The sequence below is a fragment of the Leopardus geoffroyi genome, chromosome D1 (assembly GCF_018350155.1).
Source record: "Leopardus geoffroyi isolate Oge1 chromosome D1, O.geoffroyi_Oge1_pat1.0, whole genome shotgun sequence".
Classification (NCBI taxonomy): Eukaryota; Metazoa; Chordata; class Mammalia; order Carnivora; family Felidae; genus Leopardus; species Leopardus geoffroyi.
Window position 1 is genome coordinate 8,413,272 of NC_059329.1, and position 123,583 is coordinate 8,536,854.

A 123,583-nucleotide genomic window follows, 5' to 3' on the forward strand; every position below is an offset into this window, starting at 1 on the left:
CTCTCTTACAAATTAATATAATTAAAAATTAAAAACAAAAATCAGCTAAAGGGAGCTAGATCCTAGGTGTGTTTCAGTCTGCTTCTTGAAAGAAATTTGGTACAACAGAGGGAAAAAAAAAGGAGAGAAAAAAAAGATAAGAACAAACTTAAAAATGAAAAGAAATTTATAGAATAAGATGAAATAAACAAATTTTTAAGAAAAATAAAGTAAAAAAATAAAAATAAATTTTTCTCTTTCTGGTGAGTTTTGTGGCTCCAGTTATGCAGATTGTTGCATTGATCCTCAGGTCAGTTTCCTAGGTTTTCAAAATGGTTTGGTGCTGATCCATCGGCATTTCAGGGACAAGGTCAGGGTCTCCGTGCAGCTCTGCCATCTCAACTCCTCAGAAACAGTGGCTTTGAATGAAACTCTGGACCAGATGGGCTTAGCAGATATATTCAGGATAGTCCATCCTAAACCAGTAGAATGTGCATTCTCTGCAACATTCCCAGAAAAAACCACGTATTAGGCCACAAAACAAGCCTGAATAAATTCGAGAAGATCAAAGTCATACCCCCGCATCTTTTCTTACCACAAGGCTATGAAACTAGAAGGCAACCACCAGAACTCTGGAAAGACCACAGATATATGGAGGTTAAATGACATGCTACTAAGCAATGAATGGGTCAACCAAGAAATCAAAGAAGAAATTAAAAAGTACGTGGAAACAAAAATGAAAACCACAATGGTCTATAAGCTTCCAGATGCAGCCAAAGTGTTTCTAAGAGGGAAGCAAATAGTTAATATAAGCCTAACACAAGAAGCAAGAAATTTTTTTAAAAACCTAACCTTACACTGAAAAGGAACTGGGGGGGGGGGGGGGGGTGGGCGGGGACAACAAACAAAACCCAAAAGCAGGAGGAGGAGGAAATAATAAAGACTGGAGCAAAAATAAATAACATAGAAACTTAAATAGCAATAGAATAGATCCGTGAAATCAGGAGCTGGTTAAGAAAAAAAAGAAAGAAATCAATAAAACTGGGGCACCTGGATGGCTCAGGTGGCTCAGCCCTGAATCAGGGAAAAAAAGAAAATTTGAACAGGTTTATTACAAGCCAGGAGAATTAATCAGGAATCAAAAACTCCCAACAAGCAGTCCAGGACCAGACAGCTTCACAGGCTGATTCTACCAAACATTCAAAGAAGTCTTAACACCCGTTCTTCTCAAACAATTTTTAAAAATACAAGGAAATTGGAGCACCTGGGTGGCTCAGTTGGTTAGGCGTCCAACTTGAGCTCAGGTCATGATCTCACAGTCTGAGTTCAAGCCCCGTGTTGGGCTCTGTGCTGACAGCTCAGAGCCTGAAGCCTGCTTCGGATTCTGTGTCTCCCTCTCTCTCTGCCCCTCCCCTGCTCATGCGGTCTCTCTCTGTCTCAAAAATAAATAAAAACATTTAAAAAATTTTTTTTGAATACAAGGAAAAATTCTAAACTCATTCTATGAGGCCAGTATCACCCTGATACCAAAACCAGATAAAGACACCACAAAAAAAGAGAACTATAGGCCAAGATCTCTGATGAACATGGATGCAAAACTCCTCAAAAAAAAATACTAGAAAACTGAATCCAACAATGCATTTAAAAAAATCATTCACTAAGATTAATTGGGATTTATTTCTGGGATCCAAGAATGGTTCAATATTTGCAAGGCAATCAATGTGATACATCACATCAATCAGAAAATGGATAAAAAAACATATGATCATTTCAATAGATGAAGAAAAAGCATTTGGCCAAGTACAACATCCATTCCTGATAAAAACCCTCAACAAAGTAGGTTTAGAGGAAATATACCTCAAGATAATCAAGTCCATGTAGGAAAAACCCACAGCGAACACTCTATTCAATGGGAGAGAAATAGAGTTCTCCCCCAAGGTCAGGAAGAAGACAAGCATGTCTCCTCTCACCAATTTTATTCAACCTAGTACCGGAAGTCCTGGCCATGGCAGTCAGACAACAAAGGGCATCCACGCTGGTAAGGAAAAAGTAAAACTTCCACTTTTTGCGGACGACATGATACTCAATAGAGAAAACCCACAAGACTCCACCGAAGAACTACTTGAACTGACAAATGCATTTAGGAAGCTCCAAAGATATAAAAGCAAATGTGCAGAAATCTGTTGCATTTCTATACAGTAATAATGAAACAACAAAAAGAGGAATTAAGAGACAAACCCATTTGCAATTCCACCGGAAGTAATAACATACTTAGGAATAAACTTAACCCAAGAGGTGAAAGACTAGCACTCTGCAAACTATAAAACATTGATGAAAGAAAGTGAAGGAAACACACAGAAAAAAGAGCAAGATATTCCATGCTCATGGATTATAAGAACAAATTTTGTTAATCTGTCTGTATTACCCAAAGCAATCTACACATTTCATGCAATCCCTATCAAAATACCAACAGCATTTTTCACAGAGCTAGAACAAACAATCCTGAAACGTATATGGAACCACAAAAGACCCTGAATAATCAAAGCACTTTTGAAAAAGAAGAGCGAAGCTGGAGGCATCACAGTTCCAGACTTCAAGTTGTATTACAAAGCTTTAGTAATTTAAACAGTATGGTACTGGCACAAAAATAGACACATAGATCAATAGAATGGAATAGAAAACCCAGAAATAAACCCACAACTATCTGCTCAATTTACCTTTGACAAAGCTGGAAAGTATATCCAATGGGAAAAAGACAGTCTTTTCAATAAATGGTGCTGGGGAAAACCTGGACAACTACATGCCAAAGAAGTAAACTGGACCACTTTCTTACACCACACACAAAAAATAAACTCAAAATACAGACCTAAATGTGAGGCCTGAAACAATAAAAATCTTCGAAGAGAGCACAAGCGGTCAACTCTGACATCAGCCATAGCAATCGTTCTCTAGGTATTTCTCCTGAGGCAAGAGAAATAAAAGCAAAAATAAACTCTTTTAACTATATCAAAATAAAAAGCTTCTGCACTGCAAAGGAAACAATCAACAAAATTAAAAGGCAACCTACGAAACAGCAGAAGATATGTGTAAATGACTTACCTAATGAAGGGCTAATATCCAAAATATATAAAGAACTTATACAAATCAACACCAAAAAAAAAAAAAAAAACCCCAAATAATCCGATTTTAAAATGGGCAGAAGGGGTGCGTGGGTGGCTCGGTCAGTTAATCGTCCAACTTCAGCTCAGGTCATGATCTCACTGTTCCTGAGTTCAAGCCCAGCATTGGGCTCTGTGCTGACAGCTTGGAGCCTGGAGCCTGCTTCCAAATATCCTCCCTCTCTCTCTGCCTCTTCCTCACTCATGCTCTGTCTCTCTCTCTCCCTCAAAATAAATAAACAAACACTGGAAAAAAAATTTTAATGGGCAGAAGACATGAACAAATATTTCTCCAAAGAATACATCCAGGTGGCCAAAAGACACATGAAAAGATGTTCAACGTCACTCATCCTCAGAGAAATGCAAATCAAAACCACAATGAGGCATCACCTTACACCAGAAGAACAACTAAAATCAAAATCACAAGAAACAAGTGTTGGCAGGATGTGGGGGAAAAGGAACCCTCTTGTGCTGTTGGCGGGAACGTAAACTGATACAGCAATTTTGGAAAACAGTATGGAGTTTCCTCAAAAAGTTAGGGAGTGCCTGGGTGGCTCAAGTGGTTAAGCATCTGACTCTTGATTTCAGCTCAGATCATGATCTCATGGTTGGTGAGACTGAGCCCTGCATTGGGCTCCATGATGACAGTGTGGAGCCTCCTTGAGATTCTCTCTCCCCCCCTCTCTCTGCCCCTCCCCTGCTCACACACTCTTTCTCTCTCAAAATAAATAAACTTAAAAAATAATTTAAAGGGGCGCCTGGGTGGCTCAGTCAGTTGAGCGTCTGACTTCGACTCAGGTCATGACCTTGCAGTTCGTGAGTTCTAGCGCCACTTCGGGCTCTGTGCTGACAGCTCAGAGCCTGGAGCTTGCTTCAGATGCTGTGTCTCCCTCTCTCTCTGCCCCTTTCCTGCTCATGCTCTGTCTCTGTCTCTCAAAAAGGAATAAACGTTAAAAAAATGTTTTTAATAAATATAAAATACTTTAAGAAACAGAACTACCTTATGATTCAGTAATCACACTACTGGGTATTTACCCAAAAAATACAAAAACACTAATTCAAAGGGACACATGCACCCCTATGTTTATGCATCTCTATATTTATTGCAGCATTATTTACAATAGCCAAATTATGGAAGCAGCCCAAGTGTCCACTGATAGACAAATGGATAAGGAAGATGTGTGTGTGTATGTGTGTGTGTGTGTATATAAAGGGCACACATACACACACAATGAAATATTATTCAGCCATAATAAAGAATGAAATCTTGGATGGAGCCAGGGAGCATAATGCTAAGCAAAATTAGAGAATAAATACCATGTGATTTCAGTCATATGGTGGAAATTAAAAAGCAAAATGAATGAGCAAAGGTGAAAAAAAACAGAAAGACAAACCAAGAAACAGGCTCTTACCTACAGAGAATAGACTGTTACCAGACGAAGGGGAGTTGGGCAAATAGGTGATGGGGATTAAAGAGTGCACCTGTCTGATGAGCCCTGGGTGATGTATGGAAGTGTTCAATCACTATATTGTACACCTGCAACCAATAAAACACTGTTGACTACACTGGAATCTTTTTAAAACACTAAAAATTCAAGGTTTACATATATGATACTCAATTTCAATCTGGACTGAGCAGTATCACAATGGTGTTTAAAGGTACACGTGACCACATTGCCCGTGTCTCTAAAAGTTAACTCTCAAGAGGAAAGATACTATGGTTTGTGAGTTTCCTTTAACTTTGCTTTTTCATATTAACCTTTCCTAGGACGTTTGATAATTAGAAGTAATTTGTTTTAAAATTTGGTGCCTAACATCATTGTTGTAATTCGTTCTCAACTTATGTTTTGAATTTCATTACTGAAATATGTAAATGGTGTCCTATAGCTTCACGACAGAACTTGTAATGAGATATTCTGGATGATTCCACTAGATGAAACCAGAGATAGAAAATAAAAAATAAAGTGAATTTGAGACATTGGCACAGGGCATATTTGGATAGATATAATTAATCTTCTCTAATAAAGTTTTCTGGTTGCAGAAATTAAAATGTCCACCAGTAGTGCAAGAATTATCACTACCCGACCTCAGGAGATACTATATAAATCTACAGTATCACGAGTGTGGTACTTTTGACAGGGTCCACAGATAGGTTAATGGAATAGGGTTTGAAAGTTCAGAAATAGACTCAAATAGAACGTGGGAAATATTTTTAATTGATACATTTGTCTTGATTATACAATGAAATAATATTTGGGCCACTGAATTAAATAAAATATTAAAATTTTAAGAAGAAAACAGTAGGGGCATCTGACTGCGACTCAGGTCATGATCTCCCCATTCATGGGTTCGAGCCCCACACGGGCTCTGTGCTGACAGCTCAGAGTCTGGATCCTGCTTCAGATTCTGTGTCCTAGCTCTCTGCCCGTCCCCGCTCATGCTCTGTCTGCCTGTGTCTAAATGAACAAACGTGAAAGAAAGAAAGAAAGAAAGAAAGAAAGAAAGAAAGAAAGAAAGAAAGAAAGAAAGAAAGAAAGAAAGAGAAAAAGAGAAAAGAAAGAGAGAAAAGAAAGAGAAAAGAAAGAGAAAAGAAAGAGAGAAAAGAAAGAAAGAAAAGAAAAGAAAGAAAGAAAAGAAAGAAAGAAAAGAAAGAGAGAAAAGAAAAAGAGAAAAGAAAGAAAAGGAAGAAAGAAAAGAAAGAAAAAACAAACAAGGGGTGTCTGGGTGGTTCAATTGGTTAAATGTCTGACTTTGGCTCAGGTCATGATCTCATGGTTTGTTAGTTCGAGCCCTTGGTCAGGCTCTGTGCTAACAGTTCACAGCCTAGAGCCTGCTTGGGATTCTGTGTCTCCCCCTTTCTGCCCCTCCCCTGCTTGCACTCTGCCTCTCTCTCTCTCTCTCTCTCTCTTTCTCTCTCTCTCAGAAGTGAATAAACATTTAAATTTTTTTTGAAAAAGAAAACAGGATCTTTGAATGATCCATTAGATAAGATGGAATTAACCATGAAAACACAACAGAATACACATTGTTTTCAAGTATACATGGAACATTCTCCAATACAGGTCACATGTGAGATCATAAAGCAAGTCTCAATAAATGTAACAAGACAGAGATCATAGCATGCATCTTTTCAAACCAAGTATGAAAGCTAGTAATCAGTTACAAGGAAAAAAATAAAAACCATCATGGGCAAATGACAACCTAGTCAACAACCCATAGGACAATGATAAATTCATCAAGAAATCAAAAAATACATGAAAACAAATGAAAATGAAAACACAATGACCCAAAATTTTGCAGTCACACCAAAAGCAGTTCTAAGAGGGAAATTAAAGTAATACAAGTAGACATCAAGAACAAAAAAAAAAAAAATCACAAAATTGTTTTTAGTATTACAACTAAATGAATTAGAAAAAAGAAAGAAATCCCATTAGTAGAAAAACTAACAAACCTCAGAGTTGAAATAAATGAAGGAAGAGACTGAGAAAAAAAAAATCAATAAAACCAAAGCTGATTATTTGAAAAGGTAAATAAATCGATAAACCTAAAGCCAGACTCATGGAAAAAAAAAATCAATAAAATCAAATAAAATAGCAAAAGTAATACCTGACACCACAGAAACCATTAGAAGAAACTAAAAAAAAAAAAGAAAAAAAAAGTATGCTAAAATATTCAGTAACAAAAAGCAAACAAATTACAAAGATAAAATCTTCAAAAAAATTAAAAATGGGGGCACTGGGGTATCTCAGTTGGATAAGCATCCAACTCTTAACTTTGGCTCAGGTCATGATGTCACAGTTTGCGAGTTCAAGCCCCACATCGGGCTCCGCGCTGACAGCTCAGAGCCTGCTTAGGATTCTCTCTCTCCTTCTCTCTCTGCTCCTCCCCTACTCACTTGCTCTCTTTCTCTCAAAAAAAAAAAAAAAAAAAAGGAAAATGTGAATAGAAAAATAATGAAATTGAGTAGGTAACGAAAGACCTCAACAAATAAAAGCCCAAGACAAATGGATTAAAAAGCGATTGCAAGGAGAGATTCAAGAAGCATTATTTTCTATTATCAAGCTATTCCCAAAATTAGGGGGGGAAAAGATTCCAAACACATTCTTAAAAAAAAATCACCTGGAGACCAACACCAAAGACATTTACAATGAAAGAAACTATAGGCAAATAAGCCAGATAAACATATGCAAAAACCTCCACAAAATAGCAGCGAACTATGTTCGGAAACATATTAAAGTTATCATTCAAGACAAACAACTTGAATTTACTCTGAGAAACACAAGGGTGATATTAAAAACTAAACAATATACCACATTAACAAAATGAAGGATAAAAATCAGGTGAATGTCTCAATAGATGCAAAAAACCAACGGTAACGCTCATGTAAGCTGATCGTGAAAACTCTCCAAAAAGTGGGTTTTGAGCAAACATACCTCAGCGTCATAAAATGAACATGTGATAAACACACAGCTGACATCATACTCGAGGGTGAAAACCAGAGAACAAGAAGGCAATCTTTGCTTTCACCACTTTGACCCGGGGTGTATTCCAAGTCCCAGCCACAGCAGTCCCGCGAGGAGAAGAAAGGAGAGGCATCCAAATTGTGGACGAGGAAGCAAAACCACCACTGTTTGCGGACGACATGATACTCTGCCTAGAAAACCCTGAGGACTCCTCCGAAAGGACCATTAGAAGATGTGCATTCAAGAACGTGGCAGGATGCAAAACTCACAGACAGAAATCTCTTGCGTTTCTATACACTAATCACCAAGTGACAGACACATGAAACAATTTCATGTCCACTGCAACCAAGAGAACAAAATACCTAGGCATCACCTCAGCCGAGACGGTCCAAGACCTACACTCCACAATCTAGGAAACACAGATGAAGGACACTGACGATGACACAAACGCAAAGATATTCCATGCTTACGGAACGGAAGAATATCGTTCCAAGATCCCTCCTACCAAAAGCAACCTACAGATCCAAGCCATCCCTATCAAAACACCAGTAATATTTGTTACAGAACAAGTGATCCTAAAATGCCGGTGGAACCACAAGAGACCCCAGAGAGCCAATGCAACCTTGAGAGAGAAGAACAAAGCTAGAGATGTCACAGTCCCAGATTTCAAGGTTTGCTGCAAAGCTACAGTAATCAAAACAGGATGTGACTGGGACAAAAAGGGACGCGTACATCAAGGGAACAGAAACCAGAGCCCCAAAATAAACCCACGCTCAGGGTCAATTACCCTATGATAAAGGGGGGCAAGAACATACAATGGGGAAAGAGGCTCTTCAATAAATGGTGCTGGGAAAACTGGACAGTTATGTGCAAAGAAAGGAAATGGGACTGCTCTTTCACATTATGCACAGAAATAAGCCTACTATGGATCGAAGACCTAAATGTCGGACCTGAAACCCTAACACTCCTAGGAGAAAACACAGGCAGTGATCTCTTGGACGCTGGCCCAGCAACATTTTCCTAGACATATCGCCTCAGGCAAAATAAAAATAAACACTGAAGCAAAAGTAACTAATTGGGACTACACCAAGATAGAAAGCTTTTGCACAGTGAAGGAAGTCACCAATCAAATGAAAAGGCATCCTACTGAATGGGAGAAGTTTGCCGAGGACACATCCCATGAGGACCTAATATCCAAAATTTCTCTCAAGGACTAATACCAACCAATGAATAAACGTCTGATGGAAAATCGGGCAGATGGCCTGAGCGCACAGTTTTCCAAAGAAGACTCATGAAAAGATGCTCGACATCACTCATTCGCAGGGAAATGCAATAGAAAAGTACAAGGTGTCAGAATGGCTAGTGTCCACAGTGGAAGAATTAACGACTGTTGGCACAGAACCACAGTGCCCTGGGGGTGGGAACACCAACTGGTGGAGTCACCAGGGAAAATAGCATGGAGATTCCTCAAAAAATTAAACACTGAAATCCTACATCATGCAGTAACTTTACTAACGTGTATTTACCAAACATAACAAAAATACGAATTAAAAATTATATACGTATCATTCTATGTTTACTGTATCATTATTTACATTTGCCAGTTAGGGAAGCAGTCTGTGACCACTGATAAATAGTTAAGAAGCAGTGATAGATGGATCATGGAATATTACTCAGCCATGAAGAAGGTTATGTTCTTGCCTTTTCCCACAACGTACACGGACCTAGAGGGTATTAGGCTAAGTGAAATTGGTCACCCAGAAATAGACAAATGCCAGAAGAGGACAGGTATGTGTGGAACCTAAACAACAAAACAAACCAACGCAAATCGACTTCTCAACACAGAAAACAAACCATAGTTGCTAGGCCAGGGGTGTTACCATGGGATTAACCAAATAGGTGAGGGGGATGAAGAGGTTCATACCTTCGGTTGTAAAAGTAAGGGCGATGCAAACACCCTAGGGAACATCTTCGGCACATTGTAACATTTCATACTGACAGATGGTAACTACCCCGGCATCATGTCTAGGACTGTGGAGTCACTGCATTGCACCCCAGAAGCACGTACAACACGGGAGGTGAGCTCCACTTCGGTAATAAGTGTCCCAGCAATTGCGTTGCCATTAGGCCCCGGGCGCCCCGATTCTCCACAGCAATTATCACCGTCTGACTTAACATGTGCCTTGTTTATTGCCCGTCTCCCTGTCCTGGAATAGGGACTCCGCGGAGGCAGAGGCTTCATCTCTTTGATGCTCAGTGGATACATGACGAACCAACAAGTCCTTCTGTAGCCACATTCCAGGCGTCACCTTAAAACGTGTCTAGAAGTGGCCGAGGTCCCGGCTACACACACCTGCACACACTGGGGGGCTGGGTCCTAACTCTCCTCGAAGGCCACGCGCTCCTGGAGCCCCACCACCTCATCCTCGGGGGACAAGACGCGCACGGCCCAGAGGGGACTGGGCCAAAGAGCCTCAGGCCTTGGCTAGGATGCGGCCCTCGTGTTCTGATGTACGAGTGAGGAGGTGTCCCCAGAGATGACAACAGGCACGGTCAGGATCCCGACGGGGCAGGGAAAGGCAGACGTCCCGGGCCGGGTGACCACACACTCAGGTGGCGCTCAGCAGGGCACCGGGATGGTCGTCAGCTTTGCCGTCCACAGCAGCCGCGGCCTAGCGATAGAGGCGGCTCTTGCTCCCGGAGATTTTTAGTCACCTCGGGCTCAGCACACACCCTAGAGTCAGCTCTTAACATGTGGGTCCAAGCGCTCCGTCTTAGCGCGGCCCCTGCACTCTCGGCCCCTCCTAGAAATTTCCGTCCGGGGAGGTTAACCAAGTTGCCCCAAGCCACCCAGCGCAAAGCGATCGAGTCGGCCCTCGCGCGGACCTCGTTTCAGGCCCCAGAGGCCCAGCCTGCCGCGAGGCCAGGGGCGAGGAAGGGCTCACAGCCGCTGAGGTTGGCGGCCCCTCCTTCGGTCTCGCCACCGCCCCGGAACGAACGGCACCGCAGAAGCACGCGAGGCGCGGGGGGCCGGCGCGCGCGTGGGCGGGCGAGGAGCTGCCGGGGGTAAGAACCCCGAGAACCCCACTCCCCCGCGGCTGCCGGGGCGCCGGCGCTCGCCGCTCAGGCCCCCCTCCTTCCTGGCCGCCGCCCCCACGGCCTGCCCTCTCCTGCAGGTCGCCGGGCCCCCTCGAGGGCCAGGGCTCAGGCTGCAGGCCGGCTGCGGCCACAGTGCTCGGTGCCGTCTCCCCACACAGACGCGGCGTGGGGGGGAGTGGCGCAACCCCTACGCACGAGGGGCGCCGTGGGCAGTGGGGTTCCCAGTCCCGCCACCACGGACACGGCGGGGGGGGGGGGGGGGCGGGACGCCCGGTGCCCCGCGCCCTGCAGGATGCTTGCTGGCATCTGGTTCCTGCCCACGAGACACCAGTGCCCGACAGACCCCAGGTCCTAAGACTGGAAGATGTGCCCCCACCATGTCAAAGTCCCTGGGGCGGCAGCGGCGGGGGGTCAAAACCCCCCTGGTGGAGAAGCAGAGCTGTACCGAATATAAACGCTGGAGGAGAAGGCCGAGGAAAGGGAGCACGGGAGCGCCCCAGGGCACAGGGGGACACAGTCTGGTCCTGAGAATGAGGCGTGCCTGGGCCCCTGGGTGGCTCAGTGAATGAAGCCCGTGACTGCGGCTCAGGTCACGATCTCACGGTTCGTGGGTTGGAGCCCCGCATCGGGCTCCGTGCTGACAGCTCGGAGCCTGGAGCCCGCTTTTGGTTCTGTGTCCCCCTCTGTCTCTGCCCCTCCCCCGCTCGCTCAATTTGTGTCTCTGAAAAATGAACAAACATGAAAGCAAGAGAAGAAAAGTCACTAGTTCTGTGACTTCAGTGAGACAGGACAAGATGTCATTCCTGGTCCCCAAGGTGGTGCAAAGCCCGTGCTGGCTTTTCCAGTCTCTGTCCCCCTGAGGAACCACACGTTCTGTGTGGCACAGGGACAGCAGGTCCCCCCCGGAACTGTGAGGAACAGAACAGCCCAAACGCACGCAGAGCAAGGGGTGCGCCCCTGAGGTGTGGTCGGGGTCCATGCGAGGGCCTCGCCGCTCTGACTCACAGAAATGGGCAGAAGGGAGAAGGGAAAACCCTTCTGACGAGGTGGGGTGGGGGGCCTGAAGGAAGGAGGGAAGTCTGGCTGCTGGCAGCCGACCAGGAGCCTGGCTGTGCTGGAAGGGCCGCACTGTGTGGGCGAGCAGGCACCCGCAGGGCACAGAGGGAGGCCAGCCGCCCCGCAAGGCAACGGGACAGGCTGGGGGAAAGCGATTTTTCAGAATCCTCCCCCGTGAGGACTGGGGGCAGCACTCACCTGCAGGAGGGTCTAGGAGCTGAGAAAGAGCGGGAGACCGTGGGGGACACGCGTTCTGCTTCTGGGCTGGCGTTCCTTCCCCTGGTGGGTCCTGTCCACGAACACGCCAGTGCTGGTACGTCGTGTCTGGCCGCGGGGTGTTCTGAAACCAGCCCCCGCCTCGCCCAGGAGCCCAGTCCCCCGTCCGTGTGCGCAGGTGCCCTAACGAGGTTGCATCAAGGGCAGCCAAGCACGCAGGTGTCTCCGATTCTGTTTCGGACCTGGCGTTTTGGGGCCGGTTTGTGGCCGGCATTGATCCGACTCGTGTTCCGCGTGGAACAGAAGTGAGTCTAATTCGTAAGGGTCTGTCGCTCCCCAAGGCCGCGGCTCCAGGAGGCGGTGGATGTCTGCAGCTGCTCACCCGGACCAGAGAAGCTTCGCTGGCCTCGGCCTAGCCGAGGACGCGCCGCTGACTCAGCCGGCCTGGCGAACGTGAACATGCAGTTGGGGAGAATGTGGGGGCCAGTCAACGGGTCTCCTTCTCCCCGCGTCCGGAGACACGGTCCCCAGCCCAGCAGCCACGGGCAGCCTCAGCTGGGAATTTTCTAGAGACACAAACGCTCCAGCCGCACGCCTCGCCCTGAATCACAAACCCTGGGAGCGGAGCCGAGTGGGTGTTTTAACAAACCCTCCAGGTGACTCCAATGGCTGTTCAGGTGACAACGCGCACGTGTGGGGGCCCACCTGCCTCTAGCGGGAGGAGGAGCGGGCCGCACCCGGTGCCTCCAGCAGACAGCCAGGTCCCCACGGGCCGTCCCCACGGGCCAAGGCGAGGCGAGCCCTGGGCACCGCCTCCTCTGCACACTCACCAGCCCGGCAACCGCTCCCACCTGCTCAGAAAGGGGGCCGGTGGGGCAGGGGCGGGAGTGTGGTGCGGAAGAGCGTCTGGTGGAAGCTGGAGGAGGGAGGCGCCCCCACCCGTGTGTTCCTTCACCCGTGCTGCTATGGGTGATTAGTGACCGGAAGTGACCAGCTTTTTCCCTTTTGAAATTTTTTGTTTGTTTGTTTTTTACTGTTTATTTTCGAGAGAGACAGAGACAGACAGTGCAAGCAGGGGAGGGGCAGAGAGAGACAGAGATCCGAAGCAGGCTCCAGGCTGTCAGCACAGAGCCCAATGCGGGGCTCGAACCCACAGACTAGGAACCCGAGATCATGACCTGAGCTGAAGACAGACGCTTAACCCACTGAGCCACCCCGCTCCCCAGCTTTTCTCTCTTTTGGTTGCTACGCCCCTGTCGGTTTTGCCTGATGGGGACTAAAGTCGCTTTCCAAGGTCAAGGGGAGCACTTCTGGTGGGGTGGCTTCTTGGTCTGAGGCTTCAGCTTCTCACTCGTCTGTCCCAATTCAGGGTCAGTTTAGCCTTTCTGTCCTCTGCAAAAGACAGCTCGAGGGGCGCCTGGGTGGCTCAGTCGGTTAAGCGGCCAACTTCGGCTCAGGTCATGATCTCTCGGTCCGTGAGTTCGAGTCCCGTGTTGGGCTTTGTGCTGACAGCTCAGAGCCTGGAGCCTGTTTCAGATTCTGTGTCTCCCTCTCTCTGACCCTCCCCCGTTCATGCTCTGTCTCTCCCTGTCTCAAAAATAAATAAAACGTTAAAAAAAATTAAAAAAAAAAAAAAGCTCGAGAAGGGACCCAGCCGATGGCACGTGGAAAGTGAGAGCTGAGTCCCTCTTTCCTCCCCATTGGAGAGCGGTGCTTTGACTTGCCGTTGCCTTAATGCAGTTGTCCCTCTCTGGATGTAAGCCACCTTCCTAACTCTCTCCTGCCTCTCCGTTGCCCATTTTTGCCCTCTCGTGACCTTTCGTGGCTGCGCTGAAGGTTGGCTACTCCCTTCCCTTGGCCAGAGGAGGAGAGACTCAAAGAACAGAAAGGATCCCGGAAATCATTCAGTCCCAACACCTCATCTCCCAGCAGGCCCATCAGAGGCACAGAGCGGAGGAGAAACATCCAGGCCCTGACTCCCAGTCGGAGGCAGAGACGGACCGGTGCCCAGGTTTAAGACCACAGGTGAAGACCACTTCTCCATCCTCCACAGCTCCATAAACAAGCTTACGCGGCCGTGTCTATAATTGGGCTTATCTGTTATGACACCGTCGCCAGAAGCAAATGATAATTTGTCACCTATCTTTTTAGATAACGTCCCCCCATATCACCAGCCATGGCTAGACCGTGGGTGGAAAATGTCTGTGTGGGACTACCGCGGGGAGTTTGAGGTGAAGGTTGCCGGAAGGTGAATTCACAGACCCGGCACCTTCCTGGTTATGAATCGGTGGCTCGAAGGGCTCGACCACGTGATTTCCTCGGGCCCTCCAGGCTACGCTGCTCTAATACGTAAAAAGCAGTCTTGAGGGGCGCCTGGGTGGCTCCGTCGGTTGAGTGACCGACCCTGGATTTCGGCTCAGGTCATGATCTCACGGTGGGTGAGTTGGAGCCCTACACGGAGCTCTGTGCTGACAGCATGGAGCCTGCTTGGGATTCTCTCTCCCTCCCTCTGTCTCTGCCCCTGCCCCGCTCGCTTGCACTCTCTTTCTCTCCGTCTCAGAAGAAACACACACTTTTTACGGAGCCGTCTTTCAAACGCTGGCATGGGACACCCGACTTCCCGATCTACCACATCCCGGGGGAGGAAAACTTGTGCGCCAACTTCCCCTTCCAATCGAGGAGGAGCCTGAGAGACAGCAACCTGATGAGAAACCACAACAAAGTATGTGATTCTCTCTTCAGTTGCAAAAATGCCTGATAACCAAAAGTTTCAAGCGAATTATGAGACCAGTTTGGGAACAAATCCTCCTTGGCATGAGACCGACGGCATGATCCCCGCCAAGTCGAAAGGTTATTTGCTTAGGGGTCTGTCCCCGTTAGGAGGACATTTGCTTAAACGGCTCGACTCCTTACCCTTGAAGAACATCGGGGACAGGTGGAAAATTCAGCATCATGTTGGCGTATTTTGCCTTTTTTTTTTTTTTTTTTTTTCTGGAAATCTTTAAGAGGTAACTCTGTGCCTGCGGGTGCCCGCCGGGTGATTGTAACACATTTCGTTCTTGGAGGACTTCAGAGCCACTGTTAAAATGGCTCAGAAGGCACACTGTCACCCAATCCTCTGAGCTTCAGCCCTGGGACATTTGAGCCACCCCAGAGTGTCAGACATAGTGCCCCTTGTGCGTCACATCCCAGCTCTGCCCCCACACTCCTCAGGCTTCTTTCGCCCAACACTGGCCAACTCCACACTGACACTCTGTGAAATCACGGAGGACAAGGACGGGGCAGGCGGGTCGTGCCGGTCAGCAGGGCAATTCCTTGAGAACATGCTATTTATACACTGCCTACCGCGAGGGTGCAGAATCAGGCGCCCCAGGCTGATGTTAGACTATGTTTATTGCTACATTTATATACAATTATACAAACAGCCCAGACAGGAGAGGGAATGTAGCGTCGATTTCTCCAGACTCCACAGATGTGCACAAGTAAACGGAGCGGTATGCCACGACGTTTGCTCTCAGTTCGAAGCCAAAAATAAGTCACATACGTTTTGTGAAAAAGTGGAAAATTCTAGGAAATGCTCTCCATATATCCCTCCTTACAAGCTAGACATGCAGAAAAAAAAAAAAAAAAAGTGGGTTCTCAGAAGCCGATGCCTTCAGGCATCTCTTGAGGGGGCGGTGCCTTGAAGACAGGACAAGGCGGATGCTTGGGGCCACGGGGCGCAATGCACAAATTCCCAAGTCCCGGCCCAGCTTCCTAAGGTCTGTCCCTAGGAAAGGCAACCAGGAGAGGTTTGGAGAGAGACAGGACCGCGAGCGAGGGAAAACCAACAGTCAACTGAGCCGTGAAGAGAACCACCGGCGAAAGAGCCCTTGGTGGGGGGAATTCTTGTCCATCCGGTTCCAGCTGAGGCTCAGGGTTCGGGGGGGACAGACACATTCAGAACATCAGGCACGGCTTGGTATGTCCTCATCGTACAGCTCGCCGTGTGTCAGATGCCAGGGACCTGCACGAAGACAGGGAGGGAACAGGCAAGTCAGGGGAGAAAGGACTGGGCTACACCTACACATTGGCATCACAGAGCTGGTGAGGCCTCGGACCTGGACCTCCTCCCACATTTCGTAGGGGACACTTAGCCACGGTGGAGTGTGCTGCTGAATTATGGTGGGGGGGGGGGGCGCTCCTGAAGCCGTGCGGTGAATACAGGCTGTTCTGGGACGACCAGAAGACAGGTGGCTCCGGCCACAGCCCCGCTACTATTCCCATCTCAGAGGTAATCTAACGGAGCGGATCTCGCCACGTTCAGACCCAGAACTGTGAGGGGCGGGTCTGAGACCGTTCGTGTCACAGGTACGAACACCTTCGTGACGTGAATCACGAGGGAGCAAGATGAGTAGGCTGGGGGTGGGGTGGGGGGGCCAGGTGTGCCCAAGGGGTGAGCTCACATTCCCTACACCAGCTCTGCCTTCCACACCTCAGGCCACCTCCCCCTCGAGGCTCCGGCATGAGGGTCTTCAGATCGGGCCTCACCCGGCCTCCCAGGCCACAGTCAACCTAGCCCCTCAGACAAAGGACAAGGCCTGGAGGATGAGAGCAAGAAGTCTGGGAGTCTGGACACCCCAGACCGCCAGAGGCTTTGGGGAGCGATGGGCAATTTGGCCCCCTGGCACCTGTGTCCATGGGGCCTCTGTCCCTGAAGAAACCAGCCAGTTCTCACTTGTCTGTGACTGTATGTGAACCTCTGATTCCTCCTCCCCGTAACGCCATGGGCTGGCCACAACAAAGACCGCGCGAGATTTCTGCTGGGACGCCCTAAGGACAGCAGCAGAAGGAGAAGACCACTCGCGAGTCCCTATCCCTTCTCCTGGGGTCCACGACATCAGCCACAGAGGCCCCGGCACTTTTCCAAGGCCGCCAACTCTGTGACATTTCAAGCTGAAGGATGTGGCGATTGCCAACTCCTTTGATCCTTTAATAAATTCATCTCGGGATAATTCAGAACTCTGTCATTTGATCTTGACTTTCCCGGTGAGTCATGCAGAAACCTTCTCTTCCTGCTTCTGATGACAAGAGCACACAGTTAAACTCGCCCAAAGGATTTGCTCAAAAAAAGCAAAAACGTTAACGGATGACAACCGGTGAGGGGACAGTCGCAAATCATCAGGTACATCTTAACTTGGGGGGCTTTTGCCCATCGGCAAACAGGATGGAAAGACTTACGTAAGTCCCGGCATTGGAAGCAACGGTTTAAAGAGGAGTAGCCAGGAAGAGAACTGTCTGTGGCTTTCGCTAGGATATAAGAGCGAAGTTGGGATTTTAGCTCAAATCCCAGGAATCAGGAATAGGACTAACTGGGACTCTATGAATTTACAAGCACCTACGCCACTTTCAAAACAATGATGCATGTGCCACAAGCCTTTCAAGTGGACATTGAAACACTGGAAACATTTGGGTGATGTCACAGAACGTCTGAGATTTTTGGATGACCTTAAACTCATTTTGAAGCAACCCAAAATCCTAGGCCAAGGAAGCACATCATTTCTAAAAATTCTGGACCTGGGTCGAACTTATATGACCATTTTTTAAATCTCGTTTAAAAAAAAATCTAGGGGCGCCTGGGTGGCTCCGTCGGTTGAGTGTCCGACTTCGGCCCAGGTCATGATCTCACGGTTTGTGAGTTCGAGCCCCGTGTCGGGCTCTGTGCTGACAGCTCGGAGCCTGGAGCCTGCTTCGGATTCTGTGTCTCCCTCTCTCTCTGCTCCTCCCCTGCTCGTGCTCTGTCTCTCTCACTCTCAAAAATAAATAAATATTAAAAAAAAATTAAGAAAAAAAAAAAGAAATGGGAAGGGTCTTAACAGTCTCCGCCAAAGAAATTAAAGAATTTTAAAACAACCTGTTTCAAGGTAACCGTGTTGGTCAAGGACTTTTAAATGTTTCCAAATTGAGATCATTGCAAAACACGAACCTGGCTGATGAACCGATTCTGGATCTCTTCTATTCATTATATATGGACAGCCCTTCATTTTTCAGTATTTCTGAATTCCCAACAGCACACGGCATCATCTGCGTGAGCTTGTGCTGCAATACTCACTCCACATCACAAAAGAGAACAGTCTAAAGCAGCCTGTCCCATCAGCGCACATAGATTACGGACAAAGTCTCATCTTATCCAACGTCAAAACTGTTAAATTGGAGGAAGATGTGCTTCACTGGCAAAGAGCCCAAGAGATGCAAACAAGGGAGAAAGAACCTTCAGGGCGTGGAACTAGATGCTGTAACGGTAGGGGTTTCTCCAGGTGACCTCCTTTGGGGATTCACTCCACTAGATTAATGGTTCCAGGCTGTAGGTGAACAGATTTGGGTCTTATGGGGTCCAGGCAAGGGGCGGGCATGGCAGGTGTCATGGAAAGGTGGGCTGGCCCTGGCCATGGCCGCCATTTGTACTTACCTAGCGAGGGAGGGAGCCTTCTTCCTGTTACATCTGCTTTATACTGCTTTGACAAGAACGCATCTGGAACAGTGCATACAGTTTGGGTCCCCACCTTTCAAAAGAGACATGAGGGGTTAGGAAGCACTTAGCAAAAGAACCCAGAAGGAAGTCAAATAGTACAGAATGACAAAAGCACCCTTGTCACCCCGCATTGGGCAGGGCCTCCTGGGCAACCAAAGTGCCAAAACAATCTTCTTCCTAATTTTTAACTTTTTTTTTTTTTCCAATCCAGTCTTGAATCTCCACTGTTACAATGTGGAAATAAGAATCAGGTGACATCTCCCTTTCAAATGGATGCTAGAATTCTAATGGTTGTAGCAACTCCACACAAATAAACCGGTTTCACGAGAATAATGGATCCCAAAGTGTTAAAATAACACTGATCAGATTTTATATTTGATTTGAGGTTCTCTAGTGATTAATCTAGGCACTATTAAAATGTCCTTTGGCCACGAAGCAGACTCACAGACCTCCTTTGAAATCAACATGTCTTTGAAGAAGCAAATTCTCAACAGACTGTGCCTGCCTGCCAGAAAACCGGGGTGGATTAAGACAAACAAGAAATAAAAACCTCTTCTGTGTCCGTGTTGGCACTGCAGAGGTTAAAGAGATAGATTCCAGCCCTACTTTCTCTGGTCTGTCTCCTGCAGCTGACTCACCTTCCATTCTCAGGGATAGCCCTTAGAGACACCAAAAATGAAGTCGCAGTAAATTCTACAGAGAAATCACGAAACCAGCCACGCTTATCCACGCCCGAGTTCTCGGACTGGGGAGAACACTGCTCACAGTATGTTCTATGCTGTGGTTCAAGCAGGTAGAAGTGTAGTTACTGGCAATCTCTATCTTATACATCAGTTATGTACCGGAAGGGCATCTGTGGTGAGCTCTTTCCCATGGACAGCACGATATCAGTGGTAGTTGTTTCCAGGCAGTTTAAGCCACAATGAAAAACTGAGGCTTTGTAGTCAAATACAGTAGAAATACCTTATTTGTCAAAGCTAGTAATAAAGGAACACAGAAACCATGAAACTTATTAAAAGTCTTAACATTTTTCTGTAATACTTGAGCTTGATGTTAAACTGGGCAGGATTAATTAGGTGATTAAGGAGTACCTGAAACCTGAGAACATTTCAAAGGGAACTTGAAGTGTTTTCAAGGACTCTGAAGGTTAGCAGGGCTGGTACTTGATTGTCTCAGATTTCATTAAAAGATACGTCCCGTATTTTTTTCCCTTAGTTCCCAGCACTACTTTAACCATGGTTAACCACAACTGAGGTAGATTTATACTCATAAAAGAACGAAAGGAGAGACTGGAAGGAAGGAAAAGAAGAAAACGAAGGAAAAAAAGAATGATTTGCATGAGTATATTGAGGAAATTTGGAAGTGAAAGAATGACATGGGAGTAAATGGGATAAATGTAAGGTACAAGGAAGAAACAGAACTAGATTAAATGACAGGTGTCAGTGATAACAGAAGAAACCACCCATATATTTCGCTAAAAAGTAACAAAAGCGAGGCACCTGGGTGGCTCAGTCGGTTAAGCATCTGACTCCAGGTCAGGTCATGATCTGCTGGTTTGTTAGTGTGAGCCCCGCGTGGGGCTCTGTGCTGACAGCTCAGAGCCTGGAGCCTGCTTCGGATTCTGCGTCTTCCTCTCTCCCTGCCCCTCCCCCGCTCATAAGCTCGCTCTCTCTCGCGCTCTCTCGCTCTCTCTCTCTCTCTCTCTCTCTCTCTCTCAAGAATAAACATTTAAAGAATTGCTTTAATAAAATTAAAAAATTAAAAGAGAGATCAAGTCAGAAATTTCTAAATTTGCCACCAGGTGGCGCCATGAGATTAAAATAACTTGGTTGAACACCCAACCCTTGAAGCGGGTGGGTCTACTATAGAGGAGCAGGTATCCACAGTACAGGGAGTTCAGGATTTGTGGAGCGCCAAGTCATGGGTTAGGACATAGATCAGATCAAGTTACCTCAGGACAGCAAACTTGGTTTTACAGTAGAAAATCTACCTAATTCAGTATGTTAAAAAAAAAAAAAAAAAAGTACATGAACGTATTATCGCCATATACATTTGCATTTGATAAATTCTAAGCCTTATCTTTATTAAAAAAGAAAATCTAGCAAAATAGACGTATGTATATAAAAGGAAGTTTCATTAACTCAATAAAGGGCATGAACCAAAACCTAGGGCCAACACGTAGTGGCAAATGTTAGAGCTGTTGGAAGCATTCCTCTTAAATCAGAAATTCCAGTGATGTCCAACATGGTACTGAAATTTTCAGTTAAGTCAACACAGTAACGTAAGAAAAGTAAATGTTATACAGATTGAGAAGACAGATTGAGAACTGCCCTTATTTGCAGGTGACTATGCAGAAAGCCTAAAAGATTTCACAGATTATTAGAAACAACAAGAATAAGCAAGGTCCCTGCACATAGGGTCAGCAAACAAAAATCAATTTCATTTCTATATACCAGCCACAAAGAGTTTTAAAATGTAACTTTTAGAAGTTAGTGAAAATTAAGTTGCTAAGTAATAAATCCAGCAAAAGATACACAGGACCTTAAAGGAAAAATTTAAATTTTGGTGGAAGGCATTAAGGATGATACCAATAAATGGAGAAACATATTCATGACTAGGGATGCTTAATATTGTACAGATGTAATTTCTTCCCAAATTAATCTAATTAATTATTATTAATACATTTCCAAACAAACGCTTTTATCCTTATTTATTTACTTATTTAAGAGAGAGACAAAGTGCAAGCAGAGGAGAAGGCAGATGGCGGGACAGAGAGAGAATCTTAAGCAGGCTTCGCGCTGACCATGGATCGATCCCATGACCCTGGGATCATGACCTGAGCGGAAATCAAGAGTCAGATGCTCAACAGACTGAGCCCCTGCCCCTCCCATACAATTTAAATGAAATTTCTTAATTTTTCTAATGTTTATGTTATTTGAGAGAGAGAGAAATAATGTGAGATGGGGAGGGGCAGAGAGAGAGGGAGACACAGAATCAGAAGCAGGCTCCAGGCTCTGAGCTGACAGCACAGAGCCCAATGCAGGGCTTGAACTCATGAACTGTGAGATCATGACATGAGCCAAAGTCGGACGCTTAACAACGGAGCCACCTAGATGCCCCCAATTTAAATGAATTCTAATATTTATGTAGTAGAAAGGATATCTGGCTGGCTCGGTTGAATATGTGACTCTTGATCTCAGGGTCCTCAGTTCAAGCTCATGTTGGGGGTAGAGATTACTTAAAAAATAATAATAATAAAATGTATGTAGAATTTATGTAAAATTTATGTAAAATTATGTAGAAAAGGCCAAAAAAAAAAAACCCAAAAAACAAAGGGCCAAACCTATTCAGGAGTTTATTATTAAAGCAAGGTGGAGAAAAAAGAAAGAAAGCTCCATCAGAAATTAAGACTCATTATAAAACTAAGACTATGATTAAAACAGAATGCTATTGACACAGGGATAGACAGACTGACCAATGGAAGAGAACAGAGACTGTACAGGTGAATCCTTAATATAGGTAAGAAGTGGCAATGCCTCAATGGGAGAGGGATGGAGTATTAACATACCGGTCATCCGGATAGAAAAAAAAAATGGATCCATACTTCATCCCATACCCAAAGTTACTTCTAGCTGGATTAAAGACTCAAGTGTAAAAATAACCAAATGCTTAGAAGAAAATTTAAAAATTCAAAACTTTTAGAGAAGATATAGGGGAATACCTTCATGACCTCAAGGAAAAGAAGAATTTCTTAAACAAGATGCGTGCACAAAAATTGCCACAGATCACAAGGAGGAAGATTTATAAATTAAGCTACAATAAAATTTAAATTCGTATCCATCAAAAACTCATAAAAATGTGAAAAGATGAGGTAAAATTTGGAAGGAGATAACTGTAAAACAGTTAAGTATCAAAAGATTAAGGGCCAAAATACAAAGAAATTCTGTGAAGCAATTACATCAAGATAAAGAAGCTAATAGAAAACAAGCAAAAAAAAAAATTCACTTCAAGGAAGGGCTGGAGCCCGCTTCCGATTCCGTGTGTGTGTGTGCGTGTGTGTGTGTGTGTGTGTGTGTGTGTGTGTGTGTGTGTCTGCCCCTCCCCCGCTTGTACTGTCTCTCAAAAATAAATAAAACATTAAAAAATTTTTAAAAAAGATTCTCAATTATATTAGTAATCAAGAACATGCAAATTAAAAACACAGTAAGATACCTATCAAACAGGCAGAAGTTTAAAAATTCTGGTAATATCACATGTGGTAAAGATGTGAATGTATCTTTACTTTGAAAAGTAATTTAATGGCTACATAAACTGAATAATTGCCTCCCAACTAGGTCTCCGCCACCAAGATACTACTGCTTACATTCACTAGAGACATGTCCAACAAGATCTATGGCTATGTTGTCTGTAAAATAAAAAATATTAGAAGACAAATGTCCACCATCAGGGGAATGGATAAATGGTAGAGTATTGAAGTGAATGTACTCACAGCAGCAAGAATGAATGAACCACTACTCTATTAGTCAAAATGTGTGTGTGTGTGTGTGTGTGTGTGTGTGTGTGTTAAAACTATCTAAAGTTCATATGCATGCAACGCTAGACATCATATAAACTAGGTATCATATTGCTTGTGGACACAAACACAGTAAAACCCACAGGGAAGTATGATGTAATAGGGGAAGGCCTCGGAATGTCAAAGTTACCGTCGATGTACTATTTTTTAAACTAATACATGCGTATCTATTTTATATATATATACACACACACACACACACAGATCCTTTAACAACACAGGTTTGAACCCAAGCGCATAAATCCACTTACATGTGGATTTTTGTGAACGTATTCACAGTACAGTACTATGAATGTATTTCTCTTGCTTATGGTTTTCTTAACAGTTTCTTCTCTCTGGCTAATTTTATTGTAAGAACACAGTAGGTATACATATAAGACACAAAATATGTGCTAATCAACTGTTTATGTTATTGGTAAGGCTTCCACTTAACAGTAGGCTATGAGTAGTTAAGTTTGGGGGAGTCAGAAGTTACATGCAGATTTTTGAGCAGGTGGCTGGCATCCCAGGCCCTCATGTTGTATAAGGGTCAAGTGTATAATAATACATAACATGTTTTAGTAATAATTTAATGATATAGACAACAAGAATGTATACATTCCTTTTTATTTCCCCTAGGCACATTTCTTTCCCTAACACTGTTGTAAAACATTCTCTAGTTGTTATGTGTTTAAAACCATCAGAAATTAATGGAGGAAACATACTACAACAGAGAGAAAAGCTATAGATTTTGGTTCCAGTTATCTTTGGTCTTTGAACCATTAGAATTTGGAAGGTCTCAAAGAAAGCATCTAGGGAGAAAAGTCAATAGTTACTCTGAGGACAGTGAAGAGAAGCATTCACATTATTGCCATGGTGACAGACACTCTCACCGAAAAGTCAGGGCTTCTCACGAGGGCTGTCCGAACAGTTCAGCCTCCTCTGTTAAGAAGGCAAGTTCATGGAACCTGTATATACTCATTGAATCAACAACCTGGGGAGGAGGCCCTGTAATCTGCATTTAAAACAAACTCTCCAGGTGATTCTGATGCTAGTTTGAGAACCACTGTTCAAAGTGCTTCCCGTGTATAGAACAAAACAATACCTTTCATTTCAGCAAAATGAGACCCCTCCATGATCAAAAAAAATTCTAGACAGTCAGGAAAACCACACCACTGGCCTGCGGGAGAACATGCATGTTTTTCCAGCCCTTTAATTCAGGGGTCAGCAAACCATGGCTCATGGACCAAATCCAAACTCAGCTCCCCACCTGTTTTTGTAGAGGCCATGATTTAACGTAAATTTTTTTCAAGAAGAATATTTCATAATATAAAAAAAATTAAATGAAATTCAGATTACAGGGTCCATACATAAAGTTTTACTGGAAGGCATCCTTGCTCATTCATTTATACACACCTATAGCTCCTTTTGTGCTACGATAGCAGAATTGTGTAGTTGTGATAGACATTATCTGGCCTACAAAGGCAAAAATATTTAATATGTGGACCTGGACAGAGAATTTTCCACTTCTGCTTTTGTCCAATGATTAGAATCTACCAACATAAAAGCAAACTATAGGCAATCATAGTGATAGCTTTTAAAAATGCAATTTTCAGGGTGCCTGGGTGGCTCAGTTAGTTAAGCATCTGACTCTTGGTATCACTTCGGGTCATGATGCGGTTGGTGAGTTCAAGCCCCACATCAGGCTCTGCGCTAACAGCCTGCTTGGAATTCTCTCTCCCTCTCTCTGCCCCTACCCTACTCATGCTCTCTCTCCCTCTCTCTCTCAAAATGAATAAATTGAAAAAAAAATTTAATACAATTTTCATTTTAATACTGCAGGCAAAAAATCTAATAGCTTTAAGAATCATAAGGAAAGTTAAATCAGATCCATTTTTAGCTACAAAGTATATCAAATAACCCACATAGAGCATCTGGAAAATGTTACTAATTATGCTCCTTTCTCTCTTCAAATATTCTAATAAGTGACAAAGAAGTGACTGATGAATTTTAATGAAACACTCTATCACACTGAGTTCTGAAAACTAATTTAGCAACCTCCTCCTCCAGACACTGACTCAGGTGGTTAACCTCAATGTAAGCCCGTCTTGAATGCTACGCAGACTTCCTTCCTCAGGCCTCACCCTGTGGTGGCCTTCCTCTCTTCTCGGGTCTGCAGCTCTCCAGGCAAGAGCCTTCTTCCCTCTGATGTCCAAGCTCTTGAGTTGTCTTCCAGACTGAGTTTACCTCCTTTCACCAAAGACCTGCTCGCAGAGTTCCTGAAATATTTTATTCAACGTCTACTGCATGGCTGAGAAAGCCTATTTCTATCCATATTCATTTTCACTTCTTGAATTCATTTTCCTCTGGGTGTCTGAGATCCCTCGAGCATAAACCCTCCCTTTGATTTCTAAGGCTTTGACACTCAATAAAAGGAAAAGGTTGCTTGCTCACCCCCACAAAAGTAAATCATGTATTTCAACTTTAAGTGATATTCACCTAATTTTGAAAAAGAAGCACTAAGCTCTCGGCAGTCTGGTGGAACCAGCCTGTGCAAAACAGGTGAACAAAGAAGTCTGGTCTTCAATTTTGTGGGGTCTGATCCTCAGGTTACTGTTATTCCATATTCACCTTAATATGGAAAGCATTCTGGGGTGCCTGTCGGTGAAGCGTCCGACTTCGGCTCAGGTCATGATCTCATGGTTTGTGAGTTCAAGCCCTGAGTCGGGCTCTGTGCTGACAGCTCAGAGCCTGCAGCCTGCTTCAGATTCTGTGTCTCCCTCTGTCTCTGCCCTCCCCATGCTCATGTTCTGTCTCTCTCAAAAACAAATAAACATTAAACATTTTTTTTAATATAGAGAGCATTCTTCTTTGGCCTTTAAATTAGTGGATACATTCACTTTGAGTGAGGCAAGACAGGAAAATCCGCCAAAGGGCACTGTCCTATAAACTTATCTCGGTTGGAAAAGTAGTTAGTGTTTTGTAGTAAAAAGGATCTGGGTGGGCTTCCAATTCAAAGAAAACCAAACCCAGATGCAAACTATGCCACCCCTGTGCCTTGGGGTAGGTTACTCAACTGTAAAATGGAATAAGGCACCTACCTTCAGGGACACCTGTGGCATTTAGGACATCCTTGTGTGGATGAGGAAAAGTACCCTCTCCTCCAGGCGGATGCCGCCCTGTGTGGCCCCAGGGGCGTGTGCTTGTTGAGTTGTGTTCACCCTGAATTTACACTTCTGTCCCCACGCTTCTGGCTCTGGACTTTGGTGAGCTCCTTGTGATCTGGCTCCTTCCCACCTTCATCTCACACCTCTGTCCTCTGGGGTCCCTCAGCTCTGGAGATGTATGGCCCTCCTTTCTGTTTCTTGAACAAATTAAGCCCTTTCTTGCCTCCTAATTTTGCATATGCTGTTCCCTCTACCTGGAACGCTTTCAAGAGAAGTCTGTAAATCGGTGCCCAGCAGGCCACTCTGGACAAGCAGATAACGTCGTTGGGTTTACAAAGCATTTCCTAAAATGTGTGAAATAGCTGGCATGTAGACTTTAGGAGCTTTTCACATAAACTTGACATTTCAACTGAAGCGTCTCAAGCATTACTCTTTGAATGTCCTTTTTAAAAAAGCTGTTTTCTGGCTTTTCTTGGAAAGCCAGAAGGTACAGGAACAGAGGGCCTGTTGCATCTGAAAAGCTGCTACGCTCATCAGAGCACAAGACTCCTGTTTATGCACAGCCGCCTTGGGGCCAGGGCACTCGGGGGTCCCTCTGGCACTTGCATTCACATCCAGATTTAAATAAGAAAGAGGGGGAACCAGGCTTCTCTTGTTTCAGGAGGCAACTTACGTGCCACCTTGTACGGAGACTTTCTGACCTTCCAAGCCCCCATTACCACCCCCATATTTTCCCCAACTCAGTCCTGTGTTCCTTTCATCACATTAAGTTGATACAAATGTGCTGCTGTTATAGGTCAAAGATGCTTGGATAACGGCAATTTCACATAATTTAATTGAATGCAATTCACAACCTTGCAATTGCTCTGTGCTTCACGTCCTTCTGTAGAAAATAACACCATTGGGGTAAGGACCTAGTCTTATTATATCCTCAGTGACAACTATGTACACAGTACCTGGTGGGTACTAGGTACTAAAATATTTGGATGAATAAAGAAAATGCAACAACTCCTCCCAACGGAAGTTCCTTAGCAGCTCCGGCACACACACAAGATCCGTTTTCACCCATCCTGAGGTCTCCAGAGTCAGCCCCAGTTGGAAGTAGGCTTTCCTAATCTACTCAGCAACAGAGCTGGCTTTAGTCCCAGACTTCCGCCTCTGCCCACCCCGCCAGTGCCCCCAGTTCCAGCGTTAGAAATTACTCCGAAGCTGTGATTTTTCCTAGAACCCCTGTACAAACAGCACGAGACCACTGCTGGAGGTCCACCGAGGCGTTGCCTCAGCCTTACGAGGAAGCGGAGGAAGCCGGGGGGCGGTGGGGGTGGGGGGAGGATGACACTTGTCCCTGAGCTAAGTGCTGACAATCACAATGACCTCTGTGTGCCTGGAGGTGCCAGCAAGAGGCTGGCCGCTCCCCGGACCCTGGTATGTGTCCTTGTCTCATAGTCATGCCATCCCTTAACTCTTCTGTTTCCTTCTCTAGACTATGAGTTTTTAAAAATTATCTGTGAACCCTCAAGATCTAACTGCAAGTGCTGAACAGATGTTTAAGAGCGAATGAAATTATTCCAGTAGCTTCGGTCATTCAGGTGCCACACTGGGTGTCCCTGGAGGGTCAACATGGACACAGATGCTCATTGGCTGGCTCTCATCTCATGGGCTCGGGAAGGGGTGCGGGGGGGCTAGGGTGCACACCAGCGTCTGCCTCAGACACCTGCACTTGACACAGGACACGGCGGGGGAGAGGAAAATGCTCTGTTTTCTGTTTTTGGCTGTCATACCTGTTGTATGCACAGGTTTGTGGGAATACTTTCCAGACGACACTGTACAGTTAAGTGGGGACAAAAAACTATTCTAATTCCACAGAAACGGCTCTTTTCAATTAGTTGCTTGTGGCCGGAACCAGTGTGCGCTTTAAGTGCTGTGACAGGCCACCACGCTGGTGGTCACTCACGCTGCCCAAACCCCTGAAATCCCCGCCCTGTGGTGTACGTGCAGCCCTCTCTCCAGGTTGCAGCTGACATCCTGTCTCTTCTGCTCTGGCAGCACCTGGGCTGCAGGACCCTCACCAAGGTCCTCGACCAAACCCAGTGTCTCTCCCTACCCTTTCCCCTTGGGAGGTATCTTCTGACATCCCGTCGGCATTCCAGACCTAAATTGTCCAAAATGACACGTCACAGTCACAGACGCAACTATTCCCCTCACGATTTTCTACTGTTTCACGACACCAACTTCTGAATCTCACACTTCATGCATTTAAGATATAAACTGGCAATCCCACCACAGCCGGGCCTTCTGAGCCTCCCTGTGTTGGTCTATGTGGTCCCTTCTATCCAGACAGTCTTCCTACCTCTGTCCCCCCTGAGAATAACTCATTCTTGGGACGCCAGGGTGGCTCAGTTGGTTGAGCATCTGACTCTTGATTTCAGCTCAGGTCACGATCTCATGGTTCGTGAGTTCAAGCCCACGTCAGGCTCTGTGCTGACAGCATGGAGCCTACTTGGGATTCTCCTTCTCTCTCCCCACCCTCCGCCCTGCGCTGCATGCATGCAGGCACACTCCTCTCTCTCTTTCAAAATAAATACATAAACTTAAAACTTTTAACTTTTAAACTTGAAAAAAAAAAAGAATAAAAAAAAAAAAACCAAGTCTTAAAGATTGGCTGAGGGGTGGTCTCCCTCCGGAAGCCTTCCCCAGGACCCTCCGGCAAGATGAGGAGCCTTCGTGCTGACCTCCCAGACGCCATCCGTCCGATTCGCTTAACAGACAACACGAGCCCACCAGGTGCCAATCACCACTCCAGGCACTGAGCACATGGCCTTGCCCAAAGCTCCTGCCTTCATGGAGCTTATGCTGCAGCGGAAGACAGACGGCCCCTGACTTACAACTTCACAAGGACGTGAGGGTGATACACACTCAGTAGAAACCACACTTGGAAATTTGTACTTCGCGGGCTAGCACCACGCGGTACGACCCTCTCTGGTGAAGCCGGGCGGCGGCAGAGTGCCCGGTCAGCCACGTGACCCCGAGGGTCAACACCTATAGGCGGACAACCGTTCTGTACCCACGCGACCACTGCTTTTACCCTCGGCGCCGTATTCAGTCAACAACTGAGAAAGTCCACTCTGAATTACAAAATAGGCTCTGTGTTAGTGCTGCCCTACCGTAGGCTAAGGTCTATGGGCACACCGTCTAAGGTCAGCTAGGCGAGGCTGGGAGGTCAGGTGTATTCCAGTTGGGATATTTTCACCTTCTAACAGGTTTATCGGATGCAACCCCATCATAGGTCGAGGAAGAGCTGCATTCAAAGAAACTACAGATGTTAGATGGCAAGTGCTTAGAGGAAGATGGTGGAAAGAAATGGGTAGGGAATACTGGGGAAGTCCCACTTAAAGTGGTAGATGGAAGGCCACACTGAGGGGACATTTAAGCAAAACCCTGGAGGTGGCTAGGAAGTAAATTATAAAAATATCTGGGGAAAAGGCGTATCTGGGCACTGGCTAGTTTAGAGAAGGAGAGGGAAGCCAGCTGACTTCGATTCAGTGAGAGAAGAGGAAATTAGTGGATGAGGTCCAAGAACAAGTGACCAGAGCTTGGGTTCCAGATGCCACTGAGGTTACAGCTTTTACCCTGAGATGGAAAGCCTTGAGGATTTTGAGAAGTGAGAGGATCCGACTTACCTTTTTAAGACCTCTGTCTTAACAGACTGTAGAATAGCAAGAGAGGAATCAAGAAACCCCACTAGAAAGCTCTAGCAATAATCCAGGCAAACCCGGTGTGTGGAAGTGGGGGGCAGCTGTGGAGGAGGCACAAAGGGGTCATGTTCTGGGCATATTGTGTATTTTGAATATTGGGCCAACAACTCTGTGGTTGGGTTGGATGTGGGCATGAGCCAACAAGGAGTGATACGTGGTCGAGGTTTGGCCCCGACTCACTGAAAGAATGGGCTCACTCTTCATTAAGAGGAGGACCCAGGCAGGGGCGAGTACGGGGTCCAGGGGGACCCTGAGTCTGGCGTGACATAGGGAGTTTGGCATGTTCATTAGGTATCAAAGTGGAAACACCAGGTAGATGGTTGGATACACGCATCCAAAGTTCAGAAGAGGTTCTGTCTGAAGACTTAAGTTTTCAGCATACTGATGGTATTTAAGGCAGGAACAGTGGATGGAGTCCTTATGAGATCCAGGTGTACCCAGGGAAGGGCTGGGCCTGGGGACACCCCAACACTGGGAGGCTGAGAAGGGGTTATCCATCAGGCATAAGCACACATCAATTATTGATTTTGTCTACTGGCAGTGAACAGTAACTATCTCTTACTTAGGACAGACCACGTTTCTTTTTATCTCCGCATACTGAGCACAAGGCCCGAGCAATACTTTCTAAGAGAATCACAAGTACACTCCTTAAAGGGCAAACTGAAGCATTAAAAACAGAATTCAAAGCACATGGGTATAAATACTAATATCCCCAATACTGACAGATGAACAAAAATATGATGAAATAGAGAACTTACCATTTATTAACATCTTTAATATGCCAGGGAATAAGCCAAATATTCCCTGTGTATTATAATCGATGCCCACAAGACTGGAGAGTGTTCCTCCCATGTAACAGACAAGAAAACTTAGGCTCCAAATGGGTGAGTGGTGTCCCGGGGCCACGAAGTTAGTATGTGGCTGGGCCATTCAAACCAGATGCAGGCCTCCCCTAAGCCCTACAGCTGCCTGCTCATACCTCTTTGCATCTTTCCTAAACACTCTTAAGAGGGCCAGTCACACGGGCTATGGAGCTAATGTGCTTCAAACAGGCAAAACCCGGATCTAAGCATCTTCCATAAAAAGGAAAACATCTGCTGAAGAAGCCAAAAAATGTGGGAAAGGGTCCGTGTGCCCCAAGACCAAGAGGAACAGGGGGCTACAGGGTCATCGGACTACTGACAGTCTCTGAGAACACCTAGGACTCCACACAATTGGATGGCAGGGCCAGGACTCCACGACACGGGCAGCATACAGAGCAATGGAAACTGGTGACCACTGTAGACCTCTGAGCCTTTCTGAGAAATCAGCCTAGAATTTAGTGTGAATCTAGGGAAAAGGGGGAGAGAGGGAGACCACAAACCACTACGATCAATGTTTCTTCTCTCTGATTAACATGAAACAGCATTAACCCTTTTGAAACACATTTAGGCTCTGTACCTGCCCTCCCCCACAATTATTTGTGGCCCAAGAAAATCATTTCAGAACTAGGTCAAATTTAGAGGCATAAGCGCAGTATGTGATCTAAAGAGAAAGCTGTGAAGTCAAAGGACATTTTAACTTCAGAAAGATCACATTAGTAGCACTGAAATAAGGAAAGACTACACTTACGTTGTAGCTTCAAAGATGTTATGTTCGAAAAACACTAAGTTGATCTACCCCCTTAAAATTAAAAACAAAAACAAAAACAAAAACCCTTGCAGAATCAAATTTCTTCGTAATATTTTTGCTATTTTTGTGGGGTGATGTGGTAAATAAAGCACTTATTATTAAGTGTTTCACAATGACCTGAGCTTGTCATTTCCTGTTTTTAATTTTTTTTTTTTTTTATTGTGTAGAGAGAGCATGAGCAGGGGAGAGGGGAGAAGGGAGAGAGAATCTTAAGCAGGCTGCATGCTCAGCACGGAGCCTGACGTGGGGCTCGACCTACAACCCTGGGATCATAACCTAAAAGCTGAAACCCAGAGTTGGGCACTCAACCAACTGTTGCGGTTTTAACACAAAGCGGCAAACGAAAATTTGAACCACTGAAGAAACGGTGGCAACCGAAAGAAATTAAGAACCAAAAGACTACCAACGTACATTTAGGAAACCCCACCCTACTGACTCTTTTATAGGAACATTTTCTGATTACAGAATTTGAAGAAGTCAGATAAGTTTTAATGACTGACAGATCTTTGTCACTTGGGCCCTCAAAAGTGACATTATCACTACATCACCTTTTAAGTAAACTTGATATGCAGAAATCCAACTGATGGAGACGTGTCTGTTTTTCTATTAAAGGTGCTTCCATAAGCATATGTTACTATTTAAATTTGTTAAATGTAAAAAACACAACATTTAAGTAAAAAATTTCCTGTATTTTTGGGATACCTAAAATATAAAAAAAAATCATATGTAAACTTACCTCATCCCCTAGACTGTAACACAATTTCTTAGGAAAAAACAAGCAAGGTGGCACCTGGGGGGCTCAGTCAGCCGAGCATCCAACTTCGGCTCAGGTCATGACCTCCCGGTCTGTGAACTCGAGCCCTGCATCAGGCTGTTTGCTGTCAGCGCAAAGCCCGCTTCGGATCCTCTCTGTCCCACTCTCTCTCTGTCCCTCCCCCGCTTGTTTGGTCTCTCTCTCTCTCAAAAAGAAAAAAAGAAGCCTCTTGTGGTTTCCCTCTCCTCTTAAGAAAAAAAAAAACAAACACACACAAGCAGTGTTTCTACAAGACTATGGCGTATTGTTTGTAACAGCAAAGGATTGGTAAAGACATAAAAATTCATCAGAAGTTAAGGAACATCCATAAATTAAATGCAATGGTATTTTTGTACTGCTGTGTGAGGATTTCCAAAATACAACGTTCAGTGCAAGAAATGCAAAACCATGTGTACGGACAAGAGAAAGCCCATAATATACATACACATGTGGGTACGTGCACAGGTGGTCTCCAGCAGGAGGCACAGGTGCACAGCCACCTCTGGGGGTAGGTGGAAGACCAGAGGACAGGGAAAGAAGGCTTGTATTTTTTAGTATTATTCTATTGTATCTATTGACTTTTGTTTCATGTTTCATGTACCACTTATCTTTTAGAATTTTGATGATTTAACGGAGTTATTTTTTTTAATGAGGCTTTAGCCACAGAGTAGCCAAGTAGAGCCTACAAGTACTTTCAGAATTTCCCAACTTCAGCACATCATCTGATACTATTTGAAGCCAAAGAAAAGCACACTTTTCCTAAAAAAAATTTGCAATTTCATACCTAGTTTTCTAGATTTTTAAAAAAAATTTTCTGGGGCACCTGGGTGAGTCAATCAGTTAAGTGTCTGACTCTTGATATCAGCTTAAGTCATGATCTCGTGATTCTTGAGTTTGAGCCCCGTGTCGGGCTCTGCGCTGACAGTGTAGAGCCTACTTGGGATTCTCTCTCTCCCCTCTCTCTGCCCTTCCCTAACTCTCTCTGTCAAAAATAAATAAACTTAAAAAAATACATAAATAAAAATAAATAAAAACAATTTTCTTTAAGCATAGATGAAAAGTTATTTTTTAATTACAAAGGAGGAAATTTGGCAATAACTTGATCATTTTAATGCTTAAAAAGGAATCTCCAAAGAAAAATAACCAAAAAATCCTTAACCCGTTTTCTGATGCTTTGCTATGACACAAGCTATTACCATATAAACTCAAAAAAAAAAAAAAAACAAACAAAAAAAAACCCCACAATTAATCAGTGTTTCACAAGGAAATGCTACCTGTAATGCTTGAGGTAATATATCTCCTAAAATTTACTTAAGCTAAAAAAAAACTTTTTGTACTAAACAATGCTAAGCTTCATGACAGGGATGTCCACTCTCACCACTGTTATTCAACATAGTACTGGGAGTCCTAGCCTCAGCAATCAGACAACACAAAGAAATAAAAGGCATCCAAATCAGCAAGGACATAGTCAAACTTTCACTCTGCGCAGATGACACGATACTCTATATCGAAAACCCGGGGCGCCTGGGTGGCGCAGTCGGTTAAGCGTCCGACTTCAGCCAGGTCACGATCTCGCGGTCCGGGAGTTCGAGCCCCGCGTCGGGCTCTGGGCTGATGGCTCAGAGCCTGGAGCCTGTTTCCGATTCTGTGTCTCCCTCTCTCTCTGCCCCTCCCCCGTTCATGCTCTGTCTCTCTCTGTCCCAAAAATAAATAAACGTTGAAAAAAAAAAAAATTTAAAAAAAAAAAAAAAAAAAAAAGAAAACCCAAAAGATTCCACCAACAAACTGCTAGAACGGATTGATGAATTCAGCAAAGTCACAGGATATGAAATCAATGCACAGAAATTGGTTGCATTTCTCCACACCAATAAAGAAGCAGCAGAAAGGGAAATCAAGGAATCTATCCCATTTATAATTGCACCAAAAACCATAAAATACCTAGGAATAAACCCAACCGAAGGGGTGAAACACCTATACACTGAAAACTATGGAAAGCTTATGAAAGAAATTGAAGACACACACAAAAAAGGGAATAATATTCCATGCTAATGGATTAAAAGAATATTGTTAAAATGTTGATATTACCCAAAACAACCTACATATTCTGTGCAATACTTACCAAAATAACACCAGCATTCTTCACAGAGCTAGAATAAACAATCCTAAAATTTGTATGGAACGAGAAAAGACCCTGAATAGCCACAGCAATCTTGAAAAAGAAAACCAAAGCAGGAGGCAGGACAATCCCAGACTTCAAGCTGTATTACAAAGCTGTAATCATCAAGACAGTATGCTACTGGCACAAGAACACTCAGATCAATGGAACAGAATAGAGAACCCACAAATGGACCCGCACACGTATGACCAACTAATCTTTGACAAAGCAGGAAGGAATATTCAATGGAATAAAGACAGTCTCTTCAGCAAGTGGGAAAACTGAACAGCGACATGCAGAAGAATGAACCTGGACCACTTTCTTACACCATACACAAAAATAAACTCAAAGTGGATAAAAGACTTACACATCAGACAGGAAGCCATGAAAATCCTAGAGGAGAAAGCAGGCAAAAACCTCTTTGACCTTGGCCACAGCAACTTCTTACTCAACACATCTCCAGAGGCAAGGGAAACAAAAGCAAAAATGAACTACTGGGACCTCACCAAGATAAAAAGCTTCTTCATGGTGAAGGAAACAATCAGCAAAACTAAAAGGCAACTGATGGAATGGGAGAAGATATTTGCAAATGACATATGAGATAAAGGGCTAGTAGCACAAATCTATAAAGAACTTATCAAACTCCACACCCAAAAAACAAATGAAGAAATGGGCAAAAGACAAAAATAGACACTTTTCAAAAGAAGACATCCAGATGGTAACAGACACATGAAAAAATGCTCCACATCACTCATCATCAGGGAAATACAAATCGAAATCACAATGAGATACCACCTCACACCTGTCAGTATGGCTAACATCAACAACTCAGGCAACAACAGATGTTGGCGAGGATGCAGAGAAAGAGGAACACTTTTGTACTGCTGGTGGGAATGCAAACTGGTGCAGCTACTGTGGAAATCAGCATGGAGGTTCCTCAAAAAAATAGAACTACCCTACCATCCAGCAATTGCATTAGTACCTAATTTATTCAAAGGATACAGGAGTGCTCTTTCCAAGGGGCACATGCACCCCCATGTTTATAGCAGCACTACTGACAGTAGCCAAAGTATCGAAAGAGCCCAAATGTATTGACTGATGAATGAAGATGTGTGTGTGTGTGTGTGTATGTGTACACACACACACACACACACACACACACACACACACACACACACACAATGGAGTATTACTCAGCTATCAAAAAGAATGAAATCTTGTCATTTGCAACTTTGTAAACGGAATGAGAGTGTATTATCCTAAGCGAAATTAGACAAATATCATATGGCTTCACTCATATGTGGAATTTAAGATACAAAACAGATGAACAGAAGGGAAAGGAAGCAAAAATAATATAAAAACAGGCAGGGGACAAAACATAAGATATACACACACACACACACACACATACAGATATGACACTTTTCAAAAGTGTGTATCACTTTTGTGTAGGCGTTGTGGGTGGAGGGATGGGCTAAATTGGCAAGGGGCACTGAGGGGGACACTTGTTGGGATGAGCACTGGGTGTTACATGTAGGGGATGAATCACTGGATTCGACTCCTGAAATCATTGCACTACTATATGCTTACTCGGATATAAATTTAAAAAAAAATTCTATACCAATTTTTTTTTTTTGCTTTAGGCTTTAATTGAATTCCTCACCATAAATCTTTTCCGAGTGCTTTATTACTAGAATATTGTCCAACATATTCCTTGCTGTGTTTACTATAGTTTGAAAATTTCCTACTTTGATTATACTGTATATTTATTTTAATTGGAGTGATCTTAAATATTGTGTATGATGGGGCGCCTGGGGGGCTCAGTCGGTTAAGCATCTGACTTCAGCTCAGGTCATGATCTCACGGCTCATAAGTTCAAGCCCCGCATCAGGCTTTGTGCTGACAGCTCAGAGCCTGGAGCCTGCTTCGAATTCTGTGTCTCTGTCTCTGTCTCTGTCCCTTCCCTTCTCATGCTCTCTCAGAAATAAACATTAAAAAAAAATTTTTTTTTAAATATTGTGTATGATGGGCTTTGATCATACCACTATAAATTTATTTCACTCCTATCCTTTAGAGATACTTCTGATCTCTGCTTATTTAAGCTTTCATTTATATACCTATCTTTTATTCTCATTTACTCTTGATGACATTTGTGATTCAGATTTGAGGGTTGTTTTTTTGTTTTTTTTTTTCATATAAGCCAAAACACTTCTGCTAAATGGCTGAAAAAGACCAAATCACCTCACTGTACTCTCCTAGTCGCCATAAAGCTCAAGTATTTCTTCACTACATGAGCAAATATTTTTTCATATAAACAGCAGAGTTAAGAATGAGTGATTTTACTTAACGTTCAGTTTAGCATAACTTGTAAAGAAGGAACTGACTTTTGATAGACGACACGAACTGAAAATAAAATTTAATTTAGAAGTTAAAAATATACTAGGCTTAATGGCAAGTTAAATACAGTAGTTAACAGCTATATGAAAACTTTAAAGTTAAATTATGTATCAATACTGGCTATTCTAATATAAACCATTATTAATAAGGTTGCTTATACTCAATAAACTTTAAGAAAATCAGACCCATTTACATTTGACTTTAAGGAATATGCAACTCCTCAGTGGCAGGGAAGTAAGCTAACAAACGTAAAATATTAGCCAGCCTGCCTAGTGATGAATTGCTAACTTTCAATGCTCCCTGGCTGCTGTCATTGTACAAAAGACGAGAACACTTCCCAACCAGATCACTCAAATCCATGCCATGCTTCTTGTTTGCTAATTAGCACCTAATTAGCTAATTAGGTGACCTCTAACTTAAATCCTAACTAACCCCTGCCCATTTTATCACACTTTTTCTTCTGGTATTTACTTTACTTTATACATCTTAATTTGGGTCTATGTCTCAACTCCGTGACTTAACTACAATTTCCACAACAGAGTCAAAGGGTTATCATCCATGCCCTGAAGTCTAACAGTGCTCTGCACAAACAGCAAACAGCAATTCCTCTGCAAACCCCTGGGTGTGAATGTGTAGGTCTGTCTGTCCCTATTAGTCTTACCACTTTGTGGAAAAAGCCACGCCTCCTCGTCTTCCATTCAGCATGTCTTTCATGACACCCTTGAACTAAAGACCTTGTAAATTCCTAACGTCTAAGAACTGAAGCATCATGGCTCACAAATAAAGGTGGTAGAGAACATTTTCTTACCTGTAGACATCAGACCAGTAATTTAGAAGATATACTTGCTTCCAGTCTTCAAAATGCTTGAGAACACCCCAAAAACGTGAATGCCGATAATCTCCCCTAAAGATGGAAAACTACTTTTCCAGTGAATACGTTTTCCATACATTTTGATGCAGAGTCTTTCATACAGCCTATGTCCCTCAAATTCATTATAAACATCCTTAAAGCATCAGCATATCCTGGAATGTAATATGGCTCAGCGTATTAAACTATATATAAAGCATACAGATGATTAGGTTCTGGGTTCTAATTCTAGGGTTTACACTATTTGGTACCACATTTGCAAATATTATTTAAAAAGTAAACAGACCACTGAATTACGATTTCCTTTTGCATACATTAAAAGGTTTTATGTCTTTTGTAAGTACTTTTAAAACATACAAATTAAGAAGGTGCAAATTCTACATTTAACCTACATACCAATGGTAAGCTATTAGATTTTAAAGTTAGGAAAACGACCCACCCACTTGCAACTTCAATTACCAAGAAATTGTATTTATCTACATTCAAAAACTTTTATGGCCTAAAAATTGGACAAAACAAGAAAAACAAGAAGGAAGAAACCCCTATCATCTGAGCATAAAGAGATGAATCAAGTCATACGTTTGGCAAAAGCTACACTGATGAAGCATAATCAAACCTCAACTTGGAAAAACCTACAGAAATCTCCCAAGTAAGTTGTTTGAAGCTGTCACAGCAAATGAATAGCTGCATGTGTATATTCTGAGATCATCTTCACGGAGTTGTGTCTGGGTAACTAATAGAACCCCTTCATAATATGAAAGAACCATTTTTCTAACCCCTTAAAACCTACTACAAAAAAATAAAACCCTGTAAGTTTCTCGCAATCACTTACATTATTAGGACCAACCAGGGACAGAAACGACATTGACACAACGGTTATAAGCACATTCTGCATTAATAGTTTTCAACTATGAACAAATATTAGTGTTTCAAAGTACATGGATGTTAACCCTGGGTCAGGCATTACACTCGCGGGAAGACAATGCATCTGGAATCTAAGTGTCTAAACCAGATTGCAGAGAAACACTCTGAAACAGACCATCAGATTCAGAACTCTGAAACGGCTTATAAAAACCAGAGGCCAAGAGAGTCTATGACCTGGAATTAGAACTCAGAATCCAATCCATTTGTTCTTGAATGTCTTTCATTTCTGGTTCTCTTTTTGTGCTGATGAAGAACCTCTCTCCAAAAGGTCACAGATAAAAGAAAAGCAAACAGAGGTCTTAACTGTCCCCAAAGAGGTCATTTGGAAAATAAGCAGAAGAAAAAATATCAACTACACATAGCAAATAGGAAAGCAAATTACACCTAGGTGTTTCCTTTAAATTCTAAGCAGATAGTAATAGAATTCTTTACCATGACCACAGCCTTTCTTCAGGCTAATTACTGTATGTGAAGTTCTTCTACTTAGCTTTCCTTATCCTCTGTACTTCCTAGGACACCTGACACAGAAGCATGAATTCTCTGTTGGAGCAAAGTTTAGTTATTGTTCCCTTAGTAACTGCTTTCCCCCAAAGCACCCAATGTCTTCAAATCAAACTAAACTACCTCAGCAGAGGATTCAGGGCTCCATAAATTCCTGGCCCAGCCACCCTAGCTTTACTATCCTGTAGCCGACGCACAATGAATCACATTTTCTATTCCAGTCAGGATAACCTACTCTTTCTAGACCCTTATCAGTGTACATAATAATTCTTCTGCCCTGCCTCTTTACAGCAACACCTCATCAAAAAAATTTTTCTCTTTAAAAAACATCAAGACTAAAGGCACAGGAAACAAAAGAAAAAGCAAATGGTCTTCATTAACATTAAAAAGCTTTTGTGCCACAAAGGATACTATCCATAGCATGAAAAGACAACCCAAAGGATGGGAGAGAATATTTGCAACTTTTGTATCTGGCAAGGGATTATTTACAACTCAGGTATCTGATAAGGGATTCATATCCAGAATAAAGAACTCCTACAACTCAAGAACAAAAAGTAAACAACTCAATTTAAAAGTGGACAAAACATGATTATACACTTCTGCAAAGAAGATATACATGTGTTGAATAAGCATATGGAAAACATGTTCAGTATCAGAGAGAAATGCATCATACGGAAATGCAAATCAAAACCACAATGAGATACCACTTCACCCATTGGAATGGCCATTCAAAAAAACCCCCAAAACACCCCAAAATAACAATTGCTGGTGAGGATATGAAGCTGGGGCCCTTGGGCATGGCTGGTAGGAATGTAAAATGGTGCAATTGCTCCACAAGATAGTACAATGAGTCCTCAAAAAATTATCACATGATTCAGCAATTCTACTTCTGGATATGTACCCCAAAGAACTGAAAACAGGGACTTGAACAGATACTTGTATACTAACGAACACAGCAGCCTGTTCACAAGTCAAAATGTGGAAATAATCCGAATATCCATTGACTGAAGGATTAAAAAAAATGTGGCATATATAAACAATGGAATATTATCCAACATCTAAAAAGAGTGAAATTCTGATATATATGATAATACAGATGAGCCTTGAAAACATCATGCTATGCGAAGTAAGAGATAATAAAAAAGGACCAATGTTCAGAGTCACCTGAAGTAGTCAAATTCAGAGACACAAAAGGTAGGATGGGGGTAACCAGGGAGCAGGAAGGCAGAAGAATGGGGCATCAGCGTTGTAAGGGTACAAGTTGTTTGGGATGATGAAAAAGTTCTGGAGATGAATAGTGGGGACAGCTGTACAACATGAATTTACTTAACATCACTCAACTGTACATTTGAAAATGGTTAAAATTTTATACGTATTTTAACAATTAAAAAAAAAGATTCAACTGAAAGCTAACTCCATGAAACTTTGTTTAATACAGAGATTACTAATGACTTTAGGTGACCGGTTTGTCAGTAGGGTCTAAAATGAATCTTAGTATAAAGTTAGAAAACTTTCACAATGAGGCACTTGTTTAAGGCTATCTTTAAATACAGTGTTTAAAATTTGATGTATGCAATAAAAATTAAGTAATTTACCAGAGAACAAGCAAACTTGAGAAACTACACCATGTGCTCTTATTCTTGGCCTTATTCACTACTTTTCTTCTATTGATTTTCTGTACACTGTAGTTTCTTTCATCATACAACTGTATCTTTTATCCAAAATAGCTAAAATTTCAAAGTAAATAATTACCTAAATGGCATGAGGGCATGTAGGAGTCTAATGCTGGACTTGAATTACACAGACTTTTCAGTACAAACCAAAGGAAAGGGAGGGAGGAGGTAGTGTCTTCTAAGTCTAAAACATTCATGCATTTCTAGGTCTGACACATAAGTTAAGACATTTTAAGTTGCAAAAAATTAAAAGGGATATCACAGTATACGTTATAAACACAGCAAAAGAAGAATTTCATATAACCCATGTCTCATCAACAGGAATGTTTCCAAGGACCATCACATAAACCTGTGAGACTCTGAAGCCGCATTACCAGGAAGATGGACATTGGCTATTTAGGTTTTGTGACATTAACAGAAACCATCGCGACTTTTAGGAACAAACTAAATGACATGCATAAATATAAAAGTGAATCTTAATTTTTTAAATGATCATGAAATGAAAGTGAACAATTGGAACAAAGTAACAAAAATAATAATTACAAGGATGGAAGCAACTGATGTGATGGAAGCCGGGAGGAATCTGGGCATACAAGTCACAGCAATCAACCAAGTGGAGCTGCCATCTTAAAAGAAATCTTGTATTTTAACAGATTAATGCGAAGGACCTAAGGGCTACGATATATTAGTATCTGAAGTTCCATATTTTAAGACAGGCCAAAATGAAAGGCACAGTCATTCTCATCTTGCTTCTGTATCCTACAATACAGCATATAAAAATATAGTGGCTTTGGGGCACCTGTGCGGCTCAGTCGGTTAGGTGTCCGACTTCGGCTCAGGTCATGATCTCACGGCTCGTGAGTTCGAGCCCCGCGTCGGGCTCTGTGCAGACAGCTCAGAGCCTGGGGCCTGCTTCGAATTCTGGGTCTCCCTCTCTCTCTGCTCCTTCCCCGCTCATGCTCTCTCTCTCTCTCTCTCCTTCAAAAAATAGATAAAAACATTAAAAAAATTTTTTTTAAATGTAGTGGCTCCATGAAGCTCTGTAAAGAAAGAGTCTGGAACCATTTAGTAGCTAAAAAACTCCAGAGCCAGGAGTAAACCCGAATTTAAAAGATGTGCCACTGGGCAATTATCTTTTAACCTTAAAATTCCGTAGTGAATGAGAGATACTTGAACTCCTAAAGCAGTATATGTAACCAGAAATCAGATAACTTCATATCAGTGTTTCAGGGAAGTCACAATACTGAGGCAACAAAGCAAGGAGTCATGATTTTTCCAGAAGGAAAATGGCAGCTCTTAAAATCTTGAAAGATGGACCTATTAAGAAGTAGGCCCACTAGGAAAAAAAATGGAACTTTAGATTACTTAATTGGAAAAGTCAAGGATGGGAATGTGATAAGCTCTGATAATGTATAACACTATTGTGCACCAAGGCTTCCTCGCCACGTCAGCATAGAATGTGAGGATTGCCTTGACATTTCATAAAGTTATCAAAACATCTGCAGAATCCACTGAACTTTTGAAATGTACTGAAATGCTGTCCTTTTACACAATAAACCGCAAGAGCACTGAGAGATTATTTTCTAATTACAAAATGAAGTACAGAATAAGAAAATGCTAAGAGGATGGAATAGGCCCACCAGTATAGCTCCATATTGGAATGATTTCCCTTACCCTTAATTAAGGATATCTAAACTTTGGTTTGCTACCAGCTCAGTAAATTAACGATAAAGGCACTAATTCTTTCTACTTAAAGTTTTAAGCTTTAGAGATTAAGATGTTAAAATTTAAAAATTGTTTTCCTCATGCATACACATAATGGGATGCTTTGGGATCTAAAAAGTTTTTAGCTTCAGTTCTAAAAATATCACTAATCAACAAGGTAATCGAACTTCAGACAGGAAGTAGTGGGCATTTTCAATCCTAATACTAATATTGAAATTGCTGTCCAATGATAATCAGGAGTGAGGGTTCCAAAAGAGCCTAAGACAACTCGGTAAGTGGGAATTCTAGTTCTTAAAGAAAAACCCTAATTAGATATAAAGGAATCTTATAAAATTCTCCTTTCTGACCGGATCAGAATAAAGAAATCACTACCTACTGGTAAGACAAAAATAAGGTGACAGCTAAGTATTACTATAAACTGAGAAGTCATCTTGCTTTTCCTTTTGGAATACATGACTTACTTAAGATGAATAATCTTTATGTTAAAAACTAGTAAGCTTTTAAGACACAGTAACTTTCTAGATTTATGGTAACTACTCTGTAATGTCACTTTAAAATAAAAATACACATTTAAATAAATGCACTTAGAATATATATAGTTCTTTAAAGAACATTAGCATTTTTATAGCAAGATCAATGGCAATGAAACTGTATCTTCGTTAGGAAACAGAAATTATCAATATACAATTAAAGCAATAATTAAAAATCCTAAATGAGTTTGTTATCAAGAGAGTCGATTTAATGATTTTTCACAGAATTAACAATCACTATTACTTCCATACCAAAAGAGGTAAAATTTAGGGGAAAGATAAATCTGTGAGGACTTTGAAAATTTACCCTATCCACTTCTCATTTTTAAGATGTGATGATTTGTGGGTCTAATAAAGATTATGCTTCTGAGAAATATGCAAAAAAATCCATGTTAAATAACAACAGTGGACCTTGAAGGCATGAGCTTTTGTCACTTTATTGTTAACCAATGAATGTTATCCAAAATTATAGATGTAACTGTAGCTTAATTGTACAACACAGAATTATGCTAATGGTAAAACCTGCTGGAATTTACCAAATACTCATTAATATATTTTTACATTGCTATATGAGCATGTGCTCTCAACTGCTAATAATAAAAGTCATAACTGGCTTATTCACTATGAAAACTGATATTGCAAATAGTTGTTTCCTGTTTAGAAAAATTCACACAGCTTTAAAAATGGATTAAATCCATTTTAATCCTAATCTACAAATAGATTATAAACAGCAAATATAACTGGTAATTTTTCAACACTGATAGCAAACTGATGCAGCAGTGATAGTGCACACAATTCAAAATGTAGAAAATTAATAAAAATCCAGTGGAAATCCAAGTTTTCACCTATTATGGCAACTGCTTTGCTACTTTGGAAAAGCGAGCACGCACGCCTTGGAGCATGACGAGTTCACCACCTATCCCGCGAATGTGCTCAAGCAGAAACACTCTCTTCCACAGTGTTTTGAAGCATGTGCACAACCACCACACAACAGTCACGTCAAGGTTATCAACCAGTTACCTCTTGTCCTACAAAGTCCAAAAATATATTAAATGCAACCTTTCCTTCTCATATGTCTGCCCAGATTAATCCTTTTCAAGTCAGCAAAATCAAAAAAAGCACAAGAGATATTTTCAGACACAACTTGAATCTACTGTGCGTGAAAAATGCTTAACAAAATGGCAATTTTAATAGATAAATGTAAATTTGAGTGCATAATACCACATGAAAAGTAGCTGAACCACACAGAGAAAACAAGGCTTTCCTTATCTCCAAGTCTAGATGTTGTACAATAAAGAAAATGTTAGAACATGTGAATATTAGAACATCTTCCAAACTGGAAAGATTTCTTCTTCTTAAGACATAATTGAACTTAATATAACCTAAAATTATAATTTCTAAAATAGGATTAACAAACCAAATTTAAGTATTTTTAGAGAACAAAAAAATAAGCACAATGATTTAGAAACCAAATCTGCTAAAATGATTATGTAACAATTATATCAAGAAATGAAGGTACAGACATTCATATGCTACAAGGGAAAATCTCTCTCTCTCTCTCTCTCTCGCGCGCGTGCGCGCGCACACACACACATACACGCACACACTCACTTCCTCAGACACAGAACACCCCTCCAAGAAGATAGTATACCATCAAGAGCTTACAATTTTCATATAAATCAGAGTCCCACAATTCAGCTCAACGACAAGGCAGTTAAAAAATAGTAGCACTCTAAGATATTCTGAAGGAAAAGGAAATCTCAGAAATACTCCTTCATGACTGGAAGTACTGGTGCGTGTTGGAGAACACACTTACATACTCCGTTGTGTTGGAGCGACCAGTCATCGCAGGTGTAGTAGTGAGGTAGTATTACTGTCCCCTCTCTGGGACTGATGTTTTCAAACGCTGCTCTTCCAGAAAGGTCCACGGCTTTTTGAATGAGTATAATCAATGACCAAAAAACATATTTTTTTAATTAAACATCTGTTTGTCTAAATCAATCTTTGAAAGAACAGACTTTTTAAATCTTTTGGAGACAATTAGTATTTGCAGGTAGTGTTTCATCAATTAACTCTCCTAGGGTACTACCACCTGCTGTCTACACCTTTGTCAACGGTAGGCAAAGAAAACCAAAGGATGGCAGGTGATGAAACACCAATCCATTCAGCTGTCAAAGATGACTAATTAAGTAAATATCGAATATCCAATAATGTAAGCAAACTGGGATTTTAAAAACATTAACCACCAGCTGCATACTACACTATTAGATATTCTAATCCTTTTCATGATTCATAGCTGTCTTCTACACAATTATTAAAGACTGTCCACCCTGTCGCCTACCTTCATTTTGACCACTGCCAATGATCTAGACGATGGCAGAATTATGGCTATCGGCATGATGGCAAGATATGATAAGGGCACGCCGAGGAAATCTGAGACAGAATGTGGAAATACACACAGGTCAACTATGGAAGGGTCCAAAGAAAACAGAGTGCTCTACCCAAACACTCATTAAGTCACCATCATTCTTTGAAATGTACAAAGTGCTTACATCACACATACACATTTGTCAGACATGATAATTAGTGTTAATCTTCAACAGAAAAAAAAAAAAATGGAAACTGAAAATGTGAAAGGAGGCGATGGAACACTGTTCTCCATTCCCTGGCCCAAAAGGAAAAGAAAATCAAGCATGACATCACACTGCCTTAATGCAGAAGGGCTCCCTCAAGCATGTCTTTTAGCCACCACAGTCAACTGGTGTAAGTGCTTTGGCAAGGTGGGGTGCATTCCATCACATCTGCAAAGGCCTGCTTTTCTCTGTTGGTGGTTCAGCTTATGAAGAACATGTATGCAAAATAACAGCTCTCACATTGCTTCAAACTCATCGATGCGCTGCTTTGTGTTGCCCTGTCGGATCTGCCGAAGAGTCTTGTACTTATCACGGCCTGCTTTCACGTTCTCAGCGTGAAGAACATCATTTTGTGTTTTCTTGGTTTCATCTCTGGCCTGGGCTAATTCTGAACTCAGCGCCTATGTTTAAAAAATAAAAACAATGACTATTCTTTTCTTCTTAAAGTTTAAAAAGCTTATAAAAAAGGTTTAAAGACAAAAATACACATACAACAAATTTGACTTTTTTGCATATTAGAATTTACACTGTCACAAAATTTCTTTAAAGTGTATAAATTTAAAAAATAAAAATAAAAAATATGAAGCATGTAAATTTGCTCTATTTTGGTGATAGTAGAGGTAGTAGTTAGGGAGAAATACCCACTGTCTTTCACTGCTACACTCAACAACCACGACAATTCTGTGTATTATTCCAAAATCCCTTAACTTTCTCTATACAATAGAGATTTTGAAATCACTTACAAAAGGTTCAATGAAGACAGTATAGGATGTTATTTTAAGATCTAAAATCTAGGCTATTAGAGAACCTTTCTCCAAAGTCTTAATATATTTATTGCAATTATCACTTCATTTTCTTTTCTTTATTAATATTTAAAGATTTCGCCAATTAAAAAAATCAGAGAACTTATCGGGAAAAAAGGTCAAATCAAATTAAGATTTCCTACTCTGATCTAATTATGTGCTTTTAATAAACCTACCTTTTGGTACTATGAAACCTGAATAAATAGTTCAGAGTATGTAGTGTCATACAGGTAATCTATTAAATTATATGGCTTTTAATGTATACTTTACTGGGGAAAAACTAAATTCATCTGTCTTTTAAAGATAACATCAAAACACTTTCTACCTTTTAGCGTGGAGTCAAGCTATAATTAAAAAATAACTTACCACTTAAGGCCTAATTACCCAAAACTAACACATTTGCTACAATGGAAGAAATCAAGCACTGTGACTACAGGCCAAGCAATCACAAAACAATCACAAGGCCAGCTAAGGGCAAAAGCTTAAAAAAAAACTGGAATGTTCCTTTTTAGTAAGTTTGTATTTTATTACATGGGGAAAATGCTCACTGTACTATACATGTACACACAACTGTCAATTTGAAATACCTGGAGTTGTTTTTTAACACGCTCATTTTTTTGTGTTTCCGTTATACGTTCCTCCTCACTTCTGTGGTTCAGCACCCCGTCGTTTGATAATTCTGCGCTAGCCTCTGCATTATTCTCATCATGCTCATCATGTTCATTTTCTGTTGGAGGAATGACTGGCGGTGGTGGAGGTGGAGGGGGTGCAGACATCACAGTTTTTAACTCTTCTTTGGTCTTTTCCAAGTCTTCCTGGGCTGCAAAAGCCTGAACGTTAACAATAAATTTATCAGCAACTTCATTTGAAAACTGGTAACGAAGAGAATCAAGTTATCTCTCTTTCCTAATAGAAACTATCTTTCAGGGTAACGAAAATAAGCCCTACGGATGAAAGCTCTACTTTTATAAAGGAATGCCAGGGGGCAAGAATGCCAGAATGAAAACACATCACTTTGCAAAAACTAATAAAATTGTTAACTCTGGCTAGCACAATCAAATATTGCTAAACCTGTTATGCAAATATTTGATGAGAAATGGCATCAGCCTAATGCCCAAGAATGCCACATCCAAGAGATCACATTTTAGCCACAAGAGGGAGCACATAACCCAGTCAAAGGAGGAATCAGCCTGTTTAGTGACCAGTTAATATCACTGATGGTAGGTTAACTAGATATTAAGTGTCTTCTGAGATGACACAACAGGAGGTATCCAACATCAGCAATTATTTGGGTGGTATACCGTGTTGCTGTGCCTGGAAAAATCCTGCTTCACACTGTTGTCCTGGTGTAATTACTAATAAGAATACCTTTCACTCTAAAAAATGCTCTAATTTGGGTGATAAATTATATGGAGGTCTCACCTATGAGGCACTGTAGCCAAAAACTTTTTAGGATGCATCCTTCAAGATTTCAGGTCTATCTTCCAGTTTACAGGAAATATTGATGATAAAAGGACAAATGAATGGCACCATAAGGACACACAAAGGAGAAGGGACAATCTGCAGGTTCTTCCAATAATTCAGTATCAAACAAAGGAATGTCCTACTTTAAAAGAGACCGAGAGCAAATCTATGTAATGCAAGGTGCTAATTTGGACACTGGCCTGGCAAATTAGCTATACAAGATTTTGGGTCAACTGTGAATATAGAAATATATTCTATATATAAACCCAGAAATAAACCCATACAAATATGATCAATTAATTTGGAGCAGAGCAGCCAAGAACATCCAATGGGGAAAGGACAGTCCCCTTCAATAACTGGTACTGGGAAAACTGGAGAGATACACGCAAAAGAATGAAACTAGGCCACTATCTTATAGCATACACAGTATCTACTCAAAATGATCACAAACTTGAAAATAAGACCTAAAACCATCAAACTCCCAGAAGAAAACACAGGGAGCAACTCCTTGACACTGGTCTTGGCAATGATTTTTTGGATTTGACAGCACAAGCAAAAAATAAACAAGTGGCACTACATCAAATTAAAAAGCTTCTATACAGCAAAAGAAACCATCAAAAAAAAAAGAAACGGCAACCTACCGAATGGGAGAAAATATTGACAAATCTTATATCCAAAATATATAAAGAATTCATACAACTCGGTAGTTATAAAACAATCTGATTACAAACTGGGGAGAGGATCTGAATAGACATTTTTTCCAGAGAAGACATATAGATGGCCAACAAGGTCCATGAAACGGTACTCAACGTCACTAATCGTAACAGACATGCAAATCGTAACTAACGAGCTATCACCTCACACCACTCAAAATGGCTATTATCGAAAAGGGAAGAAATAGCAAGTGTTGTCAAGGATGTGGAGAAAAGGGATACTGTGTGCACTATTAGTGACTATGTAAGTTGGTGCAGCTATTAGGGAAAACGGTACACAAGTCTGAAGAAGGTTTTCCTCAAAAAATTAAAAACACAACTACCATATGATCCAGCAATTCCACTGGTAGGTATTCATACCCCAAAAACGAAAACACTAACTCAAAAAGATATATATACCACCAGGTTCAGTGCAGCCTTATTTACAATAGCCAGGATATGAAGCAAGCTAAACACCCATCAATGGATGAATGAATGGGTGAGGAAAGTGTCGTGTACACACACACACGAGTACTATTCAGCCACAAAAAAGAAGAAAATCTTGCTGTATCAACATGGATGGAACTTGAGGGCACTACACTAAGTGAAGTAAGTCAGAGAAAGACTAATACCATATGATCTCATTTATATGTGGAATCTAAAAAAGAAAAAATTAAACCAACAAAAAACGAGAACAAATTCCTGGTTACCAAAAATTGGGGGTGGCGGGGACGGTGGGGAGTGAGCAAATGGGAGAAGAGGATTAAAAAGTACAAACTCCCAGCTGTAAGATAAAGAAGCCATGGGGATATAACGTACAAACAGCATGCAGACTACAGTTATTAATACTGTACATTTGAAAGTTGCTAAGAGTAAACCTTAAAAGTTTTCAGGACAAGAAGAAAAATTCTAACTATGTATGGCGACGGGTGTTAGCTCATTTCACCATACACACAGTATCAAATAATGAAGTTTACACCTGAAACTAATATAATGTTATATGTCTATTACATCTGAATTAAAAAATTTTTATGAATACAGTCTAATACAGATGAGATGAAAAGTGACTAAAATGGAAGCGTGTGTGCAGGATGACCTCACTCTAAACATATAAATGTGTATGTATGCACACACGCAAACAGGAAAAGATCGTGGAAAGATCTGCACTAAGGTGTTAAAAGAGTGATCCTGGTTTGTGGGAATATAGTTTTTCTTTTGTGTCATTTCCTCGTATCTATAGTTCAGAGGATTTACCTCTGTGGTGTCATTTTCATTTATTTACATTTTTATTTATTTTTATTTATATACTATTAAAGCTTATTTATTTTGAGAGAAACAGAGACAGTGTGAGTTGGGAAGGTGTAGACAGAGGAGAGAGAGAATCCCACGCAGGCTCTGAGCGGCCAGCACAGAGGCCGATTTGGGGCTCAAACTCATGAAACTGAGATCACACCCTAAGCCGAAGTCTGAGGCTGAACCGACTGAGTCACCCAGGTGCTCCTTTATTTATTTTAAATGTTTATTTCTGAGAGACAAAGACACACACACACACACACACACACACACACACACACACAGACAGTGCGCGTGCGAGAGAGCGCACAAGCGCGTGAGGGGCAGAGAGTGAATGAGACAGAGGATCCAAAGTGAGCTCCTTACTGGCGGAGCGCACAGCCCAATGCGGAGCTCGAACTCACCAACTATGAGATCATGACCTGAGCTGAAGTCAGACACTTCACTGACTGAGCCACTGAGGCACCCTTTTTTTTTGTTGCTGTTTTTATTGTTTTGTTTTTCTTTCTTTTTTTAAAGAAGTTTATGTGTCTCTGTGAAATTCTAATAAAATAGTGTAACAGGTTAACAGAGTTCTATCATATTTGAGAGTTATATATACACACATACACACAATTTTCAATGTATCAAAATTTCCCTGTGAAATTTAAACTGCTACCAAGAAAATTTAAGGGTGAAACATTCACACATACTGTAGAAGGCCTTTGGGTAAAAAAATTATTATGGATGCACTTAAAAGTTAACCTTTATTTAAAGTGTGGAGTAAGCTCTGATTTTTCACTTGTGCACTATTTCAACAGGGGCTTCATCTACTTAGGAACTTATACTAGGTACCTCAGAAAGTATCGTCGTCGCTGCATCCTTCTAATTCCACTTTATATCCACGATTTGGTTGCCATGCCCTTTTGAGTCTACCCCAAGATGTCTCTCAGCAACCTCTGCTCCTCTTGACTCTCAAGTAATCCCACCTCTTGGACCAAGCCAGCTTCCACACCGACGGCCTTATAACACCATACTTAATCATGTTATAATCCTGTTTTGAGATCTTCAAAGTCAAATGTCTACAGACACTCCTTATCATCTTGCCATTGATTTAAAATTAAAGCCCTTCACAACTTAATTTCCTCTCTAATGTCCCAACCACATCTCACAAGATTTCTGAACCAATGCTCGAAAGCACTGCTTGCTTACTGGTTGCCCCTCAAATCCAGCATGCGCTTGCAAACTTCCTGTGCTCATTCAGCCCCTCTGTCTACAGTCTCTAACCACTCCCAAAATTGAAGTTCACGATGCAACTTAAACTTCTAAGGGTTTTCCCCAAGCCTGCCTCATTCCCACAGAAATTAATCACCTCTTCTGTGTTCCCAAATACTGAGCTTGCGTCGACAGATCAGTAATTAGTACGATACAAACACATTCATACACACAGGTATCTTTCCCCCTCTCAATCGTGACAGTATTCATCTCTATAAACTCAGCATACTACTGGGTACAAAGTAGATATTCAACAAATGATACTGAGGGAAGAAACCAACGATCACCTTGTGCTGCCACTCAGTAGCTTCCTCTTCCTTTTTCTTCTTGGCTTCTTCTAGAAGTGCAATCTTGGCAGTGAATTCAGCAAGTTCTGCTGCCTAAAATACACAATATAATTACCAATACTAAAAATATGTATTTTCAAAAATTTATATTATGTCAACAAAGCTTTAATGTACATGCTTGGGCTGTATTATGTTCCTCTTTGATGGTCTTTCATTAAAAAAATTTTTTTTAAAAAAAGTATATTTAAGATCATAAATATCTTATTTGTAGTATAATGAACTAGTAAGGAGATAAAGTAAAAATGGTTTCATTATAGGCAAGTAGTTATTCGTCTTCCAGTAGGAGGAACTTAGAATGTGTAACTCCAGAGCTATTTGTAAACTTTGATCAATAAAGTATTTGCTAAAGCCTACAAAGAAAAAATTTATATAATGCTTTATAGTTTGAAGAGCATGCTATCAAATAATGTCATGTGATTCCCCAACAATCCTATCTGGTGACATCATTTCTGTTTTCAAAGGGCAGAATCTGAGGCTCAGAAAGACCCAAGGACACATAGCAAGCGAATGTCTGAACCAATATTTAATTCCAGGATCTTTTAAATGTCATGCCCACTTAATATATCTAAGTCCACTACACAAACCAACACGAAGACCCCAATAAGTACAGCCCACGGTTATAAGAAGGAATCAGAACGTACTGTCAATTTATCTAAAGTAAAACACACCAGTGGTTTAGGCAAAGTTTAAGTGAATCAGAAATCTTTTGTTAGCAACAGGCTCCATTTATCTTTTATGGTCTTATTTTTTGTGTTTGTTTATTTGTTTTAAGGCAGAAATTAAATGTTTAGATTTATTTCCAAACTTTGCTATTAGATACTACTTATATCTTTGGTGTGCTCTCCAGAAGATCTCTAATGTGCTTAGTTGTACAAGGTTTGCTCTATGCTTCTGTCTAAATTTTCCTTTTTCTCTGAGAAAGAGCTGAGGTTCCTGACCAGTTGCTCCTGATTCTTCATCTGGTCGGCAGCTTGTTTTGCTATAGCGGACTTGGCCTCTTCAGCAGCTCGGCGCTCCTTTTCAAGCCTTTCTGCTTCTTCCTTCGCTCGTTTTCGCTCCTGGTCCAGTTCTAGAGCTTTTCGAGTCTGTTCTTCTAGTTCTGTCAAATTGTACACCCCCCACGAAACAATGGTTAATTCCAATTATTCGCATTATCAAAAGAAGCCGAAATGATGGCAAAGAATCTAATTTGTACAGTTTCTAAAAATTAGCACGTCTGGAAATGAACATACATACTTTGATTTTAACTTGGCAAAAGCCTAGTAATTTTCTTTAGTAATCACAATTAAAAAACCTGAAGAAATGAAAACTTTTTGTAATTCAAGTTATGTCATAAAGCTAGAAGCACATCTTTATTTTTAAAAAACTAGTATCTCCAAAGTTTTGATCTAAATACTTTGCCATCTGTTTCAAAACTCTATAAAACAATACACTTTCAAACTTACATAACTTTCTGCTTATCTAAACTAAGTATCAGATAAGTAAACCCAAAACATTAAGACTGAAAACAGTAATTATGGATTTAAAATAGGAATTCTGATGTGAATTATATGAATTACTAAAAATTTTCAGTAACTGGTACATACCCATTTTTTGGGCATGAGACAAAATAATATTTGGAGATAAATAACATGAATTTTAATCTTTAAGTGTACAGACCATAAAGTTAATTCTCTTTTATTTGATGTGTTGAATGAAAAAGGAAAATACTACCAGCACAAATCCAAAAATTTTTAAGTGTAAAAGTACTAATTTTAAATATTATTCTAACAACTCTTGTTTAATAACAAGGACATGTTGTGACAGAAGACAAATGAATGCCATCTATTAAGAGACCGCAATGTCCTACAAAGAATGTCTCCCTTTCTGTGTATTTTAGAAAGGAAGAAAAACTAAAAATCTAGGTCATGAGGTCTGAGAGCTAACTGTTACATACACACTTCTCCTTACCATTGTTAACTTTTTTGGTCTTGGTCGGAATTAATTTAGGTAATCGCAGTTAAGACTTGGGAAGTTTTGAGATGGTCAACAAGAAAAATAACTCTGGTCAAAGTTTAAATTTTCAATAAAATAATGTAAAAATTGTATGCAGCTATTATAAAGATAAAATGTATACAAAACTGGGTATTACCACAACTAAATTCTAGGATTATTCATTTTAGGATCTGCCTTTTAAAACTGGGACATCAAACTAACCTATCAAACTTTTCTTAAAATCATTCTTTCCATCTAGTTGACTAATATTTATATAAAATAAAGCCCACAAAACTCACGGCTTTTTCATCTAAACAAGCAAACAAATAACTACAGAAAAATTCCTTCTGTACTATGAAAGAAGAAAGAAAATTAAGTGCAGGTTGTAAAGTTAAATTTTAAAATAAATATTCCCCAATATTCATTATTTTCTATCAGTTTTTTGCAATAAAGATTTTGAAGAACGGTAGACAAGGCAATGGTTGTTTTGTGATCTATTAAGAATTATACAAAAGTGTAAATTATTTTAAATGTTGAAAATAAGTAGAAAGCTTCAAATCTACTTTCTTTTAGAAAGGAAGGTTTTTTTTTTTTTTTAAATAAATTTTAGGAAGGGCAAGAGCAGGAACAGGGAAGAAGGGCAGGGGGCAGTGGGGGAGAGAGAATCTTAAGCAGGCTTGATGCTCAGCTCGGAGCCCAATGAGGGGATCTCTATCCCATGACCTTGGGATCACGACCTGAGCCAAACTCAAGAGTCAGACACAACCGACTGAGCCACCCAGGCACACCCCTAGCAAGGAAGGTTTTGAAATGCTTTCTTTCTTCCCTACCCAGTTAAATGAGTTAGAACAGAGATTGGAAAACTATGGCCCACTAACCCAATTTCTTATTTTTATAAATAAAGTTTTACTGGAACCCATACCCTCATTCACTAAGGTATACAACACCCTCACATGTTTACATACAGCACAGGACTGCTTTCATTCTGCAAGAGCAGGGCTGATGGTCGCAAAAGAGACTGTGTGACGTGGAAAGCCTGAGGTAGTACTATCTGACCCTTTACGGAAAAGTTTACAAACCCAAAAATTAGGTTATTCCTATTTCTATAAAAGAGACGTGCCTCCAAAACCGTGGGTCCCATTAGGATACCTGTAGAGAAGCATTAGCTCAGAAAGGTAAACAGTATCAATATTTTGCCTCTCTGGTTCATAAACATCTAAAACCTACAATTTTTGAGGTCCGGCATATGGGAAGAGGGTATCAAAGAATATGGCTTGTTTTAGAAGATGAGGGGCGCCTGGGTGGCTCAGTCGGTTAAATGTCCAACTCTCAGTTTTGGCTCAGGTCATGATCTCACGGTTTCATGAGTTCGAGCCCTGCATCAGGCTCTGTGCTGACAACTCAGAGCCTAGAGCCTGCTTCAGATTCTGTGTCTCCCTCTCTCTCTGTCCCTCCCCCACTTGTGCTCTGTTGATCTAAAAATAAATACTGAGGAAAAAATTTAAAAATAAAAGTATATTAATTGAAAATGGCAAGGTGCACCAAGACGTATGCCGTATACTCCATTTTATGTAAGAAAGAAGGAACAAGAATATAGTTTTGAGTATCTGCTTATTTTGTATGCAAAAAAACAGAAACAAAACAAAGAAACAAACAAAACATAGGTATTTAATACTCCCAGTAGAGTGGAACAAAGGTGGAGTGGAATGCAGCAGCCTGAGGCCTGTAGTACTGAACCAGACTTAGCAGATACAGATTTAAACTTTGGGGCCACGAAGGCATCCAAGAGGCCAAGAGCCTGAATAGAAGAGGAAGCTCTAAAATCTGCACGCTATTGGGGCACCTGGGTGGCTCAGTTGGTTAAGTGTCCTGCTCTTGGCTTCAGCTCAGGTCATGATCTCACAGTTTGTGGGTTCAAGCACCACATTGGGCTCTGTACTGGCAGTAGGCGTCCCGCTTGGCATCCTCTCCCCTCCCCCCACCCCCCAGTCTCTCTCAAAAATAAGGAAATAAATAAATAAATAATCATGTTATTTCCCCTCAAGATGTTTGCCAACTCTTAAAACATATGGGGTGTAAAACAAGGAAAAGAAGCAAAAAAAACCAAACAAAACAAAAAAAAAAAACCCAGCTGTAGTAGGCTGAAGAGTGGAGCAAAAAGATCGACACTCTCTTGCAGCCAGGAGTCAAAGAAGGCTGGAGTTCAGGGCCCTCTAAGATAGAAGGGCCCTAGAAAATAAGCAGTCTTTCAGAAGATACTCCCGAGATGTGGCAGTGAGGGCAACAACAGGAGAAGGCCAACCTTAACAACGTCTGAAATCCCGCTCAACTCCACCAAGGCAATCTGCACACAGTGTGCCTGTCAAAAGAAAATCAAGTCCTCTCTAAAAGAAAATAACTTCATCCTAAGCCTCCCTAATGTTTCATACTCAACGTTGGGCATGCAACGAAAATTACCAAGCACATGAGGAAGCTGGGACCAAAGGACCCCCACCAATGCCCGTAAAACCCCTAAAAGAAAAACAGACTACTGTAGAGGCCCAAAGATTATCCAGATATTGGAGTCCGCAAACAAAGATGTTGACATAAGTATGATAAATACTGCTTATTTAGGAGAGATGAAGCAGCCGCAAGGCACGAAAAAAAATGCCGAGCCCAGAGGAGCACTGACAATAATGCAGAAGCAGAGCTGCGGGCACCTTACAGATCCTCCGCAGGAACGGCGAAGGCCAGAGTCCCTTCTACAATTATGCAAGCTCGTTATCAATCTTTTCTTTATGATTATGAAAATATTGTCCTTTGCTATCTTCTAGAAATTTCATTCTCCCTTCAACATTTAGGTCCACAATCCACAGCCCCTCCACAGAGAAACAGATACTAAAATTCAGGAGATCTTTGACAGGGACGCAGATATACTACTAATTTTACTTTAGCAAAACCTTGAGACACCAGAATCATGCATTAAGTGCCATCCCCCCAAAAGATAAAATATTTATGACGACCAAACCACCAGTAAAGCTACAAAAGAGCATGTGAAGCTCCTCCTGTGGCTCAGAGTAAAGGTTAAGGAAAGAAAATTTGAAACGCCTAGACTTGTAGACGTCAGGGGAGGACCCATCAGAAAAGCCAGAAATAAATGCCAGCTTGGAGGATAAATCAGAGTTAGGGAGCCACCATTAATCACATCCTCAACCCACAGAAGTCTGCAGCAAAAACATCGCAACAGCTCATGATCTTCCTGTCTTGGACTATCCATCTACAGAACTTCCCTTCCAGACACGCTCTATTCAGAAGAGGGTTATGAATAACTAGAAAAGGAAGCCAAAGAACATGGGAAAAAAGGAAAAGTACAGTTAATACAACAAACAGAGAGAGAAGACTACCAACCGAGGAAGGATCCCAGTGGTGCCTCTGCCACCACCACCACAGGAGAAGAGGGTCTACACTGTGAAATACGCAGAACACCGGCACTGCTGATTCACACCGAGCAGTCCAGTCCTGGCAGAGAATAAACTGCTGGAGCTGTAGTTTGTCCTGTAATAAACTAAATGGTTCCCTATGGTAACTTGTTTCCAAGTCATTATTCTCCTTTTCTCAACTTCAGGATGATTTATAAAAGTATGCAATGTGTAACAATTAATGCCATTAACAATTAACGTTAACAAATAATGTCATAAAAGATCATTTAAAATATAAGTAATCTGGAAGCCCAGGAGCTGCCCTTGTCTTTGCAACGTGCTTCCTACCGTACATGAGCATGCACTTGGCTGTACATCTATTACTCATCTCTGAGACATGTCAGTTTCAAGTTTTTCTAGATACAACTGGTAACTGAACAGTGTGGCACTGGCAATAGAGAAACAGGTTAAGTGGAACAGCACAGTCCAGAAGCAGATCCATACACATACCGTCTTCTGGACTGGTGACAAAGGTGATGGCTGTAGTCCAACGGGGTAAAGGACAGTCTTTGTAGCAAATGGGTCTGGGTCAACTGGAAATACTTTGGGGAGAAAATAAACCTTGACTCCTACAAAACTGGTTACGTATGTATGGAATGTGAACCTACGTGTGAAAAGTAAAGCAGTATCGGGGCGCCTGGGTGGCTCAGTCAATAAAGCGTCCGACTTCAGCTCAGGTCATGATCTCGCGTTCTGTGAGGTCGAGCCCCGCGTCGGGCTCTGTGCTGACAGCTCGGAGCCTGGACCTGCTCAGATTCTGTGTCTCCCTCTCTGCCCCTCCCTTGCTCATGCTCTCTCTCTCAAAAATAAATAAGAACACTAAAAAAATTAATTAAAAAAAAAGTAAAGCGTGAAAAATAATACATTCACAGCTATAAGTAAAAGAGTGATAAATGGAACTTAAAATGAAAAACCTCTCTTCATTAAAAGACACTATTAAGAGAGAAAAAAGGTAAACCATGGAGAGATTTTTCTTTTAAAAATTCATGAAAAGAACTATAGATCAATTAAAAACAATTTTTTAAGCAAAAGACATGAAAACACACTTCACAGATAGCTATAAACACTTGCAAAAGTGCTCAAAATCAAATTATCAGTCATCAAGAAAATGTCCTGGACTCACTATGCTCACCATCACGACTAAACAGAAAACACAAAAAGAAGCACTGACAATAACAAGTCATTAAAGTAATGAAGATGCAGAGCCAATGAACTTCCATTCACCACTGGAAGGAACGAACACGGACACAACCACTTTGGGAAATGATGGCAGGACCTCTGATCAACTGTGGCAGTGATCTGGTCCAGCAATTCCACTCCCAGGGGTATACACCTCCTCTGAATTCATACACAAATGCTATGTTTAAGAATGTTCGTAGCAGCCTTATTTCACAACAGCCCCAAAATGGAAAAGCCTCAAATGTCTCCGACCACCAGGAGAATGGATAAATTGTGTGATGTACATGCAACAGAATATTACACAGCCGCGTAAAAGAATAAACCACACCTATAGGCATAAGATTTGAGAAAAAGAAGCCAACTACATGAATTTATATAAAGTTCAAAACAGGCAACACTATTCTTAAGCCTAACACCAAAAGCACAAGCAAAAAAGGAAAAATAAAGAAGCTGGACTTCATCCAAATTTAAAATCATTGGGCTTAAAGAACACCTGCATCAAAATGAAGATAATCCACAGAACAGGAGAAATCATCTGCAAATCCTGTACCTGGTAGGTCATAAGACATCTGTACTGAGCTATATAAAAAACTCTAACACCTCAACAACAAAAAGACAATGCAGTTGAAAAATGGGAAATTTGAAAATACATTTTTCCAAAAAAGATATATAAATGGCCAATAAACCTATACAAGGATGCTCAACTCCATTAGCCATTCAGAAAATGCAAATCAAAACCACAGGAGCACTTCAAGTGCACAAGGATGACCATAATCCAAAAGACTGACATCAGCAAGTGTTGGTGAGGCTATGGATCGTACAAACCACACACTGCCAGCGGGAATGCGACAGGTATAGTCGTTTTAGACACCAGTTCGGCAGTTCATCAAAAAGTTCAACGTGAACTTACACATGACCCATTAATCTACTCCCAACTTTACACTCAAATGAAAACATACGAATACACAATAACCAGTAAAAAGATGTTCACAGCAACATATTCACAACAGCCAAATGGTGGAAACAACCCAAATGTTCACCAACTAAGGGATAAGTAAAACGGAGGATACCCATACAACGATTGTCACTCAGCTGTAAAAAAGAATGAATGCCTGATACAAGCTACAACATGGGTGAACCTCAAAAACATTATGCTCCAGGAAAGACCGTTACCGAAGACCACATTCTGCACTTTTCCATTCAGATGAAATGACCAGAACCCACAAGTCTACAGAGCAAAAAAGTAGATGAGCACTGGGGGAGGGAAGGCTGGGGAAAGAAATCTGATGGACTGCTAATGGGTATGGGGTCTCTTTGGGGTGACTGTTCTAGAATTGTGGGGTCAGCTGCACAGCTCTGAATACACTAAAAACCAATTAAACTATATACTTTAAATCATTAATTTTGTGGCATTCTACATCATATCTCAACAAAGCTGTTAAAAATTTAAAAGACTAGGGGTGCCCGGGTGGCTCAAGTGGTTAAGAGTCCAACTCCTGATTTCAGCTCAGGTCACAATCTCACAGTCATGAGACTGAGCCTGGCATGAGGCTCCATGCCCAGCATGGAGATTCTTTTTTTTTTTTTTTTTTTTTTTTCAACGTTTATTTATTTTTTTGGGACAGAGAGAGACAGAGCATGAACGGGGGACGGGCAGATAGAGAGGGAGACACAGAATCGGAAACAGGCTCCAGGCTCTGAGCCATCAGCCCAGAGCCCGACGCGGGGCTCGAACTCACGGACAGCGAGATCGTGACCTGGCTGAAGTCGGACGCTTAACCGACTGCGCCACCCAGGCGCCCCCAGCATGGAGATTCTTAAGATTCTTAAGATTCTCTCCCCCCTTCTTCCTTTGCTCCCCCCCCCCCCCCCCGTTGGTGTGCACACCCACATGCGGGCTCTCTCAAAAAAGTAAGATTAAACTCTAATGAAGATACACATCAGAGTCACATTTGGGGTGAAAAAAAGACTGGGAAGGGACATAAGGGAGGTTCCCTGAGTGGAGGTAATGTTCTGTACCTTGCTCTGGGTAGCCACAGGAATAAATTCACTTAGTAAAAATTCATTAAGCTTTGTATCTAAGAGACATGCACATTACTACATGTACACTACACTTTAATTAAAATGAAAAAAAAAAAAAAACTTGCCAAAAAAGTCTCAGAAAATTAAATTAGGGATTATTTCCTTCCATTCTAGAAATTAGAAACCTAAGGAAATTGAGAAGTTAAAATGACTTTCTGAAGGTCACATTCTAAGTCAATGACAGAATTAAAGCTTGACACCTATTTGTAGACAACGTATACATAAAACAAACGCCCCCGCTCCCAACTGCTTTTATCACACTACCATGTCCACCTCGTCCCGAACACTTAAAAAATAAAATGATCTTTATTATGTTAATTTTATTATTTTCTTTCCTCAAAAAATGTAAGCTCCATGACAGCAGAGACCTTATCTGTTCAGCACTCTATCCCCAGCACCTACAATAGGGCCTAGTACACTCTAAGTGCTCGATAAATATTCAGAATGAATGAAATCACTCTACTTTTTTTTTTATGGTTTATCTTTTCAAGGTGGGATTTCACTTTGATATTTGCTGAAGCAGTAACTGAATGCAAATATGGCTCTATTATATCTCAAATACAGTCTGCAATATCTTCAGAGATGGTTTAAAAAACTACGAGGTGTTAACTCGGTGGCTCAGTTGGTTAAGCACCCAACTCTTGGTTTCAAGCTCAGGTCATAATCTCACGGTTTTCTGAGTTCATGCCCCATGTTGGGCTCTGTGCTAACAGCTCAGAGTCTGCTTGGGATTCCCTCTCTCCCCCCCACTCACACTGTCTCTGTCTCTCTCAAAATAAATAAATAAACTTAAAAAAAAAGATAAATAATTTAACAGTGATGAATTGTGGAAATGTAAATGGTAGAATGGTTCTGTATAATGATTCATAACACATTTCAAATAATGACTGTAATAAAATTTTTTTAATTAAATGGTAATAATGAAGTATAGAAAAAGTTTCTTCTCAAACAAAAAAATTTTAGGTTTATCTACTAAATACTATTACTTAGATATGGCCAGAGTTACTGCATTTGAGTGAGAATTCAGCATAAATTACAAGACAATCATGAAGATTTTAGGACAGCCTGGAAAAGCTTTATTATTAGGAAAAAACCAAAACCAAGAAACAATTAGATGTCCTTTGCCCTAAGATGACTGATTGGAAATTGTCTTGATTGGGACACTCTACATTCTTTCTTAGGTTCTATCTTCCTTATTATATTCTTTAGTGTTTCTTGACTTGAGTAGTTCTCTGTGTGTAAATCATTAGTATTTTTATTACACATCCTAAACAAACGAAATTGAAAGGTAAGTAGCTATTCTCTCAGAAAGAGATATATGTAAATTAAAAACTGGTATCGTTCAATCTTTCCTTTAGAGTCATGCCAGTATGGTAAATTTCTTTCAACTTTTCCTTGAAAAACACACATTCCATCTGACAGCATTCTTCCTCTCCAAGCACTGCTTACAGTCTTCCACAACATCAGGCACACATGGCCTCCCTTTATCTGTATTTCTATGCGTCTTATTTCTGTCAACCACAAAGACTTGGAGCCACGCAGGCTAATTCTCTGTATTCCTAGAAGGCAGCCCAAAAGGCACTTCCTAAGTGTCCACTATATTCAACAAAAAAGGAACCTGGAGTGGTACAAACAGTATGAAGTTGGAAGTGAGAAAACAGGTTCTACTCTTGCGCTGTGGCCTGCAAACAAGTATATTTAATACCTCTGATCTTTGACCTGAGGCATTTTCTAGCTCTTAGAAGTGAGGTTTCTAATGAGTGAGAATAAGGCTACTAGGGTTTTTCCATTTCTTCTCTTACAATTATTATTTCCAATCCTCTTGGAATCAGAATGATGAACCAGTTTGTGGGTTTACAGCCATCTCTGGGACTTTGTCCCGTAGTTACCCATTTGCAAATTCTCCTCCCCACTGCTCCAGAGCATCTCCCCACCATGGTAGCCTGATGTAAGGAATGAGAATAACCTTAAATAGGTTATTATTTAATAAACTTTAATGTTCTTATTTTATTTAGAAAAAATAGAACTAAAAGCTGGTTCTACCAGTTGTCAGGAAAGCAGTTATTAATTCCAGTTAATAGTATATATTTCCAATGTTTACAACCCTCACTAAATACTATTGCTTGAGAAGAAAAACATCTTATTTTGCTCAACACCCTTTTTCTTCTGTTCTTCCTGCTATTTGTTGTTTGAAAGTAGTATATCCTAGGGGCACCTGGGTGAGAGTCTGACTTCGGTTCAGGTCATGATCTCACAGTTCATGGGTTCGAGCCCCGCATCAGGCTCTGTGCTGACAGCTCGGAACCTGGAGCCTGCTTCAGATTCTGTCTCCCTCTCTCTCTCTCTCTGCCCCTTCACCACTCATACTCTGTGTCTTTTTCTCTCTCTTTCAAAAATAAGTACACATTAAAAAAAAAATTTTTTTTAAGTAGTATATCCTAGACTTATTTAATATAAACCACTCTCTAAATCCAATTTTCCTTACTATACACTGTAGCATTCTGGTTACATTCTGCATAGGAAGTAGTTCTTCCCAATGTGTTACCAAAAACAAATACTTCTATGTGTTGTGTACTTTTTTAATATGCTAAAATGAACTTTAGAGATGGAGTTCCAAAGGAGTTTATAATAGAATAGCTTAAAACACTTTAAATTACTTAGCTGCCTTAAAGTACTGAAATATCCATAAAGCAACGAATAAAATGGCTTTTGTTGAAATGCTAGCAAGTAGTGAAAATGTGTGTTTACAGAACCCTGAACAGTAAGGGGGAAAAGTTAATATATGCACTCATTTACAACATTTAATAAGGGTACACATGAAAACAGCTCCGTGTTTAAATAAATAAAAAAGAAAGAACACACGAACACAGGAACATTCTATGCGCCTCAGTTAAATGTGTTTAGGATGTGATTCCAGTATGTATTAATCTGACAACTAAATGGACTTATTCTACAAGACAAATAAGATTTAACAGAGTAAGGAAATATCACATCTGACAAAAGAGGAATGATTGTGAATCCAACATTAAACAGAAGCTCCTACCTTTCTGGGCTTTCAGCGTCTGTTCTTCTATTTGCCGTAGACGCTCCATTAGCTCCTCCTTCTCACGTTCTATCCTCTCCTTCTCCTTTTCTGCTATCTCCCTTTTCTTCTTCTCATTCTCTAATTGTGCCCTTAAGAGGAATTAGAATTGCTTTGTTACATACTAATACGTAGAAATTTTGACGTGAAACTCAAGTACTGTGAGTAAACTAAGAAAAATCTAAGTGTAAGTATTTAAAATTTTGTTTTAAGGTTTATTTATTTTTGAGAGAAACAGAGACAGAGCTTGAGTGGGGGAGAGGCAGAGAGAGAGGGAGACACAGACTCCGAAGCAGGCTCCAGGCTCTGAGCTGTCAGCACAGGGCCTGATGCGGGGCTTGAACTCATGGACTGCGAGATCATGACCTGAGCCCAACTGAGACACCCAACGGAATTACCCACCCAGACACCCCTAAGTATAAGTATTTTAAGAGTCTTCATTATATTCAGCTGATCTCAAAAAACCATCCAGTTGAAAATACAAGACTGCCCTGTGATATGCACATGCACAGGATTACAAGGCATTCTTTTTGTGAGGTCACAGGAAATGTCATCCAGGACTGCTTAAAAAGATATTAACAACTTAGCCATTGTGGAAAGATTTTCAAGGTAAAAATTTAAAGAAGTGCTAGGAAAGTATAACTGTCAGATATATCCCTGTATACAAAGCATATTTTTAATGTGGACTTGAATGGGGGGTGGGGGGAAGCTGGGAGAATTATCACTTACATACTTGGTGAATTCTGACAACACATTACAGGTCAGCACAAAAGGAGTTAACTGCACACTTTTGTTGAGAGAAATAAGAAGGCTTAAAAGGAGTACACAAGGCTATTTTACTTAAACTGTTTAAAGTAAAATAACCTGGGAAGGCAAGAATGTTCAATCATTAACATGAATTAACACATTTTTAATTCCTAAGGTAGCACCAACTTAAGCTGATATAAATGGCCAGTTTTATCTCCTGCATCTGCCAGGGGCCTAATGAGACTGTTTCTTCTAAATATAGCCAAATTCACTCATCAAACATCTACCAAGAACTTACCAGGGGTCAGACTCTATGTTGAGGGCCAGAAATATACTATTTCATAAATTTAATCAATATTCAATATTCCCATTACTTTAATGGGAATAATTTTCTTTTTTTTTTTTTTTTTAATTTTTTTTTCAACGTTTATTTATTTTTGGGACAGAGAGAGACAGAGCATGAACGGGGGAGGGGCAGAGAGAGAGGGAGACACAGAATCGGAAACAGGCTCCAGGCTCTGAGCCATCAGCCCAGAGCCCGACGCGGGGCTCGAACTCACGGACGGCGAGATCGTGACCTGGCTGAAGTCGGACACTTAACCGACTGCGCCACCCAGGCGCCCCTCTTTTTTTAGTTAAAAAAAAAATCAATTATTTGGGCACCTGGGTGACTCAGTTGGTTGGGCGTCTGACTTGATTTCAGTTTAGGTCATGATCTCAGGTTTGTGGGATAGCCCGGATAGCATCCAGGCTCAATATGGACCCTGCTTAGGATTCTCTCCCTCCCTTCCTGTCTCTCCCTCTCTCTATCTGCCCCCTTCCCTGCTAGCACTCACCCTCTCTCTAAAATTAAAAAAAATAAAATAAAAATCAATGATGATTTCATGTCTGATTCTTATCTGAGTACATCTAAATTTCCCCCCAAAACCCATCACTGCCATCTGGTGTCAATTCTGAATTTCAGGCACAAAATCTCAATTTCCAGTCTCTATCTGATAAAGTCAATAGCAAAGTTTTATCATTGAAGCTTTTTTCCCTTACTCTATAAACCTAAACTTAAAAATTCCTGCCGCTCCTAAATATTTAACTGCCCCTGCCACAGAAAGAGGCTCCAGCTTTGGAACAAACGGGTAGAGTTATAACAAGTCAACAAGAAGTAAGACAGACAGCTAATGGTGACCTAGTACATCAGGCCAAAACCTGACGTTCAAGGGCACCCCCCTCTAACTAACTCTAAGCCTATTTCTAACTTTCAAGCCTTAGTAAAGGTGCATTTTCCCATGAAGCCTCCTGTGGTTAAGTAAAGCCACAAATGTAAGTTTTTATTCGGAGTTTAGGTTTGGAAACCCTAATTTGACCAAGTCGTTCTAGTTTAAGAGCATATATAACATATTAATAAACTCTCAATTCTCCACTAACATGCAGAAAATAAAGTATTTTAGAATACCTTACCTTTTAAAGAATATCAGATGAACCCAATTACAGGTTTAAAGGGTAAAAGCTAACTTATATTCAGCTTCCATCCAGACTATGCACTAATAATATTAAGCATTATTATACTTCTTATTAAGGGCCAGGGACTTGGCTAAATGTCTGTATGCCACTGTCGTTCTTTCTCACAAAAATCTCTGCAACCTTGAAGCTGGGTCACAGTGACACGAGCAGCCGGCCATGACACAGAATACCGCACGGCTAAGCTACAACTGGTATGTAGGTATCTGATTCTAAACTGTGTCCATTTAAATATATATATATACATTTATTTATTTGAAGAGAGAGAGAGAGAGAGCGAGCTAGCAGGGAGGGGCAGAGAGAGAGGGAGACGGAGATTCCCAAGCAGGCTCCACGCCGTTTACGTGGAGCCCGACACGGGGCTCGATCCCACGAACCGTGAGATCACGACCTGAGCCAAAATCAAAAGTCAGACGCTCAACCGACTGAGCCACCCAGATGCCCCTAAACTGTCTCCATTTTTTATCTGGTAACGATTTTAGCCATCCAAAAAAATGTTCAGGAATTACAGAGTGACTTATCATTCAACCTGGATGTAAAGAACTTAGAGCACAGACTGCAGAGCCCAACAACCCACGGTACAGAACATCGCCTTCACTGCCAAAAATCCAGTTACGGGAGTTCAGGTGACAGAACACGGCCACGCACAACGGCACTTCCGGGAGAGAGGCTGCCTTGCCGCCCCCTACCCACTCCGGCAGCACAGGCAGCGCTAGCGAAGCGACCCCTCCCCCCTCTACTGCTGGCTACCCCGCCAGAGGGCTTGACCACAACTGCTTCCACACGTACGGCTGTCATTTTTCTCTCTCTGATCTGGAAAGCAGGGACTAGATGAAGGCTCGGCACGCCATTTCTGAACGACCTGCCAGATCCCTGTGTGCTAGACTAACGTAAAACCTCCTCTGAGCACTCGAATGAATTAAACGGTGACTAAATTCCTACACGGTACGAGGTAATTAATGTTTGCCAGTGAAAGGTGTTAAATTTATCTGAGACAGAAACCACGGCATGGTTACTGCGTGAAAAAGGAAACTTCAAGTCTTCCACTTCCATCTGGGCTTCAGAGTAACTCAAATACGGTATGATCACCAAATGGTACTTATTAATCACACTACATACACTAGAAGCCATCCAGCACTCCTCTATGGGAGAGAAATAAAGGACAAATAGGCAAACATATTTAAGAATGGAAATCATGTATCAACATTACAGGGAAGCAGAACAGAGGGCATTTTATGGAGTGATATGTATGAGGTGTGATTTTTTTTTTTTTTAAACTCATGACAGGAGATCTTAGACATGGGCCTGGAAGGGAAGGGATGGGAAGTGAGAAAGAGAGGGTACGGGTAAGGGTGAGAATGCATAGAAGGAAGGAAGGAAGGAAGGGAGGGAGGGAGGGAAGGAGGGAGGGAGGGAGGAGGGAAGGGAGGGAGGGAGGGAGGGAGGGAGGGAGGAGGGAGGGAAGGGAGGGAGGGAGGGAGGGAGGGAAGGGAGGGAGGAAGGAAGGAAGGGAAGAAGGAAAAAAATTAGTCTTTGTGAGGGAAATGGAGAGGCTATGATGATTATGAATATAAAGTAAAGCTCCAATAAGAACCACTTAAAAAAAATTTTTTTTTTAACGTTTTATTTATTTTTGAGACAGAGAGAGACAGAGCATGAACGGGGGAGGGGCAGAGAGAGAGGGAGACAAAGAATCGGAAGCAGGCTCCAGGCTCTGAGCCATGAGCCCAGAGCCCGACGCGGGGCTTGAACTCACGGACTGTGAGATCGTGACCTGAGCCGAAGTCGGACGCTTAACCGACTGAGCCACCCAGGCGCCCCAATAAGAACCACTTTAAAAAGCATGTAAGCCTAAAACCACAATGTGATCCTAAGCTACATGAGAGAAGTGAAAAGGGACAGAGCACAGTCAATCCAAGTTAGTATCTTTAATGATGGGGTGAGGAATTACTGGAAAGTTTCATGCCTACATAAAAAAACGTCTGGCAACACAGCAGACTTCTCTAAGGCAGACAACCTGAGGAGAGCTATCTAAATTACAGAGAACATTTAAGAAAAAAACAAAACAAAAACATCATTAAACACAAACACTAAAAATGGTAAGTAGTAAAATTTTATCTAGCAGAGGACCTATTTCTTATATTTAAATCGCGTTATTCCCAAGATGTTTGAAATATGTAAGTTTATATATGTTTAGAGCTCCTCAGTTTTGTTTTGTTTAGGACCCACTCATTTCTTAAACGACTGTATTATTCTATACCACAAAGATTTCCTCAATGAAAGTTAATTTTAAACTCCAAGTCAGGGGGCGCCTGGGTGGCCGCAGTCGGTTAAGCGTCCGACTTCAGCCAGGTCACGATCTCGTGGTCTGTGAGTTCGAGCCCCGCGTCAGGCTCTGGGCTGATGGCTCAGAGCCTGGAGCCTGTTTCTGATTCTGTGTCTCCCTCTCTCTCTGCACCTCCCCCGTTCATGCTCTGTCTCTCTCTGTCCCAAAAATAAATAAACGTTGAAAAAAAAAAAAAAAACTTAAAAAAAAAAAATAAACTCCAAGTCAATCTAGGATGAGATTTGGGAATAATGCTGCTGACTCTGGTAATCTGGTTCCAGCGTCCACAGGCTTTCATTATCTATCCCTTTCAGGAACTCTCTAGGATATTTAACAGTATCTTTTTCAAAAGTCTATGTAACCGTGGTTGATAACATCAGTGTCACTGGCGGGGGTCCTGGTGTTGCTCTGTATAATGACTTTTCACTTGAGTTCAACAGTGTCACTGATATGGCTTTAAAGCAAAATATTCAGCAATTCTTATCCTGAAAAATTTGGAAATACAAGTCAGAAGGGAAACAAACTTGAAAAATTCCAAACCACTATGGTACCCAAACCAGTGAGTCAGGGAAAAGCAAGTATGTTCAAAAAAAAAAAAAAAAAAAAAAAAGTACATCTGCGAAATCATGGGAAGCTACCCTCTCAGAAACGTGTCAAAGATTTATCACTCACAGAGTATACACACTCATTTCAGAAGATAAGGAGAGCACTCATTCCATTTTAATACAATGAAAACAATGCAAAAATGTAAGCTCAGAGAATGCTAAAAAAACTGAGTATTCTTAAATTTTAGCTCACCTACTCAATTACGCATCACAGACCTAAATTCCATACCTTTCCAACTGCTTCTGATGTTTCTCCTCCCTTGCCTGAGCCTTCATCTGCTGCACTTCAATAGTATCAGGCTTCCTTCTCCGCATGTACAGTTCATGGTTTCCCATACATAAAGCCAAAATCCGCTTATTGATTCTCAGACGAGGTGCATAAAAAACAAAATCCTAAACATAAAGTTTCTGAATTAAAATCTTCCTGAAGATAGTGTCTCTCACAATAACATGCACTAAATTTTAACATGTGGTATGAATTCGAATGTCGTATTATACACAGTTCAGAAATCATAAAACTTCCTACCTCCAAGCGACTAGGCCATGTTTGCACTGGACTAGGAAGGCTAGCAGCGAACAAGTGTTTTTACTGCTTCTTAGGAATGAGGATTGTTAACAAATATCACCCACCTTATAGCTGAATCTCAGTTAAAATAAAACTCTAATATTTCTGTCATAAAAAAGATTAAAACTTTGTATATTTACTAGCATTCATTATTCTCTCACTGGGAAAGTTAAACTATGGAAAGAGCGAGTCAGGAGCAAGTCAATAAATGAACGATGCCACTCTTCAAATGATTATCACAGCAAAGTGGCAGAAATTAAAAAAGAGTTAATACAGAACATAAAGAATTTTACTTACAGGTGCCTTTTTGTCGATTGGCTTTATAACAAATTTTTTGTCATTGAATGAAATATTTCTGATTTCACTCCAGGGAAAACCAATTTTAGGTGTTAACCTTAAAAAATGAAAGCATTCCTTTACTTAAAAGCAAGAAACAAAAGGCAAAATTCATTAACATTTTGGGGCCAATTTAGCTGAATGACCAGTCTTAAGAGTGCCAGACTTTCAAATGCATTACCTTACTTATACTACTGACATTATCTTCTAAGGGGAAACTTGATCAGTTAAGTCACATAAAACAAAGAATAACTATCAAAGGATTTCATAAATGCGTCATGAGCCTTGAAAGCATCATACTTGCTTTCTTAAAATTACCTAGAAAACACTAGCAACCCAGAGTGCAGAACTGAGCTTCCTGGGGTTCTGTATTAGCTCTATTTAGAATCAAGCTGCTACAACTATTAAAAATGTTTAAGGAGAGGGGAAAAAAGAAGTCTTCATAACTTTTCGTGTGATTTATAGACCTGTTACTAAATATGAAAATTTTTTATTTCCTTCCTCTCTTTACTTTAAAAATGAGTATTTGTGAATAACATTAAAAACACAATTTTCAGTATCTTTAATTTTTTTTTAAGTTTATTTTAAGGGGGGGAGAGAAAGAAAGCACGCACAAGTCGGGGGTGGGGGGCAGAGACAGAGGGAGACAGAATTCCAAGCAGGCTCCACACTGTGAGCACCGATCCCAATGTAAGGTTTGAACTCACAAGCTGTGAGATGATGACCTGAGGCAAAACCAAGACTTGGACACTTAACCGAATGAGCCACACAGACGCCCCTAAATTTTTTTAGTGTTTATTTTTGAGAGAGAGAGAGAGAGAGAGAGACAGGCAGACAGACAGACAGACAGACGGAGGATGCATGGGGGAGGGGCAAAGAGAGGGAGACACGGAATCTCAAGCAGCCTCCAGGCTCTGTGCTGCCAGCTCAGAGCCCGACAAGGGGCTCGAACCCAAAAACCATGAGATCATGACCTGAGCCGAAGTTGGACACTAACTGACCGAGCCACCAGGCACCCCTAATTTTCAGGATCTTTAAAATGATTCATTTTATGGTATGTGAATTCTACCTCCAAAGAAAAAAGGTTAAGACATTCACACACACACCAATGTTGGGGTCAGTGACAGGCCTGGAATTCCCACGTTAAACCTACGCAGCACTTACCTCCATTTTACCACACCACACACATACTGGAATAACAATTTTCTTCTGCTTTTCATATATTTTACTGTTTCAGACCACCCATCAAATTTGTCACTGTTATCCGATAACAAGTGTACAAAATGATTATGACATCCATGCTGGCCAAAAGACATCTTTTTAATCAGTATTCTGAGAACTGAGTATGAATTTCTACCTACTGATAGTTCCTTTAATTCTTAAGGAGATTAAGAACTGAAGCACAGCAAATAATTTTTTCTGCATAAAACTTTATCAATATCCACGACTTATACTGCCCTCTAATGGTCATTCAAATGTCAAAGTTACCTGCTTGAAAGGGGGGGGGGTGCTGGAACACAGTTGTTTTTTTTTTATTATTTTTTTTAACGTTTTATTTTTGAGACAGAGAGAGACAGACCGTGAGCAGGGGAGGGGCAGAGAGAGAGTGAGACATAGAATCCAAAGCAGGCTCCAAACTCTGACCTGTTAGCACAGAGCATGACGAGGGCCTCGAACCCACAAACTGCGAGATCATGACCTGAGCTGAAGTCAGACGCTTAACTGACCAAGCCACCCAGGCGCCCCCACAGTTGTTTTTTTAATGTTTATTATTTATTTTGAGAGAGACAGAGAGGGAGAGAGAGAGAGGAAGCGCATGCACAAGCGTGGAGTGGGGGGGGGGAGAGAGGGAGAGAGGGAGAGAGGGAGGGAGGGAGGGAGAGAGAGGGGGAGAGAGAGGGGGAGAGAGAGGGGGAGAGAGAGAGAGAGAATATATCAGAAGCAGGCTCCAGGCTCTGAGCTATCAGCACAGAGCAAGATGCAGGGCTTGAACCCACCAACAGCAAGATTACAACCTGAGCTGAAGTCAGATGCTTAAGTGACTGAGCCACCCAGGCGCCACAAGGAGCACAGTATTTTTTAGGTAAGGCTGTACTATGTTTACACACTATTTTGAAAAATTCTAAAGCAATTTCCTCATGTAATTCTCACAACAATCCTGTGAGGTGAGCCTGGCAGTTACATGAATTTCAGAGAGTTAATAACCTGACCAGGGTCACAAAGGCAATTAGTAGCAGAACTGTTAAACGAACCTAACCAAGCTTTTAAAGTTGTCCACTATTTTGACTTTTAAAAATATTTTAGAAATACAACAGATTTTAGCTATTTAAAAAAAAGTGATGGGGCGCCTGAGTGGCTCAGTCAGTGAGTGACTGACTTCAGGTCATGAACTCACAGTTTTTGAGTTCGAGCCCCGCGTCAGGCTCTGTGCTGACAGCTCAGAGCCTGGAGCCTGCTTCGGATTCTGTGTCTCCCTCTCTCTCTGCCCCTCCCCAACTCATGCTCTCTCTGTGTCTCAGAAATAAACAAACATTAAAAAAATTAAAAAAAAATTTAAAAAAGTGAACCAGTATAGGTAAGACCAAAATCCTTTTTGTCCACAATCTCAAATCTTAGTCCTTCCCATCCTGAGCTAACCCCCTCTCTTTCATATTCCCCATTTTTATCTGTAAGCATATTTATAATGGGTAGTCTAGTAGAAACTAATTCAATGATTTTTAAAAGAAAGAAAAGGGAAAAAAGATTTGGGCCACAAAATTGGGTCTGTAAATCCATTTTGCTTTTCAAAACTTTCAAAATATTCTATTCTGAATGATATAGCCTTTTAACTTGCTTCGTAATATAAGTAAAAACTATATTATCAGAGTAAAATTAGTAAAATGCTCTCTTTTAGACTTATTGTTAGAAATGTTTATTTTATCAGATATTTGTAATAATGAAACTAAAATTCTAGACAGAATAAAGAGAAACGCCTTAGAGGAAGACATCACTGGCATGGACTTGAATGTTTATGTGGTACAGCAAATAAATTAAAGAAAATATAAAGCAATTGTAGCTATCATTCCTAAAAGTATTTTAAGAGTCTGATGTATTTTATACCAATATAAAAATTACTACCTGGTCAATTTCAAAAAAAAATAATAATAATAATAATAATAATAACACTATCTACTATGCTTACTTGATATAGTGATATTCTACTTTATTGATGTTCAAAAAATTCAAAACAATTCCTATAAATGTCTAAAAAAAGGTGTTACAAAATACAATAAATCATGTATCTATCAATTTCATTCTCATTGCTCTTGATTTCTTATATATGTTAATTTCAATTTCAACCTATATGCCAAGCATAGTATTTAAGGAATTACTCTTCACCTATACAGGGAACAAATGTAATTAATTTACTGGACAGAACTCATTAGAGAGCAAAAGAAGTGAATCACTCCATCTGATAAATACACTGAGAAGCAGAACTCTGAAGCTATAAGATGTTGCAAAGATGGAGACATGATATCCAAAAGTCTATGGGGCCCTAACTAATCATTTAAGAAAAAAAAAAAAAAAAAAAAAGGCAGTAAGAGTAATCAAGCCAAAAAAGAACTTTTACAGACACAGCATAAAATTAAAGCCATACAGATCATTAATGACCAGTTTTTACCATGCAACTAATTTACTCACTTGTCATCATGCTCATAAATATTCAGACCCAGAGCATCAACGCCTAGCCACAATTCGGTTCCCTTTTTATTTTTTATTTCAAAATAGTTGACTCCATACATTTCTAGATCTTGTGCAATCTTGAGGTATTCCATCATAGAATCTTCTCTGTTAAAATAAAGTTTATTGTAATACACTTAAATAAAGGTAATACCAAAAAATTACAAAAATACTTTGGATTACAATGTAGTGCTTTATATTTATTCATATAAGTTGAATGATCTTTGGGGGATAATCTGATATATTAATACATGCTATGAAATGAAAATACTTTGAGGAAAAATACTAAGAAAATAGCCACCCAAATACCTCAGCATTCCTCTGTGTTCTTCATGCCAGTTCTGTATTCTTTCTTCCCACTGTTCTTTTGTCAGCTTGTGTTGTTCCAAAACACTGTAAGGGAAAAAAAAAAATCTATGAGAATGCCTCTATGATTCAAAATCAACATTCATTTAAAAGTCTAGACTTAGGGCACCTGGGTGGCTCAGTCGGTTAAATGTCTGACTTTGGCTCAAGTCATATCGCGGTTTGGGGGTTTGAGCCCACATCTGGCTCTGTGCTAACAGCTCTGAGCCTGGAGCCTGCTTCAGATTCTGTGTCTCCCTCGCTCTGTGCCCCTCCCCTACTCATGCTCGCTCTCTCCATCTCTCAAAAATGAATAAACATAAAAAAAAAAAAAAGTTAAAAAAAAATGTAGACTCATTCAGTACCTTAACTGTGATGGTGGCTGACATAAAGACAGTGTCAAATTGCACTGAACACACACACACACAAATGCTTGACTGCAGGTAAAACTGATAAAATCTGGATCAGGTTGGCGAACTGTATCAATATCTTAGTTGATATCGTACCCAATATGCAAGACGTTACCAAAACGTTGGGAGAAGGATACAAAGAATCTCTCTAGTTTTTACAACTGCTTGTGAATCTGGAATTATCTCAAGATAAAAAGTTTCTAGAATCCTGAAATTATTTTAAATAATACATTTTTAAAAAACAGTTACACAGATACTTTATGAGAATTGAAATGTTTCCAATGAATACACTATTGGACAAAAGAAAAAAAAGGAAAATGACTTTCTCATTACTAACAGAAAAATAAGAGAACAGAGTGAAAATCAGAATTCTCCAGCCTTAATTTCTTCCTTTACTCTATGTATTTACTTTCCTTGATGCTAAATTTAATTGTTATTTTCTTTAGATAATACTTTATATAAAATTATACAAGTGAAAAGTTATACTTTTTACCATCCCACACTCTCCAAATAACTTTATTAGTTTCTTTTTAATCCTCCCAGTGTTCCTTATGTTAATATAAGCAAACCTATATTCTACTACTAATATCTTAACACCAAACCAGCAAATTCTACATGCATATATCTGCTCTACACACCACAGATTATTTATTTCTATTCTCTTTGGGTCAGATAATGATAATTATACATCTTTCTTTATTGGTGAATCCTCAGATCCTACTTTATTAATAGCAAAAGCTGTGGTGTTAAAATATTATCGTTCAACTGCATAAAAAATTTATGTGAGTCCTAGGAATGTCTTGGCAGTATAAAGGAATCTCAGAATGTCGTCATCCTTTGCACAAGCTACTATTTAGAATGGATTCCTTAATGAGGTCTCAAACAAACCATTAAGTTCTTACAATGCACTGCTCCTTTCTCTGTGTATCCTCTTTTAAGCCCTTGGCTTTTTGGGAGAGAAGTTTTGTCTTCTCCCTTAGAGCAATTAAGTTTCTACATTTTTCTTGTCTTTATACTTTCTCTTGCTGCCTTGCCTCCACTGCTCACCAAGAGGCATGTAATCAGCCTTGAGGGCATAATCAGTGCAGCCAAGTGCTGGGATCATGATATTAAATAAATCTGAAGGTATGGGTTAACTTGGATGCCAGTAAGATTTATGTTCTAGTTTTTTATACCCTGCATTTCAAATAGCATTTGTTTGCATTTTGCATAATACACTTGTGCTATTAATCTGTAGGAGTCTGCAGGTGTTCAAAAATTCCCGCCCTCTCTTTCTTCTGTCCAGAAAAAGGAGTCTTTCTTCCTGGCTAATCTGTCTGACTTGGCTTTAAATCTGTCTCTCTGGGCTTTTAAGGGACTTCTCTCTTCACTTTCCCAGGATCTATACTTCATCATTTATGACGAGACATATTTATTGTCCCCCGCGTGTGCGCACGCGCACACACTCACACATATATACTTAGATGGCAAAGGACCACCACATCCATATTGCTCACCTTATATGCCCGGTACCAGCACTGAAGAGGTACTCAAAACTTTTAGAGAGAATAAAGGAATTACAGTAAATCAGCTCTTTCCCATCTTTTATAGAACATGTCTATAAACTCATGCTTTCCTAGCTTTTTATTTTCTTTTTCACGGCCCAACTTCTAAGAACTATCCATATTCACTACCTTTCGTTTGCATACCTCGCATCTACTGCCTCTAGTCCACCACAATCGGGCTGCAATCACCAACACCATACGGAAGCTGCTTCTACTAAGGTCACTACCAATGTCCTTACTGCTAAACCAACAGACACATTAGTTCTCCCTCAAACTTGACCTGTTAGTACTATTTGACACTGCTAACCAGTCCTTCCTTATACCTTGGCTTCCATGATTAACATTCCTCTGCTATTATTCTGGACTCCGGCATTTTTTTCTCAATTATGCCTTACAGGAGCCTCTTCCCCTATACTTAAAAATTAACTTCCAACAAGATCTGTCTTAGGCCTTTTGTTCATTCTAGATGTACTGTCAAGTTCATCTCTTTCATTCCATGGGATAATTATCTATTTGCTGATTATTCCCAAAACTGTATCAGACTTTGTTCTGATTCACACCTACAAACGAATACTATCTCCCTTGGTTATACTGGTTATGTTTCAAACTCAGTAGATTCAGAACTGAAATCTTCCTCCCCAAAAACATATTCCTTCTCCCCATATCTTGGCAAAACTGTATTACCCACTACCTAGATGCCCAAGTCAGAAAAGTGGCACATAAAAATTTATGTATATCTAGTTCTTTTCAAAGGAGAGAGATACTATCTGGTGGATCTGATCATCCACATCACGAGAGAGCTAAACTGTACTGTGGGAGAACAGATTGCTTATCCAGGTTTTTCTATACAAGAACTAATAGCATCCATCAAAGGCATCAAATTGTGTTTGATTTATGACTACCAAATAACCTGATTACTAATTCCCCCCCTCGGGTACTTAGTGAGAAAAAGTGTACTATACCATACATAAAATAAGTTCATCACTATGAAAGTATTTTTTCCATTTTAAATACAAAAATTAGTATTCTGATTTTATTTTTTTAAAGGAAACTTACTGTATGTATGTATTTATTTACTTATTTATTTATTTGGGGTAGGGGTGCCAGTGAATCAGGGGCAGAGAGACAGAGAATCCCAGGAGGGGTGGGTAGGGGGAAGGTTAGAGAAGAGAGAAGTGGGGCTCACCCACAATGGGGCTTATGTATTACCCAAAGTGGGGCTCATGTTCACCTGAATCAGGGCTCAAGATCACCCAAAGTGGGACTCGAACTCAGGAAACATGAGATCATTACCTGAGCAGAAGTCAGATGTTTAATGACTGAGCCACCCAGGTGCCCAGTATTTTCATTTATGAGTAAGACTCTTTTAAGCTCAGATAGCTTAAAATAGTTCTCCAAACATTACCAACCTGAAGAACACCTATCTGTACCTTCAAAATTATGGACCAGATCTTGAAGGGCACATGCTATCATCCTCCCTTTTAAACAAAGTGGGTTACAGCACACATACATTTAAAATAAAAGAATTAAATTTTGCTTAAATATGATTCCCGTGTTTAAAATATTATAAAACATCACCTATTAAATGGAAGCCAATTACTTCATCTTGCGCTCAACTAAACAGCAATCTAATCTAACAAAAGAACAACCATCGGGGCGCCTGTGTAGGCGCAATTAGTTAAGCGTCCAACTCTTCGGCTCAGGTCATAATCTCACAGTTTGTGGGTTCGACCCCCCACACTGACAAGGCGAAGCTTGCTTGGAATGCTCTCTCTCTGCCCCTCCCTTGCTCTCTCTTTCTCTCTCAAAATAAATAAATAAACTTTAAAAAACTCTTGGGGAAAAAAAAGATCTATGTAATACCTGAGATAAAGCATGCCTATTCTACAAAAAATTAAGAAACTGTAAGGGTAATGTTGATTATACATAACATTTACCTTAGGCCCTGATTTAAAACTTAACCTCCTGTGCATTTTACTAAGTACAAATTATACCTCAATTATGGCACAGAGTTGTGGAATCACTATGTTGTATACTTGAAAGTAATGTAACACTGTGTGCCAAATATACACCAATAAAAATAAAATTACTTAAATCTCAATTAAAAATAAAAACTAATCCTTATCTGAAACAAAATTCTACTGTGCTAGTAATCAACTATTTAATTCAATGCTTGAAAAAAAATCTTGAGACAAGAACTGGGGTTGGAATAATAATTGAAGCTAAATAACCACAGATTACGAGGTGTCTCATATTCCTGAGTCTTTGGTGAACAGCATGTTATTATTTTATCTTCTTAGGAAACTATTACTTCCTCTATAGAATTAAAATTAAGTTTTTAACTTTTTATTTTTTTCATTATTGTTTTTAAAGTTTGTTTATTTTCAGAGAGAGAGAGTGCAAGTGGGGCAGAGGCAGAGAGAAAGGGAGACAGAGGATCTTGAAACGGGCTCTGTGCTGAGAGCAGAGATCCTGATGTGGGGCTTGATCTCAAGAACTGTGAGATCATAACCCGAGCCAAAGTCAGATACTTAACCTACTGAGCCATCCAGGCACCCCAGTTTTTAACTTTTTTAAATATTGTTTTGTTTCTTTAAGTTTATTTATTTAAGTAATCTCTATGCCCAACATGGGGCTCGAACTCAACCCCGAGATCAAGAGTTACATGCTCTTCCAATTAAGCCAGCCAGGCACCCCTAAAAGGTGTTTGAAACTCAGTTTTCAGATGCCTAGTCTAGGGCTCCGCTCAGCACGGAGTCTGCTTAAGATTCTTTCACTCTCCCTCTACCCCTCCCCCCACCCCTGCTCGCATGCACTCTCTCTCTCTGAAAAATGAAAAAATTAAAAATATATGTTTCACTTACCGCTGGGGTAGGAGTCTATCATTAGCCAGGTAGCCCGGTTTATGAATCTCTTTATTATAATCTCCATACTTGGCCTGAACAGCATAGGAAGCCAAAAGAACTGCTGTTTCTGGAGGACAATATATCTCATCATTTAAGATAGCTTCCTTAACTTGAAGGAAGAAAAGTCTCTGGGTTATTTCTTGAATTAATTCCTCAGAAACATCTTCAGGAAAGAATTTAGCTCTAAATTTGAACTGTAAAGGATTCTCCTTTTTAACATCTTGCTGTGTCACCTGGAACAATAATTTCAAACATCATCAACAAAAATGGTAAGTTCATATCGAATTCTTTTTTAGAAGAAAGTAGGATATGAAATATAAATAAGATTCTAAATCCATAAGTAAGACTCTAGTGTGTAAGTAAGATTCCAAACTTATAAGAAGCTTATTCTTTATGTTTAAGTCAAACTGAGTCAGTTACACCTAATATTTATTACACGTTAAGTTTTCAAACAGGAAAAGTGAACATTTCCTTTTTCTAAGATGATAAACTCATGGTAACTTATTGAATTAAAAGACATGACGCCTTTAACGACTCAGAGATAATCTTAAAAGGAGGTCTGAGGTCAGTCAGACCCTGCGCTTTCCTAGTACAAATTCATGATCATAACTTCAAAATAACTTAATTACTAGCTGAATTTTATACATATTTTTACCTTTTTATTTAGTTTAAGCCATGTAGAATAACCTTTGCTGTCCACATACTGCAGCCCAAAAAACCAGACCTCACGCAAACCAACTGTTTTCACCACCTTAAAAAAAAAAGTTCAATTTCAGTTCAACATTCATAGTATAAGGAAATGGTCCTGTATTTCAAAAGAAAAACAAAACCACAGAAGTATTATAGGTATATTCCTTTGTTATAAAGATCTTTCTTAAATTTCATGTATTAAAGAAACATTTCTGAAAATTTAAATTCAGGTTTTATATAGTTTATCATGTCATTTCCATTTTATGTGATCCATCTTTTTATACCTCTTCTTCTTTCTCATCTCCCATCATGACCCCAAGAGATCACAAGAAGTCCAGGAAATAGATACAAAGCTGTCATAATCCCACTTGCCTATTTCAATTTATCTCCACAACTACACAACTGGTAGGCAAGGCAAATAGTATCATTTTGGTGATAAGAGTCCCTGAGGACATGTAAAAGCCGTACCTCCTGATGATCCAGCTGGTGATTTCATGCCCCCTTCTACTATACCCTTCACCTACCATCAATATAAATATTCTATGTTCTTCCTTCACTGAGCAAGAAACCATTCTTGGAACATGCCCAAATTTTACCCTTCTGCACCTCTGCTCATGCTTCTTCTTCTGCCTAGAATGTTTCTTCTGTACTTCCGCCCCCTTTTGAATAATTTATTCCTCAAGGCCCAGCTCAACTAACACACCTTCTGTGGATGAAGCTGTCCTATCATACAGATAAAATTAATCGCTTGTTCCTTAATGCTCCCACAGCACTTTATCTGGTATCTATAGCTACTGGAACATTGATTCTATCGTATCATAAGTAAATGCATGAGAAGTAGTGTGTCTATTTACCCTCCTTCATTCTTTAAAACTAAGGACAGAGATTACGGTCTTATTCATCTTAATTATGTCATCCTATAAAGAATTAGTAGCCCATGGAAGGTACTCAAAAGTATTAGAGTAAATAGAGTGGTGAGCTAGGACCCACCCAAGAATGTACCAACACTTGGAAAAAGCTTATTTTTATTCAACGTTTATTTATTTTTGGGACAGAGAGAGACAGAGCATGAACGGGGGAGGGGCAGAGAGAGAGGGAGACACAGAATCGGAAACAGGCTCCAGGCTCTGAGCCATCAGCCCAGAGCCCGACGCGGGGCTCGAACTCACGGACCGCGAGATCGTGACCTGGCTGAAGTCGGACGCTTAACCGACTGCGCCACCCAGGCGCCCCGGAAAAAGCTTATTTTTAAAAAAAATCTATTTTAAGATGAAAGTGAGGGAAATGAGCCAGGAGAGGTGAGAGTTTATTAGTATTTTAAAAGCTTGAGAGAAAGATTCAACATTAGCTTTAAGTGATATTCTTGGCTTATTTTTTAAAAATAGCTAACAACAGGGGTGCCTGGGTGGCTCAGTCAGTTAAACTCCAACTTCGGTCCAGGTCATGATCTCACTCACAGTTTGTGAGTTTGAGCGCCGTGTCAGGCTCTGTACTGACAGCTCAGGGCCTGGATCCTGCTTCAGATTGTGTCTCCCTCTCTCTCTCTCTGCCGCTCCCCCGTTCACACCCTGTCGCTGTCTCAAAAGTAAGTAAATGTTAAAAAAAAACTCTTTTTTAAACATATCTAAAAATGTGTCAGGCTTTTGGATTACAAGATAGCATACTGAACCCTTCAGTTGACTTTCCTTCTCTTGAAAAATTCACTGAAATTACACACACCAAAAAAATTAAAAATAAGAAAAAAACATTTAGCTCTGCTAGGAAAAGTTATCATCAAAAAAAACAAAAACAAATTTCTACATGATATGGGATATAAAGACTCACACTGATGCAAAAACTGATCAATGCCAAACAACCAAAACTTGAACCTACACAAAGGAGATCCCAAGTAATTTAACTTTGGCAAAAGACAGGTTGTCCCATCAGAGCCAAAGAAAATATTCAGCTCAGAGCAGCAGAGTAAGAAAGTTACTTAGGTCAAAAGCAAGGGAGAGCAATGTATCAAAGTAGCTGCCTCAACCGTTGCCTTTAGGCTTTGCCAGATTCATGAGCTTGCTAAGGAAAGGCGGGATCTGCCACAGTGGGCACAAAGGGCAGTACCTTAACTAACTGGAGACCATCACAACAAACACCAGGAAGAACAAGAAGGCTCAGGTGTGAAATTCTTTAAGAGGCCCTATCTCTTCAGTGCTTTTCCTACTACTTCTCTAAGGGTTCTCAGAAACTTTCAGACACATACTTTTGTACGTAAAAACATACTTGAGGAAGCGGGTGCCTGAGTGGCTTAGTCAAACGTCTGACTCTCGACTTCGATTCAGGTCATGATCTCATGGTTTGTGGGTTCAAGTCCTGAGAAGCCTGCTTGGGATTCTCTCTGTCTCCCTCTCTGCCCTCCCCAACTCTGGCTCTCTTGAGCATGCTCTTTCTCACACTCTCAATAAATACATAAACTTAAAAAAAAAATACTTGGGTACTTAACTACAATATACGTATACTTATCTATAAATTATACACAGGCAAAAATCACAGTAATACATTATAAAACATGTATTTTTAAAGTAACTTGAAAAGGACAAAAATATAAACATTTTAATTTTTTTTTCTTGGATCCTAACAGATCATATTGAACACTTCTTAGGGGTGCGAATACTCTAATCCCACAGGTGGAAGCTGTAAGTGAAGGATAATGTGGGAAGAATCAGGCAGTAAACCAAAGGACCCCAAGCACTCAATTAGAGCCCCCTATGCACAGCAGCTGGCCTCAAGCTCATCATGATCAGAAGTAAGGCCTTGCTACAGATGGATTTAGGCTGCTATGCACCCTTGTTTGAGAGGACCCCTATCTCTAGTCTGCTCCTGGTCAGACCCTAAACCTACCTACCTGCCAACCCACTCCATATGCTCACTATACTCAAGGTAAAGCCTGGTTTTAGATCCTAACATGTGGACTCAAGAGAAGTTGTCAGGAAACAACAGTGACTCCAAGATATAACTGCTTAGGGAGCACATTCCAGATAACCATACTCCTTATCTAGAACTTCACTTACACTATGAACTGAGTGTGTATCAAATGCTGTCCTATGTACTTTCCATGGATGGATTCTCACTTAACTCACAACAACCTCCTCAGGGAAGAAGAGTGCAATCACCATCCTCATTGTACAAATGAAACAAATGAGGCAAAGCAAGTAATTTGTGCAAATCAAACAGCTAGAGCTGGGACTCTACCGCAGGCAGTGTGGCTCCAGAGCCCACACTCTTATACTACACAGTATTGCACTATAATAAAGGAGGTGTCCTTTCCCCCTGCTATCCAAACGAAAGCAACTCTGCTTCATAAAAAACAAGTATTTCATTTCTCATATGCAATACCAAAAAGGCCCACTTGCTCATTAGTTTTTGACTAACACAAACACTGCACTATGACATTTCAACTTGCTACAAAGTAAGTACAATGAATACCGACTCCATTAAAATTTTTCAACTGTTTATTTACTTTGTGGGGGAGGAGCAGAGACAGAGGCAAAGAGAGAATCCCCAAAAGACTCTGGGCTGACAACACAGGGCTCAATCCCACAAACTGTGAGTCACGACCTGAGCTGAAATCAAGAGTTGAATGCTTAACCAACTGAACCATCCAGGCACCTCTCCATTCACGTATTTATTAAAGCAAAGTAAGATAAGCTATATATTCCCAAACAGGAAGCCGAGAAGAATCAAGAGAAGAGGATATCATATTAGTTCACAAGGTAAAATGTGTATAAGGTATGGTGCATGTAGCTGCTCATGATTTTGCTTTAAGAATTTGCTCACTCACAAAAAAACCTTTCATCTTACAGAAAGACCTTATCAGGGCTTTCAAGATCATCAATTACCTAATCAGGAAGATTAAGTATACTTTGTTAAGAAAAGAAACAACTTTCCAGGAATTTTTGAATTTTATATCATATTTTGGATCGGTATGTGATAGAATGTATCACCTTTCTCCCTTTTGCAATCAAGTCACCTTCCTAACCACTTGGCCTCTGGGTACCAATCTCTTTCCTCCCCTTCTCAATAAAACATCAGTTACATCATCATACTGCAAAACCTGGGGAACTTAAGAGTTTCATGCTCTACCCACTGAGCTAGCCGGGCACACCTGGAGAGCTTAAAAAAAAAACTAATGATTTACAGTAGGCCCCAGACAATTAAATCAGAAGCTCTGGAGGAGGTTTCCAAGCATTGCTTTTTGTTTTTTTAAAGCTCCACTGGTGACTCAAATGTGCACTCAAGAGTGAGAAAACAAAGAGAAGACCCACAGTCCAAATTCCTTAATATGACACCCATGTTCACTTATCATGAGGTTACAACACCAAACAGATGTTAGGTACCTCCTTATAGCCTATAGTTCCCTGTGCCTCTGCTCCTGCCATCCCCTCTGTCTAGGATCTCCACCCACCCCACTGTGCACAGTATCTTTGAATCCTTTTTTTGTCCTCATTACAATGCTTTAGATAGCAGATGTTAAAGAAATACCTGCTAAATGGTGTTGGGAAAACTGGACAGCAACATGCAGAAGAATGAATCTGGACCACTTTCTTACACCATACACAAAAACAAACTCAAAGTAGATATAAGACCTAAATGTGAGACAGGAAACCATCAAAATCTTGAGAAGAAAACAGGCAGCAACCTCTCTGACCTTGGCCACAGCAACTTCTTAACTGACGTGTCTCCAGAGGCAAGGGAAACAAAAGCAAAAATGAACTACTGGGACCTCATCAAGATAAAATCTTCTGCACAGCGAAGGAAACAATCAACAAATCTAAAAGGCAGCCTACGAAATAGAAGATATTTGCAAATGACGTATCTGATAAAGGGTTCAAGAACTACAAACTCAACACCCAAAAAACAAATAATCCTGTGAAGAAATGGGCAGAAGATATGAACAGACAGTTTTCCAAAGAAAACATCCAGAGATGAAGATACTCATCATCAGGGAAATACAAATCAAAACCACAATGAGATACCACCTCACACCTGTCAGAATGGCTAACATTAACAACTCAGGCAACAACTAAAGCTGGCGAGGATGCAGAGAAAGAGATTTCTTTTGCACTGCTGGTGGGAATGCAAACTGGTGCAGCCACTCTAGAAAACAGTACAGAGGCTCCTCAAAAAACTAAAAACAGAACTACCCTATGATCCAACAATTGCATGTTTAGGTATTTACCCAAGGGATACAAAAATACTGATTTGAAGGGGAACATGCACCCCAATGTTTATAGCAGCATTATCAACAAGAGCCAAAGTATGGAAAGAGCCCAATGTCCACTGACTGATGAATGGATATAGAAGATGTGGGGTGTATATATATATATATATATATATATATATATATATATATATATATATATATAATGGAATATTACTCAACGATCAAAAAGAATAAAATCTTGTCATGTGCAACAAAGTGGATGGAACTAGAGTGTAATGTGCTAATTGAAATAAGTCAGTCAGAGGAAGACCAGTACCATATGATTTCACTCATGTGGATTTTAAGAAACAAAACAGATGAACACAGGGGAAGGGGAAAATAAGAGGGAAGTAAAGCATGAGACTCTTAACCATAGAGACCAAACGGAGGGGAGATGGTGGGAGGGAGGTGGGGGATGGGTAAAATGGATGATGGGTATTCAGGAGGGCACTTGTGATGAGCACTGGGCGTTATATATAAGTGATGAATCACTAAATTCCACTCCTGAAACCATTACTACACTGTATGTGTATGTTAACTAACCTGGATTTAAACAAACAGATACAAACAGAAAAAAAAAAAAAAACAAAACAACCTAATAATTAATTTTAAGAAGTCCTATCTCTCAAATGCAGGAATGAGAAACAACAGTGTCTGTACCGCTGTGCCAGATATCTTGAATAGGTACCGTGAAAAATTTCAAGTGCCACATTGCTGCAATACCAGTAAAATCACAGAAAAACATACAAAGAAGTTGCAACATATTCCACTCTACATTGTCAAAAGCTGCATACTTCATGTGGTTAAACGATACCTGGTCAAAAAGCTGCTTGCCAGTTGTATTGGGCTGAATGGCAAACTCCAGCTCAGCATCCATGGTGGTCACTCTTACGTTGATCTGCAGTAAAAACAGAAGGGAAAATCACTAGGATACAGAATATATTTATTAAGTATTAAACGTGAGAAAATATTATCTGATTTATAAAATAAAGCATAATGTGCAGGCAATAAAGAGCTACTCCATAATTGTACCTAGTATTTTCTTTATTAAAGTAACCAACTTTGATTTTAATCACAGGAAATCTAAAATCTATTTGAAAAAGAACTTACAAAGTCCTCCTTTAAAAACATTTATTGACTTCTTGGCATATAGTAGGCACTAGGCCATGACCTTTCCATCTTCTCATTTAGCCCCTGCAACAATACTAGGAAATATAGTCATTTCTATAGAAACTAAAAGAGTTCCCATTATTTGCGCACAGGGATATCAAAGAGCAGAGTAGGTATTTCAACTGAGCCATAACTCCAAATTCTCTGAATGTCATTCACTATCCTGTATTTCTTTCAACACAAAATTCAGATAGTTTCATTCATATTGCAAATATGCTGACTTTATAAAAAGCATTCTTTGATTGACCTTTGTTAGACTCTATCCTAAATTCTCTTTTGTATAAATACCTAACTGGGTATCTCACCAAAATCTTAATATGCCTTAATGAAAATAATTTTAAGGGGCACCCGGGTGGCTCAGTCAGTCGAGCGTCCAACTTCAGCTCAGGTCATGATCTTGCAGTTCGTGAGTTTGAGCCTCGCGTCGGGCTCTGTGCTGACAGCTCAGAGCCTGGAGCCTGCTTCAGATTCTGTGCCTCCCTCTCTCTCTGCCCCTTCCCCACTCATGCTCTCTGTCTCTCAAAAATGAATAAACGTTGGGGCACCTGGGTGGTTCAGTCAGTTAGGTGGCCGACTTTGGCTCAGGTCATGATCTTGCGGTCTGTGAGTTCGAGCCCCGCATCAGGCTCTGTGCTGACAGCCAGAGCCTGGAGCCTGCTTTGGATTCTGTGACTCCCTCTCTGTCTGCCCCTCTCCCACTCATGCTCTGTCTCTCTTGCTCTCAAAACTAAATAAACATAAAAAAATTAAAAAAAAAAAAAAAACGTTAAAAAAAATTTTTTTTAAAAAGAAAAGAATTTTAATTCCAGAGTATCATCTTCATTTAGAGTTTAACATCATGTGGTACAAATGTACCTTTTTAACTCATACTATTAGAACTCTAAATGTGACTTATTTCCCCTTTACATTTACATTCCCCCTGCACATGTAGCTTTTATCTGAAATACGTTCTCTAATCAAATAAACCTTACCAATCTACCTTTCTTTAAAATAATGCCTATTAGGAAATATGCATACACATATACATATAGCATACATAAACAATGAGGCATAACAAGATAAAACCTATTGTCATAGAATATGTATTTGGTCTTCATTCTGTTTCTTGGCAGAGAGTTCCTAAAGCCCCTGGAATTTCCTGAATGACAGAAGTGAGTGGAGCATTTTTTGTTACTCACAAGCCCCTTTCAACCACACCTGAGTTTAGGCTAATGAAGTGACTCCAGATGGGCCCATACACACTTCATGATGGGGGCTGGTAACCACAAGAACCAAGCATGTGATTACAGCCACTACCCTAATCTCCAAAGAGAGGAGGCTGGGAAGTTGGGTTAATCGTCACTGGCTGTACATGATTTGATCAATTGTACCTACATAAAGGACACCTCATAAAAAACCTTAAACAAAGGGGTTCACAGAGAGCTTCCAAGTTGATGAATGCATCCACGTACAAAGAGAAAGGTGGACTGCAAACTCTACAAGAACAGAAGCTCCCGTGCTCTGGACCTTCCTGGACTTTGCCCTAGGTGCCTCCTCTTCCTCTGTATCTTTCATTTGTATCCTTATAATATCCTTTGTATTAACCAGTTATAATAAGTAAAAGTGTTTCTCTGAGTTCGGTAAGCTGTTCCAGTGAATTACAGTACCTGAGGAGGGGACCGTGGGAATCTCCAATGTGTAGCCAAGTTAGAAATGTGGGTAACATGGAGATCCACTATTTGGGATTGGTGTCTGGAAGCGACAGCAGTCTAGTGGGACTGAGCCCTTAACCTGGCCTGTCTGTGCTAATCTGGGTAGGCGGTGTCAGAATGAATTCAACTGCAGAACCCACAACTGATGAGTACACAGAACTACAGAATTGCTTGATGTGGAAAACCTATACAACTATCACCAGAAACCGAGTAATGAAAAAGTTTTTCTTTACCCATAAATCTACCACTCAATTTAATAACAAGAAATGGCAAATTATGCTGTGGATACCAATCTATTTCTTCTGAATTTCCCTGTCCTCAATCCCCCACAGGTGAGCAATAAACTGAATTTTTTGCTTGTCATTCTTTTTTTTCAAATAATACTTTTGAGGTGGCGCGTGGGTAGCCCAGTCAGTTAAGCACCTGACTTCAGCTGAGGTCATGACCTCGTGGTTTGTGGGTCAGAGCCCCACATCCGGCTCTGTGCTGACAACTCAGAGCCTGGAGCTTGCTTTGGATTCTGTATCTCCCTCTCTCTCTCTACCCTTCCCTGCTCCTGCTCTCTCTCCCTCATAAATAAATACATAAACAAACATTTAAAAAAAAAAAAAAAAAGAATAGTTTTGGGGCACCTGGGTGGCTCAGTTAAGTGGCTGCCTCTTGATTTCAGCTCAGGTCATGATCTCACAGTTGGTTCATGAATCTGAGCCCTGTATCAGGCTCCCTGCTCACAGTGGAGAGCCTGCTTTGGATCCTGTCTCCCTCACACTGCCCGTCCCCTGCATGCACAGTCAGGCACTCTCAAAACTAAATAAAGGTAAAAGAAAATTAAAAACAAAATAGCTTCACCACAAATGTGGGTATCTCTATGTAAAATATTTAGTTTTTCTTGATTTTTAGCTGTGTTAAAGTTGTACAGTACTGAATAAGAAAGTCTTCTTTCTTGATATGGGCAATGGCTACAGAAGTATATTTTACTTTATGAAAATTCATCAACTAAACACAATATGTTCTTCTCAGTATGTATATTCTATTTCAATAAAAAGTTTATGGGCAACTGGATGGCTTGGTCAACTAAGCATCTGACTCTCAATTTTGGCTCAGGTCATGATCTCATGGTTTGTGAGATCAAGCCTCCTGTCAGGTTCTACACTGACAGCACAGAGCCTGCTTGGGATGCTCTCTCCCTCTCTTTGCCTTTCAACCCGTGATCTCTCGCTTGCTCTCAAAATAACATTAAAGAAAAAAGTCTAAACAAATGTTTTTTCACCTTTGTATTTCTAAAATTCATTGATTTTTTTTGTGAGCAGTTATAATTCATTCATTTCTATTGCTATACAATTATTTAGAAAATAATTTACCCACTTTTTCGTCAATGGACATTGTTTCTAATTTTTTGGTTATCAAGAATACGGTTATGAACACTCCTGTATTTGTCTCCTAATATGTATATATCTGAGTGTCTCTAGAAGTAAATACTCTGATGAACTCCTGGGTAATAAAGTATGAAGTCAAATTTACCATGAAAAAGTGAACTGTCTTCCAACAACAGAAGTCCTGCTGATCTGTATTTTCACTAACAATGGGTATTACTGGATTTTTAAAATACCTGACAATCCAGTGGGTATAAAATGGTATCTCTATACGGTCTTACTGTGCAGATCTGATTCCAAAAGAGGTTGAGAACATTTTCACAGGTATAGTGTGCAGAAATGTAAGGTAGCCCCCATGATCTTGATCCCCTGATGTCACCCTCATGATTATGTTACATTACACGGCAGAAGGCATTTTTTTTAGATGTACTTGACCTCACCTACAGATGTAGTTGACCTCAAAATTGAAGGATTGTGTGTGAGTGGAGCTAAGCTATTCACAGGAGTCCTTTAAAAGCAAAGTGTTTTTTTCTGACTGGTTGCAAAGGTCACAAAAATTCAAAGTGTGACAGGAATTTGACATAAAAGAGGTTCTCCACTGCTGAATTAAAGGGGCCATGGGGCAAGGACCTGACACCAGCCTCTAGGAGCTAAGAGTGGTCCCTGGCCAACAGCTAGTAGGAAAATGGGAACTTCAGCCTCCAGTAATTAAAGATGGATCATTTTTGCAAGAAATGAATTCTGCCAATAGGAATACACTTGAAAGAAGACCCTGAGTTCCAGAGGAGAATGCAGCTGGGATAGACCTTGACTTCAGGCTAGGGAGACCCTGAACAGAGAACCTACCCAATCATATCATCCCTTATTTCTAACTTACACAAATATGAGATAATAAATGGGTACTGCTTTAAGCTACTAAATTTGTGGTAATCTGTTAAAGAATAACAAAACTAATATATTATGTTTACTGACCACTCAGTCGCCTCATCTTTGGATGTCTGTTAACATCTATTGCTTATTTTTCTACTGGGTTGTCTTTTTTTTTTTTTTTTTTCACTACTATGTAGCCAATCTTTACATATCCTACATACTAATACCTTGATAATTATTCGTATCACAAAAAAAAAAAAATCTTCTACCAGTTTGTAGTCTGTCATTCTATTTTGAAGTGTCCTTTATAATAAACATATTAACTTTAATGTTGAAGATATGTTGTATTTATGGGTGTCACTATTTTGGGCCATATTTAAGAAATCTTTCTCTATTCTGGAGTCTTGAAGATACTCTTCTATTTCATACTAAAGTTGTTTTTCATAACTTGTCTTCAATGATTTTTGCTTATGATTTGAGGTAGAGATCCAATTTCATTTTTTAATCTCCATGAGGATAATGACGTGGGGATTTAAAACATCTAAGTGATGTATATTGATTAGTTAATTTGCTTCCTGAAGACAACTGAAACATATCAAATATCTACAGGTCTGGGGTCTGAATTTGCGCTATTCTGTTGCACTGGTTGACGTACTACTCTGTCAAAACCACGCTGTTTTAATTACTACATCTTTCAAAAGTCTTGCTATCTGGTAGGAAAAGTCTCTCCTCATTATCTTCAAGACTTCTTGGCTATTCTTGGTTCTTTTTTCTTGTTCCTGACTTCACATAAAATCGTAAATTTTCAAAATACCTATGATTTAAAATGGAACAACACTAAATTCATTAGTCTCCTGAGGTGAGAAAGAACGTCTTTTCAATACCGACTCTTCCTATCCATGACTGTGGTTCTCTCTGTGCATTAATTTAAGTCTTCTTTAAAATCTTCCAAAAAGTGTTTCTAATTTTCTCCCTAAAAATTCTATTAATTTGGGTACCTGGCTGGCTCAGTCAGTACAATGTGTGACTCTTGATCTCAAGGTTGTAAGTTCAAGCTCCCCCCTACTGGGTGTACAGATTACTTAAAAAAATAAAATCTTAAAAAAATCATATTAATCATTTGTTAGATATCGTTCCCATAAATCACTATGATTTTGTCACTATTATAAATACAGGTCCACTATCTGTTGATATCCCAAAGGCATTGAAAACAAGCTTATTAGCTAATTTCTAGCAAAACCTTATTAACATGAAGTGATGGGTGACTAGCTGGTGAGTTTAATTATACCATTTCAAATGAATACTCACACACTGCCATAGAAAAACATTAATGTTTTTGAGGTGATACACCAGGTCTTGAGGGAAGCTTCATGACATGACAGAGGCACATAATAAAGTATATATTCACCTTTATAAAATCCAAAAGATTCCAAATACTGAAACTCATGTAGCTTAAAGAGTTTCAAACAAAAGATCGTAGATTTGATGAAATATTTTTCCATAACATAATTGTTTCTGCTTTTGCTTTTGTAGAAATGCAACTCATTTCTATACTGATCATTTTATCAGGGGTTTCCCTGCTAATTGTTATAACAGAGCTGTAAATTTCCATGTTTATATAAATCAGGGGTCAGATTGGGATCCCCTCTCTCTGCCCCTCCCCCACCTGTGTACGTGCGAGCTCTCTCTCTCTCAAAATACACATTTAAAAGTATATACACAGGTCTGCGAAGTGTGACTTGACCAAGTTTACGTATCTACTAAGTATAAAAGTAAGCCAACAGATCAGTGGAAAACACAGAAATCAAATTAATATACAATTTATATCTACCTGCACATATAATTTTGAATCCTTACTCTAAGGAATAATACATCAATGTTTCCACTCAATTATAGTAACAGTTTTCTAAAGTAACTATAAACTTTCATATTCCTATCAGAAATATTAGAGCTCCAGTTGATTCCCATTCTTACCAACACTTGATATTATCAAGCTCTAATTTTAGCCCTTATAGTGACTATAAAGTGCTATCTCACTGTAGTTTTGTGTTTCCCTGTAACTAAAGACATTGAGCATCTTTTCATGTGTCTGCTAGCTATCAATATATGTTCTTTTGTAAAGCATCTGTTCAAAGTTTTTGCTCATTTTTTAAAAACTGGGTTATCTTATGGAGTTCTAGAGGAATTGTATATTCAATTACTTTCTCCTGTTTCGTCTTTTCATTTTCTCATTGCTCTCTTTCAAAGGACAAAAGTTTTTAATTATGATGAAATCCAATGTGTTTTTTAAACAGTACAAACTTTCAAAAGAAGTAAAAATACAAAATAAATGGTTAAAACTTCCTGTATATTATCTAAGAAACTTTACCTACCCCAGGGTCACAAAAATGTTTTCTTCTAGCAGTTTTACAGTTTGAGCTTTTGTATTTAGGTCTATGATCCACTTAGGGTTAATTCGGTGTGTAAATGGTGAGATAAGGGCCAATATTCATATTCTTCTATATGGATAACACTTTGTTCCAAACCATTTGTTGGAAAGAATTTTATTTCCCCCATTGAATTTTGTGAAAGTCTTGTAAAAAAATCTAATGAATGCATATGGGTAGTTGCACTTTTGTTTCACTGATTCCATTATCTACCAACACCATATTATCTTTGTAGTTTGTGAATAGGTCTTAAGATACAGAAGTGTAAGTTTTCCAACTTTTTTCTTTTTAAAAATTGCTTTAGCTCTTCCATATAAATGTTGGCAGTTCTACAGACGTTTTACAATCAGCTAATCAATGTCAGCCGAAGAAGCCTCCTTGGATTGAAGTGATGGAATTGCATTCATTCTACCATTACATTGGGTACAGATGACACCTTAACAGTATTTTCTAGACATATCTACGAACATTACAGAATATTATCCTGCAAATTTAAGTCGTTAACTTCCCACAAGTTTTCACTGTAGAGGTCTCGTACAGTTTCTGTAAATTTATTCCAAAGTATTTCCTATCTTTGATGGAGTTACAAATACATTTTTTTATTTCATTTTTCAAATTTATACCAGGATATTAAGAAAGGCTAGTGATTTTTAAAAATACAAGCCTGTGTCCAACCATCTTGCTAAAGTTCAGTTACTAGTTCTAGTAGTTGGTTTTCAGATTCCTGAAGATTTTCCACATAAACAACTGTGTCATCTGCATCTGCAACAATGCAAATGTACTCTTTGTTACCTACCTGCAGAGTCTTTAAAGTAATTCCAAAGAGATATTCATGCCAGGAAACTCAAATAGCCATAACCAATGACTTTCTTAAAAAGATAGGTGGCCAAAAGAAACATTGAAAGACAACACCTCAATTTTGTTAGATGAAGCAAAAACATTTATCCCAAGAAAAAAGGAATAAATCTTAGTCAAAAACTATATTAATTATACAACTAAGTAAAATCATACGTACACCCTTAAACTAAAAAATCTAAGACTATACAATAGCAGCATCGGTGTCACTAGCATCAAAGCTAGAACTATGAGAAAATTAATGCATGGATCCTTCCAACCTCTCATTACTTCCTCCTGCTTAATAAGAAGTTACTATTTACTGAGCACCGAATGTTCCAAGTTCTCATAATTCTCACCAAGTTCTCTTAAGTAACTAATTACATCTCCCTTTTTTATATGAGGAAATTAAGAATTGGAGAGTCTATGGGGCGCCTGGGTGGCGCAGTCGGTTAAGCGTCCGACTTCAGCCAGGTCACGATCTCGCGGTCCGTGAGTTCGAGCCCCGTGTCGGGCTCTGGGCTGATGGCTCAGAGCCTGGAGCCTGTTTCCGATTCTGTGTCTCCCTCTCTCTCTGCCCCTCCCCCGTTCATGCTCTGTCTCTCTCTGTCCCAAAAATAAATAAACGTTGAAAAAAAAATTAAAAAAAAAAAAAAAAAAAAAGAATTGGAGAGTCTGAAGTAATCTAACAAAGGTCACAGAGGGTAAGCAGCAGAGCCAGGATACAAATGAAGAAGTCTGGCTCCAGAACCCACGAATCTCAACCACAGTGCTACCTGTACCTCTTTTTCGTTAGTTCACATAATACTTCGTTCTAGCCACATTAATCTAAAACAAGACACCAGCAGCAGGATCAGTGCCTTTTTCTTCCCCAATGACTCTACCATAATATTTTGCCTTGTTCCAAAAGGAACTTAATGCTACTGACATTTTATTAAGTAAGTAGTAGTAAAAGCAGCGGTAAAAATACACTTACTGGTTTCGGCATTTTCCTTCTCTTTTTGTCACCTTCTTTAAAAATTCACGTTTATGAATTCTGTTGTCACCTTCAGTTAAAGAAAAAAGAAAGCAAAAGAGATCTATTACTTTCTAATTCTCTAAAAATATTTATACTGTGATTTAAAATAGCACACATCTCAAACAACATCATATAAAGCACACCAATCACCAACTCAAAGTTTTAACTCAGTCAGAGACAACACAAAGCAAGGAAGCAAGACTGCTACGGATCCAAATACTGTCTCTGTCTGAGTCAGGTTCACCTGTACACTCAGCCTGGTAGAGAAAGGAATATAGTCAAGGAGAGACACAGATTCAATTCTAAAGAGATGAACTCAAAAACACTTTCTGACCTTTTTTCTGTACACCAAAGACAAAAGGAAATTCTGATTACTATAAATTCTAAAAAGGTAACTTTTAAAGAAAATTATTTTCTCTTGGAACTTAAAAAACCCAGGTAGAAAAAATTGTATCAAGTAGTTTATTCACCCAAGGTGTATTAAACAGTCAGACCACACACTCGCAATCTACATGCTACTCACGAGTAAGCTGGTGGCCTTCACTGAAATTTAGAGTTGTCCTTAAGACCAATGTTAAATTCTATCTTCTCCGTGTAAAGCAAAAGTGAATCCTAATCCAAGAAACCCATCATGCTATACTGTCTTAGGGTAAACGTTCTTAAAAACATCTAACAAACCAACCAGAAGATCTAACATTCTTAACCATTAGTCCAGAAAAAATGATTATTCCAGTTTGAAGAGCCACAGTGAGGTACGTTAGATAAATCACTTAAAAATCAGCTTCCGCTGATAATCTCTCCGCTGTGAAAATTTATCCACTATACTAGCATCAATATATAATTTTGTTTTAAAACTATATTACAGCTTTTTAAGATGCTATAATTAATGAAGCAGAAAACTGTCCAAATTGGAAAAAAATGAAACACTGAAGTCATTTCCCTAAATTTTATTCAATTGTGTGCCAATAAATCTCTCTTTAAAAGGAACCTCCTCCTGAGATATTTTTTATCTAACAGTTGAACCATGGATTTCATTTCCTTAACTCTTAGCTAGGGAAATGTTAACACTCCCTTCCTACAGTCACCTACTTTGATGAATCTTCAATGTTCCTCAGACCTATCTCATTCTCTATCCCCTTTTCTTCCTTCTATTATTTATTGTCTGAGTTCAGATCCTTACCATCTCAGGTCCTCAAACCTCCTCAAAACTGACCTGCCCTTCACATCATTTCTAAGTTAGTAATTGCCAAATCTGTCTCTCTAGAACTTGCCTAACTTGCTTGCTCAAAGCCTAAAGATTATCTCAAATATAACATGACCAAAACATTTAAATCTCTACCCCATAGCCAATCTGATTTTCTCCAAGTCTTGGTGACACATTTCTAGAAAGTTAGAGTATTCTTTCAGGATTTCTTTATATGTACTACATTGGCGGTTATGATCCTCTTTTCATTCTTAATACTGTTAAATTTTACCTTCCCTTTTGCTTGATTACTCTTGCCCGAAGTTTGCTTTAGTTTAGCTGACTGAAGGTCAGCTTTCAGTTTGGCTGATCTTCTGTTTCTTTTATTGCTCTTTTGTTGTTGTTGTTAATTTCTTTTTCCTCATCATTTTTCTTCTCATTAGCTGGCTTTACTCTGTTGTTCATTTTCTAATTCCTAAAATTAAACCTTTAAGTAACTCCCAGTATTTTTTCTTTTCTAGTATGTAAATTAAGGGCATAAACTAAATACGCCGAAGTATAAGGCAACTCCAAATATAAAGTATCCCCTTTCTGTCAATGAGAATATTTAAAAACAGTTTTTATCACCTGAATATGTAAAATGATCAAGTATGTACATTAGTATAGATATGAAAAACACATGATCTATAAAATACTGAAAAAGTTTACTTCATCTCTTACTTCAGAGAACATAGAACAACTTTAAACTCCACACACAAATGAGACGTGAAAGTCTCTATCAGAACTTCTTGCGCCACAGCAAGGTTTCCAGATTATACAGGCACTTTTTGAATCAGTATATAATACTACCATTAAAGTTTTTACCCCAAGCTACACTATCCATTTATATAAAAGACTAGGAATTTTTCTTGTTTGTACTGTTGGAATATTTTAGTATCTACAGTGTAACCACTATATTATTTTTTTAAAAACCAGGGACACCTGGGTGGCTCAGTCGGTTAAGCAGCCGACTTCGGCTCAGGTCATGATCTCACGGTCCGTGAGTTCGAGCCCCGCGTCGGGCTCTGGGCTGATGGCTCAGAGCCTGGAGCCTGTTTCAGATTCTGTGTCTCCCTCTCTCTGACCCTCCCCTGTTCACGCTCTGTCTCTCCCTGTCTCAAAAATAAATAAAACGTTAAAAAAAAAAAAAAAAAAAAACCAGATCTATTCTTTTTAATGTTTAAACCACTTAGTAAATGGGCTCTGTGAACTTTACAAACTCCCATGTACTAAAGGCATTTCAGGTCAATGTGCCTGTCTTCAAAAATATTTCCACGCCCAAGAAAAAGAACAGAGCAGTGACAGAGTTCCTAAAAACATAAATATAAATCTCCTTTTCTGGGGAATATTTTTAAAACGTCTTGCCTTATATTTAAAACCATATCATTTCTCTAAGCATCACTTCAGTGGTTTCCATCTCTCTCTCTGTGTGCAACATTCCTCGAATCATTAATTCTCTTCCATTGTTTTTATGTTTTATGTCTTTGATAGTGTGGCATTTCAGTAATTATATATTCTTATTCCTAGAAATTTTTTCAGCTTTGTAAAAAGAAATCTTAATAATGTCATGCTATTTTACAACATTTCGAATCTTCCGTTTAGCCCTATGTTTATTTTCTCTCACTATAAAATTACTCTATTTTCAATTCATTATGGCTTATTTCTTTACAATTTTAATTTTGGACAGAAAGCTCATGTCCCTATCGGTTCTCAGCCTTTTGCCTAGGATCAAGTGTAGAAAGGTCGTGTCCCTAACCCAGTCCCCAGTGCGGGAGTCCTGCAAGCCCTGAGTTGTGTGTATGTATCACTACAGAGGTATTTCAGGCTTGCTCCTAGCAGAGTGTTAGGAATTTTAATTGTCTTAGACTAATTTTTACATTAACTTCTTGACATTGTATTCATATCAGACCCCCACAGCCACATGCTGGAGAACTCAGGAGACAGTCAGGAGAGCTTCCACACGTACTGCTCATGTTATTTACTAAACCATACAGCTGTGGTGCCCCTTCTGTTCAATCTCTCATCAGCAAGGAAAAACCAGGGAAAGAAACTGAGAATTATATGCCAGGCTGTATAAACTAAGTTAAAGCACCTAAATTACAGAAAAAGTAGTCCACAAACACAGGGCCAGGTGGGCAGGTAAATAAACACCAAGCATGTAGGTTTGCTGATACTCTGAAGTTACACATGAACCTAATACTTGAACAAAATAAAGGTAGGTTTATTTCCTTTTCCTATAAAAAATAATGAATCCAAGTTTTCAATACTAGAGTTACTTCCAATTATACTCTATAAAAAGGATCTTTCAAGAAGAAAATCTGCATTAAAGTTTTAGGTTTAATAAGGAGCTCTACTGACATGAAAGAATAAATGTATCATAGACCAACATACACACACAAAAAACAGGTTTTTACACAAGCTAACTAAGTTTTTAAAATCTGCCACAGGGGCGCCTGGGTGGCGCAGTCGGTTAAGCGTCCGACTTCAGCCAGGTCACGATCTCGCGGTCCGTGAGTTCGAGCCCCGCGTCGGGCTCTGGGCTGATGGCTCAGAGCCTGGAGCCTGTTTCCGATTCTGTGTCTCCCTCTCTCTCTGCCCCTCCCCTGTTCATGCTCTGTCTCTCTCCGTCCCAAAAAATAAAATAAACGTTGAAAAAAAAATAAAAATAAAATAAAATCTGCCACAAACCTAATTCATCTACATGAATGAACTGTGAGAATGGGCGGGGGGGGGGGGGGGGGGAGCCTCACAAAAGCATCCACAAATAAGGATATGGTTGAATTTTAAAAGAAGCTTCTAAAAATGGGTGTTTTCAGACCAGTGTTTCTCTCTTAAAAATCAAGTTAGTCTCCACCTTGTTTTATTTCAGTGAAATTATAAATCATCTAAGAAAAGTAATAAGGTTCTCCCTCTTTATTTACCAACTGAACATAGAACGATTACTCAACAACGCCTTGTATTTAAAGAATACTACATAGGGGCACCTAGGTGGCTCAATCGGTTAAATGTCCCACTTTGGTTCAGGTCATGATCTCGTGGTTCATGAGTTCCATCCCCGCATCAGGGGATGTGTTGACAGCTCAAAGCCTAGAACCTGTTTCCCATTCTGTGTCTCCCTCTCTCTCTGCCCCTCCCCAGCTCAAACTCTGTCTCTCTCTCTCCACCACCCCCCAATAAATAAATAAAACATTAAAAAAAATATTTAAAGACTACTCCATAGTTGTATGTTCTTATACATTAATTTTCTACTAACAAAAAGCGGAGGAGACAAGACAGGTCACATTATGGTTCCTTAGTTGAATAAACAAGGTCAATTGAACGAAAATATCTTGCTCTTAGTCGCACAAGTAATCAATGGTCAAATGGCCTTCTGACATCTACCCTAGAGTCCAGAGCTCTACCATATACCCACCTGACTTCCACTTTTTGATATTAAAAAAGTGCTAAATAATTTCACTTGTGGAAATTTACCCAAAGAAAATAATAACAACTATGTACAACAGCAGAGCTACAAAGATTCTAGTTACAGTGTTATTTATAAAAGCGTATGTAATACTCAGACTTTAGTTAAGCAAACCATGTACGTCTGTAGGCTCTGCCAGACCTCAAGGCAACCAATCAAAATGGTACAGAAAGGGGCGCCTGCGTGGCTCAGTCGGTTAAGCGTCCACCTTCAGCTCCCGTCGTAATCTCACCGTTTATGAGTCTGGGCCCCACGTCAGGCTCCATGCTGACAGCTCAGAGCCTGGAGCCTTCTTCAGATTCTGTGTCTCCCTCTCTCGCTACCCCTTCCCCACTCTCTCTCTCCCAAAAATAAATAAACATTAAAAAAAAGTTACAGAGGGGCGCCTGGGTGGCTCAGTCGGTTGAGTGACTGACTTCAGCTCAGGTCATGATCTCGCAGTCTGTGAGTTCAAGTCCCGTCTCGGGCTCTGTGCTGACAGCTCAGAGCCTGGAGCCTGCTTCAGATTCTGTGTCTCCCTCTCTCTTTGCCCCTCCCCTGCTCATGCTCTGTCTCAAAAATAAATAAAAACATTAAAAAAATTAATTAATTTAAAAAAAGATACAGAAAAATATTAAATGATATGGCAAAATATCCACGAACTACTAAAAAGGCAGGTTAAAAAGCCATACATACAGTATCATATGAAAAGACCAATATGATCATACTCCAAAATAGCGAGTTCCTGTGAATTAACGTAAATCTGTAGACTTCTAAGATAATGTAGAGCTTTCATAATAAGAAAAACAAATTCTTTAAAACAAAAGAACAAAATTACTCTAAGTAAATAAACCTAGGTCAGGCCTATTAACTTCACCATAACATTTAATAAAATCTAAGTAGGTGAATTTTTTCTCAAAAAGAGACTTTAGAAAAAATTCTAATTTTGGAGGAGAAATATGACGAAGAAAAATATATACATTATGATGAAAACAGATTATTTTATTTAAAATCCCTACATCTAAATAGCAAAATGCTAACAGAATAAAAATATGCAATAGCCAGAACAAAAAGTTACTATGGAAAGAAATAATTAAATATATAAAGATATCACTCAGACTCCACTCAGTAAATGGTTAAATGACAAACTCTCTACAAACTCTTCACAAAACAAATGCACGACTCTGCTGATTAAAACCACAAATCAAATGGCCTTAAAGGCCATTTTGATTATATAGTCGTTAAACTAGCAAAATAATTATTATACATGGCAATACCGAAGAGCAGTACTGCTAAACAAGTAGATAAACATTGCTGGTAGCACCATAAATTGGCTCCATATTTCTGGAAAGTAAGTTGTCAATGTATAACAAAAGCTCAAATCTTTTCCGAACAGGAAATTCTGCTTTTGGAATATACGCCAAAGAAGTAAAGAAATGCAAAACAAAGTAACCTCTAGCAAGACATCCACAGCAGTACATGTCATAAAAGCCACTAATTAAAGTCACAATGTTACGTGATAACATGATAGACTATTACGGGGGTGTTTGTGTATTATGACAAACTGTCAACATTTACATAAGGGTAAGTGAAAAAGCAGATTATGTAGCCACTTGCTTTAACCATGTAAAAACACAGGTGTCCTTACAAATGGTATCTGGATATAAAGAACTAAACACATAATAATAATCAAGATCTTATTTCTGTTAAGTTCCTAATTTTAAAAATCAGAGGAGAACCTAAAAAATGTACTCCACTAAACCGTTCATATATCAGTTTACCAGCTTATATGACTTAAGTAAGAATTCCACCTTAAATTTTTTTTTACCAGTAATACTATTTAACCTCAGTAATACATTTCTAGTTCTTCTATGATTTCATTAGTGTGTTTTCTCCTGAAACTAACATCTTAGTACCAGAATGGCCAATTTAATAAAATGTCACGTAAAAAACTAAGATACTGAGGCACCTGAGTGGCTCAATTGGTTAAGTGTCTGACTTCGGCTCAGGTCATGATCTCATGGTTCATGAATTGAAGCCCCCTATCAGGCTCTGTGCTGTCAGCTCAGAGCCTAGAGCCTGCTTTGGATTCTGTATCTCCCTCTCTTCCTGCCCCTCCCTGGCTCATACTCTGTCTCTCTCGCTCTCAAAAATAAACAATTAAAATAAATTTTTTTGAAAAGAAAAAAGAGGGGCGCCTGGGTGGCGCAGTCGGTTAAGCGTCCGACTTCAGCCAGGTCACGATCTCGCGGTCCGTGAGTTCGAGCCCCGTGTCGGGCTCTGGGCTGATGGCTCAGAGCCTGGAGCCTGTTTCCGATTCTGTGTCTCCCTCTCTCTCTGCCCCTCCCCCGTTCATGCTCTGTCTCTCTCTGTCCCAAAAATAAATAAACGCTGAAAAAAAAATTTTTTTTTTTAAATAAAAAAAATAAAAAAAAAAAAGAAAAGAAAAAAGAAAAGAAAAGCTAAGATACCAAGATACATGTCCTGGGTTTCCATCTCTAACTGACTCATCTTGAAATTACTGTCTTTCAGTGTCTTCCTTTCTTTCTTGTCAAAAAAAAAAATATATATATAAATATATATATATATACACACACACATACATATATATTACATAATCGCCTAAACCATTGTACATTAGAGATATATAGTAAAAATAAACTCTTCTCCCATCCACCCTCAAATATCTGATTACTGAGAAGAAAGTTATTCCCTCCTTGGTAAATTTCTTCAAGAGGTCTTACCCTACTTCTTTGCACAATCATGGCAAAGACACGCTCAACAAGAAGTTTTAAGAGATGCTGCCAGCACACACATTTCCCATCTGCAGAAAAGTAACTGTACGGCTATAAACTCTAAGTACAATGTTTACAGACAATGCATTCATATAAAGCATTTTCTTCTTTATCCTTTAACTCTGAGGGGGACCTTAAAACAGCCTCCTCTCTACCTCACACAATGGAAAAACAGCCTCATGCCTAACACCTTGAGCTCTAGGAAGTCAGTGGCACAACAGACTCTTCCCACCTGTCAGGTGGTAAAACAGGTGTTCACTCTTGTCCATCCTGGGCCTATTACCAAACCTTCAATAATTTATGTCACACTGCCTAATTTTACTCTTAAGATATCCTTTTCCTCACACCTAATTGTAATTTTTTCCCCTGCCTTTTGAGACACAGAAGCAATCTCTGAACCAACCGTTTCTCTCCACAGACCAAAAAGTTACAAAAGAATTCCTCTGCCAATTTACTGGGGGATTAGGAAGCAGTATAACAAAGAAAAGTATAAACTGAATTAATAAGGTAACTCTGGCAGTCAGATGAACACAATAACAACATCTACAATAAAAAAGTTCTTGGGGCGCCTGGGTGGCGCAGTCGGTTGAGCGTCCGACTTCAGCCAGGTCACGTTCTCGCGGTCCGTGAGTTCGAGCCCCGCGTCAGGCTCTGGGCTGATGGCTCAGAGCCTGGAGCCTGTTTCCGATTCTGTGTCTCCCTCTCTCTCTGCCCCTCCCCCGTTCATGCTCTGTCTCTCTCTGTCCCAAAAATAAATAAACGTTGAAAAAAAAAAAAAAAAAAAAAAGTTCTTTTTCCCCTGCATGGTCCCCCTCTGGTGAAGCCTATAAAGCCCTTCCTAGAAAAGCATTTTTAAATGCTTTTAATGTATAGAAGTACTTTTAAATGTATTTGAATAAGATACATTAACATTGCATAAAAGACCAACTATACTGGACTACAATCACCAAAATACAAAAGTCACGAATTTATGATACAGTAACATATGTGTTTTTAAATTAAGTAACAGTGTCTACCAGCGGATCTAATGATTAAACTTCCAAGTAATGTCACTTCGACATCTCTGCAACAGCGACGGATTATGAAAATATCTACAATTTCTAATGGAAACAGTCTGTGTTAATGCTAATACTACTAGGTGCCCACATTAATAATGGCAAGAAAACGTGTAAAAAATATGCAACTTTTTTTCCCTATCCAAGTTCACAAACTCACAAGCTTAAAAGCTCTAATATACACAGAACTATGTTTATTATGTTTTTAGCTCAATGTTAATACTCAATTTAATGGCAGTATTAATGCACCTTTAGCTATATAATGCCATATCATTCCTCAAGTGAAGCAAAGAGGACAAAAAAATTTCAGCTCCATTTTGTAAATAAAGAAATAAGGCACAAAACAAGCACAAGGGGAGTGAATGAAGGAATTACCTGTAGAATATTTTTCAGCCACTTCACCTGTATCACCTAACCTTCATAATAACTACCCTTCTTCCCTCTGCCCAAGAAAGGTATCACAATCCCTCATTCTTTTAATGAGGAATTTAGATTCAGATAAGTGACTTGCCCTAAGTAATACGGCTAGTCAACAAGTCAGAGGTCCTTTTAAACTCGAGTCCTGGGCTCTCCTGGTTTTCCTATTCTTTTTTCTGACATTATTCCAGAGAAGCTCGTCTCAAATAATTACCAGAGCTTTTCTAGAAGAAGCTAAAGCTCTTTCTTCCGTTGTTTTCAGATCAAAAGACTATCTCTAAAGATGTTACAAGTTACATTAGTACTGGTATAATCACCTTGAAAATGTATTTCCTATAAGGGTGATATACAGTTCCAAATACGGTATTTATAAGTACTTGCTTAGGTAGAAACTGATTTTTGTTCAAGGATATTTTCAAGGAAATGAAATCTTCAACATTTTTGAGCAATTTTTACATGTTACTATAAATGCAAACCAAATTTCTAGAACCTAGAACAAATACAAAGCAGAACTACAATACTAAAAACAAACTTTTACGCTGAATTTAGATTCTCTTCTAAAAGAAATCTGGGGGCACCTGGGTGGCTCAGTTGGTGAAGCATCCAACTCTTGGTTTCAGCTCAGGTCATGAACTCATGGGTTTGAGCCTGGAGATGGGCTCTGTGCTGACAGCGTGGAGCCTCCGTGAGATATTCATTCTTTCTTTCTTTCTTTCTTTCTTTCTTTCTTTCTTTCTTTCTTTCTTTCTTTCTTTCTTTCTTTTTCTTTTCTTTCTTTCTTCCTTCCTTCCTCTCTCTCTCTCCCCACCACTTGCTCTCTCTCAAAATAATAAAAATAAGCTTAAAAAAATAAACCTATAAATTTAAAGGAAACACCGTATCTATATTGTTCCCAAGGTGGGTAGAAAAACAATACCATTTGCAATGATTAATTTTAAATGCTAAAAGCTAAGAAAGCTCAATGCAATTCAGTTTCATTTTACACTTATGAAAACATCAAAAGGTAACATAATGCATGTTTAAAAATGTTAAAACAAACAGATTCATTTAAGTCACCTATGCAGCAGGAAAAAGCAAGTCTCAAAATGACCTGACTTCTCACAAACCATTCTAGGCTTTACAGGTTTTGAAGCACTGGACACTATAGTAGCTTATTTTCAAAACAGAATAAAGTAATTACGTTTCTTAAATTGGACAATATTCTCTCATGCAATCACTAAGGCTCTCTGGAAGTTCTTTCATTAAGCTTTGAATTTCAAAATATTCAAAACTCCCTTTTATTTATTTATTTTTTTAATTTTTTTTTTCAACATTTATTTTTGGGACAGAGAGAGACAGAGCATGAACGGGGGAGGGGCAGAGAGAGAGGGAGACACAGAATCGGAAACAGGCTCCAGGCTCAGAGCTGTCAGCCCAGAGCCCGATGCGGGGCTCAAACTCACGGACCGCGAGATCGTGACCTGGCTGAAGTCGGACGCTTAACCGACTGCGCCAGCTAGGCGCCCCCAAAACTCCCTTTTCAACACTGGAAGGGAGGGAGCGCCTGGGTGGCTCAGTCAGTTGAGCATCCAACTTTGGCTCACGTCATGCTCTCAAAGTTTGTGGCTTCGAACCCCACATCGGACTCTGTACTGACAGCTCAGAGCCTGGAGCCTGCTCTGGATTCTGTCTCCCTCTCTCTCTGCCCCTCCCCTGCTCACACTCTGTCTGTCTCTCTCTCTCTCTCTCTCAAAAATAAATAAATGTAAAAAAAAATTTTTGTTTTCAACTGGAATGGTGCCTGGCTCACAGTAGGGCCTCAGAAGTTTGTTGTCAATTTTGTTGGCATATTAAGTTTACATGTAATATTCATTTGACTTTTTCTGTTGATTATTGTCAAGGGCAATATTTTCCTCTAATTTACATTATCAAATAGCTAAGTAACACACGAATAAGCCAACATACTACAAGAGACAGCAAGGGGTGCCAGGGTGGCTCAGTTGGTTAAGCTTCTGACTCTCGATTTTGGCTCAGGTCATGATCTCAGTTTGTGAGTTCAAGCCTCCCATCGGGCTCCATGCTGACAGTGAAGAGCCTGCTCGGGATTCTCTCTCTCTCTCTCTCTCTCTCTCTCTCTCTCTCTCTCTCAAATAAGTAAACAAACTTAAAAAAAAAAAAGATTTAAAAAAATAAAAGACAACAAACATGAATATGGGAGAACAAAACTCCTCCCAACTAGGTCTCCCAAATTTAGACCTCTGCTGTCTCTATTGTCTCTACTCGAGACATTACTCAAGAGATTATTTTTAACAATCTCATTTAATTTGATGATCAAATCAGAGTTAAAGGCCAGACAGTGTGACACTTCTAATGGTAACTATAATTATACTGACTGTTGGTTAGATGATAGTAATGAGTTCAAGTATACACACCAACCTTGCTAATAACCAAACTAAAACTTTACAGTTTTTCTAAGTCTAGGATCTACAAATGGCTTACTTATCAGAAGTCCTGATGACGGCTAACAAAGTTTAGTCCATTCCATACACTCAGTAAAAGCCAAAGGGTTCCAGATCCAATTAATCATGGCTGAGATTTCCTGTATCCCCATTCTCTCTCCGTTTTACTAAGGGTCCCTCTGTTGCACTCATGTGCCCACATCATTCTGTGTACTAGCCAGGATTTTTAGTTGCAAACAATACCTACTCTGTTAACTTATTGAAACGTTATTAAATTACAGAAACAATAGGAAGATTAAAAAAAATAAAGTAGGAAACAAGAAATACTCAACTCACATCTCAGAAAACTCTGCTTAGAACACTGGTGCACTGAAAATTAACTCCTGTTAATATTATTAACACAAGGGCATTTAAACATTTAACACACTTTGTACTATACAATACAGCACATTTGTATTCCCATTAGAATGTGACTTTGTCAGTATGTTACTTACCAGATACAAACAGTATTTGGCAGAGAAGTATAAATGTATGTATGCTATCTTAAAGTTGGCCAACTTTTTCCCTATATGGCCAGGTAAATCAACTTCTTAGATTCTGCAAGGCCATATGGTCTCTGTGACAACTATTCTGCTCTTGTAGCATGAAAGCAGCCATAGATAATATGTGCACAAATGATGCGTTCAAATGAAACCTTATTTACAAAATCAGGCCATAGGCTGGATTTGGCTCATGGACCACATTTTGTCAACCCTGCCTCAAAAGTGTTTTAGCAGGAATCAACACTTTTCATTTCATAATTCAAATAAATTTGGTAACCAAGAAGATATGAACTCACATATTCATGCTAGATTATGTACAACAGCTCAATCTTGGGTGTGCGTTCAGGCGGGTGGGATTAAGAAAGAACCCAAGACACTAAAACAATCTAGTGGGAGCAGAGTTAGATACATGAGGGGCAATCCCATTCCCCCTGCCAGTAACCGGGTTAGATAAGAAACGTATCCCAAGCCTGGTCGGTGACACTAAGAAGACATCTGCTGGGGGGCTGCTGGAAGAGGTGTTCCTTCCCAGTTCTTTGGGAACTGCTGTGTGTGGATGGCAGGTGGCTGCAGCCAAACTGTAATGCTGGAGAGAGCAGTCTCAGGACGAAGCCAATGGGGGAAGGCCACAGGGCAGAAAGTTGTAAAGAGAGTGAGTCCTTGATATCATTACTGAGCTATTCTTAAGTCTCTTAATTTTCTTCATTATTTAAGCCAGTTTGAGAATTTCCTGTTATTGTGGCCAAAGCATCTTAAGTGATAGAAGTCCTTGAAAAAGAAGGTTGTTCACCTCACAATTTCACTGCAGCCAGTTTTAGTTAACAACTTTTCACAAATGAAAGCAACATTTAAAGTTCTGAAAGCCCACAGACTACCTACAACTTGGAAAAAACGATCTGTCCCAATTACTAAGATCTATAACTTTATAAATTCTATAATCATGGGGCAAAAAACAAAACAATGTGCTACCTCCTTCCATACAGTACCTAAGACATTCTTTCAACAAGACATTTTTTCTCTAAATCAGGGGTTGGAAACTTTTTCTGTAAATGACCAGAGAGTAAATACTTCAGGATGTGCAAAATATATGGCCTCCGACATTATAGTTCAAAAGTATCCAGAAACACTATGTAAACTAATTATATTTCTGTGTTCCAATAAAACTTCCTTTACAAAATCAGGCCAGCAGGAGAGATCTGGCCGGTCAAAACGGTTTATTTCAAATGTATATAAACTACGTAGAAAAATAACCAGCATGACTGGATGGACATTCTATTCATCTGCATTGGACTGCTTGAAGCAAAATACTAAATAAAAAAATTAAAAAAAAAATTGCTACCTTATTTATATATATAAAACTTCTGCAAAATCCAATTTAGAATCTATTAAAGAGTAACTGATGTTACAGTAGGAAAAAACAATACAAAACTTATGCATATACAAATTTTTAACATCTACCTTTTAAATAAAAGTAAGTTATTTTAAATTAGGAAATTTGGAAGGATCTCTATATATACTGTCTACTCAAAGGGGAAAAAAATACCCAAAAAACCCTATCCAACTCCTAACCTGACTGAGCCCCTCTCTTCTACGAAGCTGAAGCTAGACTTCAGTATTAAATGGAATGAGGAAAGGAAATCGTATGGACTATATTTCCTTTCCAAACAGCTCCCAATACAAAGACACATTTTTTTTTTTAAAGCTTATTATTTTGAGAGAGAGAGTGTGTGTGTGTGCGCAGGGGAAAACAGCAGAGAAAGAGGGAGAATCCCAAGTAGGCTCAGCGTTGTCAGAGCAGAGCCCAGTGTGGGGCTCAAACTCACCAAGTTTGAGACCATGATCTGAGTTAAAGTCAAGAGTCGGATGCCTCTCCAACTGCACCACCTAGGTATCCCAAAGACACACATTTTTTAAAGGACACCATTTTTCACTATTATATGCCATACTATAGGGAGAAAACAAAAAGTGAACTTCATCTTCAATCACTAAGCAAGAAAATTTGCACAAGCACAAAAGCACACTTCGCTCTCCACTCTCAGCTCGGAGCCTGCTTCAAATCTCTCTCAAAAATAAACATTAAAAAAATTTTAGGGGCCTGGGTGGCTCAGTCGGTTAAGCGTCCAACTTCAGCCTAGCTCATGATCTCATGGGTCCTGAGTTCCAGTCCCGGGGCTCTGTGCTGACAGCTCAGGGCCTGGAGCCGGTTCCAAATTCTGTGTCTCCCCCTCTCTCTCTCTCTCTCTCTGCCCCTTCCCTGCTTACACTCTGTCTCTCTCAAAAATAAACATTAAAAAAATGTTTTTGAAACGTCTGAGAAACATTAATCTTTTCAACACAGTAATAAATACCATTTCAATGTTTTTTACAAAATAACCTTATTTTTATAGAATATAAAATCACAAATAAAGGATTTTTATGTTTATCTTTGCCTAAGTTTTGGCATTTTCTGTATCCATGGAAGGAGGTGCTAACAGCAATACCTATGAAACACAGGAGTAGGAAAGACGTTGGGTAGTTCTGGGGAGTGAAGAGAACTCGTAGCTTTACTTTTACATCTTTTAAGATGTAAATTTTTTAAGTTTGTCATAAACTGTATTACTTTCATCATCTTTAAAAATGGTTTAAGGGGCGCCTGGGTGGCTCAGTCGGTTGAGGGTCCAACTCCTGGTTTTGGCTCAGGTCATGATGGTCAAGGGCTTGGAGCTGAGTGTGGAGCCTGCTTTAGATTCTCTCTCTCCCTCTGCCCCCTCCCCCACTCACTCACACTCACGCTCTCTAAAAAATAAAAGTTTAAAATATATGGTTAGTAGAAAATAATATTGAGAAATAAATGAACAGGAAAGACAAGATTCTGTGAAAGAGGCTACAAACTGAGGACTTCGCTGGGGTCAGACTGGCCACTTGCATCACCCAAGAGGTGAGTACGCACTGGCCACAGGACTGAGTGAAGGTCCCAGAAGCACTTTAGCCATCAGTAACAACACTAGGAGGCTTAAAAATAACCTTCTAAGGGTGGAGTCGAGAGCAATCCAACCCAGTTCCGCTGAATTCGGTAGCAAAAGGGTAATATCAGGGTAGTTAAGAAGTATCCGCTAGCCTTTGGTCAGCTGGAGGCCCAAGCTATCCAACAAAGGGTTCCTTCCTTGAGTTCCCAGATTGAGAGAAGGAGCATAAACTCATACTGGCTCTACCCTGTCAGGCATGCTCCACCAGCACAGCTCAGTCTTCACAATCCTCACAGAACGCATTTCTTTTGGCTTTAGTCTTTGGGAAATATTGGTTAAAACCTGCCATTTTTTAAGCAGCCTAAGTGAAAATGCATTAAGTTAAAAATGGATGCAAAGATTGCCACCATCGTTCCACATTTCAGGCTCTATGAAACTATATGGAGAGGATATTAAACGACAACAGAAGTTAAAAACGTACCAAGACTTTCATTTCAACAACCTGCCAAACACATAAATGAGTAATAAAATCCAATTGTGCTCTTGGCAGTGGTGAAGCAATCAACAAGAAACAACCCTTGCTCCCCTCCCTGAGACTACTGACACCAAGAGAGGGAAAAGCAAAGTCTGTCATTTCTTACCACCACAGGAAAAATCATCAATTTAAGTAGTGACAATGTCTAAAAGGACAGACCCCACATACTTTACCCACACTGAAATTAATTGCATTTATTCTACAAATATTTCTGAGTCTCTCCTACCCACTCTCTTCCATGCGTAGGGACACAGAAGTGAACAAAACAACGTAAATTCCGCAAGAGCAAGAATTTAACATTCCTAAACGCCACGATTAAATTTTGCCTCATTTAAATAAAGCTACAATTTGCAATACATGTGTATTCATTCTTCAATAATGTTACCTGTTTATTAAATTCCTCCCTACATAAAAAAAAGTGATTAAGCAAACAACCAAAGTCCGTGACGATCCTTTTTACTAACTTCAAAAGGGGTGTTCTACCTTTTGTCATTTTTGTCATATTAGTTTGAAAGATAAAGCACAGAAGTGAAAGCAATGGGATTCTGAAAATTAAAACACACACACACACACACACACACACACACACAAAACAATGCAGCCCTGAATATTAATCTCCTCTCAAATCTAATAATGCTGTTTTGGCAAATGGATTAAGCCATTATTTATTTACCCTGCCACATGAACGGGGCAATTGTTCATTCAGAGCTCCGTCCGACATATAAAAGAGTATTTAGTGTTCTAAAAACTGTACGCTCCGTAAACAATGGATTGCAATGTCGATGTCCGTACCCCTTCATCAAATAAACCCTTATTATCTCAGCCTTTTACATTTGCACCATGCCAGGCTTAGGGCCACAGGACTCATTAAAAAGTCTGGTACAAACCCTCAACCGTATTTTTAAACTCATCTCTGATGAAACGGACTTCACTCAATCTCGTTAGGGGAAAAAAGAAAAGAACCCAATAGCGGGCACGGTGCAGGAATCCTGACCTCTCTGCACAGGAAGGGATGCGCTTCACCGAAGCTGCAGTAACGCAGAGCCCCTCTTTCAGACTTCGCCCGGAAATCAGGCGGAGGCGCGTTCACGGGAAGCGGGAAGCGGGGCCGAGACCGCAAGCCGGGCTGCCGCCTCCGCGGCCGGACAAAGTTGCGAGGCTCCGAGGCCGGCCGCGGCCGCGGCAGCAGGTAGACAGAGCGCGGCGGCCGGGGACGGCGGGCCTGGCCTCGCGGGGGCCGGGGCCGGGAGCGGCTCGGCGCCCCGAACCCCGCACAGGACACAGCATCCCTTTGCCGCCAGGGCCAACGCACTCTCTCTAGTAATTCAACACCCTTACTTTCAAACTGGAGGTCGGTGGGGGTGGGGGGGAGGGGCAGAAAGGAGGGGGAGAAGTTCTAATAAATTCCCCCCATCCTGCACTGCAACACAGAATTCTACCCAGGCTCACGGTATTTTCTGGGCGCCCCGAAGGGACGAGCCAGGCCGCGCCGGGGCCGCGCCCAGGCGGCGGGAACCTGCCGCTGCCCGGGGTCTGGGGGTCCGGGGCCCACCCCGGGGGCGGACCGCGCGCCCGCGCCGACCAGAAACGCCCGGCGGCCGCCTCGGGCTTCGGGCCGCGCCCAGCGCCTGCCGCCGACCCCGGGAGCGGCCTGGCGGGCCGGGCCGGGAGCTCGGCGGCGCCGCGGCCCGCGGACACAGAGGCGCGCGAGGCCCTCGCGAAGCGGCCGCCGGGCAGCGCGGGCCCCCGCAACTTCTCGCCACCTCAGCGTCTCCGGAGCCGCCCGGGAGCAGCGACTGGGGGGGGGGGGGGGGGAAGGGAGGGCGCCAGCGGCTTACCCCGAGAGCGAGCGGCTCCTTCCCGCCCCGAGCGTGGCCGGGGCGCTGCGCGGCGGCGGCCGGGAGGGAAAGGCGGCGGCGGGAGCGCTGGGCCGCCGGGGACGAGAGGCGCCGCCACCACCGCAGACAGCTCCGCAATATGGCCGCCCGGCGGCTCCTCGGGGGGAAGGCGGGGCTGCCCCGCGCCCCCCGCCTCCCCCTGCCGGCCGGCCGGCCTCGCGCCGCGGCCCGAGCGCCAACGCCGCCGCCGCCGCCGCCGTGAGGGCCGCCCGCGCCCCGCCCCCCGCGCTCGCCGCCGCCCGCCGCACGCGGCGTCGCCGGGGGTCGCGGCGCGGGGTGGGGACGCGCCAGGGCCAGCGTCGGCCGCGGAGGCCCGCGGGAAGCCCCTGCCGGCGGGACTGAGCCGGAGGGACGCGGGCTGTTGGAGCCGAAGCTCGCGGCGCACCCCCGGGAGTGGAAACTTGAAACTCCCGCGGGTGCCGGAAAACTCGCCGAGGGCGTTTCCATCGCCCTCCTGAGGAGGGAGTCTTCTTCCCGGAGGGGCGAGCCAGGACGGAGTCGGGCGCGGGTTACTCGGCTGCTCAGCTGGAGAATCCACCAGGAGATAGAAAGGGGCCTATCTTAGAGGGGTTTATGTGTGCCACCGAGAGCGTTGAAACTGCTCTGGCAGTTTTTACCCAACTCGAAAAACGTGCTATTTCGGATAACTCCAACAAAACCTCGATGGATATGGCCCCAGTCGCGAGTGCAGAGTTTTATCCACGCAAGGATGTCGACGATGTTTCCTACCACCGACATTTCTGGGAAGGAGGCGGTCCAGAAGAAAAAAGTTGGACGAGGGGCCCCCAAAGAGCAGCCAAACCTAAATCATCCTGGAATTAGAGATGGTTGGACAAGTGGTCCTAGTCTGACTCCAGGCCACTCACTTTCATTAGTGGCTGGGACTAGACAGACTTGTGGTCAGTGTCCACGCTCCCATCCTTGTCCGTCTTCTGCTGGGATTCAAAGAGTAACACTTGCTCTGAGTATACTTGAACCGTAGTGCACAAAACCACATCAGTCCAGCTTGCCGTGCATGCCATCTTTATGTAGTTTACCCTTTATGAACAAACTTTACATTCAAATAATAAAACCTCAAGAGTGTACTTAACTTTTATGGAACAAATAATTCCAATGCTTCCTGCCTTAGCATTTGCCTTACCTGAGACGGTAGCTTTTTCCAGGAACTCTCTCCCCAGATCACTTTCACTAAGCTCACGCTTCAGTTCGCTAAGCTCCCAGCTTCAGTGAGTTTCCTCCATTGCCCTCTGCGACCTTTCTGAAGAACAATTAAAAGCCCCTAGAGTTAAACTCAAAGATCTTCAGATTGCAAATTCCTCGAGGATGGGAACCAGGTGTGTGCTTTTACTTAACTATAAGATGACTCCCTGACTTTATCCCTAGGGTGCAAGGTTTATCCAGGTAATTGCTCAGCGTCCCACATCAAGTTGCATGCATAAAGAGAGTCAAAGTATTATGTAAATTCCTGGATAGTACACTAATCAAAAAAAAGTATGTAACATACTTTTGCACTGGAAAACGGATAATACGCTATTGTCTGTCATGTGCCAGGCACTGGGGTAACACGCATTTACATGAGCATCTCTTTTAATAATTACAACAACCCTGTGTTTGGGGTCAATATTAACATTGACTTTTTTTTTTTTTTTTTTTAATCAGTGACTGAAGAGACTCAAAGGAGTTAAGTAATTTGTTCAGTGTAACACAGCCAGGAAATGGCAGAGCAATGACCAAACCTTAGTTATGTTGGACTCCAAAGCTGTGATTTTATCCTAAACTCTGGCAACAGCAAACAGACCAGAAAATGTAACATTTCAGTTGGCTATAGTATTAGTAAATATTTAGGTAAAAGATAACATTCAAGGCTGGTGAGATAAAAAGGGTACTCTCAGACATTGTGAGTGGGAGTGTAAACTTAAACAGCCTGTTTAGAAAGCAATTTGGCACCGTGATTCAACCTATAAAAATGTTCATCCTCTTGTACCCGTAATCCCATATCTGGGATTCTTTCTGAATGAAATCATCTGGAATAGAGCAAAACCTTTATTCATAAACTCTACATCACAATAGTATTAAAAGATGCAAAAATTAAACATGGAAACTAAATATCCTGAAAGTATATATACTCTGTAACATTTTGGGTAACTTGAAATGTTTATATAATGTGTCTAACACCATGAAAAATTTTTGGTAGTATTAGGGGGAGGGAACAAGTTATGAAACTATCCAAGCAGTATGATTACATGTATGTTTAAACCCACACACACACACACACACACACACACACACACACAAAAGTACAAGGGGTCAGGACAAAAGAGAAAGTTTGAAATCCAGGGTTGGCTGGGTGGTTTTCTATGGGCATTTTTCTTTATTCTATTCTTCAGTATTTTCTGTCTTATTTTTACAGTGTAAAAAGAATTATTTAAATTGAGATCTACTACAATGTGGGTCATCAATTACACAAAAGCAGCAAAGCCACTGCTTCCTAAGTGTGAGACTATACTGTGGAAAACCGTAATGAACTGAGCTGACAGATAGTTAGGCGTCGGGTATTTTCATTGTAAATGTCATCTATACTCACCATTGTTGTACCTTGTTCCTTATATCAAATATATGCATCTTTAATGAAATATGAGAGATTTAACTGAAATTTTTTTTTTTGTTTTATTCCCACATTTATACTGTCAAGGGGAAAATTCACATACGGTTGTTGAAACTAGATTTTTTTTTTCAGAAAACTATTCTGATATTACCAGTAGTTAAAAAATTTTTATATACCTACTATGCATAAAAAAGAAAGACCAAAACCAATCTACTACAATCTATTACTAACTCTTGTATGCTACAATCCTACTGTACTCCACCATATTGACTAATTCTGAATTCTAGAATTCCAATGATAGTTACAAAGCATTTGTCTCAGTAGCACATATAAAAGTCCTTCTTGAAGAAAACTCATTTTTGCAAGTATGGTTTGTAAATGGAACCTCTTCTCCATCTAGAACAAACACTGAGCTCCAGCCCCCTTGCTAGTTTGATTAAGTCTAGGCTCCTGCCCTCTAGATTCAGTAATGGGAAAGGCAAACAAACAGTTGTGCAATGTGAGCTATAATAAGGATGGACACAGTGTCAGGTGAAACACTGGGCAGTTAACTTTGCATAGAAAGGAGAAAGCCTCTCAGAGGAGGGAAGATTGAAGGGGTGAGTAGAGGTTCCCTAAGAGAAGTGGGGAAAGGCAATCAACTTTGAAGACTGAGTACCAAGACGGGGTTGATGTTGAGATAAGGATGTTTACAACTAGAGGTTTAGAAAGGTAAGTTGAGATCCATTTGGGAAGATCAGAATTTGCCCTTCATCCTTAAGGAGCTAGGAAGCCATACGAGGCATTAAGAAAAGGAATAATGCGATCCTCTCTGTGTTATAGTAAACTAACTGGCAGCCATGTGGATTACATGGGAGAGCAGTTCAGTGACAGAGTGATCCATAAGATCAGGGACACCTCAGACAGTTTTGCTATAAAGGCCCAGGCACTAGAGAATGATGGACTGACCCTAGGAGGTTTCGAAGATGAAGAAGAGGAAATAAAATCTTAAAAAAAAAAGAGGGGGGATAGACTTCGAGGAGTAAGAGGAAAGGAGATGTGAAAATGAGTACCCAATGGATGCCACTAAAATAAACAGGGAGTATAAAAGATGCAGAACTCAGAGATAAAGATAATTAGGCAACTTACAGAGATGCTGATTTTCACTGTCTACGGGTACTCTAAGAATAAGTATATATTCAGTAACTGGAAATAAGAACTATGGTGAATGAAACATCCAATAAATACTCATTAAATAGATGAACATCAGTAACATGCTGAAACAGGCTTTTCATTTCCAACTGTGTCTTTGGAAAATGTGGTTTTGTTCAACTCAAGGATTTGAATATGAAATATTAGATGCTAATCTAAACCATCATTGTATACTGAAATGTTTTTCCATGAAAAAACTTTATACACTGCTTTTATTTTTTATTCACCATTTTGAAAAAGCTATACAAATGTGGGGCGCCTGGGTGGCTCAGTTGGTTGAGCATCCAACTTTGGCTCAGGTCATGAACTCGTGGTTCATGAGTTCAAGCCCCACGTTGGGCTCTGTGCTGACAGCTCGGAGCCTGGAGCCTATGTCTCCCTCTCTCTCTGCCCTTTTGCTGCTCATGCTTTCCCTCTCTCTCCCTCAAAAAATAAATAAACATTAAAAAAATTATTTTTAATTAAAAAGAGGCTATACAGATGTAAAATCACAGCTACTTTAAATACCTATACATAGAGATACAAAAGGGAATTTTCTATTATAAACTGTGATGTTTCATACTATTCCCACTACCTTGCATATTTAAGTACATGTTCACAATGTGTTCAGCAATATGACAGCCCTCAGTAAAAACAAAGTAAATAAAACTATCTTATCACCTGCTTTGTGTGCCTAGTAAGCCATACAAACTTAATTGCTGATATAAGCTATAAAATTCCAGTGCAGTCAACAGAGGTTTGATGGCTAATGAATCTAAAGGAAGATTCAAGAAACCACAGGCCTGTTCCTGCCTTTATTCTCTCCCTAAGATCAAATTACATAAGTACATAATTCATGTGTTCAGAGATATGAGTGTATTAATCTTCAACAAAGGCAAGGTAAAAGTTATTACTTAATCCTCTCTCCTTATATAATAAAAAAGCCAGTTTAGTTTGTGATAAACAATAAAGTTTCAGAAGTAACAGGGTGGAAAGAGTCTAAATGAGGGAATCCATAACTTTGGCTTTATTCCCAATTCCTACAAACAAGTTGCTAAGTGACCTTGAAAGATCCGGTGGACTATTCTGTAACCTGCTTGCAAAGAGGGTTAAAGTGAGGGGAATGTGACACTTTTTGTGCTTTTCCAAGAGCTTAAGACGTCGGGGATTTTCAGGACTAGAAAAGACCCTCAAAAAGCAGTGACTCCCCTCTCCGGTATTACTGTGAAGCGGTCCCATCAAAAGTGGTTTCCACCCACTAACTGTGTGAGAGCTCCTAAGAAAAAAAATGTTTTTTACTTTGTATTGACTCCCAGTTTTCTCATCTATTAAATAGGGAGCTAGATGAGACTAACCATCTGTAAGCTTTCTTCAAGCTCTCTAATTCTTTAACTCTAACTCCGATTCACCTATAAAATATTTGATTTATAACTTCTAGAACTCATTATGTATCTTATGACCTATGCAGAAAGTATTTACGTACAATCACTTCCTAGTGTTTCACAATTTTTGACCCAAATATCCATCAGCTTATTATTCAATAAGCTTTGTACCTTGCTGGACTGTCCTTGTCTCATTACAGAGATATAAATAAATAAATGAGTAAATATTCACCCTGACCTTTAGCACTGAGTATTCTAGACAGCCGTTTTCTAGTTTATAACACTTTCGTTTTATTTTAGTTTAGTTGAATGTATACAACAGTGGTTATTTACTAACCAGGAAAGGTGCCCAGTGCTTTGTGTAGTGGCAAGTGTAGAAGATTAGAGATGAACAATTAGACTGAGGCAACACTTTTCTGTGGTGGTTTTAAAATACATCCACAAACCAGGGTGCCTGGTTGGCTCAGTCGGTTAAGCATCTGACTCTTGATTTCCGCTTAGGTCATGATCTCATGGTTTATGAGTTCAAGTCCTGTGTCAGGCTCTGTGCTGACAGTGTGGAGCCTGCTTGGGATTCTCTCTCTCTCTCTCTCTCTCTCTCTCTCTCTCTGCCCCTTCCCCACTCATGCTCTTGCTCTCTCAAAATAAATAAACTTTAAAAAATTTTAAAAATACATCTGCATATTTCTTGATAGTCCTCCCTTAAGAGGTGTGGCCTAATTCCCCTCCTCCACGAGTGTGGGCTGGATTTAGTGACTTGCTTCTAACAAACAGAAAAATGGAATTGATGGCAGGGGACTTTTGAGACGAGATCACAAAAGGGACTATAGCTTCCTCCTCATTGGCTCTCTCTGGGGCAAGCCACGTGCCACATCACCAGCACACGCAGGCCAACTATGGAGATACCCGTGTGGTAAGAAACGGAGGCCTCCTGCCAAGAGCTAGTCAGGACTTGAGGCCTTCTTCTCACAGCCATGTGAGTGAGCCGCCACAGAAGCAGATAAGCCCTCCAGCCCCAGGCAAGCCATCAGATGACTGCAGCCCATGGCCAGAACCCGAAGGCCACCACCTGAGAGACCCTAAGCCAGAACTACCCGGCTCAGCTGCTGCTGACTCCTTGACCCACACAAGTTGTGAGATAATAAGTGTTGTTTTAGGTCGCTGAGGTTTGGGTAATTTTTTTTTTAACAATAGATAACAATAGATAGCTAATATATTTACCTATACAGAATTTCCACTCTAGTTAGTTCACTCTTTATTTTGAAAAAAATGATTGAATTCCATAATCCAATTCATACCATTTTAAGTCTGGACAGTGCTTTAAAGGAAAGTCTGCCTCGGGGCACCTGAGTGGCTCAGTTGGTTAAGCAGCCGGCCCTTGATTTCAGCTCAGGTCGTGATCTCAGGGGTTTGTGAGTTTGAGCCCCACCTCGGGCTCTGCACTGGCTGTGTGGAACCTACTTGGGATCCTCTGTCTCCCTCTCTCTGACTCTGTCTCTCCCCACCTCGCATGCTCAGTCTCTCTCTCATAAATAAACATTAAAAGGCTTTTTCTAAAGAAAAGTCTGCCTTTTATTTTGCAGAAACAAATTAAGATTTGCAGTTTGTCTTGCTCGAATCTGGTATGTTTCCGTTATTCCCTAGCTCAACCAGAAATGTGGGAGCCGTCCTTAACACTTCCCTCTCATTCACCTCCTCCATTCCCAACCGGTTACCTAACCCTATTGCTTTTACCTCCTCTTGCCTCAGTCTAATTGTTCATATCTACACCACTTGCGACCTGATCACACAACGGTTCTCTCTTCTGGACCAGCAGTAGCCTCTTAACTAGTCTTCTTTTTTTTTTTTTTTTTTTTCAACGTTTATTTATTTTTGGGACAGAGAGACACAGAGCATGAACGGGGGAGGGGCAGAGAGAGACGGAGACACAGAATCGGAAACAGGCTCCAGGCTCTGAGCCATCAGCCCAGAGCCTGACGCGGGGCTTGAACTCACGGACCGCGAGATCGTGACCTGGCTGAAGTCGGACACTTAACCGACTGCGCCACCCAGGCGCCCCTTAACTAGTCTTCTTATGCCAGCTTGTGCCTTCTACAATTATTTCTCAGTATTGAATCCAGATTTAATTTGTCGAAATGTAAGTATGATTATCTCACATCTCCTTTCCACCTGCTGACCCCCGACCCATTTGTTGATCTCCTACTGTGTGTTGGCCGTTGGTCTGCACTTGTTCTCCAGGCTCAAGCCACGCTGACCACCTATAACTCCTAGAGCCTGCCAGCTGCCCCATCCAGGCCACTAGGACTTTGCATATACAGTTCCCTCTGCCCCACTTGTCTAGCTGACACGTAAGCATCCTTCAGATCTCAATCACAATCAAGCCTGTGCTGACCACCTGCCACCCTGGCACAATCTCCCTGTGACTTTTCTTTGTGGTAGTTCAGAGCAGTTGTATTATTAATGCATAGATTTTTTTTAATTGGTATCTGTCCTCTCTATTAGCCTATAAGTCTATAAATGTAGCTACAATGTCACTTTCTTTTCAATTTTGTTCCCTAACACTTACCACAGTGTCTAGAGTGTTATACCCTGTTCAATAAATAGTTGTTGAATGAATGAATGAAATGACTCAATGTGTCAGTGTGAGGCCAACATCTAGGTTTCCTGAGTCCAAATTTAATGTTAATTCCAACCTACCTGCTGCTCTCAATTTGGTGTACTCAGCTCTGAATATCGACACAATGCATTTATTAAGTGCAAAGAAAATCGTTGATATTTTTCAAATTTTTTTTTGGTCAACACTTGTGGTATGTGATATCCAGGCATAGTTAACTGTATTAAAATGACAAATTACTGGGGCACCTGGGTGGCTCAGTTGGTTAAGCGCCCGACTTCAGCTCAGGTCATGATCTCACGATACATGGGTTCGAGCCCCGCATGGGGCTCTGTGCTGACAGCTCAGAGCCTGGAGCCTGCTTTGGATTCTGTGTCTCCCTCTCTCTCTGCCACCACCCCTCCCCACCCCCCCCGCAACCCAGAGCAGGCTCATGCTCTGCCTCAAAAATAAGTAAAACATTAAAAAAAAGTTTTTTTAAATGACAAAGTTCTTGTGCAGGCTTATTTACTTTGTGACTTGGCCACTTATTTCCTTACATCTGTGAGGTTTAATTTTATGTGTCAGTTTGACTGGTTTAAGGGACAGCCAGATAACAGGTTAAAAAAATTTGTGGGGGGTATGTCTGGGAAGGTGTTTCTGGAAGAGGTTAACATTCGATTGAAGAGACTGAGTGAAGAGATCTGCCTTCACCAATGCGGGTAGGTATCAAACAACGTGTCAGGGGACCAAATGGAACAAGAAGGGGGAAGGAAGGGCTAATTCTCTCTTTTTGAGCAGGGACCTCCATCTTCTCCCATTCTTACACTTCTGAGCTCCTGGTTCCCAGGCCTTCAACTCCAGGACTTGCACCAACAGCCCCTTTGCTCTCAGGCCTTTGACCTTGGACTGGGAGTGACATCAGCGACCCTTCAGACTTCGACTAAATTATACCATTGGCTTTCCTGGTTGTCCAGCTGGTGGACAGCAGCTCCTGGGACTTCCTGGCCTCCGTAACCACATGAGCCCATTCCTATGATAAATCTTCTCTTACGTGTTTATCTGTGGGTTCTGTTTTGTCTGTAGAATGCTGCTGGTACAACAGCCATTACCGAAACAGTTCAAAAGCAACTTCCACTATCAATTGCTTTTACCCGATATGAGACGTTAATAAGCTAGTCATTGCGGTCCACCATTACCCCTGCCAGTCAGCCTGTGGCCTGCCAGGTTTCGCTTGTGGACCAGAGTTCTTTAGAAGCCTTACCCAGAGGGGCAAGCAAGGCTTCAGTGGCTTTTTGCCAGGCTGCTTCTAGGCACTCCAGGAAAAGAAAAGAAAAAGCAGTAAGAAAAATAAGTTAGCAATCGAATGTATGAATGCTTTTTTACTGAAGAAGTTAAGATATAAATGCAAGGCTTACAGAAAAGTTGGAGAGACTTTCAGAATCAGAGCCGGCTTTATTGAGAAATATCTAGCGATTATCGTTAACTATGTGTGAAGAAAGGGGCAAACCGTAGGCCCTGTGCAAATCTACTTGGGTCCCTGATCTAGTCCAATTATTAATTTCGGGAACACTTTTCAAGTCACTGGGCTGTGCTTCTGTTCGTCTCCTCAAAATTCTTTCTTTGGGCATTGCAACCTGATTCGGAAAGAGGGTCACAAGGGCGGCCCTGAGGCATGGAGGTGGTGACCATGCAGTGTTCTGACTCTCGGCTTTATGTTAGATATGGTGGCTTCTGGGACACATGTGCAGGATGTTCTGATAAGTTCTTCAGGGGGAAAAAAAAAAAAAAAAGAATGACCCTCCCAACTAGTGAAGGACCTTTTGGTTCAAAAGTATGGTGTAAACTACTTTGGAATTTTAAAGGTGTTTTTTCTCTTTTTCCTGTGGAAATGACTTAAAGGGCGGTTCATTTCTGAGGCTAGTCTAAAGTTTATTCAAACGTAACACACGACACAGGGATTCTCCGCAACCGACTGAGGTTTGTAATCATGTTTCCATTGGAATACATACAGGGGTTTCAACCTGAGATGGCAAAAACCTGTATCTTCTTTGACTGATTGAAAGTCATTCATTCATTAATCTGTCAATCACTAAACCAATTTTTATTGAGCATTGATTATGTTGCAGGTTCAGTGCCGAGTGCTGAGAATACAAGATGAGCAAGAAAGTCTACTGGGAAGTGCGATGTCACAAACAAAAATTACAAAATCGTTTGAAAAGTGCCCTAAGCCCTTTCTCCTGAGCTCCAGACTCAGTCTTTCGTTTCCTGTTGAGCATCTCCACGTGGTGCCCAGGCACACCTCAGACTTCACATGCCCAGGACTGCACCCGTCCATCATCTTCTCTATCTTCTCTACTAAACCTCTTCCTCCCTCTGCTTTCTCCCTCCCTTCCTTTGTATGTGTCCCATTGCAATTTGTAAAACTGTCTCCTAGCCAGTCATCCATCCTAGAAGCTGGAGAGTAATTCTGAACCCATTCAGCCCCCACTTTCCATCAGTCACCAAGTCCTGCTGATATTATCTCTTCAAGAGTCCTACGTCCCACCTTCTCCTCCCTAACTCGGCTACTGTCCTCACCTGGAAGGCTGGTAAACTTCCCAAATGAAATCCCAGGCCAGCATTCCGACCCTCTCAAACATATCCTTCACAGAGCGAGATTTCCTGGGTTTTCTAACTGGAGGGCTTAGCACAGAGTGGGACCCGCAGTAAATACTATTGTAATTAACCCTGTGTGTTCATGGAGATGAGAGGCATTGACAGGCCAGCTTTCTGAGGGGAGAGTGTTTTGTTTGTTTTATGCTCCTCTGGAAGATCAGTATTCCGTTATCTCAAAGGTGACCGGGTCCCTGGACATCTGGCTCACATAATCTAAATTTGTAAGAGATGATACAATGTACTGGTAAAAACACTGACATGTGGATCCTGTCATGCCGTATGTAATGCCTCTAAAATGACACCTGATGCTATCTTTTTTCTTCCTTTCCCTTCATTTCATTCATACAGAACGCCAATTTTCTACTTGAACAGTTAGGATTAAGTTTAGCAGAAAATGACAGAAAACCCCAAATAACAGTCCTTTAAAAAGATAGAAATGTGCTTTTCTCTCAAAATGATGACCAGAGAGGCAGTCTGGAGCTGGAGTGGCGCCCTGCCCACTCACCAAGGACCCCAGCTCCCGCTGTCTCCACACTCGGCTGCCTTCACCATACGGCTTCTGCCTCATGGCAAAAGGGCTGCCCCAGCTCCGGCCATTGTGTTCGCATTAAAGCCAGGAAAGGGGGTAAAGGAAAAGGGAAGGGCATCTCCATTCCCTCAACAGGGAATCCTCAGCAAGGGAGACGGTAGGCAGATGGCGTGGGCAAGCGGGGCGTCACCATCATGTAGCATCTACACGAAGTCAGGGTACACGTAGAGTCAGTACCACAGAGGCTGGGCCCAGACGAGAGGCCAAAGTCTGAGACAGACGAGGCCGAGAGATCTCAAGTGTCACCTCAGAGATGTCTGGCACAATCTAGCAGTCTCTGCCACACCACACTAAATCTGGATTACCCCCTCACCGACAAAGCCAGGGCGCCCCTGGGTACTCAAGACCCAATACCCAGATGCTTGCACAACCCGGCTAGTAGCAACACCAGCAGTTAGCAACCAGCTGCACTAGGCCCCGTGACCCACTAAGAGCTTTGCAGGTACCATTTCATTGAATTCTCACCACGAATGTGGCTGGAAGGTACTATTTCCTTCTTGCTTGCTTTTTTTCTTTTCTTTCTTCCTTCCTTTCCTCTTTCTTTCTCTTTTCTTCCTTCCTTCCTTTCCTCTTCCTTTCTCTCTCTCTTTTTCTTCCTTCCTTCCTTTCCTCTTCCTTTCTTTCTCTCTCTCCCTTCCTTTCCTCTCTTTCTTTCTGTCTCTTTCTTTTCTTCCTTCCTTCCTTTCCTCTTCCTTTCTTTCTCTCTCTCTCTTCCTTCCTTCCTTTCCTCTTTCTGTCTTTCTTTTCTTCCTTCCTTTCCTCTTCCTTTCTCTTTCTTCCTTCCTTTCCTCTTCCTTCCTTCCTTCCCTCCCTCTTTTTTTCTTTCTCTCTCTTTTTCTTCCTTCCTTCCTTTCCTCTTCCTTTCTTTCTCTTTCTTTTCTTCCTTCCTTTCCTTTCTTTCTCTCTTTCTTTCTTCCTCCTTTCTTCTTTCTTTCTTTCTTTCTTTCTTTCTTTCTTTCTTTCTTGTATTTAATTTATGTGTGAGGAAACAAATGGAAATATTAACATACCTGGTCATCAGTGAGGTCAGGATCTACGCTCGGGAAACCGGGCTTCCATGCCGAATCATGAGAGAGTTGTAAAATCAGCGTGGGGTTACAAGAAGGTATTTTCCAGGAAAGGAAACTTCATGATCTTAAAGAACATGTCAGCATCTGATGGAAAAACCTAATGATTTTTTTCTTCTCCACCACAGAGCACACCCATCATTCCTACCCAGAAACTAGCAGCACCGCAAGTGGCCAGGTTCTCGGGCTAGTGCAGACGCCTGGGTTCGTGTCTCCTTGCCAGCTGGCCCCTTTATTCATCCTTTTCTCCCAGAGGGTCCAAGTGTGACCCTAGCTTTCTTCTAGCCTCGCCCCACATTCTCCAGCTGAGTTTCTGTCTCTCTTGGACGCTGAAAAGAGTGTCATGGTGTCCCCCTCCCTTCCTCTTCTCTGTGCCAGAAAATGACTCTGAGTGTTTCTGAGGAATTTTACAGCCTTCAAAAGAAGAGAAGAATATAAGGGGTTGAAAT

General features: G+C 40.8%; 1 protein-coding gene and 1 non-coding gene across 3 annotated transcripts; one reads left to right on the forward strand and one right to left on the reverse strand.

The window, feature by feature from the left end:
• Positions 1-15,346: 15,346 nt before the first annotated feature.
• Positions 15,347-111,108, reverse strand: RDX (radixin). Of its 2 annotated transcripts, XM_045482728.1 has the most exons (16): positions 111,011-111,108; positions 93,740-93,809; positions 85,214-85,297; positions 79,126-79,221; positions 78,429-78,703; positions 73,575-73,658; positions 73,227-73,373; positions 69,507-69,603; positions 68,874-69,037; positions 63,416-63,546; positions 52,618-52,778; positions 51,620-51,712; positions 47,217-47,459; positions 46,067-46,227; positions 18,420-18,513; positions 15,347-15,977 (listed from the first exon to the last, which is right to left on the reverse strand). In XM_045482728.1, the coding sequence occupies exons 2-15, from the start codon at positions 93,749-93,751 to the stop codon at positions 18,447-18,449; spliced, it is 1,815 nt and encodes a 604-aa protein (XP_045338684.1). In that variant the 5' UTR covers positions 93,752-93,809; positions 111,011-111,108; the 3' UTR covers positions 15,347-15,977; positions 18,420-18,446. The 2 variants fall into 2 exon arrangements, with proteins under 2 accessions (XP_045338684.1, XP_045338685.1); XM_045482729.1 differs by lacking the exons at positions 15,347-15,977; positions 18,420-18,513; positions 111,011-111,108 and adding an exon at positions 37,971-37,995.
• Positions 111,109-120,005: 8,897 nt separating this feature from the next.
• Positions 120,006-120,139, forward strand: LOC123602826. The gene has a single exon (XR_006714594.1). It is a non-coding gene; the product is annotated as a small nucleolar RNA SNORA52 (small nucleolar RNA).
• Positions 120,140-123,583: the final 3,444 nt, after the last annotated feature.

Bases quoted from the DNA above. Each gene is read 5' to 3' on its own strand.
- RDX (XM_045482728.1), bottom strand. The intron at 52,779-63,415 runs GTAGGAGCTTCT...ACAATTTGACAG, and splicing joins GACGCTGAAAGCCCAGAAAG to AACTAGAAGAACAGACTCGA. The intron at 47,460-51,619 runs GTGATCGTTGGT...GTTAACGTTCAG, and splicing joins CTACTGAGTGGCAGCACAAG to GCTTTTGCAGCCCAGGAAGA.